General features: G+C 30.9%; 5 protein-coding genes and 1 pseudogene across 8 annotated transcripts; 2 read left to right on the forward strand and 4 right to left on the reverse strand.

The window, feature by feature from the left end:
* The first annotated feature begins 34,329 nt into the window (after positions 1-34,329).
* Positions 34,330-52,928, forward strand: LOC129320313 (uncharacterized). 4 transcript variants are annotated; one of them, XR_008595730.1, is made up of 11 exons: positions 34,330-34,466; positions 34,596-34,730; positions 34,823-34,885; positions 35,032-35,098; positions 35,437-35,537; positions 36,980-37,024; positions 37,220-37,510; positions 38,517-38,619; positions 39,952-40,038; positions 49,886-50,198; positions 52,668-52,928. XR_008595730.1 is itself a non-coding variant. In XM_054965699.1 (10 exons), the coding sequence occupies exons 1-9, from the start codon at positions 34,440-34,442 to the stop codon at positions 40,032-40,034; spliced, it is 915 nt and encodes a 304-aa protein (XP_054821674.1). In that variant the 5' UTR covers positions 34,330-34,439; the 3' UTR covers positions 40,035-40,038; positions 52,668-52,928. The 4 variants fall into 4 exon arrangements, 2 of the variants coding, with proteins under 2 accessions (XP_054821674.1, XP_054821675.1); XR_008595731.1 differs by lacking the exon at positions 52,668-52,928 and adding an exon at positions 51,983-52,272; XM_054965699.1 differs by lacking the exon at positions 49,886-50,198.
* Positions 52,929-57,773: 4,845 nt separating this feature from the next.
* On the reverse strand, positions 57,774-58,463 carry LOC129321040 (protein RALF-like 32). Its single transcript, XM_054966768.1, has one exon. It carries the CDS (start codon positions 58,341-58,343, stop codon positions 57,960-57,962), a length of 384 nt encoding a protein of 127 aa, XP_054822743.1. The 5' UTR covers positions 58,344-58,463; the 3' UTR covers positions 57,774-57,959.
* A 2,980-nt stretch (positions 58,464-61,443) lies between these two features.
* On the reverse strand, positions 61,444-61,869 carry LOC129319490 (protein RALF-like 32). The gene has a single exon (XM_054964581.1). The coding sequence runs from the start codon at positions 61,861-61,863 to the stop codon at positions 61,483-61,485; it is 381 nt and encodes a 126-aa protein (XP_054820556.1). The 5' UTR covers positions 61,864-61,869; the 3' UTR covers positions 61,444-61,482.
* A 6,525-nt stretch (positions 61,870-68,394) lies between these two features.
* On the reverse strand, positions 68,395-74,625 carry LOC129320643 (pentatricopeptide repeat-containing protein At3g24000, mitochondrial-like). Its single transcript, XM_054966183.1, has 2 exons — positions 70,612-74,625; positions 68,395-69,583 (listed from the first exon to the last, which is right to left on the reverse strand). Exon 1 carries the CDS (start codon positions 74,488-74,490, stop codon positions 71,677-71,679), a length of 2,814 nt encoding a protein of 937 aa, XP_054822158.1. The 5' UTR covers positions 74,491-74,625; the 3' UTR covers positions 68,395-69,583; positions 70,612-71,676.
* A 20,027-nt stretch (positions 74,626-94,652) lies between these two features.
* On the forward strand, positions 94,653-100,685 carry LOC129319585 (cinnamoyl-CoA reductase 2-like; annotated as a pseudogene).
* A 3,203-nt stretch (positions 100,686-103,888) lies between these two features.
* LOC129319586 (zinc finger BED domain-containing protein DAYSLEEPER-like) lies at positions 103,889-104,311 on the reverse strand. The gene has a single exon (XM_054964685.1). The coding sequence runs from the start codon at positions 104,309-104,311 to the stop codon at positions 103,889-103,891; it is 423 nt and encodes a 140-aa protein (XP_054820660.1).
* Positions 104,312-144,179: the final 39,868 nt, after the last annotated feature.

Consider the following 144,179-nt stretch of genomic DNA (forward strand, 5'->3'; position numbering starts at 1 on the left):
AAGGTAGATTTCCAACTCATGAACATAGACCCAAGCTACACAATGCTGCTAGGAAGGTCATGGATTCATTCTGCAAGAGCTGTTCCTTCTACCCTACACCAAAAGGTTAAGTTCATCAATAATGGGAGAATTATAGCAATTAAAGGAGAGGAGGAAATCATGGTGAGCAAACCAAGATCACTCCCTTATATTGAGGCTGCAGAGAAAGATCATGGAGTTTCCTTTCAAAGCCTAGAGGTTGAGGGTATTTGCAATAGTGCTCACAACATCAATTCTGTCGTGGCTAAAATCATGACGAAGAGTGGGTTTATGCCAGGGAAAGGTTTAGGCTCTCATTTACAAGGAATTACGTGTCCAATTAAGGTTTTGGATAATTGTAATCACCAAGGGTTAAGGTATGAGCCTACCCTAGAAGACCAGATAAAAGACAAAGCAAGTTTGGCAAAAGGTAAAAAGGCCAGTAAATTAGAGATTCCACACATTAAAGAATCCTTCCCAGGCCCGTCCAAGGTGATATATGAACCAACTATCTCAGTGATCTCTTCTAATGAAGATGTAGCATGTGGAACAAGTGCCTCAATTGCAATCGATGATTCTAGCAAAGTTCTGGCGAATTGGGAGTTTGAAGAGGCCAATGATGTCATTAGCTTAGAGTAATTGTTTCAATTATGTTGTTCCTATTTTGTTATCTACTCTTGAGCCCAGGTTTAGGTAATAGATCTTGGGTATTCTCTAATGCAAACTTTTGGTGCACATAATTTATAAAAATGAATTTCAATTGTATTCATGTTTATCTCTTTACTCCACCCTATCTACTTCAATACATTTTTTCCCATTTCATTCCTGTTTCTTATTTTTATCTCATTCCATATTCATCGTCCAGGATTTTATTTCTTCTGATTCCATCTCTCACCCAGAGGTCAATAAGCCCTTTGAAGATGATTCACTCATTACCACTGATATGCATGATTGTGAGTCTGATGATGAAGACGTAATCCAAACTTTTTCTAAGATGCTTGAATTGAGTGATAAGGGAATATGCCCATATGAAGAAGTGATTGAGATGGTTAATATGGGAACCGAGGAGGATCAAAGAATGCTCAAAATAGTAGATAATCCTGAAAGGGAACAAATAATTGAGTTGTTCAAAGAATATATAGATGTGTTTGCATGGTCTTATAAAGATATGCCCGGGCTAGACCCAAGCATTTCTTCTCATAAAATACCATTACTTCCCAAGGTTGAGCCTAAGAAACAAAAGTTAAGAAGAATGAATACGGGGGTGTTCTTGTAAATAAAAGAAGAAGTAATAAAGCAATTAGAAGCAGGATTTTTGGAGGTAGTAACTTACCCACAATGGGTGGCAAATATTGTTCCTGTTCCTAAAAAAGATGGTCAAATTCGAATGTGTGTTGATTATCGTAATTTAAATAACGCAAGCCTGAAAGATGATTTTCCATTACCACACATTGATGTATTAGTCGATAATACTGCTCGAAGCTATCACTATTCCTTTATGGATGGTTATTCAGGGTACAATCAAATCCCTATGCATGAAAACGATAAAGAGAAAACAACCTTTACAACCCAATGGGGAACTTATTGTTACCGAGTGATGCCTTTTGGTTTAAAAAATGCTGGGGCAACTTATCAACGAGCTATGGTAGTACTATTCCATGACATGATGCATTAAGAAATTGAAGTATATGTAGATGATATGGTAGCTAAATCAGCAGAGGATGAGAGTCATGTTGGAGTCCTTAGAAAGCTATTTGGGAGATTACGCGAATATCGGCTAAGATTGAATTCTAACAAATGCATCTTTGGAGCTCTTTCTGGGAAGTTATTGGGATTCATTGTGAGTCGTAAAGGGATAGAAGTAGATCCAGATAAAGTAAAGGCAATTCAAGAAATGCCATCTCCCCAAATAGAGAAAGAAGTTAGAAGTTTCTTGGGACGATTGAACTACATTGCTAGGTTTATCGCCAATCTAACAGCTACTTGCAAACCAATGTTTAAGTTGTTAAAGAAAAATTGCAAGGAGGCATGGGATGATGAATGTCAAAAGGCATTTGATAAAATTAAAGATTATTTATTAAATCCCCTAATTTTGGTCCCTCCATCACCAGATCGTCCACTAATCCTTTACTTGGTGACTTTACCTCGCTCAATGGGAGCAATGCTAGGTCAACACGATGATTCTAGAAAGAAGGAAAGAGTAATTTATTTCTTGATCAAAAAGTTCAACGAGTGCGAAGCTTATTATCTAATGATTGAGCGAACTTGTTATGAACTAGTATGGGCAATTAGAAGGCTAAGGCAATACATGCTTTACTACACTACCTGGCTAATCTCACGAGTGGACCCACTCAAGTACATCTTTGAGAGCCCGCACATTGCAGGTAGAGTACTAAAATGGCAAGTTGTACTATCTGAATATGATATAAAGCATATGATGCAAAAATCAGTCAAAGGTAGTGCAATAGCAGATCACTTGGTTGATAATCCTTTAAAGGATAACCAGCCGTTAGATTTTCAATTTCTTGATGAAGGCATATGAACTACAAAAGAAGGTTGTGATGAAGGAAATGATGAAGAGCAAGTATAGGAAATGTATTTTGATGGAGCCGCCAACATGCATGAAAATGGGGTAGGAGCGGTAATCGTTTCACCAGAAGGAAAACAATTTCCAGTGGCCATCAAATTGGAATTTGATTGTACTAACAATATAGCAGAATATGAAGCTTGTGTTAATGGTCTTCAAGCAGCTATTACCCTTGGTATACGATGTTTGAAGGTATTTGGTGATTCAGTACTCATTTTTCATCAAGTAACAAGAGAATGGAGGATAAAGGATGCAAAATTGATTCCCTATCAAGAACTCTTAACAAATTTGATTAAGCAATTTGAGGTTGTTAACTTTCACCACTTGATTCGAGATAAAATTTATTTCGCTGATGCTTTAGCCATTTTAGCAGTGATGATCCAACTTGATTGTGGAATCCATGTCCAACCCATTCAAGTAGAAGCTAGAAGCTTTCTAACATACTGTCTAAATGTTGAAAAAGATCAAGAAGAATATCCTTGGTTCCAGGATATTAAGGACTATATCACTAAGAGATCATACCCAACTAGAATGACTGAGAATGAAAAGAAAATCCTTCGTCGTTTGGCTATAACATTCTTTATCAGTGAAGATGTTCTATACAAGAGGGGTTATAATGGTACCTTACTTCGTTGTGTGAGTTCAGAAGAAGCAAAGAAAATCATGGTTGAGGTACATGAGGGCATATGTGGCACGCATGCGAATGGTCACACTATGGCTAAACAGATTCAAAGGTGTGGCTACTTCTGGTTAACAATAGAGAAAGATTGCTTTGAGTATGTCAAAAAATGCCACAAATGTCAGATCTATGCTAATAGGATAGATGCTCCTTTAATCCCATTACATAATTTGGTATCACCCTAGCCATTCTCAATGTGGGGAATTGACATTATTGGTCCAATTAATCCAAAAGCTTCAAATTGACATCGCTTCATTCTTGTCGCGATTGACTATTTCACAAAATGGGTAGAAGCAACTTCATTTGCTAGCATCACGCAAAAGACGTTCCTTAAATTCGTGAAGACAAATATTTAATGCCGATATGGGATTCCTAAAAGGATCATTACTAATAATGGTCCCAATCTCAATAGAACGGAAGTCAGAAACTTTTGCGAGAAGTTCCAAATCAAGCATCATAATTCAGCCCCATATAGACCTCAAATGAATGGAGTAGTTGAAGCAGCCAATAAAAATATAAAGAAGATCATTGGAAAAATGACAGTAACTTATAAGGATTGGCACGAGATGCTTCCCTATGCTTTACATGGTTATCGTACTACTGCACGCACATCTATAGGGGTAACCCCATACTCCCTTGTTTATGGAATAGAAGCTGTTACACCCATTGAGATGGAAATACCATCCTTAAGAGTATTGGCAGAGGTAGATTTAGAAGAAAATGAATGGGTACGAACTCGATTTGAGCAACTTAACCAAGGCTCACTGCAATGTGTCATGGACAGTTGTATCAAAGGAGAATGGCAAGAGCTTTTGATAAAAAACTTTGCCCACGGGAATTCAGTTTTGGTGATCTTGTACTCAAGAAAATATTGCCTAACCAAGAAGATACTAGAGGCAAATGGGCTCCGACCTATGAGGGACCTCATGTTGTCAAACATGCCTTTTCTAGAGGAGCACTAATCCTAGCTGACATGGATGGTCAAGAGTTAGCAAAGCCTATTAATGTGGATGCTGTCAAGCGTTACTTTTCTTAAATAAAAAATGAAAAAGAATGAAGCGCTCGTTAGGTTGAAAACCTGTAAAGGCAACCTAGGCAAAAGTTAGAGCCAATAGAAAATGAAAGGAAAGAATAGCTCGTTCGGTTGAAAACCTGTAAAGGCAACCTAAGAAAAAGTTAGAGCAAAGAACAAGCAAAGCAATGATAAGAAGAAGAAGAGCTCACCAAGACAAAAAGATGTCTTAGAAGAAGAAAGGGAAGGCATCAGAAGTTAAGCATCTATGTTCGAGAAAGTTGACTCCATCGTCTCTCATACTATGCATATCAATAATGGCTCAGTGAAGCACTTGTTAGGGTTTTGAAAAGCCAAAGGAGAGAGATGTGATTAAGTGAATACATATATCCCATTTGCACTTTGGCCATTCGTACTCATAACCAAGATATTCCCATTTCTCTCTGAATTTTGGCATCAGAGAATGAATTTTTCCGCTCTTGCTCCTTTGAGACCATCTTTCTTCTCGTTTAGTGTTATCATATTCGAATTCATATCTCATATATTACAGCAGGTTCACATTCAAGGAACAATATTATTGATACATTTACTTGACGTAGAATGCTGGTATCTTTATTCTTGCCTTTCGCCCTTGAGGTATCAAGATCATCGCATAGGTGTAAAATGATAATGAGAACATGTGTGTAATCAATATTCAGTCATAATAGTTGATCTCATTAACATGAAGGCAAGATCAAGTGACGAGAATTTGGTCGTTTGAATTTTCTAAAGAGGGGCAACGACATGCTGTGATACTACACCTATTAATGAATAAAGGTTAAATAATGGACCTGGAGGTATTACCTTGTATTCAAAAGGTTTATTCAATATGCACGAAAATTTCAAAAAGGAATATATATTAAGATAGTTTCAACATCAAGCCTTCCAATAAAAAAATTTTTGCAATACATTTGCATTATCCACGCATTTGCATTGGGGCAAATGGGCGCATCTTACCCTTTGCATTTATTACTGAAAAAAAAAGAAGAAGTCTCTTAATTGAGACAAACAAAATTCCAACCTTTTTACATTGCAAATCATCCGTCCATGGTGTATTGTACATATTTTAGCACCTATGAAAAAAAAAATCATACATGGCGCATTACTACATTGCATTCCTTGAAATATGCTTCATTTAGATTGGGCAAAGAAAATTAAAAAAAAAAACTTGAGGAACTAAGAGGAGAATTAACAAACCCCTCGTGAGATAGAACCTATGCTCACACCCCTCAAAAGCCCAGTACCGGCTGGCACGATTCTTTAAAAGCTATATAACAGCAGGTATCTCAAAGCCCAGTACCGGCTGGTACAATTCTTTAAAAGCCCTGTCACGGCAAGCCCCCGAAGCCCAGTACCGGGCTGGCATGATTCTTTAAAGCCTTATAACGACAGGCACCCTAAAGCCCTGTCATGGTAGACACCTTAAAGCCCAACACTGGTTGGCACGATTCTTTAAAGCCCTATAATGGCAGGCACCCCAAAGCCCAGTACTGGCTGGCATGATTCTTTAAAGCCCTATAGGCAGGCACACTAAAGCCCAGTACCGGCTGGCATGATTCTTTAAAAGCCCTTTAACGGCAGGCACCCCAAAGCCCTGTCACGGCAGGCACCTCAAAACCTAGTACCGGCTGGCGCGATTTTTTAAAGCCCTGTCACGGCAGGCACCCCACCGACCCAAAGCCTAGTACCGGCTGCTGGCACGATTCTTTAAAGCCCTATCACAGCAGGCACCCCAAAGCCCAGTACCAGCTGGCACAATTCTTTAAAAGCCCTGTAATGGTAGGCACCCAGAGCCCTGTCACGGTAGGCCCCCAACGCCTAGTATCAGCTAGTATTTTTTTAAAGCCCTGTAACGGCAAGCATCCCAAAGCCCTGTCATGGCAGGCACCCCAAAAGCCCAGTACCTGCTGGCACGATTCTTTAAAAGCCCTGTAATGGCGGGCACCCCCAAGCCTAGTACCGACTGGCACAATTCTTTAAAAGCCTTATCACCAGGCAGCACCCCAAAGCCCAGTACCAGCTGGCACAATTCTTTAAAAGCCCTGTCATAGCAGGCACCCTCCAAGCCTTGTAAAGGCAAGCATCCACCAGGTTCTTTGGAAAATAGGCAATTCATCTCCATTGAGGTTTTGTTTTGTGTTTAGTTCCTAAATCACATTTCGTTTTAAACCCTTTGTTTTACTTTGTTTGTGTGTTTTGTTTGTTTTTGTTTTGTTTAGTTGTAGGTACCTAAGAGTCTTGCCCTTCTAAACAAAATACATGTTTCTCTCTTCATTCATTTCTAAGCTAAGAATATCTTCTCATGAAATTCTCACTTAGAAATCAAATGAAGAGGGGGCATCTAGTCAACATATATTTGTTTGGATCCTTATCATTTAGTCATTTTCATTCACTTCACATTGCAAAAAAAAAAACTAAAAAACTATAAAAAAAATCATTTTACTGTGTTTTGTTAAACAATAGTCTTGCATTTAATCATATCTTGTCATGTCAGGGGCAGTTAGGTCTTTTATAGGTATTGCATGGCCGACCAAAATACATGTTCTATCTTTACTTGTCACTTATGTAAGAATTCAAAAACACACTTTTTCATATACTTACATAAGAAACAATTAAAGAGGAGCAACTATGAACACCGTATTTTATCCAGACTCTTTTTTTAATAATAATAATCAAAAAATATAATAAATACAAAAATAAAATTTAATCCTTTTTTTAGGATTATTTTCAAAAAAGAATTCAACGATATTGGGAATCAATCTTTAAGACTCAACTATTTTTAAATTTTTCTCCTTAAATCTTTTGTTTTTCATTTAAAAATATATGTTTTAAAATTAGACTTTTCTTTCTCCCCTCAATCTAATTAATAAAAAAAGAGCATTAAAGAATAAAAAACAAGAAAAAGAAGAAGAAGGAACAGGTACATGCAGCATCAGGGCTCATGAAATACACGTACACACACACACACTTTCGACCATGCAGCAGGAAAAGGAGAAAAATAGCAGAAACAAACACGCACATGAGAAAGCAAAAAGAACACACACAGAAAAATAAGCAGAGACACAGAATGAAAAGAAATAGAAACATACACGTCCACGAGAGAGCAGAAGGAAAAACACAGCACCAACAGACAAAACACACACAGAAAAAGAAAGGCACACACGAGCAAAAATACAGAAGAAGCAGAAACACAAAAAACACAAATTGTAGAAAAAAAGCTTCATAGAAAAAAAAAACGCAGCAAGCAACCAGAACACATGTACATACACTTTTATGCCAGCAGAAGCAAAAAACAGAGCCAGAGATGCAAAACCGGATATGCACGTTATAGTACATGAAAAGAAAGCAGAAAAAGTGCACACAATCACAAAAGAAGACAGAGCAGTGAGCACACACAAAAACACAGTAGCAGAAAAAAGCAAAACGCAGCCATGCATGCACGGGAAAGACGTTAGAAAAACAGAGCAAAGAAAAAGCAGCAGAAAAGGAGAGAAAGAGGAAGCCGAGAGGGAAAGACTGAGAGTATAAAAGAGTGTTTAGACTAGGAGAGGAGAGGGAGGACGGAAGGGGCTGAAAGACAGAGCAAGAAAGGAAGAAAAAATATGAGCTGGACTGAAAAAACAAAGACTGAGAGGAGGAAGAAAAGACGAAGACGGAGACGAGAAAGAGAGAGAGACAGGACAAAAATGAAGGAGGAGGAGTCTGGAGAGAAAGAAAAAATGAAGAGAGAGTCTGGAGAGAAAGAGAAACAGAGACGGAGAAGGAGAAAAGAGAAGAGAACGCCACAGTCATGGGACATGAAAACAGAGCATCGAGGACGAACGAGGTGGAGACACAAGATTAGAACTGAAACAGAGGCTGAGAAGGGAAGAGACTGAGACGAAGAGAGAGGGACCGAAGGAGTTGTTCTAGTTGAAAAGAAGAGACTAAGGAGTTAAGGGACGAAGCTGTTCTGGCTAGGAAAAGAGAAGCCGAGAGGACGAGGAAGGAGCTGTTTCATCAGACGCTGTAATATCACACGGTGATACGGTGAAGGACCTGAGGCCATAATCCCTATCTCCTTTACTATCTCCATTGACACTGGCTGCTCCAAGTAATATAATCCTCTCATCCCTTTAATCCTTACGTTACTCTCAGCATGTTCTTTTTTTTCTCTTCTATGTATTATATGAAATCTAATTGCCTCAACTTTATTACTCTCGAATTATAAATATGTGGCTTGTTATGGATTCTATGATTTGTGTACATATGCAACATGAATTGTTTGCTATACACTTTGCTATACTTTGACTATATGGTTCGTTGTAATACTGATATATATACTGAAGATTGGTGGTTCCCTTTTGAACTCTTGACACAATGCAAGTAAATATTGCTAAGCTAATGTGTCAAATTGTTTTTTTTTACCCGCTTGACATAGTGATGATATATACCGTAAATGGCATTTAAGGTTGAATTATTTTATATTTGCTTTAAAGATATATTTGTATTTTACTTATGGGTCTCGTAAAATCCTAAGAGTTTTCATTGGCAATTAAAAAGGATATCTTATTGTGAAAATCAACAAGAGTTCACAAGTATAAAGATCCAATTTATATAATAAATATGTATTCCTGTGGCCCATCATCTTTTATGATCTAAATAATTTTAGTTCCATATGAGACTTTAAAAATCTTTGTAGGGACTTAAATTAATCACATTATCGTGTAGGATAATAAGTCCTCGCAGATATAGTGGTTCTAAATATATATGAATGATGTTCGTAAATAATCAAATAATAAAAAATTCAAAAAATTAATTAACCAAAATAATTTAAATGGTAATCACATTTATCAATTATATCTTTTAGTCATGTGCGATTTTTGAATCTCCATAGACTTATAATATAATCGTATTATCATATGAGTCAATAAGACCTTACAGATATAACAATTAGTTTATTAAAATACATGTAAATTATATATTAAATTAAAGACATATTTAAATTTAATTCCTTTATCGTGTGAGATTTTAGAATCTTCATAGTTATTTAGGATAATCATATTACCGCATAAGTCAATAAGGCTTTGCAGGTATGTTGATTAAAATTCTTCAAAACATGTATCTACATGCTAAAATTATTATTATTAACACTTTAAAATGTACATAAGAATATAAATAAATAATTAAATTGCCAAACTCTTTTATCGTGTGAGATTTCAGAATCTCCGCATATATTTAGCGCAATTACATTATCGTATGAACCAATAAGGTTCTGCAAGTACTGCAATTAAAATTTCCAATCATAAAACATAAAGAAAAATAATTTTAAACCCTTTCCTTTCTTTATTCCAAAATTCAAAAATGAAAAAAATAATTAAAATTAAATTACCTTTTGCAATTTAAAACACACTTATTAAAATTTCAGAAATTATTTTATTTACAAAATAGTGAATTATTTCTAATTAATTTCTCTTCAAAAAATATTTTCACCAACAAACTTTTAGGCTCGAACTACATGGACTTTGATCCCCATCACAGGGTACGTCGGCCTTAGAGTCAGATTCTAAGTCAAGTCTGTCCTCCCTCGTAAATAGATAAACATTTTTCACTTAATTCTTATCATTTTTATCAAACACATGAATACAAAAGGGATAATTAAAATAATTATAAAACTATATTAAAAAAAAGCACAACGAACAGGTGTTGTGGGGTGCCTAACACCTTCCCCACACTCAACCGACTCTCGAACCTATTCTCTGATTTCGCAGACCACCCTTATCCTCCTTTTAAATGGTTTCCCGAGATTTACCTCAAAATCTTGGTGACGACTCCTCATTTGATCTGGTTCCCATCGCAAAGGCCGCGACCTCCGCTCGGACGTCATCCGCGTCGCATTTTTTTCGAGTGTGACACATAGTGTATGGTTTTAAATGGTATTTTGATAAGGTAGATATTACATTTTTTCATACATGCCTCCAAAAATCAAATCCTAGAATGATTAGTCTTCTATATTTAATTTAGGACCTATTTGTTTAAGATTAAAAAATAAGTAATTTTTAAGTAGTTTAGCGATATTAAAAAGAGATTTATTTTGTAGAGATTTTATAAAAAGAAGACAGTATTTTATGTTTGGTTACAATAATAAAAAGTGATTATTAGTTAGTTATTTTTAAATCTTTTGATATCTTTCTTGATTTTATTTTATAAAAATAATTTATTATTATATTTCTTTAAAATTTTATGACATCTTTATGTATTCCACTTTTTTAAAATGCACTCTCTTATCTACCATATTAGATTATTCATAAGTTACTCAGAGTAGCTCTTTAAAATAATTAGAAATTTAATTTTTTTATTCTAATTATTTTAAAATTTTAACAAAATAATAAAAACTCATAAAATAGGTTTTTTTTCAAAAAAAATAGGTAATTTTTTTGTCATGAAATTAGCTAAAAAACGTGGACCCTTTAATTTGGTCCAATCAAATCATATCAAGTAGATTTTAAAGTGTCAATATAATAGTAATATTAAGACTTCCTAAAGTTACTATCAACTTGGGAAAATCATTTTATCAAAATACGAAGCGTGATAATTTATTTCACCTTGATATTGCTTTGCACTTTTAATTTATCTCGGTTACATGTGTAAATTTCACATCCTAATATTTACTAATTAATAAAATCATCAGTGAAGAAAAAAACATCATTAAATTAATTAATACTATTGTTGAATAAGCAAATATAAATAACATTATTTAATTGGCAAATATGAGTTTTTTAAAATTTTAAATTTAATTAAAACTATCTCACTTTTATCATGTTCTCTCACTTATTTCATTAACAATCTTTTTTCTTTTTTTTTATTTGAATTATATTTTTTATATATATTTTGTTATCATTTTTACATTTTACATTGTTAGTATATAAATATAAAATGTTAATTGAATTACGACGGGTTGAAGCACATTTGATCATTAAAGGTTTTTTTTTTAAATAATCAATTTAAACAAAGGAACTCCGCCTCTGTTTTATAGCCGGTCCCAAATCCAAGTAAAGGAGGAGAGTTGTGTTAGGCATTCAACAACTAACGTAAAACTTTATTGAATGTCATATGGATATAGACAATTGATATTTTTGTGCCAATGCTAGGCCATTGCTCGTAAGTAAAGCGCAACATGACTCAAGTATAGTGACAGTAAGTTAGGGCTGCTGCATCGATGCCTAGATGTAGTGTTAAATGAGCAAGGGCTATTGCATTATTTTGGACGAGCATGGCTAAAAAAGTTAGTCCATGTGAGCAAGATCAGATTTGGTACTTGAAATGTAGGGACCTTGACTGGTAAATCTATAAAGGTGGTACAAGTTATGATTCAGAGAAAAATTAAAAAGGCATATGTATTGACATGCATCACATCCGTAAGAATACCCTAGATCATGGTAGGGAGACGCGGCCTTATCATGAGGAGGTTCAAGAAGTCCTAATAATTCAGAATGTAGAGCTTGATTCCGTTAGGACGGACTTAAGAGAAGAATGCTTATGATCTAGAGCATAGAGCTTGACTCTGCTACAACGAACTTAGGATATGGAATAATCTACAAGGTTACCCTAAACTAGGATAGGGGGTCGTGGTCTTATTTTGTATAAGGTTAGAAAGTCCTAATGATCCAAAGTATAGAGTCTAATTCTGCCATGATAGACCTAAGAGACCACTCAAACATAAAGAGAATTATCTAGTCTGAGTAGTGGTATGGTATGCCCTATTCCTTGTGACTAGAAGTTCTGGTCTGAGCATAGATATTACTCTATTAGGTAAAACCAAAAATGCATTGCATGAGCATAATGAGATTAATGAGATTGAATTCTTGTATATGCATATGATATTGCTTTTATTGATACACATGCTACTTTATCGCTTATTTATAATTTTGCTTACTAACCGGGAATTGGAGTTATCTCTAAGTTACTGGGACATATGTCTCACTCCATTACTTTTAAACATAGGTGAAGAGAGCACGAAAAGGTTGAGAAAGGAAGCGAGAAAAGAGTAGCTTTACTTGGCAGTGGTACGACTACCATTAGTGTAAATGAATGTATAAAGTTGTTTATAGAGTTTGAGTTGTCAACTAGGATGCATAAGTGAATATGAGAAAGTAAATTTGTTTTGTGAAAACTTGCTTGTATATATATATCGTGTTGTATTATGCCAAAGGTGTCCCAATGGAGGGAATGCAGGTAGGCTTAAATGTGAATCAAGCAATTATATATTATTTTGTAACTTGTTCCACTTGTGTATATGTGAATTAATGTATTGATTGTGAATTATATAAATATGTAAGAACTTGACACAAATGGTAAGGCAGAGCCCCATTTAGAAGAGTTGAGTACATATATGATTCCTGACCATATGGTGAGGCGAAGCTTCATATGTAAGATTCAAAGGGTTAAAAGTGAAACAAGTCTATTTGTATATATGTGAATATGTTTTGTATGTGTATTCCTTTTATAAGTCCACAATTGTGTAATATGGCATTGAAAGGTCAAATTGGGCTATTGATGTGATAAATTTTGTATATGTGTTAATAAGGTGTATAGGGTCTTTTTGGACTTAATTTAATGCTCGAAGTGGTCTAATGAGACAAGGAATGAGAGTTGAGCACTTAGGGTGTAAGTTTTTAAAAGAAAAGTGACTTTTTGAATCTGATTATTTAATTTTTGATTAGACTATCAGATCAAATCCAAACTTATTCTATTAGCTAGTATATATTGTAAGCTTCGTGTGGGTCCTTGAATCACTCTAATCGAACATTGAATGTGAAAACGGCGCATGTCGAAAGTTCGTCATTTTTGCTATTGAATAACAATGAAAAATTTAGACTGGCACACCATGGTGCATGTATTGCATATTGCGGCACATGACACAGTTAAAAACAAAAGCATGTGGCTCTGTACCACATGTCGCAGTGCATGTATTGCACGCCACAACGCAAGAGGCTTTTTTTGGGTTGAGATTTTGTGCCTCTTTTAGTCATATGAATGCATTTATGCTTCTGCTAGCCTTCTTATTTGAATATATGTTTTAAGAAATCAGGATCTCGTGATTGAAAATAAATAAAAGAGCTATTACTCTGATATTTTATTATTTTTGTATTGTTGATTGTGTGATTAGGGATGGTAAAGCCCGAATTGAGTTGGGACTTTACATGTTTTATGAAGTTTTATGCATGATTTTATAATGAAAACAAATTTAGCATGAAATTGATTTATGAAAAGAAAGTTTAAGTATTTCTAGCTTTGTGAACATATATATACACATATTGTATAAATGTGTATGGTGTGAAAATGTGAAAAGAGCAATGAATTTTATGTGAAAAGCATGATCATAGGAGGTTAGAGTTCACCCAAGGTATGTATAGATATGTGTGTGTGGAGATGGGAGTAAATAAATTCATCTGGTTGGGCTGGCACTATAAGACATCCAATATAGCATATTATGAGCCAGTACCATAAGTAATTCGGTATAGCCCCTATATTGGGACTATTATCATTGGACATTCAAGAAGTCTGGTAACTATCTAGTGCCCGTTGGGGTGCAGTTAGGAATCAACAACGCCTCTATCACAAGTGTGTGATATGAGGAAAATCATAGTCCGTAGGTGGGATAGAATACCTTTAGCTAGGTGTTTTTACAACCAAAAAAGTGCTCTGGTCAATGAGTGATTGATCTAATAGAGCATATGGTTTCATGTCAGTGAGTTTTGGAAGATCGGTGGATAGATGATTATGCTATATTATGATAAATAAATATGCTATACTTTGGTTTTACTGCTTTGACATGGTTATTTGTGCTAATAGACCTTTGATGAGCTATATTGGTTATTGAATTTTGATCTCACCCATGGTTATTTATATTTTTCAGGTTCTAGTGTTAATGGTGCAAAAGGAAAGGAACTAGGCCGAGAATAGAGATTTCTCAATTAAACCTTGTAAGGATTGATGTAATGAATTTGTATATAAGTAGTGGTTATGAGTATAAGTTGTCATAGGAAACTATACTTGTGTATAACATGTGAATGTATATATGTGGGTGTGTGTGTGATTTTGAAATCCTAGCCCTTTGTGTGTTTATGCGTATAAACAGTGAGAATGGCCATATGGGCTATTGATTGAGTATATGTGGTTATGGCATGGTGGTATGTGAGATGTGTATGTGAAATGTGGCCTTGTATGAGAATAAAAATGAAAAAAATGAGAATTTGCCCAATTTGTGTTATAGGCAATTTATAGGGCAAATATGTGCATGCCTATCATATTGTTTAAGTATATATAGGGCAAATATGTGCATGCCTATCCAATTCGACATGGTCAAGGCTTTAAAAGTAACTAATGACTTTTAGGTTTGATTGGTGATGCTTAAGTGCAAATTTTGACTTAAAACGGTCAAAATATACTTGGGTGTCTAATTTTTAAATGGAATATTGGATTTAAATGAAATCAAGGTCATTAGTTAGATTTTGAAACAAGTTTCATGTGGGAGCTTGAACCACCCCAATCAGACATTGGATGTGAAAATAGTGCACTTCCCAAGTTTGTATCAGAATCTAAAATTTGACAACAGTTTCTAAAATGTGCCATGGCACATGTGACAATAAAAGGCAACATGTCGTGACGTACAGCATAGAGAGTGATGTTGAGGTCACTGTGGCATGAGCTGCGACACATGTGGCACGAGTCATGATTCATGGCCTACTTTTTGTGTAAATTAAAAAGTTTTAAGTTGGTCTTTGATATATTTATATCTAATACCTTCGCTGTGCAATATGTTTATAAGAGATTCTTAAACATTTTATATTACGATCCTAATATTTTCAAAAAGGTTTTATTTTGATTAATAAATTGCGTAGAGGGTTGTATGATAATGTCGTTTAGGGCATTACACGAAGGCGGCCACCTTTTGCCTGTGGGTTCTCATCTATGTCCTAGGCTCCTTTGTCTAGCTACTTAAGTGCTCATCTGATTTGATCACACACTTATGCCCTACCTAGATATTCGGCAACATCATCTTCATCTACCTCCTCTATATATGCATATAACTCTCTTCTTTCAATTGTTTTTCTATATGCAGTGAGGTGGATTAGAGAGTTTGCAAGGGTTGTCGGAGTTGACGATTGCAGTGGTGGATATATAGGAGACGGCATTGTAGTGGTGGGTTTTCACTTTGTAGCAGAAGTTGATACATATAGGTACAGGAGAACAACACATGGGCATATAGTATGGGAAAAGAGAGAAACAAAATAATGAGCCCCATTCTTTGTACAATAATGGACGTTAATCCTAAATCAACAGTGAAGGCGAGATTGTTCCAAATTTAATTGTATAGGATTTAAAATGTACCAAATACAAATCCAGAGTTTAAATCACTTTTGGATCTATAGTTTAAAGTTAAAATTGTATATTAACCCTTACAAAAAAAAAAACCACATTATTTGAATGTATTTGTGTTTGCAATGCAAGCTCATGAGGCAAATGTATTCCGAATTTCCAACCATATTTGTACACTAATCGCATAATTTTAACAAATTTATTACATACAACTCATTTTAATATGAAAACTAGACTAAATCCTCCATTAGACTATTATGTGAAAGAATATATTCTTAAATGAGCTTCAAATTAAAATATTAGATGTTAAAATTTTGTAATTAAGTAATTCTAAGATTTTTATTTGACATTTTTACCACTCCAAATTCTATTAAAAAAATTAAACAAGCACAATTTATGATAAAAAGTAAAATAAAGAGTAAAAAAGAAACAAACACACCTCATGTGACCAACACTTCAATCAACGATTGTTGTTTTCTTTCAAACAAAACCTTAATAAGCAAATAAAAGTATTTGACAGCGACAAATAGCAATAAGAAGCAAATCAACAAAGTTACAATGAACCAGGTTGAATAAGAGTAACAAGTCAGTATTTTTTTTCAATAAAAAAATGACAACAATGGCAAGAAATGATTTGATTGAGAAACCAAGAAAGACGAGATTTGTTAGATTGTAGCAAAGTGGTTGTGGCAGACTAACAATATATGGACGTTACCCTTGTAATTGAAGAATCGAAAGAGTAATAGGTGCAATGAAATGTGAGACAACAAATTTTTAATTGGAGGATATAATCAACATCAATGGTTAATAGAAAACTTAATGATTGGTTATGTAGGATATAAGCAACCAATAAATTATTCATAAAAATATGCAATTAACATTAATGCTAAACAAAAAAAATAATGATTAGTTGTATGAGGCCTAAACATTTTTTGAAGCCTAAGGTGATGGTCAAAATGGCCTAATTCTATGCACGATCCTACTTATATGCGGCACCTATAGCCCTAACCGAGCATAACAATAGGAGCTTTAGGAGTTAGCAGCCCCCACGTGATAACAAGAACTATTGATATCTACTTTCAAATCACAATAATCACTTATGAATCCCAAAATAATTCTTCAAAAAATACAACATACCATTATATGTAATCAAAATCAATCATTTACTCAAAGGATAAAATCCATCAATAACCACAACAAGGGATTTGACGCCTCTCAAAATAATTTCCACAAATATGGGGTAGAGTATTCAAAACTATTATAACATGCTCATAAATAAACCAATCTGGCATAATAAATTGTTTTCTTAGTCACTTTGAATCCAAACAACTTCAATATATTATTTTATAATTTTCCAAAACTCTTCTCAATGCCAAAAATGATATTTATTACAAGTACCATTTTCAAAACAAAATCATGTAATTATGATAAATTCATTCAAAATCAATATATGGGATTTCATAATAATTAAGAACAGAGTTAATACAGTAAATACATATCTTTGGAGGCTCTCACACTCACAAAAATTATCTATTATATGCACAAATTACAATAAGATTTGAATCACAATTACCTTAACCTTGTTAGATTTATTATATTAACTATGTTTAAAGATAATATGCTCTATTAAAATAGCTTATGTCATTTGATTAGATACTTCCTAAACTTTATATATCATGATTTATTTTTTAATCTTTTAGATGTTGGACTTCTTTTTTACATTCTAATATTCTCTTTACTACTTTTTTTCTCTCTATTTTTTTTCATTTTTTTTCTTGCTTGGGCTTGTACTTTTTTAATATTAAAAGCCTCAAGTCTATTCAATTTTTTCTCTTTTTTTTTTCTTCTTCTTCTTCTCTCTTTTCTTTTCGTTTTTATAACTTCTTGTTATAGTTTTTTTTCATCTTTTATTTCTTTTATTTTTTTTCTTTTGTTTTTTGTCCTCCAATCGAACCAACCAAAACCACTTTACAAAGCCGAATAACCTCCACGCCATAATATAGAAGTAGAAACCCAACTATTAGAAGCCCAAACCAAGGCCTACAGAGTCCATAACATCAACCACGCCACAATTGTCTTAGCCAAGAGAAAACCAAACGACAAGTAACATAACGCCAATAAGCCAATTAAAGTTGTTCCAAGAGTCATAAATGCCCAAAATTATCCCATCAACATTAGATGATCAACTCTTACCTCAATTTCCACAATTTCAATCAATTTCACTATTTATTTCTACATAAGTCCTTTTTTAAAATAAAAATCTCAAATTCAAAACAATAAACTAAATCAATTCCAAATTTAATAAAATTCTAGACATAGCATCCTTATCATTCAAAGTTTATAATCATATAAATTCACATACCAAGTCACCATCCGATTAGCCAAACTAAAATCCAAAAAAAAAAAAAAAATCAGATTAAATACCTTAGAAATTCAAAATCTTGCTTAACCTTATATCCAACCACAAAGTTCACATTCTAACACGTATAACTAAGTTATCTTAAAACAATAATCATATTTTTCCACCATTAATTCCTATAAATTCAAAATTCCCCTTTCAATCACTTAAGGTTTGTCCGCAACCAATGCTTCTAAAAAATCTAACAATTAAGTTCTAAATGATGTTAGGGAAAGCACAAACTCATTTCTTGAAGTCAAGAAACTTCTTCAATCAACCCAAAATTGTCAACTGAAATAATCCTAATAAATCTCAAGTTTCCATTGATTAAAAAGGAAGAGAGGAGGAGAAATCTTGATCCTATACCTGACATTGGAGTTTGGAAACTTCAAAGCCCATGATTTTAGTCCAAATACCTCAAAATATCGCCTCCTCCCACTACCTCTCACTTCTTCCATGAAAACCCTAATTTCTAATATGATTTTTGCTCTTCATACAGCTACCTGCGGTCACGTCTGGAGGCGAACACGCCTTTAGTAATTACATTAGGTAATGGTCAAAATTTGCATTTTGAATAGTCAACCTTTAGCAAGTGTTCAGCACCGGACAACTCTAATGTTAGCCACATCTGACACCAAAAACAAATAGGGGGTTTCCCCTTACCATTTATTATTGTCCACGTATAGTTGTACTTGTCCATTTATCTCCCACATAAATTTGTTTAAAACAAGTGATCAAGCAAAAAATTAAACAAATTCAATTTAATTAAATAAAATATAATTAGATAAAATTGATTTGGCAAATGAAATTAAAATTTGAAAATAAGGAACAGCAAGCGAATTACAAACTTCAAGCACAAATTATGATCTAAAATTATTTATTCCCTTGTATATCATAACATTAAAATTACTTCATCTCATAAATATTTTTAATGAAAATAAGTGATAACCTATGATTTTAAAAAATACTTAAACAAACTTTCTTAAGTCATAAACAAGTGTTTAGTTAAATTAATTACTCAATCTCTTGTTACAATCAATAAAACCCAATAATGTGGCTGTGCAAGATTAGTAAGTAACTCTTTATCTTAATAATCAAACCATCCATTCATCATGCAAACTTCAAATTCTTACATTATTTTATCCAAGTTTACAATCAAGCTAGCCCTCTCAAGTACCGCCTAAGTGAACCGAACATTTAAATGGTGCCTAATCACTTAGAAGCATTAAGAGAAAAGGTAAAATAAACACACAAACATCCCCCATTAATCACAAAGAGGAAGGAGCAAAATTAGTATTAATCCATAAAAGGGTTCCAATAATCGTAGAGCAAAGTATTTAGCTACTCATAATTATCCACAAGTTACAAATACACAAAATATTTGGACCCATAACAAAATATAAGAGAGGAAAGGGAAGAGTAATAGGAAAAAAAAGCTCCAAATATATTCGAAACTCCAATTGCTTACTACAAGCTCTTCCAATACCTAAACCCTAGCACGCAAAGCTCTAAATGGTGGTTTAAAATATGAAGAATGGGTTCTAAGTCAAGCAAGTATCATATATGTATCCTACCCATCTTCATTTTCACTTAAGCAAAAGGCAACGTTTTGCTGATAGCAGCAAAAATCATGAACAAAGTCACAAGTTCAGCTATGACTTTAATAGTTTTGCACCGTTCTCTCAATTAATGAAACTTATTTTTTTTGCACTTGATTTCTTCATTTAAAAGCCTTTCGAAAGTATCACCAAGGGTCTATAAATGTTTTCCACCAAACTTTAAACCAAAATAATACAAATTAAGTATAAAAATATCAAATTAAAGCCAAGTATGCAAACACAAAGCAAGATGCATATTTTTTGAATTTGGGCAATCAAAATCTATACAATTAAGCCAAAATATATTAGAATGTAAAGAACATGTGCTCAAATGACATGAGTGTCTAGAGATTAACAACAATTTCTCTTATATGCTGTTCGTTCATGAATGGTTGAACACTCAATGTGCCTGGATTTTGACTAGACCCAACCCAAGGCTCCAAAACACATCTCTTTGTCCCTGTTCATAGATGGACGTAACCAGATGCCTCTTATCTTACAAAACACCTTGATTTTACTAGAAAAGTTAATCAAACTCTTAATCAAATGATTTATCAAGTTTTAAAATATTGGAATATTACATTTGACCTTCGTTACTAATTGGAAATTTTTGCATAGTTATTTTTAGAATTCATGGTAAAATTGCACCATATTTGAATTAAAAATAAGAGTCACATGATTCTTCGCAAATGGATTTGCAAATTAACTCCAAATAAAATATCACGTTTATTTTTAATGTTATATTGGGCCCAATGTTTTTTAACTAAAAGAAACAAATTTTTTTTATCAACCATATAAAATAAAATGGGAGAACTGCATTATAAGCCTCTAGAACCAACATATTTGAATGAAAAACCTAATAGAATCTAAAATAATTTTGCAAGCTCAAAGGCTTTTTTTTTTTTTTTGCAATTAAATTTTTTGATGAAAAGATAGAATTGCTCCTTAGTGAAATACACAATAAAATATCTATAAATAATATTTAAAGTTAATTTATTAATAACAAAATGTCCCTTTATTTCACATAGTCTATATGATTAACATTTATTGAAAGAGAAGAAATTTACAAGACAACCAGATGATATTTATTGTGATAGAAATTTTCAAATAATATTCAAAGTTTATTTATTAGCAACAAAATGTCTATTCATTTTAGAATCCATGTGGTTTACACTTATTAAAGAAAAGAAAATTTACAAGCTCTAATGCATAGTAGAGAAACTCTAATGCACACAAACATGTAACGGATTTCGTAAGTATATTGGTCAAAAAAGTAGTATATGATAATCAAGGTTGTTCTCCCAAAGAATCAAGTTGATTAATAATTAGCCAATAAATTTCCTATTTTCATTTAATTTGAGCAAAATAAAAGTCAGATTTGATTTCAGAAAATAAGAAATTGAAGTCATATAAATGTACTAAAAGTTTCAACAACCACAAATAATTAAGACAACCTAGGGTAGTTAATCTCTTCTTCAATTCATAGAGTATGCAATTAACCAAGTAAATTCACTCAATATTAATTTGTTAATCTAGAGTATTAACATGAATAATTATCTTTCAATTAATTACACCCTCTTTGAATTAAATATGCTATTCCTAACATAAATACCCAAAAGGCAAAAAGCACAAATCCAATCTAATATGATTATATGGGTCTAATAGGTATATTTCTATTCTATTGGTAATTTAAAATAAATTCTAATCTAACATTACTTAATCTGATGGTCTAATTTAGATTTTTTTCAAGGCAAAACCCAAATCCCTAAATTCATACTTAATGATGTTCAAGCATTAAGTAGATAAATAAGCACAAGATTAAGTAAACAAAACTAACATTAAGCTAAAATAAATGGTTCAAACATGTTCTAATCCAAGAAGCAGTTCATAGAAGTCTTAGATTAAGAGAAAATCAGCCACCTATAGCTCTAATGATGGAAAATATCAGTAATATATATACATTATAATAAAGAAAAGAAGGAGAAGAGAGGCTTAATCAAAGTAATCTTGAGCTAAACTCTTGACTTTTCACTAAACCCAATCTCCTCCAACCCTCATTTGGCTCTTTTTCCTTTCCTTAGACGTTTTACTACTACTGAAAGTAAAGACTAGTTAAAAATGAGGTCCCAAACCCTTAAAATTAACTGAAGATCAAAGCTGTGTATTTTATTAAAATTTGTGCTTTACTTATGCAGATTTTTGTTTTTTTCAAATTTACTTCCTTAGACTTGGACTTCAACTTCAAAATTATCACTTTTGAAATTATAAATTGGGTCTCCCTACATATATAAAACCCATAATTAATGTTAGAATTGATCCACTAACTTTTAATATTTTCATATATTATTTTTACACATAATCAATCACTTAATCATATTTTTGCTAATAAATTTGAAGAAATGACTATTAATTACATTAAAAACACCAATAAATACTCTTCCATGATGATCTAGCTAGTGGTGATTTATTTAGACATCCTTAGGAGTTGTATTTGTTTATTTCCCTCTCAAAAAAAATATCAATAAACTCAATAAAATATTAAGAGTCATCAAACTCTGTTAAGAACATTTAAAGTCTATTTATTTCACATAGTCCGTGTAATTTATATTTATTGCATGGGAGAAAATTTATAAGTTATTTTGATGATAATTACAGCAGAACTTAATAAATAAAAATCAAAGTCCATTTATTTTCAACAAAAATCCATTTATTTTATGAATGAGCAATTCCATCTTTTTAATTTTTAAAGAAAAAATTAATTGCAAGAGAGTTTTTTTTTTTTTTTTGGAAGAATTTCATTAAAGGAACATAGATATGATATTACTGTATATGAGGCCCAATCAAAATTGAAATCTCATTACAGGCCTAGAGATCTAAAATGAAATAAATGTTTATAGTTACATGACCAAAATCCCTCAGTTTACACAAGGAAAAAAGTGAATGATAGAGAAGTCAAGAAAAAAAACAGTCGCCTAACTCAATATGACCATGTTCGCATATTCAAATCACCGTTAAGATACTCCAAGAAGTCGAAGTACACGACATTGGGGCTCACATTAGGGAAGTCAAAAATAGGGTTTTGTAGTGTGATGGTGAGGAAGACAGCCAGTGTCACGATTTCAATGATGATTAGAACGATGCTAAATGTGAGCCATAAGAACACAACAAAACATACTATTGGTTTAGTAATTCGAACTCTCAGTTGTCTCAATGTTGTTGTTGACAGTCTAATATACTATTTTGTGACAAAATTTGGTGATTCTAATTTCACACAACTTTGATTTTTAGATTGTAATGATCAGGGGCAGAACTAGGATGAGTAGAGTGGGAGAGCCAAATTTAAATAAAAGTTATTTTATATATTGATAATTTATTCTTTAACTTTTTTAATATTTAGAATAAAAATTTAATTATTTTTTTACAATATGAAAAAAATCATAAGATAAGAACCATTTAAAATTATATGATATTTTAAAAAAAATTACAATTAAGTCATATATTTAATTTATGCATATGATAGAAACACAAAACAAATTGCATGCTTGATATACTGAAACTAATATTAATCAATAATATATAAAAATTAAATAAAAAATTAATTTATTAAAGTAATTACTCAATTTTTGTAATAATAATTTATTCAAGAATTTTTTTTGAAGAATCTAGTAAAAAACTGACATATACCTTATCAATATTAAATTTCACTCTTTTTTTATGAATAAACATAATACTCAGCATGTATCGGTAATAAAAATATTTTTAATAAAAATATAGTATATATTTTATATCATAAACAAATAAGAAATTAGAATTATACAAAGTTTAGCTGTATCAAATTTGCCTGCACCTACGCTGCAATAAAGCACAACTCTTTATTTTGTATAAGAACATAGCCCAACCTAGATTTTTTGGTTGGTTGGGAAAGCACCTCTTCTATACATATACACATGCTATATAGTTTATCGTAACAAGTTGTAATCTTATGAATTTGTTAGCTATGTAAGTTCTTTTGTATATTTAGAAAGATGTTTGATTTCATGACGGTATTCTATGGCATACTGTCATAAATACCAACAAGAAATGTTTTGTAAAGCCTAACCATGTACTTGTTTTTGAATTAATATAAATTTTCTTAAATTTACTTGTAAATTCCTTTAGGAAAAATCATAGCTAGCCTCCTCTCAAAAGAATTAATTATAGATAAAGACCAATACCAAATAAATTATTGTTAAAATGAGAACATAACTTATTTTTTTTCAAATGAAACTTATTATTGGTCATTGTTTGTGATAAATTTTCTTGGGAGGGGGTTGAATGTGATTCTTCCATTCCTTTATATTACTTGTTAAAACAATAATGTTACTTTTACAATATACATCCTATGTAAAATTACACATTGCCTGTTAAATTACAAATATCACTTATAAAATGTCTAATATTTATTCACTTGTAAATTGCCTTATGTAGTTTGTCAAGTTTGTAGCATTATTTGTCAAATATCTAATATGTGTAAATACATGCATAACTTGTTAAATTACTAACTTTACAAGTAAAATGTCTTGCCTAGTTTGATAACGTAGTTGTCTTCAAATTAATGTTAATTCTCTTAACTTTACTTGTAAATTATGTAATCTTACTTGTGAGTTTCCCTACGTTACTTGTTAAGATCAGAATACTACTTTTGCAATATCTATCATATGTAAATCTATTCATGACTTGTTAAATTATTAATTTCACTTGTAAAACATCTAATATTACTTGTAAATTCATGTATATTACTTGTTAATTATACCAACACTTGGCAAATACTCAACTAAACTAATCAAAACAACTATTTTAATGTAAACATCAAAAGAAGCATAAATACATTGAAATAAATAGTTAATATAATTTAAATTTCAGGATTGTAACATTAGACTCCTAACATCTATGCGTCTTTAATTACAAAAGGGAAAACACCAAAATGAAGCTGTCTTTAACATATTTGATTTCAACATTTTCTTGTTGGCACCAATAGGTAAAAATACAGTCTGAGTCATACCCAAGGACATTGTCCTTAAGAGTTATTTTGCCACATTGAGTTGATCATGTAACAGCTATCCATGATTAAACAAACTCTTTCTATTAAAAGTAGGGACACAAAACAACAAAAATTGACAGAATATACTCAAACAATAAGCACAATGGATCAGTATGATAGAAGAGGAGAGAAAGGCCGAGAGTACCAAGGCTTTCTTTGAACCTGTAGTAAGCACTACCTTTTATAAGTAGATCTTATAATGTTGAGCAATAAAACCACCTTAATTACAATTAAAAAAATGGTTTCAAATAATAATACTGTTTAAATTGTATGTTACAAAATAATAAATAGAATTAAATAATAATTAATATTATTAATTTATAACAATTCCTTTTGAAATACTTAAAAAATATTTTATAATATTCAACAATCCCCCACATATTTCAAAAGGAAGGAAATTTTTTTTTTGAAAAACTATCTTATACAAATAATTTTTTATCTCTAAAAAAATAGTTTCCAAAATTTTGAAAAATTGCCGAGTACTATATCTAACTCGTGTGCAAATGTACAAGGGAGCCCATTTCTCTTCTAAGCATTTACTAGCCCAAGTTCACATTTTAGCATTTATAAGCTAAGACCTCCATTCATTTGAGCAACATAGGACTTTCCTTTTTGACACAATTGCAACAATCCCCCATGTGTCTCAAAAAGATCACTGTCATCTGAGTTATTTTCAAAGAAGATAATCACTTTGAATTTGGTGTCTTTCAACTTGAACTAAGCTTAAACCAATAAAACTTAACACACAAAAAAGTCGGTATAACTTTATTATTGAACCAACAAATCTTGTTCGTGTGCTAGAAGTCTTATTAGTCGGATTATACCCTCACAATTTCTGTTGCTAATGACGATTTTGTGAGTTATCAGCCATGCACACACCTGGTTTTAACAAATGCTTTAAAGATTGTGCCACGATCTTATAAGAGTAGCCTTACTCCACATTTGTATAGGCATTTTCATCAAGTATATTTGCAATGAATACACCATCTATAAGGACTATGAAAAACATTAAAAGCTTTTGTTCAGCCTTTGATCAATGCATTCTAGCACTTTCTCAAACCATAAGAAGGGAGAAAAAAATTAGTGCTAGTAGAATTAACAAATAATTTGTTCTTACCCATTGAACCTTCTTCATGGAATCTCCAATCATAAAAGTTAGGTTGCTATCATTGTTAATTTTTAATAGGCTTAAGTCCATTCCCCTCAACGTTTTAATAATTAATCTCTTCCCTAGAGGCTAGTTAACGGATCCGTCAGATTTACATTTGATCTCACATAATCGATTAAGATAACTCTTTTTTTTAGCATGCTTAATTGTATCTCAAATGATATTTACCTATATATGTCACTGTTCTATTTGCAATGACTATTGTCATTTGGCAATCACAAATCATCAACATGGCTTGTGTCAGTTTTATTTACAATAGAATATTCATTGAAAATTTTCTTAACTACTCAGCCTCATTATTAGCCAACGTCAAAATAATAAACTTTGGTTCAAATAACATTTTATTTGGCTATTAATAGATTTTTCTTCATTTAAATATAAAATTCAATTAACATCATGATATTGTCTTAATACAATGAAAATCTATTATACATGATACCAACATTTACAGTATCCTTAAAAGACTTGTTTTTCTCATAACATTTCCTTCCTTAAAAATATGTTGTATTGTTCTTTGCATGTTTTTAGCTATGCTTTTCCCATGCCATCAACAACCTCTTCAAACCTCTTATATTTCCTTTTATTTTTTTCCATGAAATTCTTTTTCAAATTTTTTTGAATCCTGTTATTGGTTCTTTCTTTCTTAATTTGTTCCTTCTTCTTTCCTTTGTCCTTCTTTCTTCTTTATCATATTTTTAACCTTGCAAAAATAAACATTAAACTAACTCTGTTACCAATCAACTAAAGCTATTTGTAAATTTATTTACACAGCTTATCAATTATCTAACTCTACTTGTTAACATATTTATAAAAACTTATTTAATAATTGTACTTATTAATTCAATAGAGCTACTTATAATTATAGTTTCCAATAGTGTAAATTGTAATTATCGGTGATTTTGGCGTAAGTTAACATATGCATCCTCATCTTCACCTCCATGAACTTCTCTTTGATTAAAAAAGTTGTTTGTACTCAACATGGAGAATGAAAATGTCATGGTTGATGAATGACAAGTTGTGTTAGAGACTGGACTTCTTGTGTATGCTAATTTTACAACTTAAATATCTACCTATAACTATAATTTATACTATTGGAAACCATAATTACATTCCTACCTCCACCAGTGTCTACATCTAGGAGCGGCATTCGGTCGATTCAATTTCAATTTCTCCAAAACCGATCGATTGAATTATACAAAAATTTTTGGATTGAATCAAATCAAAATACTTGATCAGACCAAATTATAATGGTTTGATTCGATTGGTTTATGAGCTTTGATTTGTGTTTATAGAGTCAAATTGTTCATATATTTTTCAACCAAAGTTTTTCCTTGATGTTGAAGGCCTAACAAAAAAATAGCAATTTTATACCATAATTTATGAGAAGATTAATAAAACTCAGTACTATTGTATTAAAAACTAAATTATAGAAATAAAAAACAGAATATCACATTAAACAAAAAATACTACTACTGCAAATGGTAGATAAGATGTTTCTTACTCACCTAGATGATAATTTATTTACTTTTTCAAGAATATGAGTAAAAATATATATATAATTCGATCGGTTTGATTTATTTGGTTTAAGAATTCCTAGACTGAATCGAATCAATCAATTGAAATTTTTATTAAAAAAAACTAAATCAAATTGTAGAATCAAATAAACAAATCAAATAAACCAAATTTAATTCGATCTTCGATTTCCGTTCAATTTTACTCACCCCTATCTGCATTCCTACCCATTAAACCAAAAAAGCCAAGTTCTATGAATAAAATCACAATATCATTAAAATCCAGGAACCAAAGTATTGTGGAATTAGAATAACCAAATTTTTCATGGAACAATATAGTAGACTATCAACAACAATATTAAGACAACCAAGAGTTCAAAGAACTAGCCCAATAGTATGTTTTACTACATTTTTGTGCCTCACATTCAGTGTCATCCTCATTATTGTCAAAATCACAACACTAATCGTCTTCCTCACTATCAAATTGTAGAACCCTGTTTTCGACATCCTTAATGTGAGCCTCACCATTGTGTACTTAACCTCCTCAGAGCATCTAAATGGTGATTTGAATTTGGTGATGACATTGAGCTTTTCTTTGCAATCAGAGTCACATTAAGTCAGACAATTTTTTTCTCGACTTCTTTGTTGTTTGCTTTTTTTCTTGTGTAAACTAGGGGCATTTCATTTACCCTCCGTTTGGATGGAAAGAAAAGTTAAGAGGAAAGAACATGAAAGGAAAGAAAATGGAAGGAAGAGAAAACTGGAAAGAAAATATTATCACTCCTCCTGTTTGGATGGACAGGAGAAAATAGGAAGGAAAGAAAATGAACAGATATCAAAATGACTATAATGCCCTTATATCAAAATATCAATGTTTCATGTAATTATATTTGTAAAAATAAATTGAAACTGAAGTTATATTAAAATTAACATAATAAAATTAATTTATAATCAAATTATTTGTTAAAAATTTATTTTTATGCTATACTTTAAAATCAAATAATTTAGTAAAAATATGTTATTTTCATATTTTAAAATCAAAAGTGGGCACTAATAAAATAAAACATTATACTTATAGAAACAAAATCTCTAACACATTGATAATAAAATATTATAAACACTATGGTCAAGTTGTCAATACATCATAAGTATCATGACAAAATATATATGTTCACTAAACAAAAAAGACCAACAAGTTTGAAAAGCATGATATAATATATATGGTTTCTAAGCAAAAAAGGCCAACATGTCACCACAAATTAAAAATACTATTATCCATAAACAAAAAAAGTCCAACCCCATGTCCACACTTTTTTTATTGAACTCCAGCTCTAGTCATCATATTGAGTAATGTCCGTAATCGCTTATGTTGTGGAACCCCAAAGAAAGTTCTCTTGCATTTCTCATCATCACATAAGAAGAAGTAACATTTTTCTTTGTTCTCTTCAAGCACTCCAATCTCCTCAATTGCAGCCCAAACTTCCTCTTCACTATAATGACGAGGCTTGCTCTTTTCAAGTATTGAAAGACCCTTCTCAACAACTTGAGCCTGCTTCTAAACAACTTGAGCTTGCCTCTTAGAAGCTTGAGCTTGCCTCTCAGCAACACCATTCCCATCTCGCATGACATCAATCAATTCCATTATTCCTGTTGTCATTTTTTCACACCTTTCTTCAATAGCTTCAACCATTGAAGCCTTACGCTTTTGTCCTCTGCCTGATGTAGTTCCTACCGATGCCCCATATGTTAGGTTATACTCCAAGTTAACTGGTGAATTTGGTGACTTGTGTTGATAATTACAATTAGTTTCATCTACAATAGAGTCATTTAATTGATTGCCCTCTTGCTCCCATTGGGTAACCCTTTCCTTAGCACTTTTAGCATATTTTTCTATTACCCTATCTGCACTGAATAGCTCATACAATTTTTCATAATGTAATACAGGTGTATTCTTCCACTTTCTTGCATTTGGCTTTTTCTACAAACACAAAAAGAGATATGGCTTCATAAATAGACTATTCACCTTAATTAAATTATCCAAATATTCATTCTATTAACATAAATAGATTACTCACCTCGATCAAATCATTCCAAATTTGATTATCTGCTTCAAACAATTTTGTGATAGGACTCCATGAGAATCTACTCAATCCATGAAATAAATCATAAAGATCTGAAAATCTTTGTGACAATATCTTCTTTCTATTCTTCAAATGTTGTTTTGTAATGTGAGACCCAAAGGAACTATTAAGAGTCTCCACCATGTTATCATATGCGAATGTTGAAAATGTACCATCAGGATGATTTCCTTTCATTGTCTCTTCCAATAAAGCATCAATGAATTTTTCATCTATTTCAAGAGTCCAACACAAATTGTCCTTTGTTGATTCCTTCCTTTTTGATGTCATTGTTCAATCTACATAAAAAATATGCATACATTATTTAAGAAGCAAGCAATTATTATAATTAAGTAGTAAGGAATTGTTTAAATGCTTAATTTATAAAATAAATATCATTGTACTTCAACAAATACAAGGCCAACACACACTTCAAACTAATACATTAAAACACATACTTTCAAGTAATACAAGGCAACATCTTAAGCAAATAGTTTGAATCACAATCCATGATTCATATGGGTTAAATAGTCATGCCATATATGAGCTGCTATATTATCTCTTAAATTTGATCCTTGTCTATAATCGTCCTCTTGATTGGATGCAACTTGATCATCCATGTCATGATTGCGTGATAGTTCATGATCAACTTGAGCTATTAGATTCTTATCAGGGTCAACACCTATCAAATAATTGTGTAATATGCAACAAGCTATCACGATGTCAACCATAGTCTCAAAAGCATAATGTGGCTTGGTGCCACTTCCAATTATGGAAAATTCTTTTTATTTTAGAACACTAAATGTTCTTTCAATAACATTTCTCAATGATGCATGTCTATGGTTGAAAATTTCTCTTGCAGTTTGTGGTAATCTTGCTGAATATTCCTTCAAATGATATCGTACTCCTCTGTAAGGTGTTATTAAACCACGCTTGAGTGGGAAGCCAACATCCCCAAGATAAAATTTCCCTAAACAATATAAATTAATCCATAAGCAGTTTTAGTCAATAAAAGCAAACAATAAGTTATAATACATAATAGCTACTTATTCACCTGGGGGAATTATAAGTTTATCGTCTCTTGATAAAGCATTTTTTAAGATTCTTGAATCTGAGGCTGTTCCTTCCCATTCGGCCAATATGTAAGTAAATTTCATATCAAATGAACATATAGCAAATACATTTTGAGTAGGGTAATCTTTATGTCCTCGAAATCGACCAGCTTCTTCTTTGGGTACTTTTGCTCGAACATGAGTTCCATCTATAGCTCCAATGCAATCCTAGTATAAAAATAATGGTGTCATTTATACATATACATAATAGAAAATGTTAACATTATGCACAAATATAAAAACTTACCTTAAAATACGAGTAAAATCTTTCATTAGTCAGAATTTCAAGGGGAACCATTGACCCATAGGGTTGCATAAAATATTCAGCCTCAAGAGAAATAATAGCTCGTAATACATTATGAAAATGACGACTAATAGTCTCCCCAGATTGCTAAAGAAAAAAGCCATTGTTCTATTTCTTACATTATGTCCTAATATGTGAAGAAATTTTGCCACTTGCTCTTCAACTATAGCATTTCGAGAATCCTTAATTATGCCAGTGTTTCGAAGTTTCTCACACAATTGCAAAAATGCTTGTGGTCCCATTCGAAGAACATCACGACATTGTTCCGTGTCTTGTAATTTTTGTATGAATATTCTCCTCATGCTCTCTCTTTGAACATTACCATCACTTATAGGCTTATTAACTAGCCTTGAAATCTCTCCCAACAAATAAATTACATGTACAATCATACAAACAATTTGTACAATACACATACCTACGACGTTCCCAATCTTTTAACACAAGGCTCAAGTCCATAGAACTTCCATTAGCCACTTCAAAATCAATCAACCTTTTAACTTCAGACTCAAAATCCATAAAGTCTTCCTCAATAACCTTGATCATTCCTTCACTATTATGGTTGCTTATCTATATAACAATTCAAAACCACACAGCCATACATTGATACAAAGTTGCAATGAGTATGTAAAAAGTAACTTAGAATATGGTGGCCACGAACTAATTAGTGGCTATGATATGAGCTTCAAAGATATAATAAATAAAGAACCAGAATTAAATAAAGCATGAAATTATAGAGGCTTCATTCCCATTTAGAGGGATTATTATAATTTGGATAGATATGTCCATTTTATATGCGATTCAACAAAGGAGAAACCGATGAGATAATCAACTAAAGCATCCATCTATTATTTCTCCTTAAAGTAAAAGGAACAGAAAATACTATAAGCAGAAAATGGAAACATTATATGGTCGTTATACCATATAGCATGTTGTAGAGATTTGTGACCTGCAACTATAATCATTTGCCTACTAACATGAATGTTATTTTCATACAAATGTTATTGCTTTTCTCCCTTGCAAATATTTGAGGCTTGGAGACAGCTTTATTTTTTGTAGGTTGTTACAACTTACATGTCTCAAAATTTTAGACCCAAAAAGCAAGACATTGACATATAAAATTAATATGGGATATTATCAGGAGCTATACTTGTTTTCTTTCTCTTATTGGAATTTTGTTGGACAGTTTATAAAGTCAGATCTCTAGGTGTCTTGTCGCTCACTAACTGGTGGAAAAAATTTTGACAAAAACCTCATTATCATTGCAATTATAGGGTATACCAATTAATGACACTGCAACATGACAAATATGGCAAGATCTCAAGGGTGGAAAGCATCTTGGTTGTGTCAATAATCAAGTAGTTGAGAGTCAACTAGATTTTAAAGACATGATAATGTAGTAATTTGAGCATTCAGGTTGAAGAAAAGATTGTTACACTTTATGTCTCAAGCAATGCAGTTTCAAAAAGGTTGTCAAGATTGGAGCAATACTCATTAGTTAAATGATGGAAATTAGTGTGGATTAATTGCCAAACCATTTGAATTCGATGGGCTAGATGATTCTCAGTGATAGCTTAACCTATCTTGTTATTTTTGTCTCCTTTAGCATTTTGCTTCTTTACTTTCTTTAGGGAAGATGGAATGGAAGTAAGAAAACTAACCATTACCTAGCAGTCAATGCCACTGATTATTAGTTACCCTTTTGCTATGTCATAATTTTTTTCAGTAAAAAGTCTAAGTTAAGGTAAGGTGAAAAAAAGATTGAGGTATTTTTATTTGTCTGGGTGGGATAAGGCTAGTTTATATCAATTTATCTAAGCAACAATTCAAATAGGGTTTGTGGCCATGAATAAGAGGAATTCTTGCCAAATTTATATAAATAAATCATGAACAAGAGGTGTCTCATAATCAATTACTCATTCTATTCTAATTAAATAAAGGATGAATAAGAGGTACTCTTGCTAGATTTATATAAATATAATATCTCCACATTAGGCAAAATAAAAAAAGGGCCATGGAAAAACTTCATGCTGGTCGGGTATGAAGAACAGAACAACACATAATCCAGTATCATGAAATCAGTCCAACAAAATCATTCATTACTTCTATATTATCCTAAGACGATAAAAGGACTGAATTGAGAAGTAAAAAGAATTAGCATCTCCCTCTTATAAATTTTAATAAATGATTTACAATGGAATGGAAAAATGACAAGGCAAAACTCAAATCGATCAGCTGCAGAATTTATATCTTGCTTTTTGTCCCCTTGTTCATCAAATTAAAATTTCACAAATATGGGCAGAATAGGTGCGCTGAATGTTAAAGAAACAAGAATGAAACTAATGGCAAAAAAAAAAAAAAAACTGTAGATACAGCATCAAACCAGAATGAAGACGATGTTGAAGAAGAGAAGAACTAACCTTGATGAGTCCAAAAGTTGCAGCTATAGCACGCTGGAGAAGAAGAAGAAGCCACTGAATGATGCTTTGGCTGGGTTGGTTGAAGATGGGAGCTTTCTGAGCTGAGACACGTGAAAATGAAAATAAAATGATAGTCTGGGCACACGAAACAGATGAGTGCAAGAAGAAGGGCAGATGATGGAAAAAATAATTTACTCCCAAATCTCTCCACTTTGGGAGAGAAAAGATGAAAAGAAAATATAATGGGTCCCACATTTTATTTTCTTCCCACAATTTTTTTCCTTTCATTTTTTCTTTCCTATCCAAACAGAAAAAAAATTATTTTCTCTCCTATTTTTTTCCCATATTTTCTTTCTTCCCATATTTTCTTTTCTCCTATATTTTCTTCCCAACCAAACAGACCATTAGTCTTCTAAGCCTACAGTGAGATTTCAAATTTGATTGGATCTCATTTGTAATAATGTCAAATTTATGGTCCTTTAATAAAATTCTCTCTTTTTTCACCTAAGAATTATTTAAGCCTTTAGGAATATTGTAGAGTATATGATAAAATAAAAATAAATGATCATTATCGAAATAGAATGAGATGGAGTAAATAGAGTAGAACGGAATAGAACATTGAGAGTTTTATTAAAAAAATATGTAATTTTATTTAATAATTATTTAAAAATAATTATAAAAAATAAATTTAAATTAAATATAATTATATTTTTAGTTTTACGATGAGAGGAAATAAAAGAGTGATAGGAGGTGAGAAGGATAAGGAAAATTTTATAATAATATTATTTATATTATATCATTTTATTTTTAACCTTTGAAATTGAGGGTGAAGAAAAATGAATTTACAATAGCACAAGATGACTTCAAAGGTTATTCGACGTAAAATTTCTTCCTACTCTATTCCTTATTAAAAAAAAAAAAAAAAACTCAAACATTACCTAAAATAGAAATATGTGGGTTCAGGTATCGTGCAATTCTGCGAAATAAATTTTGGAAAGCAGATTACTCGTGTTAGATGCAGGCGGCGAATTTAAAGAAATGACGGCGGCGAGCTCTGATTCTGAGGTGAGTGCTGGTAAAATTTGTATCACGTCAAATTTAATAACCGATAAGCGTCTTCTTCAGTCACTTCGCTGTGCTTCTTTTTGATTTAAGCTTTCAAGTTTGTTTTGCTGTTGTGCTTGTGAAAATCAGTCCCAAAAGCCAAGTTACGAAACATTCCGATTGTTCTCCTCCACCGACAGCACCAGTTCTGGGTTCGGTTTTTTTGATGCTAGACAAGCACCTTCCATACCCCCACCTCCTTGTATTGAAGTGCTTGGCTCTGAGGTATTCTTTACTGTAGCTATTTTCTCTTTAGTCTTTGGTTTATAATTCGATGGGGATTATTTACTTCGATTTATGGGATTCATGTAAAATAGGCTTCACCGTCGGTGGAATACAGTGCGGAATCAGTGAGCTTGGATGGGGTTACTCTGCTGAAGGTAGCTTATCTCCTCCCAAACTTTTCTTGCCTGGAGATATTAAGACTTGAACTTCTGATAGTTTTATGGCTGGGTTTGATTTTGTTTTATTTTCTTGGATTAATTTGTTTTTATAACAACTGAAGTAATGCTTGTTCCATTCTCAGGGAAGGGTCAATACGCAAGAAGTTTTTGGCTTATCCAACTCTGATTTAGTGCCAGGGAAATATGAAGGTGGTGATATCTTGTGTGCATTTTCATATAAGTGTTTGGTGCATAGGAAATTTTCTTTCCAAGCTCTTGCAATCCTAAACTGTTTGGATATAATAGAAATTTATTTGTACAACCTTTTTTTTTTAATTGATATGTACAATATGTTTTAAGTAACATTGGGATGTTAAACTTTTTGTTTAAATTAGTTTCGAAATATATGAGACATATGGATATCCAGTATCCAAGTATTATTTACCACCAATTTGCTTTTTCTTTTCTTTTGCTGCTCATTTCTTTTGGGTCTAATTTAACATTTTCTTAGATACAAACTGACCGAATGTGTTTAATTTGGATTCTAGGTGGGCTAAAGCTGTGGGAAGGCTCACTAGATTTAACTAAAGCTCTTAATTCAGAAATCAGAAGCGGGCATATTTCATTTTCTAAGAAGCGAGTTTTAGAGGTTAATTCTTATTTTTAGGTGATTCTACAGTGTCTAACATATAACTTTGATTGTTTGCTCTGGAAAGGAGGAAAATTATCAATTACTTATGCCTGTTTTTGTTTTTCTGTTTGAAAGTATGCTTTCCTGTATTCTTTAATTGTTATTATCCTGTATTTTATCCTTCATTGGTGGGAATTTTTTAGATTACCACTTGCCATCTGTTACTGTTTGTATAGCTGGATGAATTTAAATATATGAAAGCTTCCACGTGTTAGATGCAGGAAAAATGAATAATTTTTTCAACCATTCTAAGCTTCTTAGTCTTAAGTTAACTGTTTTCTTATGGTTTCTTTCTTTGGAACTTGGATGGACATCCTGTTCTCCTCTCCTTGTATTTTTCTTCTCTCCCTTCTGAGAGTTAATGCAAAAATTGTTAATATAGAAGTTTCCATGGTGTGTAATGACATTTTTTTGAGTACTTATGTATGATTGTCTCGTGGTGCTGACTTTGTGTTGCATTATCTTTGTACTCTCATCTTTTTATCAGCATGCTAGCACTACATCAAGAAGTTTTCTTATGTACATGCTTGTTAACTGTTGATGCTATTTCTGCTTGAGAGATTTGATGGCAAAAGGTATTGCTGGTAAAAGTTAAGTTATTTTAATTTCATACTGGAGATGCAAATTTTTCCTCTGAACATGCATTGATAAAGTATGTTTTTTTTTTTTGGGGGGGGGGATTGGTATTGAGCTTTTATTCCCCACATGCATGAAGTGGGTCCCTGTCACCTTGCATGACTTTTGCTTATCAGTAATTGTGTGCTCCACTTTGCTTCTCATAAAGGTGGAGATGACAAACATTCATGCTGGTCTTCTAAGTCCTCTCCACATCTTTATTGTTTATACACCGTGTGACTCTCACGGCTCTTGTGTGTAAGTGAGGGAAAATTCATTTTTTAGGGATCCTTAAATTTCTTGCATCTACTGAGGGGAGTTTGAATTTGATTGTTTTGTTTTATCTGATAATATGATAGAGGCAAAAAATTTAGTAAATCAATCTTTGAGAAAGGGTTGATGGAAAAATTACAACCTTAATCTATATCAATAATTGAAAATCTTAAAACTATCTTTCCAGAAGCCAGGTATCATTAGTAGTTAGTGCAGTAAAATCTTTTTGAAGAGGAATGGGTTCTGAGAATTTCCTCACTCTTTTCCATGCTCAAGCATTAAAATGTACTAGATCTTTATCTGTGTTCTGCATGGCTCTTCTTCACTGTTGTGGACATTGAAAGTTCAAATGCAATAAGCCCCTTTTCATGATGTTTTCTGACACTCCATTTTTTCTGGTTTATAAGCACTGCACCCTTTTATATATATATATATATATATATTAAATAAGCTATGCCTAAGTTGTACTAAGGAAGTAATCTCTTTCAGTGTTTCAATATTTGACTTTTCAGGTTGGATGTGGTCATGGACTTCCTGGAATCTTTTCATTGCTTGAGGTGAAACTTGGCTCTTTGACTTTGTATTAGTTTAACAATGTGAAATCATTATATATATATATATATTATTGAAATTACTGTACCATTTATGTACATCTCATAAAATGTGTATTTTTTAATTGTTTTTTCATCCCTGCATTTAATGCACAGTGTAAAATCTACTTCATAATTTTGTGTCTATTCTGGTTTCTTTAGGGGGCAGCTGTCGTGCATTTCCAGGACTTCAATGCTGAGGTCCTACGTTGTCTCACCATCCCCAATGTAAACACAAATAAATTTGGGAAACCTCATCCATCATCTTCAAACATAGCCATATGTGATGAGGAAGAAGTTCGCTTTTTTGCTGGTGACTGGAGTGAAATTGATAAACTTCTCCCTTTCGTGGATAACAATGCAAAGGATGGTCCTGGTTATGACTTTATTCTGATGGCAGAGACTGTTTACTCAATCAGCAGTCTCCAAACCCTCTATAATCTTATCAAGAAGGTACTATTTTACTGTTACAAGACATAATAGTATTTTCTGTATTGAGTGACTGAAATATAAATGAAGGCACAAAAGTTAATATTATGACTTCCATATTAGGAAAACATATTTTTAATTTGTATCAAAGATTTTAACATGTTTCTAGTTTGATATTCTGCTATGATGTTTATAATTCATGCAATACATGCTTATCATCCAGTATCCATATACAAGTCAAGGGGAAAAGGAAGGGACAAAACGAAGTATATTGTTGAAAGATTCACTGACTATGCATATAACACTCACTGGCCAACTTCTGTACATACTAGTAATGTAATCACCCAACGACACCTACACCCTTTATTTTGGTGGTTCACAAAGTCCAGCAAACTCTTGGCATACATTCTGGATGTCAAGGACTTGTAATAGTTACCGTGCATGAAATGGTAAATCACAAGATCCTAGAAACCCTTGGTCTTCTCCATTAAATTATTTGAGCGTAAATAAAGAGACACCAAGGTTTTGATTAATGATGGATCTCCTTTCAAACATGCCTGTTCTTTTCCCACCTTGAATTTCATAGTGAGCTATCTCCAATGGACTCTAGCCTTCCCAAGTGATTCCATCCAATTATGGACTGAGTCTCTCTCTGTTAATATCTTGCAAGCCCTTGGCTTTCTTGGGCATTTTGTGCAACACACCATTGTTAAGCCAAAGCGTGCTTTGATATTTTGTTGTGTTCAAATAATTGAGGTATTTGATTTACTCATTATGCGTAATGAGGAGCAACATGTTGAGATATCTATTGGGTATGCTATTGAGTAACCAATATATTTTTGCATATCATCTTTTAGCTTTTAACTTGTCAATGTTTCTTAAGGTGCATCATATAGTACAATACATGAAAATTTAAGACAATGATGCATCTATGACATGCAATACTGTTGACTCAGTTGGGTTGTACTCGTTTGTCTGGATACTTTTCTTAAAACACATTCTTGCTTATCAATTCAAATGTTCAATACAGTGTCTGCGCTATCCTGATGGAGTTGCTTACATGGCTGCAAAGAAGTATTATTTTGGAGTAGGTGGTGGAACTCGACAATTCTTATCTGTGGTGGAAAAAGACGGTGAGCTAGTCATGACATTTGGTTACGATGTTAGTTGGGTAACCCATGCCAATATATATGCTGTATTAAACTTTTCCCCCTGTGCCTGAGGTGAAGGAAAAAAACTGCTATACTTACAGTTATGTAGTTCACCTTGCCCTTTTTTCTTCCCTTTTTTTCTTCTAAATGGTTGTTTGTTATGTCCTTCTGTTGCATGAAAAGAGGTAATCTGGTAAAGCTTCAAGCTTTTAGTATGCCACCCCTTGTTGTAGGTGTAACAATACTGAAGGTCTTGTCCCATTATAAGCCATACACAGAAAGTCCTGTCTTTTCCTTCTCTTTAAATTATGGGACCATGTACCTCATCCAGGTTAAAACAAAAATCTAGTCTCACTATGCCTTTTACACATCAGACCATGAAAGATGCCAAGACATTGACATGATATACTTGTTTGGTATACAGAAAACGAAAGAAAAATGGAATAGAAAAAGTAGTTTGGAAGGTAGAACATAACTCTTGTGCCTTTTTGATGAAAAAACCAAAAAAAGAGGTAATGATGACCGATCATTGCAAGAATATAGCCGATGGAGACTTGTATTATTTCTGGAGATATCAAGAAATTGGTTACAATCTCCTATGAATGATGGAAGAGGAAAATGAGTTATGGGGCCCCACTCTTTTTGCTGTCTGGCTCTCATCTTCTGTTACAGACTTGCTGTCACCATCATTATCTTGTGCATCCTCTTACACATGGCCGACTATGTTATCTTGCTCATCAGTAATATACATTGCATCACAAGAGAAAATAACTCTTCATTTTTCTATTGGGCAAACATAACTTGTGGTCTCTATAGTTTTAACTCATTTTGCCATAGGTCCTTATAGTTTTTTCCCCCATTACTCTAGGCCTCTCTAGTTTATCTTGTCTGCAATGTTAGTACCTCTTTTTTGAATATATCTAGAAAGACGGTGAGATGGCAATAACAATATTAAATATACTAACAATGACCAATGTTGTTAATTTGTATTGAGGTGGGATTATGATTCAGCTTATTAATAGTGCTGTCTGCCCCATTTTGTTTTATGTTTTAATCTCTTGAATCATAATTTCACCTTAACACAGATTAATGACGTTAGTCACATGTTAGCATATTTGACATCGTTAATGTCACCTCATTGTTCTTTTAGATACATTTAAAAATATAGAGACCAATGTTGCAGATGAGATGAGCTAAAGGGACTTGAAGCGATGGAAAAGCTTACAAGGATCTATAACCAATAGTTATATTTTCCTTTTTATTTTCTTTCTTTTTACCAATTATACTGGTTGCACTTGCCTTTTGCTTTTGCAGGCATCATGATTAGTACTCTTGTTGCTGAAATCACAGATGGTGCATCTAACGTGCGTGAAGTATGGAAGCTTTCATTCAAGTAGTACTGTGAGTTTATTCCTTCTTTACTTGAACCATCACATGTTTGTTCACTCCATGTCCAATCTTTTGGCTTGTTCTTCCCTTTAACGGATGGATGTCCTTACGATGAAAATGATTGGCTTGGGGAACAAGTTGCCTCAATGAAGTGGCAATATTTCAAAAATGGAATCGCATTGTATCTTATTCAACACTTCATGTGATTGATACAATACATCAAATTACATTTGAACAACATTTTATCCTATCACCTTGTGGTGATCATATGATGTCTCTTGTATCTGTGTCAAGATAGGTGCTTTTTAGGTTGACTCCATTTTACTTGTTTTGAGGGCATATTATGGTGGAGATTGTATCCTCCAGAGAATTTTCTCATCTCATTCCTATACTTTTGCAATTAGATTTTATTTTCCCTCCATTAATTTGGAAGTCTTTTAGTATTTATTCTCAAGTTTAAAAGTGCAATCGCTTCTTCGTGTTTTTGTTAAAATATAGTTTTTACATCCCAAAACTTGTTCTGATAGGCTAGCTAAATTAGCCCACAAATTACAAATTGATTTTTGCATTTTGATCAATGGAATGATAAACCCATTTCAACCATTGTCTTCATTGACACGAGTTTTTGTAGAAGTGTCATGAAACCTTACATTCTTCCTAAAGAAGAATGGGTCTCACATAATGAGTATTTCACTACTACTGATAGAAAGCCCTTCAGGATAGATCTTATTAACAATAGAAAAATTGGTATAAGATTTTTCCCTAGATGTGTTGTCTAGACAAAGCTCTTTGGAAAGTGATTTACTAGCCAAAGATATCCTTATAGTCTATGATGTCTACTAACAAACAAGAAATTTACAAGTACTTCCTAAAGGACTAAGGTTTAAACAATTCTTTAACAAGACACTAATATCTCGAGTATCTTGGATATTTAACGAGCTCCTTCAGGCTATGAACAAATGAGGGATCAAATTCAGTTTTGCTATGAAAGTCATGGTCAGTTCCAACATCAAATTCCTTTATGGAAGAATGAAGAATTTTTTATTAGGCTTCCATTTAAGAAGAATGGGGATGTTGACATCTCATCTTGGAATGAATTCAGAAGAACTAGAACTAGCACGCGAAGAGTGCGTAGCTTTACTTAAGCAAGGGCTTATAGGACCAATCAAATTTGATTGGGCCTGTCAAGCATTTTATGTTTAGAAGAGATCAAAAAACAAAGAAAAGGTTGGTAATTTATTATAAGCCTCTTAATGCCTTTCTTCAAGACGATAAGTTTCTTCTTCCAAATATCAACACTCAACTAGTCCATGTGAAGTGGACGAAGATAATTTGAAAGTTTTATCTCAAAGGAGGATTTTAGCAGCTAGGAATTGATCTAACAGTCCATTATAAGATGACTTTATGTATTCCTAATACACAATACCAATGGACGGTTATGCCATTTGGACTCAAGACAGCCCCCTCACTGTTTCAGAAGACTATGATCAACATCTTTGAGTTCATTATTAAAACTACCCTGGTGTGTATTGATGATATATTACCGTTCTCAGAAACTGAATGAGTATAAGGACTTATTAGCCTATTTCTTCAAAATAATCCAAACATGGGAGATTATGCTTTCAACTCGTGAGGGTCACATAGGGGCAGCCAAAATAGAGTTCTTGGGTATGATTATTTAAGATGGATAGTATTAGCCTAGTTCACTCATTGTTTAGGAACTATTGAACTTTCTTGATGAGAATTTGATAGTAACTCAAATTCAACAACTATTAGGGATCTTGAATCATATCAGGACTTTATTTCTCTTGTGTTCCCTCATATTAGCCAAGTTGTTTAGGCTATTGTGACAAAATCCACCATCTTGGAGAATCAATCAAAATAAAGCTGTTAAAGGATATCCCAGCATCTCTACCATTAAGGATTTCAAATAAAGGACAAAGAAAAGTGTAAATTGATGCAAATGATGATTATTAGAGAACAGTATTTGTTCACGAAGAAAATGGAAAAAGGAATTACTGTGGTCATGCTAATGGAGAATTCAAAGCCTTTAAAAAGCATTATCATATAGCTTATAAAAAAGTTCTAGTTATGAGATGTGGTATTAAAAAATTTAGTTTTCATCTTAGACTAACCACTTTGTGGTAGAAATTGATAGCATCTCATTCCCAAAAATTCTTGATCAAAACAAAAAAGTACCTCTTTGGGACGTAATTCTTTTAATGGAAAGACTAGTTTTTTTGCTATAAATTTATAATTTGACATATATAAGGAAACCACAATACCATTGCTGAAAGAGTCTAGCTCATAACACCCTCATATTGCCGACCTTTTCTCATCTTTAACATCATGTCTAGAAAGTTAGTGTTCCCTCTTAATTCCAATCCCAAATTTGTTCTTGAAGTACATCAATTAGCTAAAAGAAGTTTGTTCTTTTGGCTCCATCTTCTCCTCCAAAAAACTCAAATCCACCTACAGCTTGAATACTTTGATATCCTGGCTCCTTATCTAGTCATTCCTTATATCTAAGGTCTTATACTAAAAAAAGCCATATGGTACATCTAGTTCCTTTTAGCCTTGTATGCATGTGCATTCACTATCCCACCTTTACTTGTTTATTGCTATCTTTGTGACACTAGTAATGAAGGCCCTAACCTTTAGAATTTCCTTGAGTGGTTTTCACCACTACCTAGGTGGCGTAAGAAATAACATAGTCATGGAAGTTTTTGGCTTATGGAAGATACCATTGAACAGGGAGAATGTTTATTCCTTCTTCATCATTCATCATCCTTACAATTTGGATACTTATGGGAACCTCTATGTTACTAATTGGACTTACTCGTGGAAATCTTATACTAATTGGCCATCATATAAGAAAGAAGTTTTAACTAAGTTAACAGATTTTTTTATGTGTTTTAAATAATTTTACAGCCACAAGCCTAAATCTTCAGTGTACTTCACTTTGTTTTATTCCATTTCAGCTTGTCATCCATCATAGATGATCCTCTTATTATAAAATATCATCTTTTAGAATGGGTTGTGAGTATTGCTTTATAAAAAGGATATTTTACATAGATAGAACGAGCTTCCATAACCTATGAAGCCCAGACATCCCAAGACTTAGAGCTTCTTCCACCAGATGGTCGAGATCCATATAAAAGAGGACATCCCAAGACTTAGAGCTTCTTCCACCAGATGGTCGAGATCCATATAAAAGAGGGTCTCAGTTTTATCAACAATTTTTTGAAGCATGAGATTCTTTCACTCTATGACAATCCAATGAACAAGAAGACAAAGAAACATAGTGGGTAGAGGACACGTCAGTGTGACTCTTTAAAAAAGAAGAAAATAGGTACTCCAACTTGTTATTTGACCAAGAAAGCATCTACAAGCATATGAAATAATGGAGCCTTGTCATGTGTAAGAAAAGTAGCTTTATATTTTGTCTTTTATTTATTGTTGAAAGTTGCTTTAGCTTTTGTCAAGTCAGTTGCTTTTACTTTTGCTTTTGTCAAGTTTGTCTTTTCTTTTAGTTACATTTACTTTAGCTTTTAGTAAAATGAGTAGATATGTAATAATATATGCTTCTTTTACCTTCTCCCTTCATTTACAAAAAGGATGTAAGGTAGATTTGGTTCAAAACTTGTTTGAAGAATAGAAATCAGAGTGTTTTCTCTCATGTCCTTTTAAATTTTCCCTTCTCTCCTAAAAGTTTGACTCAATAATATCATACTTCTATCAAATGAAGATTCAAGTATGTTCTACATTTGTATTTCTAAAGAACCTGTGCATAAAAAAAAAATCTAACCACGATCTATGAGTGTGAGCCATGTCATTATGTTTAAAAATCAATGAGTTGATATATTAAGGGGTTGAGGATCTTAAAGTTGTTCATGTTTGCCTATGAGTGGTGTTAAGAGGCCTTACTTGGATCAATATTACTCCTCAATATTACCCTTGGATTTCTGGGTTTGTAGTGATTATGAGATTTGACTTCGTGGTATTAGAGCCTTGATCTCATTAACAAAGGTAGGGTGATATTGATGATAATGAGTAAGGAGAATTCAAAAATAAGTGAAATATGAGAAACCTCATTGATGTCCTCAGAACCAATGTCTTTCTTAAGCCTTTTCCTTTGATTGCCTTTCTTTTTTTGTAAAGCAAACCCTTTCTAACGAAATAGAAAATCTGGTTGAATTTGCTATTCTTCTAGAAGATGCAAAGATCTAAGATACAGACCTCCCTCTTCTTAGACCTTATACTTCGTATCATAAAACAAACTTTTTTACCAAGGGGATTATATCCCTAATCTCCACTAGACGCCTACAAGTGAATGAAGTTGTCCAAACTTTTTAACTTGATCCATGTGGTCTTCTAGCCACCTCTACTAAATAGTACATGGCTCTTGAGATTCCACAACCTCTTAAGAACATCTAGAAATTCTAAAGATATATTCACCTCCATGTTGAATCATTTTGTCTGATCTTGACTCTCTATGGCAGAAAAGGGATTCCTTTTATAGCCAAGATAGCTTTGGTGGATATTAGCTACACATCCTACAATAATACCTTGATTGGAACTTTGTTGGCTATCCTTAGCCAAGGGAGCATGACCCTCATTATTGCTCTTGATTTCAACATCAAATTGACATATTTGACTCTTTCTACGGGATTAGAGGTCTAGATCCATATAGTTGGACCGAAGCAAGACCCAATAGCCATCATGGCTACCCTCTATCACCAAATTGTTTACAGACTCCAATATCATTTACTTGATCTCCACTTTCCTTACTCAACTGAGGATAGTTGATATATGGTTTTTAAAAGACCTGGTGAATCCTTAGTGATTCAAATCCTGAGACATTTACCTCGAGAAAAGCTTACACAATTGATGCCTCTAGAGTGGATCAACAATTATGAAAAGTAAGTTACATGCTGACCAAAAAGATGTACATATAACAAAATCTCTTGTTTTGTATAAATTATCAAATGGGACTGTTAAATCAATCTTCAATAGGCCTGGATCTCATGATCTAACTTAGTGTTCTAGCTAAACACCGACAATAACACTAGCCTACACTTAGCATAAGAGTGATCCTCTTGTTAAGTTCTTCACTAAAGAAACCAAACCAGTCTATGTATTTTATGTTAATGGTCACTTTATTTGAGATTGTGCTCTAGATATATGTGAGCCTGAATGTGACTTATGAGTTTTGGGATGACTAGTATGGTAGACAAAGGACTGCCAAAAAGCCCAAACAGCATAGATCTCCTTGCAGACATAAATGTCTTTCACAGGATGATGAACGACGATTGTGGCTTGAAACAAACCGAAAGATGAGTTGGGCCTCTAAATCCTTCTCACTGAAAGAAGCTCTCTTTTTGAGCTTCTTAAAGAATTAGGCCATGAAGATCTCCCCCTATTAGAGAAATCTAAACTTGTGATTTCAATGTCCTCACTGGAAAACAAGCTTTGCCTTGTTTAATAATGATGAGGCCATATGAGGAAAATTTGTCTCCTTTGGAACACAGATTGGATGAAAGAACAAAGGTGACTAGCAGTCCCTTCATTTTGACGACTGAAGCTGCTACTAGGGGACTCTTAAGCCTCTGTCTAAGTGGCAAAAGTTTTTAACTAGCAATCTCATAATGTTGTCAGCCAAAACAAAGTCTTGCACAAGATTGACTTTAAGCTTGATCATCTTACAAGTAGCACATATGCCTTGTCCATACAGGTTAAATATTGATCTATGTAAGGTCTTTTAATGCCACTCCTAGGAAAAACACGAGTTATTTTAAAATCCTCAACTCATAGATCTTTAAGCGTAGTGATATATAAGGGTGAGCAAAACCGAACCGAAGCCGAAAATCGAACAAACTGAATCGAATTTTCTCTATTTGATTCGGTCTATTTGATTTTTTGGTTTGATTCGGTTTTTCTATTTTAAATATATCGGTTGATCGGTTCGATTCGATTAGTAAAATTTAAAATCGAATAAACCGAACCGACCGAATTACATATAATTTATTAATTTATAAATTATATTTAATTTATAAATTATTTTATTTTATTTTTATTTTTTATTTTAATAAAGAATAAAAAATAATAACATCACTTGAAATTCTATTTTAGTCAGTCACTCTCATCAATAGGTGTTGTGACTGGATTATGGGGCCATTATTTGATCATCGGTGTTTATTTGTGGTTGTTTATTTGATTATCCATGCCTTTATAATATTTGGCTTTATGTCATATGGGTGTAATTAGAATGGGCTCATATTGAAAAAAATGAATAGAAAAAAAGGTCCAATTTTGTAGTGTTGTTTGTTTTAATATTTAAAAAATGGGCCCAATTTCAATAGCCCAATATGAAACCGAAAAACCAAATTAATTGACCGAACCGAATTATCAAATTTCGATTCGATTCGGTTTTCATTTTAAGTGTTATTCGATCGATCGGTTCTGTATATTTTGAGACCAAACCGAACCGAACCGACCGATGCTCACCCCTAGTGATATGGCTTACACTCATGGATTGTGGTCAAATTTTTTTTGATGCACAAGTTCCTTAGAGAGGTAAGTGTGGAGTATACTTGAATCTTAGTTTGATATAAGTGTGATATTTTTGAGTCAAGCTTTTAAAAGAGGAGAGAATCTAGAGAGATAAAAGGGAAAACACTTTGATTTATATTCTTCAAATAAGTTATGAATTAAGTCTATCTTACAATATGACTGAGGCTCTTTTTTACAGATGAAGGGATGAGGTAAAAGACGTACATTATTATTGCATGTTTGCTCATTTTTCTAAAAGCTAAAGTAGACATGATTAAAAGTAAAGATAGACTTGACAAAAGCAAAAGTAAAAGCAACAGACTTGATAAAAGAAAAAGTAGCTTTTAACAATGAATAAAAGACAAAAGCTCAAAGCTACTTTCCTAAAGATATTGTTGACAAAAGTATATTCCTATGTGTGACAAGGCTCCATTATTTTATATGCTTGTAAGTGTTTTCTTGGTCAGATGACAGGTTGGGTACCTACTTTCTTCTTTTCTAAAGAGCCACGTTGAGGTGTCGTCTACCCACTCTATTTCTTTGTCTTGTTCACTAGATTGTCTTAGGGTGAAAGAGTCTTGTGCTTCAGGAAATTGTTGATAAAATCGAGACCCTATTTCAAATGGATCTTGACTGTTTCAAGGAGTCAGCTTTAAGCCTTGAGACGTTTAGAATTCATGGGTTATGAAGGCTTATTCCATTCATGTGGAATATCTTTTTTGTAAAGCAATACTTGCAACCCATTTTGGAAGTTGATATTATATAACAAGAAGATTATTTAGGTGAAATGGAATTGGACCAAGTGAAGTACACTTGAGATTTGAATTCTCTGCTAGTATGACTATAGTAATGTTTTTTTTTTATTTTCTTCTTCAATGAGTACTACTCCCTAATAGTCATCACTTGCATCAATTTGTAGTATTCTTTGTCCTTTATCTAGAATCCTCAATGGTGGAGGATGTTGGGATATCTTTTTCAGATATTAGATAGCTTTAGTTTGATTGATTCCCTAAGGTAGTGGTTTTTTTTTAATAGCTTGGACAACTAGCTAGTATGATGAGACACAAGTGAGAAATAAAGTCCTTGATATAATTTACGATCCCCAAGAACTGTTGAATTTGAGTTACTGTCAAATTCTCATGGAAAGTTTAGTAGTTCTTGTGTAATGTGTTAACTAGGATGATATTGTCCATTTTGGATAATTATTCTCAAGAACTTTATTTGCGCATCCTTGATGCGACCTTTATAGGTTGAAATCATAATCCCATATGTTTGGATTATTTCAAAGAATTGGGCTAATAAGTACTTGTGCTCTTGTTCAGTTCTAAGAACAATAGTATGTCATCAACATACATTAGGGTACTTTTGATAATAGGCCTAAAGATGCGAGTCATAGCTTTTTAGAACAATGAGGGGGTTGTCTTGAGTCCAAATGGCATGGCTGTCTATTGATATTATACATTAAGAAAGATGGAATGGTTTTGAGGAAATGGGTGAGGTTTATGGTATCTTACTCATATTTTTTGAATTCCCTTTACTTACCATCATCAATAGTATCCTACTTTTGTTAATGAGATAAATGTTCTAACTTTAGCCTTATTGGAGTTGATTAAATCATTAATGTCAAGTCTAACCCATTGTATTATTGAAAGATTTCATTTGACTTTAGATCTCACCCTACCCTTACTCAAGTGATTAACTCTTGATTGAAGCTTCATATCATTTACTATTTGTTGGGGGTAAGAAAATGCAATATCTTTACCATTACAGCCTGTGGTTTGATGCAAAACACTAAAACCATTTTAAATGCTTGCTTTACATAGCTTATTGAAGGCTGGGATTTTATGATAAAAGGAGAAGCAATTAATACTCTAAAGATGTAGATTTGATGTTATTAAAAAAAATAAGGATTAAGGTTCACTTATGCCTTTGAATTTTTCTCTAAGGGTTTACAAGTACCTTAAATATGACATTTGGTTAGTTTTGTCCCTAAATGTTTGAAATGCATTGCCTCATCATCCCACCAATAACATGCCATAACGTTCGTTGCCTTAATATTTTATTACAAAAAATGTAAAAAAATGGTGGGACCCATTCCAGATTATGATGCGTTAATAGTAGGGTGACGAGGCATTGTATAACATTCAGGGATATTAATGATCCAATGAGTTCAGGGTACTTAAAGATTTGAAGGGAAAAGTTTAGGAGTAAAAGTAACCCTTAACCTAAAAAATAATTTAAAAAAAATAAAGGGAGGAAGAAGATGTATATTTGGTCAGTTCTTGTCTTACTAGCAAAGGTGGTGTCTATTGTGAATCCCTTATAGAACCTTCGTCTTATGAGTTCAAATGTTAGTACTAGGAAGATATTGTCTTAAAAATAAGGAGAATGATGATTAAGTTTTAAGGAGACCAATTAATTCGTGCAAATTCTCAACCAATTTCAAAATACTATAAAAGTCACTTGAAAAAAAAAGTAGTTCTTATTATAAATCATTTGAATGGATATTAATTATGTTTTTTAATATTACCCTATTTAAAATATTAAATATGACATATGATATAATGTAAATTTAAATATGGTTAAAATTAAGAATTTATCTCATTTTTAGATGACGTTAATGATTTAATTAGCTCTCCTTAATTTTGATGAGATTGGTAAATGTGCTTAAAATAGGATAGGAGGGAGTATATTAGTACAATATGCTGATAGGTCCTTTGTTTAAAAATAAGGGTTAAGAGTTATTTTTATTTTTGAACTTTTTACATGGGATTTGAGAATCCTGTCATTCATTGCGTTGCTTTTTGACCATTTTTTCTTTGATGGATGTGTTATGTTAATTTTTGTTTTTGTTTTTTTATGGCAATATGACTCCTAAGTAGATGCATTTTAGGACATGTTTGGTTGGGTTTTTAACTTTTAAGGGGAGGAAATGACCTCAAAAAATGAGTTTAGGACATCAAGTATTCTTGAGCGAATACTTTAAAGGCAAAAGCGATCCTAATAAATTCACATGATCTAAAAAAGTCAACAAAACATGCCAACTCTAGCTTAGTAGATAATAGTCGATAAAGTGATGCGTGAACAGTAAGATAATGAGGCATTGAAATTTAAGAGTCCAAAGGCAAAAAGGACTTAAAATTGAGTTCAAGACACCCTCACAAATCTTACGTGAAATGTTTGAGGGTAAAAATTATAACATCCTCAATTTTAAACTATATTAAACAAACTCGATTAGATTAATTAAATGTGTTAGTGAGGTGTGAGGCCAAAGGGACCTAATGGGTGTGTTCGGTTTCAATTTCAGCTCTAAATGCGAGTTCGAAGGAGAATCGAGTCACCCGAGAATTGAAAGAGGAATAAATTCTGAAGAGGGAGATTCTTTGCCACGAGCCACGACTTGTAGATGAGCTGCCATGGCGCCTATATGGCAACATGCTTGGGGGAGGCTCTCAGTGTCATGCGTTACGGCGTATGGTCACATTTCTGTTGTCATAAGTCGCGAAATGAAGTAGAAAGTAAAGGAAAAGCAAAGGAAATCAAGAGAGATGCGAAAAATCAGTGTTAGGGCTTGAAGAAACCAATTTGTAGGAGTAATTTGAAGCTCATTAACACCAAGGGTAAGCTTCCTACACTTAAATCTCTCTCTCTTCTTTCATTTTCTTGATGGTAGAAGTTAAGGTTTGATTAATAATAATAATTTTTAATCCATAAGGGTTATGGGTCCAAACCCATTAACTTAAATAGAATTAATGGGAGTAGATTAAGTTAAGTAAAATTGGTATTTATAATTATATGATGATTGGTAGATGGAAGACATTAAATGTCCAAAATTTCCATAAATGTGGCGGTTAGGAACAATGTGGTTCCATTAATAACCATTAAAGGGCTCAATGATATTAATGAGGGTTAAAGAAAGCTAAGAAATCCTATGAGTACTTTTACATAAATTAAGAATGAATATTGAATATTAAGAAATGTTGAAGTATTAGTGAAATTAGCTTAAATATGGATATTGATTATTTGCATAGTAAATGCTTATAGTGTTACTACCTTTGGCACCATTCTAACTTCTTGGAAGCTTTGAAAGTGAGTATTTGAGGGGTGAAACTTTTAACCTTTCAAAGGTTTGAAGTAATCGGGAGAATTTTATCTTATGCTTTTGTGTGTTATTTAGTTTATTGATTTATGATTGATCATTAAAAAGTGTAAATTAAAATGAAATACAAGTGTGACATGATTTGTTAGAAAATTCACTAGATTGATTTTGTGAGTTTGATGCCTTGTGATGTGAAATTCCTTGAGAACAATATTGATGGATTTTCGTATTATGTTTATTGGGAGTTCAATGACTTTGTAATTAGAGAAGTAACATGAATTTTTGTTTAAAAGAAGTTCAATGATGTTTAAAATAGTGGAGTTCAATGATTGTAAATGAGTGAGGTACAATGATTTTAAAATTTAGAGTTCAATGACTTATTTGACTTGAAGTTTCATGAAAATGTGTTTAAGGAATTCAATGATTTGTAAAGTGGTGGAGTTCAATGAAAGTAGATAAGTGGAGTTCAATGAATTGGTTTTTGTATATTATATGATTGCCTTAATTGTGATTGAGTACAATGATGAGTATAATCTTGCTTGTAATAGTGCATATATGTATGTATGTATGTATGTATGTATTGCATGATTTTGAGAGGAGGGAGTTCGTTTAGGAAGATGAGTAGAGAGTTAAATCTATGTGGTAGGACTCCCATCTAAGTGATGGCTTGCCTGGATTGATTTTATTCTTTTTGTCCCACTTGTTCAATGAAGGACTGTCTCACTGGTTCAACAAGGAACTCAAACCTAGCTAGCTATTCACTGGTTCAACGAGGAAGTTAGTTTAGGGTGTATGACACCCCATAGTGTGAAAAATGAGGGAAACCGTGTTCTATAAGTGAGTTGGGCACGCCGTAGCTGAGTAATCCCCTCACAAGTGTTTAGATTAGGGAAGTTGTGGATTATAGACTATCCCATTGTGTTATAGGCTACGGTTTCATGTCAGAGGAATAAGGAGGATATAAGGGATGTATGATCATATATATAGTGAGTAAGGGCACATGATTGTTTGTCTTGTGACCCTAATGAGAATATTCATGAATTGAGTCATAATTACTCCCGATTATGTGTAATTGTATTGTGTGATAAACTTTTTGAGATTTGAAGATTGTTGAAAAGTTTTATTTCTCAAGTATGTACTATTATGCTTTGAAGTGTGAACATAGATTCTCAAATGTTTTACATGGTTTAAAATATTGATATTATTTGCCACTTGCATTTAAACTAATTGACATGCATTAATATGGGTTAGTTAGATTTTGATTACTGAGTGGTTGTACTCACTTTACTATCTTCAATATTATAGGAAATAGCTCGGGAAGTTTGTATAGAGGAAAGCTTCTAGAGGCTTAGGATTGCGATCCTAATTTGTGTCTCTTTATTTTCGGGTCATTATCTGTATTTGACAATTTCAATTACCAACTAGGGATAGATCATTTTGATTCTTACTTGCATGATGAGAATTGTGGAGTTGAAAGTGTATTTTGGACCCTAGGGAGTGAGTTGATGATATATGTTATATGTGATAGGACTAAAATACTAATGCAAGTAGGATTATAGCATATTTTGAAATGATTATGGATTACTTGATGAAAATTGTGTATGTTTTTTTTCCTTTAAGATTAAGGGGGTTGAGTAGTGAAAATGTGATTTATGAGTATTCAATGTGATATGGTGCATTGCATGAGTTAGTCTTGATGATGTGCATGTGATCAAATTAGTGTCAGTGGCTATTGGCATTTGAAAATTGAATTGGATGCTTGGTTTTGTGAAAATTATTGAAAAAGTACAAGTTTTTAAAAGAGTGTGAAAATTTTGATTGAGTAGTAATTTTGTTATGAAACTAAAGCCATTAGCTAATGCTTGAAAAGAGCTTTTTGTAGATATTTAGTTCATATCAATCGAACATCGGACAGAGAAATGAAACATGTCAAAAGTTGCCCCAAAAGCTGTCAAATTAACAGCAAAATTTATTGTCAAAATTTGTGTAGTTGTGCTGCGGTTCAAGGTACCACGAGCCACGGCGAATGTCACAGAGGCGATCGCAGTGCGCACCCTAAAATTTTTTTTAGAATTTTCTTGAATTTAAATTTTTAAGCAAATGTACTCATATATTTTTAACCTTCTGCATATTTTTTAACTTTGGTTTGTCTAATTGTAACATTTTAAAAATGGTTTTAGTTATGCAAACTTGGGATTGTTATTTTTCTAATCATTTGAAACTTAGTATTATGTTAACTATTTTAATCTCATTTTTTTTGTTACTTGAGAATTAGTTTTATTTATGGGACAGCTCGAGGAGGATATTACAAAATGATTCTTAATTAAAAAGCTATAGTTTAGCCCACCATGACAAAGCTAACATTTTTTTTTTTTAACAATACATGAAACAAGTTGAAAGATGAATGATCTGTTCCGCAATTGTAAGTGCTAAAATGTAAAAGACCACAGGATTTAACTTGATAAAGTGCGTATTTGATTTTTTGTTAGTTAAAAGTCAGTTTATCAAAAATTTATTTTGATAAATTAATTTAATGAAAGTCAATTATGATAATAAAATTAATATTTGCGTATATTTGTTTCAAAAATTAGTTTGGTTAATTGAAAATTTTTTGAATTATGTATAATAAAATGTATTTTTAAATATATAATTATAAAAAAAGATATTGATTTATGATTGTTTTTATCTTTTTATACAAATTTAGTTTATTAGAAATGATTAAAGATGTGATAAAAATTTTAAAAAAAATGATGTGTCGAATACTAAAAACAAAAAAATATATAAAATTTGATTTATTAAAAAAATATATAATAAATGGTTCAACAAAGTGAAGCAAGGCCAAATGGAAAATTTGGCACACATTTGTTTTCCATAATTAATACTCCGACATATTACATCTCCATTTGAAAAACTCTATTATAATCACCCAAATATCATTGGAGATTTGAAAATGGGATGTCACTTAAGAATCTGTATGATGGGTAATATATACATAACTTTAATGAGATTTTAGAACTCAAGTCAAATAATTTTTTTATTTAAAACAGGAAAATAAACGACCAGTATCGATCTAGAAGATGAATGTTGAATCAATTATAACTATAAGCTTTTAATTTTTTTTAGACTTCCAATCTACTCACATTCTTTTGCCCATATATCAATAATTCCTTTAAAATTATTCTATCCATCCCAAATTATAATACATTGAAATAATACTCCTTATTTTGAGGTTATTCCCTTCCACCTATATTGCACTCTTCTCTCTCTCTCTAGAGTTGTTATGAAGATATTGAAATAAAAAATTGTTGCATTTGGTTATGGCATTTTATTTTATTTTTTTATTTTTAATTATAGTTTTGATGATAACAAATTAAAAAATATTTTGTTCGTTAGGTATATAAATAATTATAGAAAAGGAAGATAATGTATAAATGTGCTATATTGCTTAAGTTTCTTATTTCAAATTTTTCTGAGTATCATTGCTAGTGTTATGTTGTTATTATCGGTACTTATGTGAGTATATTTGTTTCTAAGCCTTTGAATTAGGCTTGCCTTTATGGGTAGTGTTCTTAACAATACTCATACTCTTATTAAAGTTTAATTCTTTTTGTGTTATGTTATTTGAAGTAGTAAGGCTCCACTGTCAGTATTAAGCTTCTTTTAGATCATACATCTCTAGAGGTATTAGTCTATCGATATTCAACTCAGTGTGACTTGTTTTTAATTTGCATGACAGTATCAGTATTAACAAGTTACTATTGATAATGTCACTATTTGTATTGACAAGTCATTTCATTTATTGTTTAAAGTTCCAACCTTCTTAACTGCTACCCATATTGTGTCATCGCTATTGGTATTCACCTTCCACTATCGGGGGTCAAAGCTCACTACCCATATTGATCCCTTTGAATTTTAACAAGTTTTACGATGACACTTCAAGTACAAAGCCTTCACTATTGGTACTATTACTTTGTTACAAGGCTATGTTTTTGGGGTATAATTTCATCAGCCTTGTTTCTTTGTTTTAATCCTTCATATCCATAACTAAGCATTATCTAAGCCTCTTTATTAATGATACATCATTTCAAACACACCTTGGGTAAGTTTTTATCTTGTTTCAACTCTTTTCTAACCGTATTGTATTTTGTCTATTAGTATTTTCCTTACCTATCTTTTGTCATAGTATTAAATGCATTTAGTTGTTTATTACTTTTTTTGCTGTGAGCAAAAAACTCTACCGTGAAGCACTGATCAACACCCATATTTTGGGAGAAACTTAGAGGAAAAAAGCACGATACTCTAATGGCAAAACTAATGAGCCTAATGGATTTTTCATCAACTTCAATTATAAATAAACTCATTTATGAAAACAAACGTAAAAGAATTATTGCTTGAACTACCTTATTCATTGTTTATCAACTTTTTGTGATTTCATTGCTCACTTTATTGATTGTATATTAGCTCATTGAGAAAGTTTTCACTATTGTAGTTGATTTTGTGCACTTACTCCATTTATTCCTATTTTTCATATTTGACAATAGATGACTTAAGCTTCAGGAGCTTAGGTGGGGTTAATCATTAATGTTGTAAAGGGAGTGATTTAGACTTGTTTTCTAGGATTGTACTGAGGCAATCAAGAGTCTGGATTAATTTTGGTAGATTTATTGGATAAAATCTCAAGTAAAGCTTGAGGACAAAATGTAAGGTTGGGTGGTTGGAGTTGAATTAGGATAAATACTCGTACACTTTTTAGTATTATTTGTCAAAAATTTTATTTAGCTCAATTTATCCTCCTCTTGGATTCATTTACACTATTTACACCCTTTGTCCTAATTAATAAGGCCTTTTTAATAAAATTATACATACTAATGAAATTTATTAAATGCATTTTATAATTTTAATTTTTTTAAAAATTTCTAAAATATACTTCATTGATAAAGAGAGTAAAAACTTTATTTAAAGAATGAAACAATGTTTGATAAAAAAAAATGAAATAATAAGGGGTAATATTTGAATATTCATAATTAATGAAACCTTTTTTTTTTGAAACATTTTATATTTTGGGATACCACATTATCTCTAAAACTATCTTATAAAATAAAACAGATGGAATAGTATTTTTATTTTAATTTAATTTTTCAACAATATATTCTTCAAGGATGCTTCTTGACAAGTTTCAGTTGGTTCTTTTTTAACTCAATGATTTTGTTGTTATAGCCAATTCTGTTCGAGGCACTATTGAGCACTTAATGCGGATACCTTTTTAAATAATGTTTTAAGAATTGAACCGGATCGGCTAGATAGCACAATGGTTCAGTTTTCTTCAAAAAAAAGAGACCATTCAGAGGGTTGAGCCCGATAAATAACCAAGAATTGTGTCAAACTATGTTGAGTTAGTTGATTGGACTGATCTGATTCTTTTTTTTTTTCAAAAAAATATAAATTCCAATTTCAAAAATAAATGACAATGTTAGGTGAGCTGAACCTGAATGAAAATTCTAAATCCTTAATCAGTATGTTTTTTTAAAAAAATTCACCTTGCATGTGATAATTCTTTAATGCATATTTTTAACAATTTCATATTTATATTGTTATAAATGTGTCCAATATTATTTTTATTTAACTATTGCATCATTTGTTACTACCAGTTTAGCTAGTTAAACTAAGAGAATAGTAAACTGTTAGCCTTTCTAGTTCGTGATCCCATATGACTTTCAAAATATTGCTTCAAATATTAAATTTATTTTGGGAAAACACAAATATCTTCCCTACAATTTTATTGGATTTTGTTTTTACTCTCTATAATTTTTTTTCATAATGTTTTAGACTCTATAATTTTAATCAAATTGGGTGACGTTTGTTACTTAAATCTCTATAATTTTAATGTTTTCAATGGTTTCAATCTCTACAAGAATCAAAAACACTAGAAAAAATTATAGAAACAAAAAATAAAATTTGATAAAAATTATAGGGACCAATGATTATATTTTCCTTTATTTTTTAACTTTTATATTTTAAAACATACAAATACTTTCATAAAACATAAATCATGTTATATTTTTAGTTTACTTTTATTATTATTTATTGTTAATCCTTAGCCTTCATTTCATCTCTGTCACACACAAAGAAAAAATGAAAATAAATTTAAGTTTTTTATAAATATATTTTTATTTGTGCATATCCCTCCCCTCCTCAACACTGAAGGCAACACATTAAATATTAAAGCATATTTCTTTTATTTAAAAATATTAAGTATTTTTTAAGAGATTAAATATTTAAAAATATAAAATATTTTTAAAATTTCAAGATATAATTGTTGCCTTTTTTTATAAATAACCTAAACAAATAAATTATTTTATATTTATTTTAAAATAAAATATCTTATTGAATAATAATATATATGAAAAGATAGCGTTAATTTTAAAATAAGTAATTATTTTATTAAAATAAACTTCGGTAAAGAATGCTTTACATTTTTTTAACAGAAAAAGTACATTTATTTTTTAACTTTATATCAAATTCTATTTTAATCTTTTAATTTTATAAAATATATTTTTAATCTTTTTACTATGAGACCATTACTTTCATCAACAAAATATTTTCCAAAGTTAACATATTAGCTTAAAATTTTTAAAATAATTATAATTAGTATAAAAATAATTATTTAAAATTAACAAGATTAAAGAACTGATAAAATATTTTATAAAATTAAAAGAGCAACATAAAAACTTATCAAATTAAAGTTAGACAAACTAAAAGTATACTTTAATATTAGATATAAAACAAAATTTGGAGAATTTGTAACTACTTTTTTTTTTTTGTATGCCTTGTATCTACTATTTTTTATTTATGCATATTTAGATTTACTTTTCAAGGCTTCAATGAATAATTCAGACGAAGATGATGATTTTTTTTTTTTGGGTATGCATTGTATCTACTATTTTTTATTTATGCATATTTAGATTTACTTTTCAAGACTTCAATAAATAACTCCGATAAAGACGAGGATAGTTTTAGGAAACCAAATATTACTATGTCTAATTCTTACAAATAAAAAAAAAAATCCAATATGCATTTAAATTAATAAAAAATTCAATAATAAAAATCTGACGTTAGATTAACGCCTATATACTGGAAATAAAATTGAAAAAGACGCGTACCTTCTCCAACCTCAACGAAATTAAAAAGACATTCAACTAAATAAGTCAACTTTTAAAAGCCAAAAAAAAAAAAAGGATCAGAATCGGATCAAATTGAGACATAAACCAGTTTCTGTGAGATCTCAAGAGTCAGATCTGCAACGGTAATACTTCGAACAGCCTCTGGTATGAGGATTTGAAGGAGGAGGAAGACAACCTCCAGATTTGCTGTAAGCCTCGCCACCTCCGCCGTTACAGACCGGTTTGTCTCTCCGGAGAGCTCCCGGAGATATATACTTCCTTTGCTCCGCCATTAACCTCCGGCTGATCTCCGATTCCATCATCGTCATCTCGTCCTCTTCATTGCACTCTGCAATAGTCCGATTCTTGCAACTGAATGATGCAGCAGCAGCAGCATCGCTTTTCAAACACAAACAAGACATGAATCCGACGAACAAGATCAGAAAGTAGAAGCAGAAGAAGGAGGAGGTAGATCTCGAAACCCTAATCCTAGCCTTCGATTCCATTTTCTCTCTCTATCTCTCTCTGAATTGTGTAATTGTCCTCAGAGTCACAGGGAAAGCACTATATAGAGACGATTTGATAGGTCCAGCGAACTTTTAGAAAGGCCTGTTAATGGAGGGAGCACTAGCTATTGTAGTAGTAGGTGAAGGGATCACTCTTGTTGCCGTCTCTCTCTCTCTAACCAATCTTTATTTTATTTTTTTGATAAAAAAAAGCTATTAATAAAATAAAATTAGTGTGTGTTTGCTTTTCACTCTGTCAAAAATTAATTTAATTAAAATTTATTTAACAAAAATTAATTTAATAAAATTTAATTATTATAAAAAAAATTTATATTTAAATATATTTTTTAAAATTTAATTTAATAAATTAAAAATTATTTAAATTAATAAAAATTTATATTTTCAAAATATAATTTTAAATATGCAATGATAAAAAAAGAATATTAATTTATTTTAATTTTAAATTTTTTATTATATAAATATAATATATTAAAAATATTTAAAAAGTCAAAAAATTAAAATAACAAAAAATTTATGATCTTAAATAATAAGAATAAAAGATACATAATTTAATATTAAAAAAATTATATAATTAATAGTTTAAAATTAATCAATATTGAATAGTTATATAGTTAATGATTTAATTTATAATATATAATCTGATCTTTAATATAATTTCAAATTATATTTATCTCTATCAAAAACTACACTTAAAATTGCACTTGAAATTAATAATAAAAATATACGCTTGTCACTATCATCACTAGTGTTAATCATATTTTTATCATTAGCGTCTAAAGTTATGTGGACTCAAAGAGTATCATGATCATTTAAAAATTTAGGTATCCAATTATTCTCGTCATAATTGCTCCCAATTCATTTAACATTTGAAATGGATTTTTAAAATTAACCAAAAAATAAAGTTTCAAATCTATATTTTAAATTCATTTCAATCTACTTTTTGAAAGTTATTGTACTTCCTACAAAATTATTCAAATAACTTTTAACATTCCAAAAATTTAAAAGTTTATTTCAAATGTTAAATTTATGAAAACCAAATGCTCCCTTAGTCTACTGTATCTAAGTTTGCAACAATCCTAAAGGGACTGAGGGAGTGAAGAGTTCTAAATACTGAAAAAGATTAAATGAAACAAAAGCAAAATAGTTCACAAGCATGAAATGAAAAATGATGCTTCAGAAGATTTCATTGAAATACTTTTTTTCGGTAACATTGAAATGCAAGACCGTGTTGATTGAAGGCCTTATCTGAAGATGCTTCTTTGATTTAGGTTAGCACACATCAAAAGCAAAGCAGATTGAAACAATTTGGCTCAATGTAAGAAGACCGTTTCTCAGGCAAACTTTACATGAACTTAAAATTGACGAAAAGTATAGCGAGACAGTAGGTGCTATAACCTTGTTTGAATTTTTTTTCATTCTTATGCTCCAAAGCAGATGAGGATTTCTCAAAGGAGATTTATTCCACATCATCCCACAATCACAAACTTTTAAAGCATTATCTTCTTTTTTGTCCGAACCAGTCCAAACACAAAACCTCCAAAACCTCTCTAATCATTCTCGAAATTATGTTTTAGAAAATCATTTTTTTTGTTAAAAAATATAAAATATTTTTAATCAATCATATTTTCAATAAAATAATTAATTATTTTTAAATTAATACCATCTTTTTATATCAATAAATTATTTTACTTTAAAATAAATATAAAATAATTTATTTATTATGGACACCTTAAAAAAGCACATTAATTATATTTAAAATATTAAAAATATCTTATATCTTTAAACGAAGAGAATATGTATTACATTTTAGGAAATTAGAGCTTTGGAAAGTTTTCCTTTTAATTTTAAGCAAGTTCATTTCTTTTATAAATATTTTTTTTTCAATTAGGTTTCTTAAAATTTTAGTGATACTTTTTGGAAGAGTTAGGATTTTAGGAGCAGTAAATAAAGTTTCATATAATTTATTATTTAATTATTTAATTATAAATTTATTTTTTTAGAAATAAAAGTGTATTGTATAGGTTTGGCATGTTTAAATTATAGAAATTATTTTTTTAACGTTAATGCAAGCTGCTGCGTTTGAAATTTGCTTCAATTATACTGAATTCTCTCACACTAAAATTTATCCACATATGTATTTTTTTTTCGAGAAAAATAATATATTACTTATATCCTTTTATAACCATGTAGAAATGCTGCAAACTAGATTGATGACATGTTTGTATGAGTTTTGAAAGTTAAAAAAAAAAGTGTCGTCTCACAAAAAAACTAGCGTGATGGAATGAAATTCAATTAATATTTATATGATTTAATTTTTTGTTTCTAGAAAAGATATAAATTTTTAAATGTTATAAAATTTAAAAATGCATCTTTCATTTAAAAAGTTGAAAGCTTAACTGAGATATAGCACAATTTTATATTTTATGAGAATTAACGTATATTTTAAAAATATAAATAAGATTCTTATATTTTAACAAAATTAAAGATTGGATTTTGTATATATAATGTAGAACTTGACATAAGAGGCATCTAAGTGTTGAATATAAAGGTTATTTGTACGCTCTCTCGCACATGTATTACTTACCATTTCCATCAATAATTGCTCCTAAAGAGAATCATTATGTAAAGAGTTGTGAAGTTCTTACAAGAGGAATAAATATGAAATATATAAATCATTTCATTTTTTATACTTAATTCAATTAAATATCAAATAGAATAAAAATTAGATAAAATAGTTATATATATATGGGATGATGTTTCGTATACTGTGTTCCACCTAAACCTAGCCCCTGGGGCAATATAAAACAATATTTAAGATTTTCTAAAATATTTTTATTTATTCATATTTAAATATCATTTATAAATAACTTTGACGTAAAGTAGTATACTAGGACACCAAAATTTCATGATGTCTAATACCTGTAAATTAAAAATCCAACAAGCATTTAAATTAATAAAATTATATTTCAATAAAAATATTCTAACATAAGATTAACGGCTATATATTTCAAATAAAAAGACATAACAGAAATTTAAAGACATTAAAAAACAGTCAAATTGAAAGAATAACGATCAGAATCGGATCAAATTGCAGCACATGGCCAATTTCTGGGACGACTCAAGAGTCAGATCTGCAACGATGTTCCTTAGAACAGCCTCTGGTATAAGGATTTGAAGGAGGAGGAAGACATTCTCCAGATTTGCCGCTGCCTCCGCCCTTGCAGACTGGTCTGTTTTTCCGGAGAGCTCCCGTAGATATGTACTTCGTCTTCTCCGCCATCAACCTCTGGCTGATCTCCGATTCCATCATCATCATCTCATCGTCTTCATTGCACTCTGCAATCGTCCCATTCTTGCAGCTGAATGGTGCAGCAGAAACAGCAGCAGCATCGCTTTTCAAGCACAGAGAACTGATAAATCCGAACAACAAGATCATAGAGTAGAAGCAGAATAAGAAGAAGGTAGAACTCGAAACCCTAACCCCAGCCTTCGATTCCATTCTCAGAATAACAGAATCACAAGGATAACACTATATAGAAAGGATTTGATACTTTGATAGAATTAATCAACGAACTTTTAGAAATGTGTGTTAATGGAGGAAGCAGAAACGTATTTATATAATCAGTCTTGAAAATATGTTTTAGGAAATTAGGAATTAGATTTTAGGAAATTTAGAGTTTAGGGAAGTCTGCGTTTTAATTTGAAGTAAGTTTTGTTTTTGTTTTTGTTTTATGTTTTATGTTTTATGTTTTTGCAGCATGGCTTTCTTAAAAAAGTTAGCAATACTTTTTTTTTTTTGGTAAAAGATAGGAGTAGTAAATAAAGTTTCCTAAAATTTAACTAACTAATTAATAATAACTTTGATTTCTGTTTTGATAAATAGAAGTAAATTATAAGGCTTGGTTTGTTGAAATTATACAAATGATTCTTTTATTTTTAACATTAATGCAAACTTTCTGTGTACTTTTTTTAAAATTATGCCAGATTCTCTCCTGCTAAAATTTATATAAATTTTTTTCTCGAGACAAACACGAAGTTACATTTTGGAAATATGCACAATCTCTGTTGAAAATGAAAAGGAAAATCTATATAGAGTTAAAATAATTCAGATAGCATTTATTTAATTTATTTTAGGTTGACAGCCGATGTTTTTGTAAGTTTTGAATGTTAAGAAAAATAGTGTAGTCACAAAAAAAAAAACTACTGTAATTTAATAAAATTCAATTAAGATTTATATAATTTATTTTTTGTTTTTATAAATGATCATTATATTTTAAAAAAATTATAAATACTTATAAAATGAAAAATTTATCTTTTATTAGAATATTGAAAATAAAACTGAAATGTATCACTATTTTTATGTTTTAGGAGATTTCACTGATATTTTAAAATATAAAAATGACACATAATTTGAAAAGTTTAGAGATTGGATTCTGAATGTCCAGTGTAACTTTTTTTTTGGACAAATGTAACTTTTAAGTTTTAATGTATCCTTTATACATTTCCATACAAGAAATGTTTGGAAAAATAAATGTTAAAAAGGGTTACTTCATACATTTTCAAACAAGAAATATAATGCATTCTTTATACATTTGCATACATGTCTAAAAAAATTTAGATTCGGACATCCTTAATTTTTAATCGTTTTTAAAAATTGAGGAGATTAATTTCATGAAATTTGTAAGTTTTAGAAAAAAAATATAAATATCATTTAGGAAAGATATAAAATTCTTCTATAATTACAAAACTTATAATCCCTCTGTTCAAAAATATAAGGTATTTTTACCCGAATTTCACCCTCAATAAAGTAGTTATCTACTTTCAAACTAACTCTATCTTTCTATATTCACTCCTATTAAACACCTTATAATGAACATAAAGTCACTAACAATAGGAGTGCTTTTGAGAAAAAGCAATGATTATATTTCAAAAAACTAAAAATGCATTATATTTTTGAACATTTAACTCCTTAAACAATGTCTTATATTTTTAGACGGAAGGAGTACAAATTTTTTTCTTAAATATATGTAAACTGTAAAATCAAAGACTTTTTCTCTGTTTTAAAAATATGCACAGATCTTTCTCGAAATTATGATTGTGTAGCTTTATAATAATTCAAGAAAATTTTATATAATTCATGTACTTGCAGGTAATGTCGATCGATCTTGGAAAATATTGAAGAATCACAAAGATAAAATGGCATGCGTACGTGAATCTTTCGTGGTAGGTCTCTCCGCATGATAGTGTATGTGCATTGATTTGTAGATTTTTTTTTTTCGTGGGTACCATTGGTATTTTTTTTTAGTGAAAGTGATCTTATGAGAGATGGTATTAGATACTAAGTATAAGCACTTTTTAGAAACAAAAAGTATTCGAACTTCTGATTTACCATGTTAAAATATTTTTCACTTCTTTAGCCAAGGGAGGTTGTGGGGGAGAATAAAAAATCACTCGAAATTCTTTATTTTTGGATTCATTCATGAAAGTTGTTATGAGAACAAACTTAAAAGGAGAACTCATCTTTAAAAAAAAGAATGTTGGATGAAAAAATCTCTCATATTTATACTCGTAACATTGACACCCCATTTCAAGAATCAATATTCCTAACAGACCCACTTAGGTTATGTTTGGCATATTTTTTTTTAGAAAGAAATAGAATGAAGTGAGATGGCTAAAAAGCTTAAGTCATTGTTTGTGAGATTTTTTTTTTTTTTTTAAAGGATGGAATGGCAAGGAAGGGCTTCTAAAGCGCTCTTTTACTATTCATAGCTCAATATTTTGTCCTTGCAAATTGGGGGGTCAAGGATGGAGTGGCACAATATAACTATTTCATCTATAAAATTATCCCTAACCTCCTATTTTAATAAAAAAAATATTATCTATTATTTTCATTATCCAACCATCTCTCTTGCCTCTTGCTAAGGTTACTCATGGGCAGGGCTGAGCCAATGTCACCCCTACCTAGTTCTCAGCTCAATGTATAGTTAGGCACCAGAATGGCATGATTGACCCGAAAATATTTTTACAAATATTTTTTAAAAAATATATAAAAAAGTTTTTCTTAAAAAATTATTATTATTATTATTATTATTATTATTTAAAATATATTATTCATAAAACTAATATTAGAATTAAAAGTAATTTTTTAAAAGTTCAAACGAATGCCAATTATTTTTACACAATAATAAGTTAAAAATAAATTTTGAATTTTGAAAGAAATTTAAAAAATCGTAATGATAAAAAATGTCAAAAAGATCATAAAAAAATATAATTTATGATAACCTTCAAAAAAAATCAATGCCATTAGATAAGTATTATTCACAAAAAATAAAAAAAAAAACTTGCTAATCCCTGGCCTTATCTGCTTGAATGCTTCAGGCAGGGCCAAGATGACCAAGCATTTAGGCATAATACATAACTCTACCTTCCATCATATCTCTCTGTCTCTCTCTCTCGCTCGTCTGTCTTTCAACACCATGATTCTGTTGTATTTTCCTCTTGTGCAAAAAAAAAATTGTTTGCTTAAGTAGCTACATGACTTGCTTTCTCCTTTTATTCTGAATTTTTAAGTATCTTGTTTAACCATTAATTATTATTATTATTATTATTATTATTATTATTATTATTATTATTTGTTGCATAAATATTATAATTATTTAATGTGCATTATTATTTTATTTAAATTCAATCATAAGGTAATATTGGAAGAAAAAAGTTTTAAACCATTTCATTCCATTCATTTTATAGTCACTTCCAAATAATGGTAATGCAAAACCATTCCTTCACATCATAAAACTCCCAAACAATGAATTTTTTTTTCCTATTTCACTCTACTCTGCTCCATTCCATTCCACTCTATTAATGACTTTTCTTTTTTATTCAATTATAAACTTCCAAATGCACTCTTAATCTTGTTGGTCAAAACCTTCAATGGGTAACTCTTTTCATGACACTGATCTCTCAATAAAAAGAATTAATATTATGAGAACAAGCCCAAATGGAAGGTCCACCTTAAAAAATTTAGCCTATTAGATAAAAGAGTCCCTCTCACTTGCAAGTATGACAAAATATTAGATTTGGAGTTCATAGCTTAGAGGCTGAATTGTGGACAATTTTACTTGGCTTGAAGGGATTTAGGGGAACTATGGGCTTCTAATATGTCTTTCTCTAATATTCTTTATGATATTCCAATCTTCCTAATTTCATTTTTTTTTCATTGGATCATTGGTGTCTATATAAACTAAGAAACATTTCGATATTTTGAAGTATCAAAATGGTGAAGTTTTGTAATTTTTATGATTTTTCAAATAAAAAATTACAATTACATTGCTTTTTCATAAAAAATGTAGAACTTTACTATTTTGAGACTTCAAGACATTGAAAATATCGTTTATTTTATATAGAAATCAATGATCCAAAGAAAAAAGAAACAAAAATAAGAAATTAAGACATTACAAAAGGCATTAGAGAAGGCACATTAAAGATTCTTAATTCAAATTTGGGGTTCAATAAATTTATTTTGAAAAGTAACTCTCTCCAAGCAATTCACTTGGAATATTCATCCTATTGAAAGTATTCTTAATAGTTGGCCTGGTTTTTACAGGGGTTGAGACAGGGGACCAGTAGGGATAACTGCCCTTCTAACTTTTAAATGTTTTTTTATTAAAATTTAAGGGTTTTATATTTTTAGCCCCCTAAGTTGGCATATTGTAGAAACATTGAGACACTAAATATAATTCTCATTTCAATTCTATAGTAATATTTTACACATACATGTATAGTCCAATTACTTTAGTAGATTGAATATATAGTTCTCTTAAGATTTACTTAGTTTTAACGAGATAATGCTACAAGTGCTCTTAAAATATTGATGTCATTTGATTTTGTTTTTATTTTATATTTGATGAAAGAAATTATGAGAATTATTATTAACAAACTTTACCAAGCACTACAACAAATCCCAAATATATTGAATGATATGTGTTCGATGGCTACCATAAAATTACTTGCCCAAAAGTTAAGATATTATGATTAAGATATGTTCCTCTAGAAAAATCACTTTTTTTCCTATAATAACCAAGCACTTGAAATTTATAATATGAATGATTTTTACTATAATATATTTAGACCTCCTCGACATAAAGAATTTGTGACAATTGAGTATTATTATTGTGTTGATATATTTATTTGTTATAGTTATCAATTGAAAGAATTAAATATTTAATTCAATAAGTAAGCAATAAAGTTTTTTTAAAAAAATTGAAGAGAATTTCAGATCTCAAGAATGCATTTAAATCATTCAATGCTAATGAGGAAGATAAAATTTTTGTCAATTTAATGATAGTTTATATTGATAAGGAAATAACTAACAAACTTATCATATACATGGTAATTAATTATTCTTATGTCATGAAAAATTGATGAGCAAAACTTAAAAATGAAAGCATATATTTATTTTAATTATATATATGTAATTAAATATAAATATATACATTGAATGATTTATGTTATGTTAGTTATATATATTTTGTCATCTCAACCCCCTTAATAAAACTTTTGGCTTTGCACTACCCACCTATGGTGGTTTCTAGCGGATTGTAATAATAAAATGAAATAGATTAACCAAGTCATAATTTTATTTGAATATATGTATTTAAAGGATTTTTAGTCAATAACCATGTTTAAAAATTACAAATAAATTGTGCTTAATAATTATAATCCCTTTCATATATGGAAAAAAATATATGCTCAATTTTTTTAACACAAGTTTTTAAAATTATTTTAAACAATATTCATGTGAAGCATTTTATTATAGAGCTGCTCTGAAAGTGGAGCAAAATATTCACAATAATTAGTTGAGTTTTAGGTGAGATTGTTGATAATCAGGTGAGAAATCCATGGATTATAATTGTTGTGACTACCATAGTATAAAATATTTTTTATCATCAAAAACCAAATCTAAATTAGGTTAAATTTCTAGGGAGAATGATAGATAGATCCAGAATATTAAATTAATCATAGTTAAATCTCTAACAAAATTTTCTAAAAATAAATTGTAAATACCAATTCAAATAGAAATTTATTATAATTTAAAAGTTTAATACTTATATAATTATTTAAATTGATATTTTTTATTTGTTTTTCAAAAATATTTATTAGGAATTTAACTATCATTTATTTAATATTTTGAGACCTAATTGTCATTCTCCTAAATTTCTATGATTTTTCCTTTCAATCTCTTACTCTTGTTGTTTATTATTTATTGTTTTCAGTTAACCAATTGATAAATGTGCATCTTGATCAATAAGCATCTGTTTCAACTAGTAGGAAATTATAGTAGCTTAATTAGAAGTCTTTGATTTTAAGTTCTAGGAATGCAATTGAATTAAATACTTAGTAGAAGAACTTTGCTACCATCTATAATACTGTTTAGCTTGATTTGAATTAGTATAGGCTCCAATAAGTCCTCTAGTTAGCCATATTGAAATGCTCCTTTTGTCTCAATTTATAAGATACTTCTTCTATTAAAAAATATAAAGCCTTTTTAATCAAATTCACCCCTAATAAACTTATCTTTACACTAACATAACTTTTTTATATTTACCCCTATTTAATATATTATTTCACTCTAAAAGAAATATAAAGTAATTTATTTATTAGGAATGCTTTTGAAAAAAAGAGAGTAATGATTACACCTTCAAATACAAAAAATGCATTACATTTTTGAATATCCAACCTCTTAAAAATGTAAAGTTACGTCCTGCTGAGAAATTGACAAATAAAGTTAAGCAATTAACAAGTAATGTAATTTAATTGTGAAAATCATGAATTTAATAAGGAAACTTAAGTAACCAACAAGTACAATTACGCTATTAACAAGTAATGTAATTATATTGTGAGAGTCACTGACTTGACAAAGAAAGTTAAGTAATTAACAAGTATTGTTAAAGTGTAAACAAATAAAGTTACACATTTAACAAGCAATATAATTCTGTTGCAAGAGTCATGACCTTAATAAGAAAAGTTAAGTACTTAACAAATTTTGTTAATATATTAACAAATAAAATTATGCAATTAACAAGTAACATAATAATCAAGTGATTGCAAAATAAAATTTATTATATAAATAATTTTATGCATTATATAATTGAATGGATTCAATAGTTTGGTAGTCCATATTTTTTTGATAAGTCAAAGGGACATGAGTTCTAAACCCACCCTTGGCTACCTTTAGAGAATTTACTTCTCTAGCCATCGCCGACAATGGTCCAACTAGCAATTGAAGCTCTAGAAGCGGAAGTCTAGTTGTTGCCGTCGCCTATGAGGTTTCAGTCACCATCGGTGGTGCTTTGGCAATAATGGCTAGTAGTTTTTCTTTGTTCTTTTTAAATAAATGAAGGGCATTTTGGCCATTTCATTTGAAAAATAATTTCAATTTAATCTTTGGATCCTACAGTGTAGTTTCAAATTTTATTAGGTGTGATTTGAAAACAAGTCACATCCCTAGTCCTTTATTAAAATTCTCCCTAAAATTTATTCCCAATCCCAATCTTAATCCCATAAAATTAATACCTGCCTCAAGTAGTTAACAAATCCATCTAACCATATGTCTATATGAATTTATCTAATGAGTCAATCACTTTTAATCGGTTCATTTCATTCAAACGGTCATCCAAGCAGCATGACAGTGTCTAGGAACCAAAATCTCAACGAAACGCTACGGTAAATCATTATCAACACAATGCATTATAATAAAGAATTCAGATATAAAGATTTGCAAAAATAAATAAAATAAAGGCAAAAATATTGTAAAACAAACGTATAAAGAAGCAGAAGGAGATGAATTGAACATAAATAATGAATCCACAACAAAAACATGCTAACCTTAGATTTGAAAGACTCCTCCACAATTCCAAGGATCTCCTTCTCTCTCTTGAGAATCATAGAGCTCTCTCTCTCTCTCTCTCTCTCTCTTAAAAACTCAAATCTCAAAAACAAGTATTTCTAAGTTCTTGCTCTTGGCAACAAACAAGGTGGGGTCCCCTAAATAACATTGATAATCAGTATGACTAACCTGAAAGTCTTCATGACATCTAGCAAGATGTGACAATACAGTCTCCCAAAAGTCATCACGACCAACATGAGCACCATCCAGAACTCTTTTTGCAATTAAGCCCTTGGACATCGATCTTTATTTCCTCATTTTTCTACAAACAATCCTTTCAGTTCAAATAAGAAACAAACACCCAAATGAAAATTCTGCTCAAAAAATACATTTGAAACACATGCAAATCCAAACTACACATTGGAAATCACAAATAATCTATGGAAGACAAGATTTTCTGTTTTATCCTATTTATTCAATGTCTTTTAGATTTTATCGGAGTGATCTAGATATATATCAGGTTGTTAATATCTAGATTTTGATTATTATCTTTATTATTTTCTCTTCATATTTTTTGGGCTACTCTCTGCTTTCAAAAGTCCCAATATAATGCATAGTAAATTATTAATGAATAAAGTAGAAGGCTTGAGCCATCTTTAAGCTCAGCTAATCTCATTACAAATGATATTATGGCTTTTATTATTCACAGATTAGCAACAAAATTTGGGGGGTTTACAAGCACAGCCCAATTGCACAAAAATCTTGCAATTTAAGTCCATGATTTAAGAGAAAATATGGAATTAAGCTTTAATCATATCCAAACATACTTTGAAAAGGATTACATTTATGGCCTCCTCATATCCAATCTTACACTTGTGAATCTAAAAACAAAAAATTGGAAGTAAAGAGTCTTCCTTATCTTTTGTTCCTTTTCTTAGAATTGGGAAGGAAGGATCACTTGTCCTCTGCTTTCTCATATTCCCTCTTCTCATCAAAACTCTCAAGCAAACAGGAAAAAAACAAAAACAAAAACAAAAAAGAAAAAAAATGAAAGAAAGGAAAAGGAAGGGAGGAAAGAAAGAAATAATGATTGAAGTCTCCCTTTTAATTATTCTCTTTTATCATTATCTTTAGTGGCTGAATGCTGTCAAGCTCTAGAACATGATCTTTTTATTCAGATTTATCCAGTTTAATATGAGAGAGGATTGGATTGGGATGTGCTGTTTACATAGTGATGAGTGGGCAAGCCTGTCAGTTTACCATATCTCTGACTCTGTTTTAACCATGAGTTTAAACAACCCAATTCCAGAAATTTAAAAAGCAAGCGCCCAAGGTGAAGAACAAGGTAAAACAGGTGTCAACCTTGGGAGAGAGACAGCAAAAAAGATAAGAATTGTTGCTGCAATTCAGAATGGCCAAGCATTATGGGAAGGGCGAAGTCTCCTGTCTTATTAATACCTGTAGAGAAACAGGGAACAGTACTCGAGGGGGGATTAGTTAACTTTTACTTAGTAGGAACCCGATGTATCTATACATAGTTGTAAATCAAGTAAGCCAATAGTCATTAAAATACTATAGATTACCCTAGTCATCTCATAAAAAAACTAATAAAAATAGCTTCCATTGACAAATGAATCAATCCCATAAAGCACTATCAACAATGGACCTAAACACTGTAATCATAGAGCTCTGCACTCCCAAGAAACGGGGAAAAGGGGTTTGAATCTTCAACTATAAAGAAAGTGAAAAGAAAAAAAAAATTCAACAATAGTAAAATAGCAGACTAAAGTAGTAGTCTTGGAATTTAAGTAAAGAGGGAACTAAAGAGAGCATAGACAGCTATTAGACTAAAAAACTACCAATCTTGTTATATTAACCAATAACATTTGACACACATGAATTTTTACAATCCAAGGATAGTCAAACTTTGACAAAGTGTAATGTGCAGAAAGTAGTCAATACTCAAAAAAGGAAGAAACAACAAATTAATAAAATTGAAACATAAGAACCACCTAGCATAAAATAAACAGCAAAACACTTATTAAATCACAAGTAGATTTTTTCCTAGAGTCAATTGAAAGAAAAGAAAATCAAAGCAAAAGAATGACAATGTAAACATGCATAAAAATCTTATGCTGTTCAACTGACCCTGTTCTCTATCATATTTGACAATAAGATTCAAAAATGAGAAGAAAATAATAAATCTTCCCAGGGAACTAATTTGAAATAAATATAACATTACCTCATTTGGTAAAAATGAATGCAAGACAACTAACCTCCCATCATGTGAGAGGATTAACTTTAGCCGGTATCTTTCACTGGATATATTTTCAGAAGCTGCAACCGATTGATCATATAGAGCCCAAACAAGGTCTTAATTTCTTCGCTCAATTTTTCAATTTCATATTCCCAACAAAAACCAATCCACTACCAGTAGTCTAAACAAGAACACTTGCCACCACTAAAATGGTGAAACCGGTATGCATCCCTAAGTATAATTTTCCTACCAACAAATTTGCTGACAAGCTTGAAAACAGAGTGGCAATCACCACAGACACGAAGGTTCTTGAATATTCTAATTGGCGAACCTTCTGGACAATTGATCAATCCATATGCAAGGGCAATCCTCTCACTATGGTTCCAAAGATTATGCTCTTTTTGTTCTTCATCTATATCTTGTAGTGAATAGCTTGTATCAGGCACATAACCTGTCTCTCTTATCATCTTCATGAGCTCTTCTAACTTAATGATGATTTGTCCATTCTGTGGATGACTCAGGTCTCCCATTCCAAAAGAAGTCACCTTGTTCCTCAACTTGATCCAACTGCAGGCAGGCTTCTTCTTTATGTTATGAGTAATCATTTCCTTTCTTACATTCTCTACATCATCCCACTTTCTAGTTGATGCACATAGGTTTGAATAAAGAACAAAGGCTGAGTCATCTGATGAATCCATCCTGAAAAGATTCTCAGCAGCTTTCTTTCCAAGTTCCGTATCACCATGTATTTTACAAGAAGCCAACAAGCTACGCCACACAAAGTCATTCGGCGCAACAGCCATTGTGTCAATAAAAGCTTCAGCCTCAGCAAGTCTTCCAGATCGCCCAAGAAGATCAATTATGCAAACACAATGTTCAATTCCCACTGGGACACAAAATTCACTAGTCATTGAATGGTAGTATGCAAGACCTTCATCCACCAGACCGCCGTGACTACAAGCAGATAAGAGTGAGACAAAGGTGACATGGTCAGGTCTCTGTCCCAATCTAAGCATGTCGTGAAAAGCTTCCCTAGCCTCTTGAAAAAACCCATGTCTCGCTAATGCTGATATCAAAATGTTCCAAGACCTATGAATCCTGATACTTGGTTGAGGAACAATTTTTAACACATCATCAATTTCCCCACATTTTCCATACATATCCATTGTAGCATTTAACACATAATGGTCAGACTCAAACCCAAGTTTAATAACCAAGGCATGGAGCTGCTGACCCTCATCCAATGCAGTCAAGTTACCTATAATAGCAAGAGCTATAGAGAAACTAAACTGATCTAAACGAACCCCAGCACTCATCATTTTTACAATGAGTTTGAAGGCCTCTTCACCTGGCCCATAATGAGCATTTGCAGCAATAATAGCATTCCAAGCACTAGAGGTCTTACAACCTAATTCACTGAAAATGAAATTACTTGTATTGAGATCACCGCACTTGGCATACATGGTAATGAGGGAACTTTGAACATATGTATCTAATTCAAAGCCTGTAACAATAGTGTGTGCATGGATGGGCAATCCATGTTTTAAATGATCATCAGGAGATATGCAAGCACCAAGAACATTCACAATTGTGATATAATTTGCAGGTACACCTTCTTCTTTCATCAAATTAAAAGCTTTCAATGCCTCATGTGATTGTTCATTATCAGCAAAGCCACCAATGAGGGCGTTCCAAGTTACTTCATCTCTCTTGGACATGGTTTTGCACACCTTTAGTGCTTGAGACATCAAATTGGACTTCCCATACATGGTAACCAATGCATTACCAACAATCAAATTGTGATGTTGACCAAAAAGGATGGCAAGAGCATGAACAATTTTTCCCTCAACTATGTTTGGTTGATTAGAACAAGCAGCCAATGCACTTGTGAAAGTAACATAGTTCATTGCCCTTCTAGTCCAGAGCATGTCAATGAAAAGTTGTATGGCTTCTAGGTACATTCCCTCCTCAACATAGCATGACATCATGGAATTCCAGGAGATTAAATCCCTGTCTGGCATTGTATGAAATACAAACTCTGCATCCACAGATTTTCCAGCAGCAGAATACATAGTTAAGAGACTATTACATGCACAAATATTTGATTCTAGTCCAGATTTTACAAGAAGACCATGAAGTCCTCTTCCCCAATTCAATTTTTGAGCAGAGCCACACACTGATAATAAGGCCGCAATTGTAATATAGTTTGTTTCTGTATCACTATTACGCATCAAAGAAAAGTTTCGAAGAGATTCTTCACAACGACCACCATGTGCAGCTGCAGTAATGATAGAATTCCAAGAGATTGTGTCACGTTCCTTCATATTATTAAACACATAAGATGCCTCCTCCATGCTACTACAGCTACCAAACATGGATATGAGGGAATTTGCCACAGAAACATTATTGTCTAATCCAGATTTAATCACATTCCCCAAGACTTGATGACCCAAAAGTTTATCCCCAAGCATCCCACAAGACCTAAATACTGTAGCAATTGTATTGTGATTACAATAAAATCTATGGCGTCTCAAAAGCTGATAAATATTAATAACCTCCTCCTGATCTCCATTATCTGCACAAGTCACCATCAAAGAAGTCCATGACACTATATTTGGTTCAATAATCTCCTCAAATATCTTGCTGGCCTCACATAACTGACCATATGAACCATAAAAGTGCAGAAGACAAGTACCAACAAATACATCAGAGAACAAACCATATTTGACAACATAACCATGAATTTGAAGTGCTTCTTCAATCATACAGCCAGACCTATCACATGCAGTCACTAAACTAGCAATTACAAAACTGCTAGGCTTGGCATTGTTTTCAAGCATATGATAGAAAAAATGCATCGCTTCAAAGTACCAACCACATCGAACTAACCCTGACATCATGGTATTCCAAGAAGCTTCATTTCTCTCCAACATTCTATCAAACACATGTTTTGCATACTTTATTTCACCAAACTTAGAGTACATGTTAACCAAGGTATTCTCATAGAATGTGCTGAGACGAACAACATCTTTTATGCATAACGCATGTAGCACTTTACCAGCAATTCCTTCAATAATTTCTGAGAAACCCTTTCGAAGAAAACATGAAATTTGGGGGCTAGGGTGGTTTGAAAGAGACCAATGGGCACCATAGCTCAAGGGTTCTTTTATGCATGTGATAATATTAGATGGAGACTTAAACTGGTTTTGGCAAGCGTATGCACGCAGCTGTATAGAGTGTACTGTATGAAGAAACTTTCTACCAAACCTAGCCAGCTCTAGGTGACTTACTCAGACCTGGATAATAATGGTACAATAGCCAATTCTTAAAAAGGACTGACAACGGCTTGCCATCAACATCTTGATTGTCTTCTACTCTCAATTGTTAACCTGGCCAATAAGATATGATATATCTCATCATGATTTTCGGGGGGAAGGGGGAACATAAACAAAACCAACCAACATCTCATAATAGAAAGTAATTGCACCTATTGTATGTGTATTAAGTTTTTAGTCCAACAATAAGCTCCAAAAGCTTCAACGTACATGAACATTATCCTAACCTCTTCTGGGATTTTTTTTTTCCTTATCTTTTATTGGAAAATATGCCCAATCTCTTTGGTCAAAAGACTAGTTTCTAAATAACCATACACAATGTAAAAGGAGGAAAGAAAATTCTATGGTTCTTTAAAATCTCCCTAATTATCAGTTATTCTCTTACATGCCATCCACAACACATACATCCAACAAAAGAGATTATTAAATTTATAAAACTAGTTGGCAGGCAATAAAACCGTGTTTCATACTTCATTCCAGGAACCATAATATTGGAAATAGATTAACCATTTCAATAATCTGTTTTAAACTACCTGGAACAGTGCCCATCCTCCAATTTCTTGTCCAAATAAAGTTTGATACTTTGGTAAATATCCCTAAGTTCTACTATAATCATTGTATCCCAGTTTTCCATTACGAGACAGAAGAAGAAAAAAAAAAAATCAACATTCATGTAGAATTCATTAAAACTCCGAAATGGTAATGATTACCTGAGATATTGAGCTCCAAAAACAAACCATACAGTATCGACCCAGACATTATCAAAGGGACGAAAGTCCCCAAGTGAAATTAATGAACAGCTGAGCTGCTGAAATCCTTGTATATTGCGCAGATTCGGGTGCCACTTTCGGTCTCAAGCTTCCCACTTGAAGCAAAATCGATATGAAGGTATGGGACGAAGGAGGAGAAGAGGGTATGCGAGCTCCATTCAACCAGATTACTAGATAAACTCAAGATCTAAAACTGTTCGACGCAAAAGGGACGAGAACTCACCTGAACTGGTCATAGAAGGGACGAGAACAAGAAAGAACTAATTCCACGCACAAGGGACGAGAACTAGGTAACCAACCTGCAAGTAGAGCCTGTAAGGGCAGGGCTGACTGCAGCACTGTTAAGCCTGTGGTTTGAATTAAAAAATATCTTTAAGGTTACCGAACTTCAAAATAGACCCTTAAAGAAAAAGATTAAACAGTTTTCCAAACGTGTTAAGGGTTGAAATCAAAAATTTTAAAATAAATATCATTAATATTATTGATATTGATGCATTTAAGATGGATAAATTTTTGAAAGTTCCTCTATTGATCTTTGAGTATGAATTTGCATTGTATGAGTGTACACATGAATATGATCGACGTATTCATGACATCACAGCTTCTCTTCATAAGTGAAAACCTATTTTTAATTAAAATATCTTCTCTTATAATATTCAATCTCAAATGAATCTATCATTAACATTCTTACAAAGGACACCATGGTGACATACCTAGTAAAAGAAAACTCATCCCAAGGGTTGTCATGTAAGCATGGCGAAGTTAAGCTCTTGAATTCTTTAGGAAGTATGTGGATGAACTTGACATTCTCTTCTCGACATTGATTGGAAAGAGGTGCAAAACTCTTTCACCCTGGCCGCCCGGCTCTCCACTATCAACAACAAACTCACTTAGGAGAATGACTGATCAATCGACAATTAGAACATATGAGATTGAGAAACACAAAGATATTCTTGCATTAAGAACAGAAACTCTCTAGTGAGACTCGAGAACATGAGAAACAATATAGTTAATACTCCCATGATAAACGACTTAGGAAAAATTTAAAATAAAATTTAATACTCTCATCTCGTGAAAAGATAAAAATCAATTAAAATAAATGAAAAATAAATTAAATTCTATCAACCAATAAAAAAATGTTCCATCACATCAACCAATAAAATAGTAATATTAATATTAGATTAAAATTAAGTTGATCGTCCCATGAAAGATAAAAATCAATTAATCAACCATCAATTAGGGCATATGAGACTAAGAGACGCAAAGATATTTCTATATTGAGAACAAAAACTCTCTAACAGGACTTGAGAATATGAGAAATAACATAGTTAATGCTCCCATAATGGATGACTCAGGAAAAATTTAAAATAGAATTTAATGCTCCCTTTTCAAGAAAAGATAAAAATCAATTAAAATAAATAAATTATGTCAACCAATTAAAAAATATTCAATCACATTTACCAATGAAATAGTAATATTAATATTATACTAAATTAAATTGATTGTCCTGTGAAAAGATAAAAATTAATTAAAATAAATAAAAATAAATTAAATTATATCAACCAATCAAAAAAATATTTAATGACATTTAAATTGATCGTCCCGTGAAAAGATAAAAATTAATTAAATTAAATTAAATTTTTTCAATTAATTAAAAAAAAATATTCAATCACATCAATCAATAAAATAGTAATATTAATATTAGATTAAAATTAAATTGATTATATAAAAAGTAATTGACCAGTGGGAGAGGATAATTAATATTATACTAAAATATGTTGACTAATGAGAGATAAGAGATTTATAACTAATCACCTTCATTCTATAAGATTTGTAAATATATATATTGATGATACCCTCTTGTATGAATTTTTGTTTTATTCTTAAAAAATAAAATATTTTTAATTTTAAATTTAATTTAAATTTTAAAATATATGTTTATACTTTAAATTATTATTTTTTATTGTATATTTAAATTTTTATTATAAAATAAATTTAATTTTTAATAATTAAAAAAGTAAAATAAAAAGAAATTTATAAGTTCAGCTTTGAACCTTTAAATTAAAATCGAGTTGAAAAAAAAAAAAACATTGATTTTGAGGCAACCGATCTTATGGCTCATCCCACTTGTTTCTTGACCCTACCTACAAGGCTATAATAAAGGGACATAGATCCTCTCTGCAACAACTCCCTTTGCATCCCTAGCTAGTTAAATTTTAATAGTTTAAATTTATTTTTTTGCATGATAATTATTTTATACAAAATTAAATTTGTTGGTAAAAAACAATTAAATATGAACTATTCATTCTATTATTTAAGGGTGGAGAGAATCTTAATTTTGAAAAAGGTAGAATCAGAGGATAAAATTCAAAATATTTAATTATAAAAATCTAAAATAAATTCATAAATTACTCCCTTGCTAAAAAATGTAAGTCTTTTAAAATATAATCATTATTTTTTCTTAAAAGTGCCTTTATTAAATAAATCACTTTATATTTATTTTAAGGTGAAACATTCTATTAAATAGAGATAAAAATAAAAAGATAAGGTTAGTCTTATCTTTAAGACAAATAACTACTTTTATTGTGGGTGAAATTCGTTAAAAATTCCTTATATTTTTTAATAGAAGGAGTGTAAAATATTTAATTCTAAATGAATAAAATAAATTTATAAATTCACAAATTTTTATTTCTTAAAATATTACTTATGCTATCTCTGTAAACCAACCTATTTTTTTAAAATAAGCTCATCATTTTCTTGATGGCTTCAAGCTCCAATCTTTTTGCCTACGCCAGTGGTAAATTTCTCAAAGTTCGAAGGCGAAGAAGGAAGCTTCTTATTTCCTTTAGTCATGCAGCAAGAAAATCGACGCAAGAAATCAACTCTTGAAGCTTCTTGTTTCCTCCAAACCCTTAAAGCTCCAATTTTCTGAACTACCTTAGTCCCCAGTAGTAGATTTCTCAAAGTTCGATGGCAAAGGACGAAACTTCTTATCTCTGTAAGAATGATCTACATAGACAACGCAACAATAAGAAAATCACTTGACGGAACCATCAACCTTGACAAACACAGACAACGACAACAACCTCAACAGAACCTACGACTTCCCCTGACGGCCGCGGTGATGACGCCGAGCACATACACGATCATCGACAGCAGCGAGAACATGCTAGAGGCAACGGTTGGTGAAGTGAAGACAGAGGAAAGAATAAGAGACGAGCTAGTAATCTTGGTGAGGTGAGAGGATAAGAGAAGAGAGAATCCAGCAATTTTCAGCAATTAATATAATTAATATACCCCAACGTTCCTAATGAGCGTTGAAAAGCTCCCTCAGATGGCTTTTTACTTTAATGCTCATTTCAACTAGAAGCTCGTTTAATATTTTTTTTCATCCAAACAAAATATCAATGTTGTGATGAGCTTTTTACTCTCCAAGTTTGGTTTGGGTCACCCCAACCCCAATTAAAAAATAAACCAAACACACCTTTAGTAATTTATTATTAGAATTGAGAAAACGAGCTAACCTAATTTTAAAAGGTAGACTTTTGATGGGTTCAAGCTTAAAAAGGCTAAGCAACTTAAGCTCGAGTATTTTTTAAAACATTGATATGCGAAGCCCAATCCTCAACATAGCAAGCATAGGGTCAGCTTTACGGGCTTCAAACCCTTTTAACTATTTTTATTTTTTTAAAAAAATTGTCAAACTAAAAATTACTTCATTATAATATAATACCCAATCGAGATAACGATGAGAAAACTAACTAAGAAAATCTAAATAAACTAGAAACACAAATGAAATGACACTAAGGAAACAAGCAATTGATTAGTTAAGCTAACAAACACTCAATCTAGATCAGATAAGATTGAGGGTTGAGAACTAGGATTGGGAGATCTAGGAAAACAAAGAGCACAAGCATGATGTGTGCTTCGTGCAGAGCTCAGCTCATGAGTCATGAATGCATGAGCACGATGAGTGATGTTGAGGACTTGGGAGACTAATGACAACGAGCATTAACCAGTCGAGCAATGATGATACTCAATTCTTGAGAGGCAGCATTGTTAGAGTTAGCAACTAGATGGCTAAAGAGTGAGCAGAAGTAAGGATGACTTGCAATTTGCGATGATAGGGACGAGGATGGTGATGCAAGGACTGGACATCTTGTTGTGTGTATCTAAACAATCATTTATATATTTGAACATCACTTATTTGTATATAAAAAAGTTGTCAATTTTTTGAAACCCAATTTATTCTATTTTTCACTACTTTTTCTTTCAATATCAATAAGTTATCAAGATTATGCTAGATAAAAAAATATGTTATAAATTTATTTTCTAAGCACTTTCACATGTTTTTGTTAATCATGGATATTTTGTTGTGTGTATATATGAACAATCACTTGTAAATATTTGAATATCACATATTCATACATAAAAAATAGTCATCAATTTTTTAAAACCAAATTTATTCTAGTTATAATATATATATATATATATATATATCTTTTTTATTTAGTGCAATATTGATAACTTATTAACCTTGGAAGAATAAGTTATAAAAAATAGAATAAATTAGGTTTTAAAAAATTAATAACTTTTTTTATGTATGAACAAGTGATGTTCAAATATTTATAAGTGATTGTTTAGATATATACAATAAGATATCCATAATTAACAAAAGCCTATAAAAATGCTTAAAAAATAAATTTATAACATATATTTTTTTTATTTAATATAACATTGATAACTTATTAACATTGAAGGAAAAAGTTGTGGAAAATAGAATAAATTAGGTTTCAAAAGATTAACAACTTTTTTTATGTATAAGCAAGTGATGTTCGAATATTTACAAATGATTATTTAAATATACATAATAAGATGTCCAAGATATGCAACAATAGATAAAAAATACTTGGAAATAAAAGTTATAATATATATATATATATATTTATATATATATATAATTTCACACTATATGTATGTTAAAGTATTTATTGACTCAATGGTTTTCTTCATTTTGGGGAGCCAAGGGGTTAAAGGTTCAAATCCAACCTTGACCTCTTTTCACATTTGACCACCACATCAACACAGGAGCTTCGGTGATCGGTGCGGTGACTCTGGCAGTCGTGACAAGACACTTTTTTTTTTAAAAAAAAGGCAAGGTTGTTTTCATAATTGGACTAACAAAATAAATTGCAAGAAGAATTTCAGCATTTTTTGGGCCTATATGTCATTAATTTGTTTTTGAGAGCCCCAGTTGAGCTCCTCCCAATTTAATAACTCAAAATGAGCATGTTATTTAGCTCAAAATAATAAAAGAATTGTTATTTCGGCTAATATGCGCAGCCTTGGCATCATTCCTACAATGCCCAAAAGTAAAATTAACTCAAATTGTGATTTTTGATGTATCCAAAAAAAACTCAAATTGATATAAAAAAATTAACTCAAATTGGTTTGTCCAAAAAATAAATTAACTCAAGTTGGAATGTCATTATCAGGAAATGAAATGCTCCAACTAAGTTTGTACCCTAGAGGCTAGGACAATTGACTTCCAGTAGGTAGTAAGGTGATCTTGTATGGAAGGAATGTTGGCTCGTCCTATTTTGGAATCAAATTCTTAAAATTAGTTCACTCCTGAGGCAAATCGGAGGGTTAGCTTTTCTACAATTAGATGAAATGTGCTGAAGGATGTGCAAGTCCTGATGCTATCTAATATGAGTGAACATACCCAAAAGAGAGGTCAGCCTAAGAGAGGTTAAGGCCTACATGTATGAGCTGTTAGGCTTGAATTGTTGAATGAACTTACCTTTGATGAAAGGAGTATGGATATTGTAAACTTGACGTTGGAATCCATGAGTAATTGGAGGAAAACATAGCCTCTAGTATTGAGTAGAACCATCTTGAAGATTGCCATAATAGAGTCAATTAAGGCAAAGATCTAAGAAGCCTTGGTACTGAGTCTAAGAGGAGGTTAAGTTTGCAAACAATTGGTGTTGAAAATCTAGTAAACAAGATGTTTTGTTTGATAAATGTATTCTAGAAAGGGTGATTTCTAGTGATGTTACTTGAGAGATTGAAGAAATTAAATGAGGCAATGATATTTCCCTTATTTTATATAGTAAGTTTATTTGGATTCTCTTAAATTTTAAGGACAAAATTCTTAAAATGAAGGAAGAGTTGTAACATATTAAAAATTAAACCTCTTATTAATCAGAATAATTAAGGATTATTAAGTAAGATTAGTATATTTTTAGCCCTAGATGTGGGTTCAAAGCAAAATCAGATCAACCAAATTTCAAAATTGGAGAAAAATGAGGAAAAGTAGCTCTGTACCACATGTTGCAACACATATGTGGTATACCACTGTGCACGAGTCATAGAAATGCAAAGGAACTCTCTCTATACCATATGCCACAGTACATGTGACATGTGCCATAGTGTATGGACAAAATTATGCAATAATAAGTTATGAATCTAATGTGAAAACAGAGAGAGAAAGAGGGGGATAGGTAGAGGGTGATAGAGAAGATCTCAAAGCTCTGTTGGGGCTTGTTTTACTTAAGATTTAGGAACATTTTAGAACTTGTAATCACCTAAGGTAAGTTTTTCAAGCTCCATTCTTCTTTCCTATTCAATTTTTGAGTTAGGGCTTGTGTTGGAAAAGTAATTTTTAAAACTTTAGAGCTATGAGTCTGAATCCATTGACTTAAATGGATGAAAATGACATTTAGTTAGGTTAAGAGGAAGGTTGGATGCCTTAATGTTATTTAATAGATTTATTGATGAAAGTTGGAAATAAAGGGGATTATTCAAGCTTTTCGTCTTTAGTTTTGAAGTTTATGTAAGGTTGAGAATTAGGGTCTTGAATTTTTGGGATGAACCCTAAATATTGGAATAATAATTTTGGGTTGTTAGGTATTGTATTCAATATTACTTTTGTACTTACGAGTAAATTATACTTAATGGAAGTAAATGTACCCATTGGTTGGGAGTAAACTCAAGATGTTGATATTATAGTGTAGCTAAAGTGTTAAAAGAGGAAGTGAAGAGTTTTGAATGGTGATAGTAATGAGTATGGATATGGTTAATTATAAATTGACTATTCAAAGGTTTGAAGTAACTGAGCGAATCTATGTTATGTAGTTGTGTGTTAATTGATTTGCATTTCTAAAATGATAAGTGATTAGCAAGAATGATTGAAAATTTTATATTTGCCATTATGTAGTATGTTTTGAAAAGCATAAATGAGGCTATGATGAGCTTTTAACCATAATATAATGAATGGATGATCAAAATCAAATGTTTAGTTATGTTAATGATTGTGATATCTATGAAATATGTGATGATGATATTATAACATGATAATGATTGGTTATATGTGTTGTTGGGAGAAGTTGATATGACATGATGAGTAATGTGATGCAAGGAAATGATGATATGATGTAAAGTAGAACATGTGATGTTATGTGATTGTATTTATGGGTTTGTGTGCCCTTAGAAATGTATAATGAGGTAAGATACATGATAATTGCAATTCATATGTTAAATAATATTTGGGCACGCCATTGTGATTGATAACATGCTATATGTGATCATGTTAGAAACAAAAAATTTATTAAAATTATTTTATAAATTTTTATTTCAATAAATATAATACATAATAATACTTTAAATTTGGACTATCCAAATTAAAATCGGGATGGTCTAGGTGCATTGAATCTAGGTCCGATAAGAATGATATGCAAGTTGCTCTACTTCTCCATTGCTTGATTCTTGATTCAATCAATGCTTTCTCATATCAATTCTTGAATTTTTGTTTTCTGGGTTTAAATTTTATGATGAAAGTTTTCTTTCTTTCTTTTTTAATTTGATGCTACTCCTCACCACTAATTTTATTTTATTTTTTCTTTGAAAATTGATGTGAAATTTTTGTCTGCTAATGACTTATATGAGCATCTCCCCCAGTTTTATTTTTGCCTAACTCTTGACTTTTTTCTTGCATCGTCTTTTGCCAAGCTTATTTCTATGCTAATTAATTCTTTATTTTAAACACAAATTACGTATGATTTCACTGTCAAGTTTTGTCACTAGTGTAATTCAATGACACTCTTTGAAAAGTAAGATCAGATGTACCAAATTAGTAATCCCGTTAACATCATAAGGCTCCTTTTTCCCCTGTATTTTTTTTCTTTTTTGAAGTTGACTAAAAATTTCCACCTCTAAGGCCTTTGTTTTGTAGCTCAACCTTTGTGTTTGGAAACCTATTGATCTTATCCTGTGCTTAAAATGAATGTTTATTCATCTTATTTGGTAATTTATGGCATGAGATACAAGATTTCAAGATCATATTTGACTTTCATAAAACCTGAATTTTTCTATCCATAGGTCATTTACAATATCTAAAACCCTATATATGAAAATGGAATTTTTTTTTAGAATTTTATGATAGAGGACATCTAGAATTTTAAAACAAACCAAAGCATGCCTCGTTTACTTTTTCATACGTTTAGTTATGAATTATGTTTTATTTTTTACTTTGAAAGTTGATGTTAAACCTTTGTCTGCTAATGGCATTAAATGAAAAAGCAGACTGGATTGGCTGGTTCGACTAGTGAATTAGCTTGGTTTTTTGCTTAACCGAGTCTAGGAGTGACTCAGTGTAACTCGATAATTCAATGAGTTGGCTGGGTTGACAGGGTCACATTTTTTAAAATTTTTTAACACTAAATTCTAAAAACTTAAGAAAAAAACTAAAAAAGGCTTTAGACACAATACTTCTACTTCACTCTTTTACTCTTCATCTTTGAAGTTGAACACAGAATAGTTGAACTTAATCCCTAGCTTGGTCGTTGCTCTCTTGACTCCTGAACAAAGACTTCGTGAATTCATAGCCTTCGACCGTTGATGTTAAAGTAGTAAAGCTCCTCTTTGCCATTGTTACTCTCCTGGTTTGGCTTTAGACTTCTCTTTATGCTCCAACTTGATTGATCCTTAAGTTGAGTTGCCATTGCTCTCTTAAGTCCTAACTTAGTAAATCGCTAGTTGTAGCTGTCGATGTTGAATCAAAACTTGTCATGACATCACTCTCTTATCCTCAAGCTGATTGAACTTGATAAAGCTGTCGTTCTCTAAATGATTGAACATTAGTAGCCGTTAACCCGTCACTATCCTCTCCACCCTTAACTAGATCAATTAAAGCCCATTCTTTATTTTCTCTCTCTAATCTCAACCAAATCACTCTCCCTCTTGGTGAATCAAAACTCATCATGAGGCCTTCTATTAGTCATGCAAAGTTGTGACTTATTGTTATACTTTTTGGTGGTTGTATTTTTATAATTATTATTATATTTATATCTTGTATTAGATATTAATCTTGAATTTAGTTAAATGTTTTCATGATTAATGTATTTTTATTTAAATTTTATTATTTTAATTGTAATGCCCTACTCAACATTACCATTCAACCTTCCACACAATCTAATAAACAATTTAATTTTTTTTTAAAAGGGTTGGGATCCCAACTTAAAACATTTGAAAACCATTTGAAAACCACAGGGGTGAGCTGAGGACTCAATAAGTAAATAGTTTAATCAAACTAATCATATGTGAGAACATATAGTGCATATGTGAAGTGGCATAATAAACATATATTAAGTCACTTATCCACACATATAAAGATAGTATAATATGTATGATCCACAACACCTTATACCTTTCTTATGTCTTCCAACTGAGTTTGTGGGTTGACAACTCAATAGGACTAAGTCCATGTGACTAGACTAGTTTAAGCTCACTATTAATATAAGGTAGCTCTGGCCAAATGCGCCTTCAACCACTATGGACCACAGACTCCCCATGTCCATAAATACTAGGAGTGTTAATGCCCAATCTACCGCATGTAATATTGAAATTTTCAAACAATATAATGTTGAGCACCGAGACTTTCACGGTGCCAGTGTACCATATGAATTTGCAAATAATTCCAATAACACAATAGGATAAACTCCCACCCTCTGACAATGATCATGCCAAACATATGCTCAATGATCCAACACATAGCCATAACACAATTTTCACTAAAATGTTCATTTCTACTTAAACATAGTTTTGCAAATAATTACACTTGAAATAACATTTTGCCTTCGAAAACCACAACATTAAAAATATAGCTTTTCATTCCACTTTACATAGGATTTCTAACCATAATCATTTCATAATAACACTATACTAGTACAAAACAAGCATTAGCTTTACAAGTGAACACACAACCATCCAAGTACTCAAATAAAAAGTTTAAACAATCTACTTACCTTAACTCTTTTATCACTAAAAGGGTTACCATAGTCAAACAATAGGTCTACACGTGTCCACTAGTACCACAATGCATGGACAATAGCTAATCTACAAGATTAAGCCCTTAATTATTAATTCACACACTAAGTACCTCACTTATGACACCAATTTTAGGCACCATTACATCCAAATACTCCATTTATTTAATTTAACACCAAACATATTAAAAACTCTAAATCTTTACTCACATTATTCTAAATCTCTCAACTTCTACTTAGGGTTCATCCAACCTATAGCCAAAAATTTTAAATTCATACAAAACTTATAAAACTAAGGTTAAAGGCTTGATTTAACTCTCAATAACCTTGTCTAAGCTAATGGATTCGATTATTTCCCTAGAACAACCAAATGAAAGCCTCAATTATAAACAAAAAGCATCAATAATTCGCATAGAGAAAGAGAGAGTGAGAGTTATAGGAAGCTTACTAAAAGCTAAATCTTGCTTCAATTACTTTTAAACTGATCCTAAAGTTGAGCCCTAGCACCCCCTGATCGTCTCCCGTTCCCTCCTTGCATTCTATCTTTCCCTTTTTTGAGTTTTGGTCTGATTTTGCGAACTCATAAGTGCAGATTTTGCATGTGTGCCACGGCGCATTGACGCATCCACCATGGTGCATGGCATAGAGATGCCCAAACACGTTTTGGGCCTCTCTCCATGCCACAACCTGCTCAAATTCTGATTTAGCCATCGTCTGAGGCTATCCAATAATCTATTAGCTACATTAGTCTTTTAAAAATATCATTAATCAAAATTTACTTACTTTTACCATCATGCCCTTCTAAACACCTAAAATTCCCAAATTTGAAATCTAAGATATTACAATAACTATATGACCTAAGTGTACTTCACAACCATTACCATATGATTTTTGTAATTTTGTAATATCTTTTGAGCAGTAGTATGCTTAGTAATACCCAAAATGGATCCACATAAGATTTGCTATAGTTCAACACTTGTTCACTATCAAAAATGGTTAGAGGATGTACACTTGTCCATCACATAAACACATCTTTACTAACTACTTAATACTTCCGAGCAAATTTAATGATATCATAAATATTTCAAAATGCAATTGGGACCATGAGTGACAGACAAAATTTTCATAGTTAAGCATAATATTTAAAATTTAAGGCCATGAGGGATAGACAGAATCCTCATGGCATGATATTCAATTCAAGTCAAGGATCAAGAGAGATAGATAAGATCCTCTTAGTCATATAAATGCAGATAAAAAAAGAATTAGAGCTTATATGCTCTATAAAGTAATATGTGTCGTAAGTTGATACAAGATACATTGTATAATCTAAAATAAGAGGCAACATAAAGGGTGGTGTCTTATACACCAAATTTATGCCTGTAGTGCTTTCTTGGTTGAACTCGCTCCTATAAAAATGTTAACATTGGGAAATGAGATTTAGGAGTCTCAATAACCATTATTAATATTTAATGATATATATGGATGCAATTAATCAAGTGATTGCTAAGTGGATACACAAAACATTTAACTGAACAATATTTCTAAAAAAATTAAACAAATATTTGATTGCATGATTACACCTCATATCTTCCTTTTGCCATGCCAGGATGCCAAATCACCCAGTCAAATGTGAGTTGGATCAAGTTACATGCCACCCATTGAGTATAATGAGGGCTTATCATGTGGTAACATTTAACCATGCAAAAAATCCCCAACAACACAATAGTTCAAAATATCCCAACAAGTCATATATATTTCAAACAATAGAACAAAACATAACATAACAGTTTTCATGCTTTTAATCAATAATATACATATACACATTTTAACCTAGTTGGCAATAATTTTGAACATATATACTTATATATGTGTATACACACACACACACACACACATGTTTCCAAACAAATATGATTTTTTCAAACAATCAAAACAACATATAATTAATCACAAACACACACCACCACATATTAATCATGATTATCTTATGTCTTTGACAACACGTTTCCCTTTACAACATCACTTCCTCCATTTCCTTGGTCAACACAATTTACATAATCATTTAATAATATATGTATAATATAATTTTATAATTATCAATAACAATTAACTCTAATTATAGAGTTAAGGAGTCTAGATCTAGCTCACACTTAGTGCTAAATTAAGGTTAGTACCTACTTTAACTCTTCCAAAAATCATTTCCAAAATTTTCATATCATAATAAACTATATTTAAATCTCAAATCACTCTTAATATTCGAGTTTTATCCATCTATAATTCAAAAATAAATTAAAAAATTTAAAAATTATCCTTAAGCTTTAAATCACTATTCCATAGTCTCAAAAACATTTATTTATACTCAATTAAACTTTTAATAATCATAAATGTGTCCTAACATCTCAGATCCAATATAAACTCAATTATATAGATCTAGAATTTGACTCAAGATTCTCAAATTTGAGTTCCAACCTTAAAGAAATATTTTATAGTATTTATTATATCACTAATAACCTCAACATTTATTTTTCATTCATCACAACGTCAGATTAATTATCCTAAAGGATAATCTTAATCCAAAGATTTGCTTTACTGTATAAAATAATGATTTCATTAGAAGGCTATTGTTATTTAGAAAATATTTATGGAAGGAATTTTATAAATAAATAATTTTTTTAATATTAATATAAGTTGAAAAGTTAGAGCTTATTTGAGGAAAAAGTTAGAGCTTACTTGAGGATTAAAAAAAAAAAAGGGACACTCCTTTGTGCGCGAAAGTGAAGCAAACGTGAAGGGGGAAGAAAATAATATAAAAATAAGAACACGGGTCCTATAATTATGTTTAAAAACCCAATAAATTTCAATGAATTATTTAAATCTTTGGACCATGAATTGTGCTTTTTTCACAAATTGCTCATCAGCCACTTTTGCCTCCTGACACGAGTTTCACCAATTTTTATAACTGAGGAGATCCTCCACACATAGCCAGGCAATGTAGGACCTTTGTGGAACCAAAACTGGATACACAAAATAATCCTTGCCCTTTTTTTATTTACACACATTTAATCTTTACATTATATCTTAATTAAGTTAATAAACATTTCATATATGACTCTAAGCATAAATTTAATTCATAATTAAATATATAAACTTGTGATTAATCCCAAATAACCTTGTATATAATTTTTTTAAACCTCAAGCAATACAAATTTTAAATTTTAAATCTTCAATAAAACCTGAATTTTATAATTTATTTATTACATAAATATTAATATGTTACACAACAGGTTCCTTGAAATGAAACCACCCTATTTTTTTTTTTTTAAAAAAAAACTCAACTATACAGCAGTTATTGAAAACAACCGCTATATAGTTTGTTGAATAACTTGTCCAAAAAGATCCCAAAGTTAAGGCCATACTATATAATGGTTTTGCTCAAATAACTGTTTTATATTCAAAAATTATATAATGATTATTTTAAGAAAACTGTTATACAGATGGCTAAAAGGTTCTTATATACTAAAAATGGAATAAACAATATAAAAATTATTTCCAAATAACTATTATATAGACCCCTAATATAGAATGGTTAAAAATCGTTAAAGATTTTCTTGAGGAATATATAATGCTAGAATATATAGCAGTTAAAAACTGTTATATATAGATAAAAATAACTATTATATATATACACCCCTTTTTATATTAGTGTTTGCATGAAATTTACTTTCTTCTTCAATGTTCTGGATTGAATATCACATAATTTTTTGGGTAATTGTGGCGTTGAACATTCCTCATTTGAGAGATCCTAGGCACGATTCCAAGCCAATTCTTTTTGTCAATTTCTACATCATTTGGTATTAGAGTGTATGTTTCTCTAATATGTTGAACCTTTCATTCCATTCCCTTTTCACATTCATCTTCATTTTATCATCCATCCATCCTTTCATATGTATAAACCATTCACCCACTTTTCCATGTATTTATATTCTTTTCCATTTATCCTCAAAACTTAACAATCAACATTGGACTGTTTTAACATAACAAGAAAGGTTGGCTTCTTTTATAAAATTAATAATACTCATGGCTACTGTCGACATAAAAGTACGATAAGCTCTTTGAAGAAAAAAAAATTCTGTATATTTTTGCATCTTAACACTTTGTTTAATTTTGTTTTGGACTTTGATGGTTTTAATTTTATGTCATAGTCCTTGCATTAAAATATCAAGGAGGAGGCATCAATGGCTCAAGGTTTTTTTCCTCCTTTATTTATTTATTTATTTATTTTTTGTTTTAAGATCTTGGAGAGAAATCCCAGAAAAGCGGCTGCCAGGTTTACAACTCCTAGACATTGATAAATGTGGTAGGCATTTGATGATGAAGAAGAAGATGATAAGTTAGTAATAGGTTTTTGAGACTAATTAATTTTGAAGAATGCTTGGTGAGGTCTAGAAGGCGATCACATGCAAGGACGGAACCAAAGCAGCAAATCTCCGCGCCGGGGGGGGGGGGGGGGGGGTGGATTTTATAAGGATAAATGTTTATTTTATTTTTTTATTTTTAATATTTATTGTCAATATATTTTTATACCATTTTATTAGAGACGGTAAAATTTTTCATCCATAAATTTATTTTAATTATCAATTTAGTTTTGAAGTTTTAACTCTATGAATCAAGTCTTTAAAATCTTATAACCATACAAAATTAATCCTTATATTTTAAAGAAAATAAAGATTAATTGTGTATAATTATGAAATTTTAAACACTTGATTGACAGAATCTAAACTGCATGAGCCTAATTGATATATTAAGACAAACATGAAGAAATAAAAGTTTCATTATAGCATCATTTTATAAGAAAAAATTACATATAGTTTTTATGGAATAGTTTTACTTATAAATAAGTCTTATAAAATTTAGAAACCATAACTATATCCCTTGAGACTTAAGTGTAATTTAAAATTAGGATGTAAATATATTTTTTTTTTGAAGAAATGCATTCATAATCAAAACAAGGTTACATCAACGATATATGACATGCTAAAACACCCTCATCATCCACTGCCTCTTGTAATCAAGGTGGACGATAATCAAAAGTATAAAAGCTAACATCTAATCTATGAGACATCTCAGCAAAATAGGGTGTAAATACAATACTACCCTTACTTGTAATGCTTGAGTAGTTTAACTATTAGATATATGAAATTACATTTGTAAAAAGTTTAAGTAGTAGTTATAAATTATTGATAAAGTAATTATAAATAATTAATGTTAAATTTTATTAGTAACACATTATCAATTTAACTATTAGATATATAAAGTTTTAGCTGTAAAATATTGAAGTGAAGGTGATAAATTACTAATAAAGTAGTTATAAATAATTAAAATTACACTTTATTAGTAATGCATAATCAATTTAACTAAGGTTAAGGTGCATTTTTACCCTTAATTTTTTCTTAAGAAACTTAGCCTTGGACACCTTGTATTAATAAGTGGGGCAATTTTATCCCTAAATTATTTTTTCAAGGAGCAAAAAACCCCTTCTATAGGGTTCTCTAGCACTCCTCAAAAATATTTTAAGAATAAAATTGTCTCACTTATCAATATAGGGTGCCCCAATGCTTCTTGAGAAAGTTCAAAGGTAAAATAATACTTTAACCCTTTAAACTATTATATATATAAAACTATAGTTGAATGTTGAAGTTATAGTTATAAATTACTAATGAAAAAGGTATACAATTAGTATTAAACATATAACACCTGATCGGTTTAATTATTGGATATGTAAAATAAAATTGTAAAAAATTAAAGTGATAGTTGTAAATTATTAAATTGATGTAATGTATTTTTAATAGAGATATTATTTATTTTGTACCACAATTTTAATTATACTCAAGTCTCAAAAAAGCTATTATGTTTTTTTAAATTTTATGAGGTTTATTTTTAAACAAGTATATTCTGTAAGACCTGTAAGTAATTTTTTTCATTTATATTGAATAAATTATTTAAAATTAAACATAATCAAGAAAACATTTTTTAAATAATACATAAAAAATACATTCTCATGATTTAGGAGAATGGTAATGATGAAAATTAAAAGATTTATCATTACAGCCGTGAGTTGATAAAGAGACATAATATGGATAATCAATTCTCCATGCTCATCATTTCTAAATCATAAAGAGGTAACATGTGTGTAAGTCGATGAGAAAGGAAAGAAAAAGATGAGAAAGGAATGCAATATTAGAAAAAATTTTAAATAAACTTAATGTATCACGTCATTTATAATCTATTCAATAAAATTATACCAACTCAATTAAATAAAGTTGTATGGGCCATTACTTTTATGATTTTTTTATAATATAATATTTATTTAATTTCTTACATTTTCTTTCTTTACTATTATTAATAAAAATTAATTTATAATTGATACTATTTAAATGTGTGTTTTTTTATTAGATGGACTATGGATGATGTAAAATATTAGGTTCATTTAAGAATTTCTTTACATAATAAGAGAGACAAGGGGCACAATCAAAAATACAAAATGCTCAATATTATAATTTTTCTCTTTGATCTAATCTCTCTCTCAAGTCTCACGTATTAAGGAGACAAAAAACCATGCTTGGGCCTGACCACGTGTATTGAGAAGACAACCTAAATAGTTGGCTGGATTAAGATTTGGCAAGTTTGGCAAGAAATGAAGGGCCATTTTGATGTGCCACCAACTCTTGTTAATCCACATATATATCTCCAATGATAGAGCTAAGATCATGGATAAAAAATAGAGACAAAACCAAATTTAATATAAGAAAAGCTTTTTTATTTTCTTTCAAATTTACTATTTTTCTTTCCTTCTTTCTTTCTTTTTTTTTTTTTTTTGCTTTTAATTCAACATTCAGTTGCAGACTTTGCAAGTATAGTAAATTGATAAAAAACATTCAATAAGTTTACTCAATTCTTGAATTTTCATCATTTCAACCTTCATTGCCTTTTTTTTTTGACTAATCCCTGATTAGTATTTAGGACAAGGATGACGTGAGTTTGTTTTAGTCAAATTAAGTTTTTTTGTCCCCATTTTTTAAAGGATTAATAAATGATATTGGTATTTTAAGTATAGTAAAATTATGATATATTATTTACTAGCTTTGTGTTAAAATTTTAAATTTTTAGATCTAGGCTAAAAAGTAAGATTGAAATGGATTTACAATTTCAAATATTAAAAATAAGGGTTGCATGGTATAAGAGGGAGAGGTTGCAAAGTGAAAATGTGAAAACTCATAATCCTATACATGTCATGTTTTTTCTAAGTGATGGGCCATATGCCCCTCCTCAACTACAGGTGGCTTAGCCACTGCATATCTCTCCTAGTCTCTTCAAAAATTAAAGAAAAATATGTTATTAAAAAATGAGTTTAGAGTTTAGACACTTATAAATTGATAGTTTTAGTAGCTAATTTATCATTTAAATTTTTCCCCCCTTTAATACCACTATCAAGGCCGAACCAAGAGTTGGAAGGGGGAATTTTAGCTTTGATAAATTTATTTTGTAATTTTGTAATATTTAAAATAAAAATGTTATTAAATACTTTTATAATAGAGAGAATGACAGAGAGGTTTTAAGGAAACCAATTAATTTCAATTAAATTTTAAGTGCCAAATTTTAAAAATTTACAAGTTTAACTCTCAATTGTAACTTCGTTGTAATGAATTTATAACTTTTATTTCAAATTTAACAGATAAAATAAATTTATTTATTCTTTAATCATATTAAAATTTAAAAAATAAGTTACAAATTCATCACAATAAAGTTGCACAATTAAGAGATGAACTTATAAATTCTTGAAGTTTGGTACTTGAGACATAATTTAAATTATTTGGTCCTCTTGAAACCTATTTGTCATTCTTCTTTTATAATATAAAAAATCATAAGATAATAATAATCATTTAGAATTGTATAATATTTAAAAAAAAATTAAAGTTAATTCTTACTCTATCTATTTAATTAGTATTATAAGGAATTTTTGTAAGCATGTTTAAAAAATATAATGCATTTTGAGTCTTACAAGATATTATGGTTTTTCTACAAATGTCCTTAATTAGGGGTATAATTAGTAAGTTTTTTTAATTGACAAGTGTTAAATAAGAATATATAATTTTAAATGCAATTAACTAACTTAGTTTGTGATATAAATTAGTTAAAACTATCTTATAATGTTAAATAGATATAATATTTTTTTTATATTTATATATGAACTCAAAAACTACAAATACTAATAAAATGTTTAATATTTTCATCATGTATCAATAATATACAAATAAGACATTTAATCATGTGTGTGTGAATGAGGGGCGGAGAGTATATTAAAAAAAATGGTGGGGAGGTCACCCAATCCACACACAAGATGCACATCATATACATATTTATTTGGGGTTGTGGGGTTAGAGGGGAGCATGGCCCTCTCACCATACACTTAGGTCTGCCTTGGCCACTGTGCCTGCCACCTTTTATTTTGGTAAGTCTAGCAGGCTATAAATGGCTATTATGTTGCCACCCTCTTTTGTCAATCCATATCTCTCCACTGCTTACTTCCTATTCCCACGTTAGTCTCTTCCTCGAACTTTGTTGTGTGTGCGCATGCGCGTGTTTGTTTTGATTTTTTCCGTGAATGGATAAAAAGGAAAGGAAGAAAAACTTTTAAGACTACTAGTAAATCACCATGTCTCCTCCTGCCCTTGCTACCACACCATCAAGTTTCTGTCAAACCATTTGTGTCACTGGTGCCGGCGGCTTTATTGGCCCAGGGACTATCAAACTTCTTTAGTGAGAGTTTACACTGTTCGAGGCACTGTCAGGAATCTAGGCAATTTATGAACCAAAGTTCTTTGAATTTGAATTCATAGAATATATGGATTATAATTTAATTCAAATTTAAATTCATGTTTTAATTTTGTAAAAAAAATTCATGTTTTAATTTATTATAATTTTTTTATAATTTTAAATTTCCTCTAGATCCTAGCTATTTGAAAGGAAAAATAGCAAGCTCAAATGAATTATTTTTAATTTAAAATGAGTTATTATTAAAACCTGAATGGATACTTGTTGATAAAAGACTAACTCGAATAAACAAGTATCCATTTGATTTTTGACAACAATTGATCCCTAACTGATACTTCCTCCATTCAAAAGTATAAAACATTTTTTGAGGAGTTGGATGTTAAAAAATGTAAAACATTTTTAATTTTTCGAAGTGTAATCATTGTCGTTTTTTTAAAAGTATCCATATTGATGGTGACTTTATATTTATTATAAGATAGTTAATAAGAATAAATTTAAAAAGATAGAGTTAATTTGAAAGTGGGTAAGAATTTTATTAAAGTAAAATTTAATTAAAAATATCTCATATAGTTTTAAATGAAGGGAGTATAAATTTTAGTCAATAATCCTTCGTTACTATTTTCCCTATTTAAAGTTCTTGATACTCCAACCCTATTGTTTCATTTGTATTTTACTATCAGTGACTTTGTTATTCTCGTCTTTCCTTTTATCTCTCATTTCTCATCTCTCACCAATTGAGGAATTTGGGTAAGCTCGTCAATCCTAATATTTTATTTTTGCTTCAAATATTAGCTTGTCTCTTTGCTGCATTTAAAATTTTTACACTGTTTGAATAAAGAATTTTGAATGTATTATTTAAATCAAAAATTTAAATTTAAATTTATCAATCCAAATGCTGCCTTAAAAATGTTTTGTTTTCATTTTTTATAAGGGACTAATAATATATGATCTAATATTGTTTTCAGTTCCCTTCTATAAAACTTATTACTTTTATTTTTTAAAATATGATTTCTATACACAATAAAAATACAGAAATAAATATAAGATTATATTGCAACAAACTTATATTGAATATACTTAAAAATATTACATAATAAAGCCATTTTTTGTGGCGTTATTATATTTTTTTCTAGCTTATGATATTCTTATATAAGGTTAAGAAACAATAATATAAGATAACAATGGTGTTTAAAATCCAAGAAAACTGAGCACACCAAATTAACAAACCAACAAAAACTTATCAATGCTAGTCATTAATGAGATTTGGTTTGGCTTTAAGCATTTCAAATCCAAACACTACAAAACAATATATTGAGATTGCGTTTTTTAGAGCATTTTATGGAGACTAAAATTTTATGGAGACTAACACAACCACACCCCAAAACAAAAAAAAAATGGAAGCGTTCTCAAATATATATATATATATATATTGTTCCCTCTCTTTCTAGATCAAGGTTTAACTTCATCTCACACATTATTGTGAAATTTGGTGGCGATCGATCAGATGATTCTAAGAATGAACACTTGAAAAAGCTAGAAGGAGCACATGAGAGGCTAACTCTTCATAAATTTGATCTTCTCGATGATCTCAAGTCCTTGAAAGCTGTTATTAGTGATTGAGACGGTGCTAGATACTGCCTCTCCCATCACAAACAATCCTGTGAGTCTGTCTTCGTATTTATAAATATATTTTTAATTTTCTAACTCTATATAATATTTTAATTTGAACTTTTAATTTTGAAAAGTATTTTTTTTTTTCAATTATTCTCTAATCCCAATGCTTTTAGTTTTAAATGACTATATTTTTTTCTATTCATTGTTATTTTAAAAAAATAAATTTAATATATTAACATTTGAAAATATTTTGTTAATATTTAAAAATTTAATATATTCATTTTTATAATGAAATTAATGTTGTTAGGGTTAAACGATTGAAAAATATTTTATAAAATTAAGAAAATAATATAAAATTTTGTGTAAAACTAAAAGAAAAAAATATACTTTAACTAAATAAATATTATTTTTTTAAAAAATATAATTTTAAATATTTATTAAATTATATAAAGATGAAATTTATTAATATAAAACTATAATAATATAAAATACTAATTCTTTATACAATCAATATTTTTATAAATATTATAAAATAATACTGTCTTTAATTTTAGTAGTTATTAAATAAAATTTATTTACTTCCCTTTTAATATTAGAGGAGAATTATATATAAATAACGAGTACAAATGTTATTTCTAATTACTCACGTAAAAGGCCAAAATATAATTTCGACTAACCATTATTTTAGTAACTAAATTGATATTAATTTTCTTATAAGATATTTTATTTGCAATTTTATGGGTCATTTTTATAATTTTCAGGTTTTATTTTGTGATATTATTCAACTAACAGTTAAAGTTATTTTTTTTTAATGACAGAGAGCTTAACGCACCATTTGTAAATGTTGAAAGGAAAAATGTACTTTATTCGAGGCAAAAGATGAGTAGAGATAAGATACGGTTGTGCTATTCTAAAAATGTTCATCTTAACATAGCACTTAACCTTAATAGTAAACTCCAACTACAGCTAACAGGTGACCTAGGGAAGCATCTGGGGATTTCTCTCATTATCAAAGAGCTTCATATAATTTGTTTGCCCCTATTCTTGACAAAACTAAGACACATATGTCCGGCTAGCAAAGGAAATTTCTTACAGTAGCAGGAAGGTTAACTTTGATCAAATCTGTAATTAATGCAATGCCTAGCTATTATATGTAGACAATGATCATACTAAAGAGACTTACTTTTAAGATAGAAAAGAAATGTCGGGGCTTTCTTTGGGGTGACAATCAAGAAAGTAGAAAGGTACATCTTGTTGCTTGGAAGGATGTGATTCTAGACAAGAAACAAGGAGGATTGGGAATCAAGGATTCAACTGTACAAAATAAAGCCTTTGTCTTCAAACTTCGCTGGAAAGTCCTTGTTAATGATAAATCATTAGGGGTGCAAGTTTTAAAGTCCAAATATAAGTGCGGGAACACAATCATGCCAAAGGTTGATAAGAAAACAAGTGCCTCACTAACTCGGAGAAGCATTGTTAACTGCTGGGAGCAATTTGTGGAGGGATTAGGAAAGTGGACTGGAAATGGTCTAGACATCAACTTCTAGACAGACCTATGGCTTTTTTGTGACGTGCCTTTGGCCCACTTTGCTTTATTGAATCGCTTTGATGCTAATAGCAAAGTGGCCGAATTTGTTAATAGTGAGGGAGTATGGGATATTTCCAAAATCAGAGTTTGGCTGCCTAGCCATATCATTAGTCTAATAACTCACACTCTTGTTCCGAAAGATGAGAGAGGAGAGGATTCTTTTTTATGGCACCCATCATCTGATGGAATTTTTCTATTTCATCTGCTTATAAATTTCTGAGTGCAAGTACTCCGTCCATGATGGGAGAGCTTTGGACCAAAATTTGGAGATGGTCAGGCCCAAAGAAGATCAAATACATCTATGGTTGATTACAAAAGGAAAACTACATGCAACGGCAATGAGAGCTAGCTGAGGACTACAAGAGTTAGATTCTTGCCTGCTGGGTTGTAATGAGAAGGAGGATATCATGCACCTATTGCGTGATTGTCCTCATGCAGAAGCTAGGAGGAAAATGATAGTTAATTTGAAGTTATGAGACAAGTTCAAAAGCCTTACAGGTGAGAATTAGATCTTATGGAATATGAAAAGTAGTGTTGGTAATTCTCTTGTTAAAGCTATTCTATGGGATGTTTTATTTGGATATATGTGTTGGGAAATTTGGTGCTATCATTGTTCTATGAGAAGAAGATGCTTTGTACAGTAGAGATCTCATTTTGTGTGTCTCAAGACCTTAAAATGAAAGAGACACTACAAGGATTGGGTAGGATTGCCACAGTCAACATGGTAAGATGGGTTCGACCTCAGGATAATGAGGTGCATTTGGATGTAGATGGCTCGTTGAAGAAAGGCATATCTAGAAGTGGAGGTGGTATTAGAGACAGAAATGCAAACTAGGTTGCGGGATACCGTTTTACAGTGGGTAGCTCTCCCCTCGCTATCACAGAAATTGTAAGCCTCATTCAAAGAATATAGATTTGCAATTCAATAGGCCTATTCAGGGTGAATGCCTACGTGGATTATGTTGAAGTTATTCACCTTATAACCAGACAGGATGTGAATCACCATCCTTATAAGGAAGTCATTGAGTATGCTAGGTTTTTGTCATTCAACAATTGCTTTGTTTCTTTAGAATTCATGTATAGAGAACTTAATACCTGTGCACATCTTCTTGCTAGTCAAGCTTCTGTTGTTATAGGTTATTTTTGCTATTATGATCAACCCTTACCTTTTTGTGTTGAGATGGTGGATGATGATAAGAAGCATTCTACCACTGTAACTTAATTTGCACTCCGTCTTTTGAGTAATGTTATCCATGTTTATGCAAAAAAGAAAAAAGAAAAAATTGTACTTTCTCCATCTCAAATTATAAAATATTTTTAAATAAAATCTCACACACCAATAAATTTCATTAAACACATTTAACAACCTTATTTTTCCAAAACAAAAGTATAAACTTTTAAGAATACCCTTCATTTAATAACTTTAAATCTACAACTAATTAGTATTAAATAGAGAAAAAGAAAGGGTAATATTAGAATAAGCCTATTTAATGAAACATTAATCTTCTCAAAGTATTTTATAATTTGAGATAGAAGGAATACTGTCTTTAAGTTTGGAATATCATATGCTCCTAAGTGAATAGATGAGGGATATTCCTACTTGAAAATTAATTTAATATGAGGATGATGCATGTCACAGGAAGAGATGGTGAAGCCGCCGGTAGTGCAGGGGACAAGGAATGTGATCATAGTAGTTGCGAAAGCAAAAGTCCAAAGAGTTGTGTTGACATCATCCATTAGAGCAGTCTATATGGACCACAATAGGAGCATTGACATGGTGGTTGATGAGTGGCGTTGGAGTGATTTGGAACATTGCAAGAACGAGGTAAATAAATTCCACCCAATATTTTATGGAAAGACAAGTAGATCTTAGATTTTATGATCTACCAACCAGTTAGGTTAGTGATTGAACCAATAATATAATAATTAAATTAAAATAACATTAGTCACATGTATAAAATTTACAATATATCTTTTGTTGATACATGATTTTATAACTCAAAAAGCTAGAAAAGTGACATAAAGAGTGATAAATGATAAGCAATCAAAAAAGAAATTATGCAACAGAAAAAGAGAGACAAACGATAATATATTAGGCCTTCTTAAATAATTTTGCCTAAGACCACAAACTCCTTAATATGATCCTCAATATTAGACATTCAAAATCCATACATACATTGGTTGTGTGTGTGTGTGTGTGTCTATATATGCAGTTGTATTAGACATCCAAAATCTATATATATAGATAGTACTAAATCCAACCAAATAGCTATTTGAAGTTTTGATGAATGAATAACTTCAAGCGCAATCATTGAAACACTCAATAAGTAAGATTGAGTATGTGGCTTTGTAGAATTGGTCCTGCTATGGGAAGACAGTGGCAGAGTAAATAGCATGGGAAGAAGCAAGAGTAAGAGGAATGGACTTGGTTGTGGTGAATTCAGTTTTGGTGATGGGACCATTGCTTCAATCCACCATAAATGTAGCCACAATGCACTTTCTTAAGTATCTCAATGGCTCTGTTAAAACCTAAGTAAATGCCACTCATGCTTATGTTCATTTTAAGGATGTGTGGCATTAGCCCATATTTTGGTTTATGAGACTCCTTTTGCTTTTGGTTGTTACATGTGTTCTAAGAGTTCACCCCACCGTGGAGAAGTGGTTGAAATTCTGATGAAGTACTTTCCAGAATACCCCATTCCTACTAAGTAAGTCCTTGTTTTAAGTGTAAAAGAAAATTGGCTTTTAAACTATAGGTTTATGAGTGTCAAGGATCCTAAATTCATGTTTGGCGCAATGTTCAATTTTAACTTTTAATAACAGTTCAATTTATCTTCTACCATTAACAAAAGTTATCTTTGACTATTAATTGACAAAAAAGAACAGTAAAAATTACAAAAAAAGATCAATAAAATTTTCTCGATCCTTTTCTGTAATTTTTGGATACTTCACTATAATTTTTGTCTTTTGTAACTTTTGAAAATTTTTAATTATTTTTTAGTTAACTAACAGTTAAAATTAACTTTTGTTAATTGTAAGGATTAGATTATACCATTTTTAAGAGTTAAAAGAAAATATTGTATCAAAAATGAATTTAAAGTTTCAAACACTTTTAAACTTATATTTTAGAGGTCAATTTATCATTTAATTCTTTTTTTATTCAGAAAAGATAAATTAAAGATATTTTTGTGTGTTCTATAATCTCAATTTTCAAACATAATTCTTGTAGTTCATCCAAAAAAAAAACACCATAATTCTTGTAGACTTTGTGGATTGATTCCCTCATGATTCTTGTTTTTCTTCAAAATTTAGAATGACTTTGACTTAGATGCGGTTGAATTTAACTGTGATATATATATATATATATATATATATTGTCTCAAGCATATGTTCAGATGAGAAGAATCCAAGAGTAAAACCCTACAAATGCTCAAAGCTAGGGGTGCACATGGGCAGGGCTGGGCTGGGTAGAAGCTTGCCCGATGCCCAGCCCGAAGAATGTATGGGCTGCAAAATGCAGCCCGAAGCCTAGCCCAGCCCACAAAATGCCCCATTAGTTTGGGCTGGGCTGGGCTGACTGGACAGCTTTGCCTAGCCCATCAAATAATCACTCTACCCATTAAATCACAACTCTTTTTATCATTTTGAAATAAAACTTTCACAAATCAACAATAGTCCTATGTATCAACTCAAAATAGCATCCATAAAATCAAAAATCATAAATCCACAATATCTAATTATCCATAATTCAACACCCTACTTGAAAACAAGTCTTGGCACAATATCAAATTATCCATAATTGAATCCAAAATAACAGCTATGATCATTGAAAATAACAAATTTCACAAAAGCTTGGAGTATCATATGAGAAACAACAATTTGAAAGAGTAGACTCCAATTCACAAAAGACTTCTTCCCAACTCCCAACCTGCATGAATGGAAGAAGAAAAGTATGTCATAACTAAACAGATTAAAATCCTTATTCTAGGCAAATGCATAGTAAATCTTGAATGGAGTAAAAGGAAACTCACATGCAAGCTAACATTTGCTCTGGAATGCATCAGATCTGCCGTCCTCTAGATAAAAGGGGTCAAAAGAAATAAAATCTACAATAGCCAAGCATAACTTTGGTAAATAGCAAAGCAGAATAAAAGGGGCCAGCAGGGGGCATGCATGCATAAGGGACCTATGACTAGTGTCCACTTCATCCAACTTAACCAAATTTACACACTTGTTATTTAATTTTTCAAAGAGTTAATAAAGGGTCAAGATATACTTGTAAAGAAACACTTTAATCAACACTAGCAGCCGCATTCTCCCCTCTAAGTGTTGCATCTAAAGACAAAAAATTACATTAATATAAAAACTAAAATAAAGGGTGTATTTGTGCATGTGTAAACTTTAGAAAAAAATGTTACTTGTAAGCTGAATAATATTTTCTGTCTCATTAAAGTTATCGAACTCATGGAGCTTATCAACCAACTCAGAGAGAGATTGCCCACTTTACAGCCAATTTTGCCCATAAATCAATGCTTCTGTCATTTTAGGAGATAAAGAGCTCTTATATTGATTAACTACACATCCACCAGTACTAAATGCAAACTCAGAAGCCACTGAAGAAACTGGCATAGCCAATACATCTCATGCCACGTGGGAGAGAATTTTATATTTTTCAGAATTTACTTTCCACCATGATAGTATGTCAAACTCAAAATCAGATGATGAGATTTCAGCTCTAGAATCAGTTGCAAGATATCTATCTAGCTCACTTTGTGGATCCATTAAAGTTCTTTTCTTTAAAGACTCTAACCACATTACCCTTGGATCCTCAATGTCGTCGTCATCATCATCATCATCATCAAGAAAGGGCAATGAACTTGTAGATGCATTACTAGCATGGGTAGGCCCTGATTCAGTAGAAATTCTAACAGAATACTCATCAAACAATCGATACAAACAAGTTTTGACATTATCCATCATCAATGTACATTCTTTAGGGTTACTGAAAAGGAGTTCAAACATGTGATTTACATAAACTAATTTGTACCGAGGATCCAAAATCACAGCCACAATCAATAATGGATTCATATTATCTACCTGACCCAAATACTTATCAAGCTTCATATGCATCTTAAAGCTCATATCTACCAAAAAAGTATTACTACTGCTTCCAATATGCTTCTGCAACATCTGCTGAACAAGAGAAATTTGATGGAAACAATCATTTGATGTTACAATAAGGGAGCTTGAAAATTTCAAAGTTATGTCATAAAAGACCTTTAAGAATTTAATGAAGACTTTAGCATTTTTCCAATCATCAAGAATAGGGCCAGAGAAAATACCTCCCTCTTGCTTAGAGTTAAAGAATGCAATATAATCATCATCTTCATCACGCATCCGCTCAAACACCTTTTGAAACTTCATTGTAGCTTCTAACATCAAATATGTTGAATTCCATCGAGTACTAACATCAAGGCAGATAAGGCTCTTAGTTTCTATTTTTTTAGATTCAACCTAATTTTTAAACTTTAGAAACCGTGAAGGAGAAGACCGAACATATCTCATAGCACTTCGAATGGCTTCAAAACTATCTTTCATGGGTTTGATGCCTTCATTGACCACCAAATTAAGAACATTGCACAACATCTTAATTGTAGATAGTCTCCTCCACAAATTAAGCCCTTCCAACTTCTCAACCTCCTTTTAAGATATCCCAAAGCCGTGTCATTAGATGAAGCAATATCCATAGTTATGCTAAACACATTAGCAATACCCCAATCCAATAAGCATTGCTCAATGGTCTTCCCTATAATCTCACCTTTATGATTTTCAATCATAACAAAACTTAAGATCCTTTTGTGAAGCTTCCATTCATTGTCAATAAAATGTGCCGTCAAACACAAGTAATTGAAATTTTAGTTTAACGTCGAGTAATCTGTCGTGAGATAAACACGCTTAGAACATTGCTTCAAGATCTTCTTTAGCACTTTTACTTCACCAAGATATAGCTGCCACACATCCCTTGCAATTGTTGTTCTTGAAGGGATTGGAAAGCGAGGTTCAAACTCATTCAACAATTTCTTAAATGCAGGCTTCTCAACAATTCTGAATGACTGCTCATCACAAATAATAAATTCAGCAAGAGCTCTTCTACACCTCTTCTCATCATATAAGTGAGTGACTATAGATTTTCCTTGCCCACTTGTCCCACTAGATAATAGATTTATCATTACTTGTTTCTTATCTTTGGTGGCCTTGTGAGGGTTCTTTGGATACTTTGGGATGTGCCTCAACAAAGAATGTGTCCCATGGCATGATGGATTAAAAGCATAAGTCATGTGGCAATACTTGCATACTGCTCTATGCTCCCCATTAGTTTCTTCTATAGGCAACCTAATAAAGTAATCCCATACCTCTGATGTATACTTGGGTTCCTTTGCTTTCCTTTTTTGACCCCTTTTCTCAGCATCTGTCACTTGTGTGACATGTTCTGTGGGTGTTTGGGTGGGAGGAGCACAGGGGGAAGAGAAGGAGGTGTAGTGGGAGGGATAGATTGAGGGGGAGGGGCAGGGGTTGCTGTTTGTGTAGGGGGAGTATGGGTTGGGGTTTGTGTAGGTCCAGTAAAGGTTGGTGAATGGGAAGGTCCAGTAGGGGTTGATGTTTGCGATGTTTCAAAGGGCGATGCAACCGAAGCTTGATTCTCCATACTAGTATAAAAAATGCAGAACCATAAATTATTAGTTAAGAAGAATCTAATCCAAGTCCAATAATAATTCACACACATATAACTTCAAAATGTAACCTAAGTCCAACAATAATTCACGCACACATATATCCATTTAGAAGTGCAAATCCAAGTCCAACAATATATCCAAGTCCAATAATAAATTCACACACACATAAATGTAATCCAAGTCCAAAATGTAATCTAATTCCATTAATTCAATTCTTTCTCTTGACTTCCTAGGCAAAATTTGGCATAAGAAAAATCAAGAGAAAATCTAACTTTGGGCAAAAGAGAGCTTTAAAATGCATGTAGCATGGAATGTGATATGTACTAATGCAACCAAAAATAGAGGAAATTGAGAATAATGCCTTACAAAATGTGATATAATTGCACTGAGGTATATATGCAACCAACCCAATCAGTAGTTAAAGAAAGCTTCAGATGGTTGTAGCAATGCCAAACCACATGTTCAAAAATCAGCCCAATGAAAGCAGACAAGGTTTTAAACTAAACATCTAAGCTAGTATTTCTTAGCAGAAATACATTAGATCAATTTTGAGCACAAAAATTTCACAACATAAACCAGAAACCTCCTTAAGGGAAAGAATCTAAAAATAAGGCTACTCAAATCAAATATTTCTGCAATACAAAGAACCATGACAAGATTATGGAAAAAATTGAGAGAAAATCTTACCTTGGGCAGACAAGACTGTGAAGCTGGGCAAACGAGACCTTTTATGCGATGAGAGCAATAGACCATGAACTTAGATAGACGAGAGCTTCTGTATGACTTTAAGAGACCGGAGAAGGAAGTTAGGAACGACATTATGTTGTGCAGTTGTGGAAACTGGAGACTGGAGACAGGTAGAGCGAGAGATGCTGAGTTCAGTCAAGGACTCAAGCTCCTTCACACAGTCACACGCCACACTGCCACTCGTACTCGCACACGGGAGAGAAGGCAAAGATTAAGCATCAATTTACAGATGGGAGGGAAGGGGATCATCGCACTCTCATGCCATTAATAGGATTTGGGAGATGATTTGACTTCGTTCAAGCTCAAGAGCTCAGATGGCAGAGGAGATTAGAGAGGAAAGAAGATTAGAAGAGCTCAATCGCGGTCGCCTATCGCTCACTCGCTGTCACCCCTGTGAGTCTCAAGTCTCAATAGGCTGTGACTCTCAACCTCACCGTCTCAAAGACTTAGACGAAGCTAAGGAAATCCAGAAATGGCAGATTGGCTTGGCTGGTGTGACATGACAACAAAAAATTCCAACCCTAATCTTTTCCCTCCCTCTTTTTATCTGACTGTGAGTCCATGACCAATTTGGCAATTCCCTCCTACTCTCCATAATTCTGAACTTTAAACTAAAAAAATAATAATTAAAAAAAATAGGGTTGGGCTAAACGGGCAGGGTTGCATGACTTGCCCGCTGCTTGGCCCTGCTCGCACATTACCTAGCCTAAATATGAACAAAATATTTTGGGATTTTTTTTGGGCTGGGCTGGGCAAAAAATAACCGGATTCGGGCGGGCATATCGGGTAACCGGGCATCATGAACACCCCTACTCAAGCAGAAGCTGAAGGATTTAGGGTTTGAGTTTACCCCAGCGAAGCAAGCCTTATACGACACCGTCAAGAGCCAGCAGAATAAAGACCGTCTTCCACTTCCCTCCAAGCAAGGTGAATTTGTTCAAATTAAATCTGGCAGAGCTAGACTCTAAACATGCAAAATAGTATGAGTCATGCAGTATTGTTATTATTAAGGGCATATATGTAATTTTGACTTTTTTAAAGCAATTTGGATCGACATTCAAAGCGAGGGGCAGAGTCAAAAGTTTAAATAAAAGGAAGCCAAGAGTGAAAAGCGTATATTGTAAGAAAAATAATATTAAAATCTTCACAAATAATATAAATAATAATCAGTTTCTCAAAATGTTATAATTTTTCTGAAATTTTTAAAAATTTCTTTAAATAAAAATTATTATTTTTTAAATAAAAGTTTGTAATTAAGGTTTGTTATTTTGAGGAACTTATTTTATAATAATAACAAAAATTACACTTAATAAGTTGTGATTTATTGTCCAACTCTTGTGATTTACAAAATAAAAGTTATTATTTTTTAAAGAAAAGTTATAATTAGGCTTGTTTTTCAATAACAGAAATTATATTTGATAAATTGTGATGTCTTATTCAACTCTTGTGATTTATAAAAGAAAAGTTTTAATTTTTTAAGCAAAAGTTATGATCGGACATTGTTATTTTTAATAAAGATAAGATAATTTTTTTACTTTAAAATTTATTAATATTAAGTGAAGTTATGATACTTCAAGAGGTTAAATTATAATTTGTATAATTTAAGAGAATTTTGTTCTTATTTTTTTTATATTATAAAAAGTTTTAGGGCTTATAAATGTATCACTTATGTAATACTAAAAAAATTTAAAATTTCGTCGGATTGTGGCCTTTCCTCCTTCGTCCACCGCTAGTTGAAGCCATATTATTGAAAATATCTACGCTTACATTTATATGCGTCTCCATATTTTTATATATAATCAAATGTCAAAAGCAAATCTGCACTTACTTCAATTAACATATCATTATATGTGTTGCTTAGTGGCAGCGACGGATTTATGGCGCGGGGCTGCTGCCCCCACTAACATCATTAGCACCTCTTAATTATAAGGTGGGGAAAATTATCACTTGCCCCTTTCAAAATTCCCGCTTGCTTTATTAAAGTATTGCTCTAGTATTAGTTAAGTTTTTTTTTTTCAAAAATAAAAAATTGAATCTTTACTCCTAAACAATTTTTTAGTCATTCAATCAAAAAAATTAATGTTATTTATATTCTTAACTTTTAGGTGATAGATTGGTTTATATAAAAATTGTCTTGTTTAGATTATTTATATAAATATATAAGATTAGGCTAAAATTTATAAAATTCTCATGAATTTTAATATAGTTACATATAACTCTTCCCTCATTTAAACTTTTAAAATTAACATCTTAAAATTTTTTTTTCAAAGCCCCATACTATTAATAATTTTGTTATCTTATTAACAAAATTTGCCACATCAAATTAATGAGATATACATATGGCACCTAACATTGAAAAACATTTAATTTTTTTTAATACAACTCAAGAAAGAATCATATCAATAAAAATCTATCTTTCCTTGAAATGAGATAGGTATGCACCCACAATAATAGAAAAATATAGATAAAATGTTTATAAAGTTATTATTAACTTATATAAGATGTCACATAAGGTTCTATATATCTTTTCTTAATATGAATGATAACTTTTGTTGGTAAAATAGCTAAGAAATATTAGTAGGGAGTTTGTGATTAAAAAATAAAATTTAAATGAGTTCTACTGTCTCAAAATTTATGAAAATTTTATATAATTTAACCAAATAAAATTATAATAAAATATTTTTTCAACTTCTCAAATAAAATATTAATTTTTATTTTGAAAATAATAATAATGTCAGGTTGTTTAATTGTTTATATTGAAAATATTTATTTTAAAAGAGTATGATTATTTTCATCAAAAAAGAGTATTAGCATATGATATTAATATTTACTACTTATTCTATTATTTTCAACACAAATTTTATTTATATTAAGATAATTCTATTTTTAAGTTAGTATAATTTCATATTTTTATTGTTTCTTATGCATTTAATTTTAATGAATTTATTTTTATTATTTAAATAAATATTTATAATTATATTTGAAAATATTAATATTTATTTATATATGTTTTGCCCCCAACAACAAAATTTACTAGATCCATCACTGCTTAGTGGCCATGTTGTTTGGATTATCCTTGAAATCCACCACATTCAATACTAACAAATGATTAAATATATTTAACTCATTATTCCAAATAAAAATGTATAATTCTAAATAATATCAGATTCTCCAAACGAGTGATCTTGCGGGAACAAAGTTAGTTAGTACTTTCCTCAAATCACATGCTAGAACATTAATTAATGTTCCTATATTTTAGTAAACATTATTAAAAATATCTTATGTATATTACTACTAACATTAACAACATGTTGGTCAATTTTATCACTAGATGATTTAAATAATAACCTTTTTATCAGAAAAAAAATATGTACTAAAAAGCCTGAAGGCAGAAGAAGTTGGAAACAAGAAACAACAACAAACGTGCATTTCCTTAATACTTATATATATTCCTTCTGTTTAAAAATATAAGACATTTTTAATTGAATCTTACCTTTTAATAAAGTAGTTACTTACTTTGTAACTAACCCTATTTTTTTATATTTACCCCTATTAAACACCTTAAAATAAATATAAAATTATTATTAATAGGGGCAGTTTTTTTAAAAAGGTAATAATTAAACCTCAAAAGACTAAAAATAAAATTCCTTGTATTTTTAAATATCCAGCTCTTCAAAAAATACCTTATATTTTTGAATTGAGGGAGTATCTACTTTTAACTTTTATTAATATTATTGACTTTTCATAAAAAAAGAAAAAGATAGAAACAACAACTAACAGAACAATGTATTATCACTTTATGAATTGAAAAAATTAATCATTTAATCCCTATAGTTTTGATTCAGTTGTAATTTAATTCTTAAATTTTGACTTATTATAACTTAGTACTTATAATTTTAATACGGTTGTAACTCAGTCCCTAAACTTTACCTCTTACAATTCAGTCTTTATAGTTTTAATCATTTAAATATTGATCTTTATATTTTTTTAAAAAAAGTATAAGATTAAAAATATTTTGAACTTTAATGTTTATAATATTTAAAGATTAAAATTACAATATTTTTAACTTTTAATATTTATAATATTAGTAATAATATTACAAAGATTAAAATTATGTTAAAATTTATTACTAATATTTTAAATTACTAAACCTTTTTAATCCTTATAAATATAATAAATATGAAAGGTTCAAAATATTTTTAATATTTATAATTTTATTTTTTAAAATATAAGGGCCAATATTTAAATGGTTAAAACTATAAGGATTAAATTGCAAGAGAAAAAGTTTAGGGACTGAGTTAGACTCGAGTTAAAATTATAAAGACTGAGTTACAACAAGTTAAAGTTCAAGAACTAAATTATAACTATACCAAAAACTATGACAAGGACTAAATGATTAATTTTTTCTTATGAATTCTTAGAAAGAATGCCCTCAAACCCTAGAAGTTGAAGGAACTCAATCTTCGACTTCAGGTTTTCCTCTACATAGGAGAACAAGATTCTAGGTTGATGGTTAATCAAAGAACTAAATTTGTGATTCAGAAAATCCAATCATTTTAAAATAATTAGCCTAAGAGAGTCGTTTGAAGATGTGAATGGATTGAGCATTGAAGAATTTGAAGTTGGTGCTTCGGTGATCAATGATGGAAATATGTTTGGATGAACCTTGAGTTGGGAAAGAAACAAAGAGCAGAGGAGAGAGAGAGAAAGGATTTGGACAAATTACTCGGAGAATATATACAAAGGAGTGATGATTGATTTGAGAAAATGCACTGATCCAAGCAGAATTTCAATAAAGGATGAATTATTGACCATACTTACTTATATTCAAAATCTTAAATTTTTAAAATATCTCTATAATTTAGGAGTACTGATTTGATATTAAATTTTTAAAAAAATAAAAAAGTTACCTTTTATTTAAATTAATTTCTCTATTTCACATATTAATTGTCTTACTTCACTTATTCATATACTTACAGAATATTATTAATTGCTTGTTTATTTTCCTAAAATGAAAGTAATTGAATGTTTAGCAATGAACAAGTAAAGTAGGGCAATAAATAGGTGAAGTTGGAAAATTAATAATGGTACATAAATTAATGAACAACATACAGTATAGAAATCAATAAGTTGTCTTAAGATAATTTAAACATTTAAAATAAAAACTAGTTAAGTAGGAAAATTAACAGTATTTTATAAATAAATAAACAAGTAATGTAAGATAGTTAACAAGTAAAGTGAAAAAGTTTTGATATTAATTTAAAGGATGAGTAATTTTGTCATTTTTGCTCAAAAATTTAATATCAAATTAGTGCCTTTTAGACTGCAGTAAAATTTTAAAATTTTATAAAGTTTTGAATGTAAATAAGGTTGATCAAGGGTCATTTATTGAAATTCTTCATTGATCTGATAGATGATGCGTATGGGCATGCCTGAAAGACGACAGATCGGCGTGAGCTTGAATGCGAAGAGGCTTCGGAGTTGCGTCGTCGATTTCAATCCTGCTCCAGACGAAGGAAAGAGGAAATGCACAAATTTAATATATTAAAAAATAGAAAAAAATAATATAGATAATAATATTTAGAAATTTTCAATTTAAATAATAAAATTGTTGTGTTAAATAAAATGAAAGTGAAAATTTGTTAACAAATATTTAATAGATAAAAGGGCAAAAATATCGATAAAAAATAATCAATTATTTGCACCCAATATTTTAAAGTGAGAAAAAGAGTAAAAATATTCATAATGTTACATGAATGGGTGCAAAAGTGACCAGACCGTTAACTTTAATATAATGTGGTTAGCTTTGATTGTTAAATGCTAACTATATATGTCACATGTCAACTTTTGCTGATGTGGACTAATAAAGGGGTTAAAAAATACTTATGAAGTCATCGATCGGTACAAAAATATTCATAAAGTTATTGGAGTTGTTAAAAAGTACCCAATTCATTAAATCTCTTAAAATGTTGACTGTTAACTTAGATTTACATGAAGTTCTAGAGGTTAATTGGTCATTATATGAATATCATGTGAGAAAATGTCATTTTGATTGAATATCAAATTAAATTGCTTGTTTCTTTGCAGCAGTAGCGAAAACCATTTAAAACTTTTGAACCTATCATGAATAAAATTGATCAAGGTTGTGACAATGTTTTAAGTAGCACTGCGTAGGAGATGTGCTCAATCTCAATCTTTAAATGTGCATAACCTCTCTCACTATGTTGAATATCAGGTTTTGTAGACAAAAAAATGAGTGAAAAGGGAGGAAGGAAGGTGGCGAGATATATGATAATGAAAAGAAATGATATAGCATGAATTTTAACAGATTAATTACTAATTATGATTACTCATATGATGATCTATCAACATTCATAACAATTCATCTGAGAATATTTTTTATTTACATGTGAAAACATAGTCAATTTTTGCTTAGATATCAGTTAAATGGTCAATATTTAATGGATTTGATGGATTGATTATTTTTGCACTAACTTTGATAATGTCATGAATATTTTTATTCCTATCCAACTATTTCGTAAATATTTTTGTCTTTTATTAGTTCACATTAGTAAAGGCTAACCTGTGGTATACATATATAAACTCTGATAAAAATATCTTATTATCATTCTTGGAAGATATTAATGGAATTATAAAAATTAATTCAAATATATGTTTCTACTCATATTTTTGAAAAAATTTGAACAAAAATTACATACAATTAAAAATTATAGAATTATTTCTATTAAATTTTAGAAGTGAGCTTGATAGAATGTGAAAGACGTTCTTTGGAGTATAATAATTCTTGCAAAGAAAGTAAAAATAAAGTCTTTAATAAAACCTTAATATTTATTGATAAATATTAAAGTCAATGATTCTAGACTCAATCTCTTGGATTGCATGTATGATCATTCATACAATCAATTGAAGAATATGTAATATGAAAAACATGTGATGTGTAAGATATTTTGTGCTGTGTGTAAGATATTTGTTTGAGTGATCTAATTTTTCATAATATAAGGTACTTTTAAAAAAATGATTCATTAATGAAATTTTACTCCTGAATTATTTTTCATCATTTTTACTTCTTAAATGTTTCTAACCTCTCACTCCCTTGTTAAATGAGTGATACTTTGTAATACCAATAAAATGATTGATATTTTTGGAGATTTATTTTTTAATAGAAATTAATATTCAAAACTATATTTAATTAAATTCATTGATATCCATAATTTTACAAAATAAAGTCATATGAAATGAGACAAAGGGAGTAACGTTCACGCACTAGCGGATGAGAAGTTGTGTAAAAAGCTTCTAAATTCAAACTAAAAAAAAAAGGTATTTAATTATATAAGTTATGGAATTGATTTCTTGCCGTAAGCATGAGATAAATCAAATATTTAATAATTTTGTATATCTAATCATCACTCTAATTTGGAAAAATTCCTATGAAATCTATTGGTGGTATGGAAGTAATCAAAAGTTGTTTGAGTCGTGTCGAAGGGCACTGTCCTTAAGAACTATTCCAATACACTAGTACGACAGATTGGTAGTTCTCTAGGATTAAACAAGCACGTCTTGCAAAATGCAAGGGCACAGAACAACAAACTCAGAAGAAGAATAAGAACACAACAAAGGAGGGAAGAAAGCCTTGAAAGCTCAAGAGACAGGAATACTATTCTGTCTACACCTATGGCTATGTATAGGCTGAAGGCAAAGATATGAACGTTGGGCTCATAATCACCGAATTAAAGCATCAGTTACACACACATAAAATATCATTAATCTAGAGTCATTAGGGGACAAATGCATTTAAAAAATTAATTAAAAAAATCCATTTTGAGAAATGGTTTAGCACTCAGAAACAGCCAAGGCTTGAATTCAAACTTCAAACAGTGAAATTTTGAGGTTTTCTGATAAACTCAAAAAATATATAATTATTTATTAATCCAGTAAAAAGAACTCAGTGCCTCTTGAACTCACATGTAGGGGCCGAATTAGCTGTTTTCAACTATGATTACTTTGAGTTGGCTTGTTTCTGCGCACGAGCTCACTTCTCCTCCAAACCAATTTTACTAGCCTATTTCATTTCTTAATATTTATACACTAGGAGCATTCTTCATTTAGACAATGTGAAACTTCTTTTGACACACACACACACACAATTACTACAACAATCTCCTATGTGTCAAAATGATCTACTATCATCTGAGTTATTCACACAGAAGATAATCACTTTGAATTTGATGTCTTTCAACTTGAACCAAACTTAGACTAATAAAACTTAGCACATAAAAAAGTTAGTGTAACTTTGTTATTGAACCATCAGATCTTAAGTGTGTATTAGAGGTTTTATTAACCAAATTATACTCCTACAGTCTCTACTGTTAATGACAATTTTGCACATTATCGGCCATGTGCGTTCCTGGCTTTAACAAATGCTCTAGAGATTTTGCCACAATCTCATAGGAGAGGCCACACTCCACATTTGTATAGGAATTTTCATCAAGTGTATCATCAATGAATACACCATTCATAAGAACTATGAAAACATTAAGGGCTTTCGCTGAGCCTCCATTCAATGCATTCTAGTATTTTTTCAGACACAAAAATTTAGTGCTAGCAGAACTAATAAGTGACTTGTTCTTACCTATTGAACCTTCTTCATAGGATCTCTAATCACAAAAGTTAGGTTGCCATCATTGTTAATTTTAAACAAGCTGAAGTCTCTTTCCCCTCGACATTTCAATAATAAATTTCTTCCCATGGGCTTGGTTAACGAATTTGCTAGATTTAACTCTGATCTTATATAATCAATTAAGATAACCCCATCTTTAAGCAGTTGTTTTATAATATTATGTTTTAATCGAATATGTCTACTTTTGCCATTAGATTAAAGGTCTTATTTTTAGTCGTTGTCATTGCAAATTGGCTATCACTATATAAATACATTAATGGTGTGGACTTTTCACCTGTTGAAATACTTGCTAAAATTTTTTTCAACCACTTAATCTCAGTTTCAGCCAACTCCATGATAATAAATTCAAAATCCCTTGAGGATTTTGTATCAATTTTCTGTTTTGCAGACTTTCAGGTTATTACACTGCCACCAAGAGTGAATATATAACCATTAATGGATTTTGTCTTTTTTGAATTCAAGATCCAGTTAGCATCACTGTATCCTTCCAATATAGTGGAAAATCTACTATACAATATACCATAATTTATGATACCTCTCGAATATCTCAAGACTCTCACCAAAGCCTCCTAGTGTTTACTGTTTGGATAGTAGGTATATTTGCTCAATCTGCTTATAGTATAAGCTATATCAGGCAAGGTAAAATTCATCAAATGCAATAAACTTCCAATAATTTGTGCATATTTAGATTGAGCAAATGGGTTGCTCTTATGCTTTTTTAATTGCACACTCGAATCATAAGGAGTATTTACGCATCTTCAAGAGGTCCAAACTTCATGAGAATTTTCTCAATATAATGTTCTTGTGAAAGCAAAATCCTATTTTCATTCCTTATGATCTTTACACCTAAGATTACCTTAGCTTTACCTATATCTTTCATATCAAAATTTAAAGAAAGAAAATTTTTTGTTTCATTAACAATATACATAATAGAACCAAAGATTAGCATGTCATCCATATATAAGCATATAATCACACAATTATTATTCACAAGTTTTGTATAAACACATATTTCTAATTCAACAGTAGAAAATCCACCAATTGTCAAAACTTTATCAATTTTTTCATGCCATTGCTTAGGTGTTTGTTTTAAGCCATATAAAGATTTAACAAGTTTGCAAAGTTTATTTTTTTACCCAGGAATCACATAACCCTCAGGTTGCACCATATATATTTCTTCTTCCAAATCACCATTCTAAAATGTGGTTTTAACATCTATTTAGTGAACAAAAAGCTTGTAAATCGAAACTAAAGCAATAAGAATTCTTATAGAAAAAATTCTAGTCACAGGAAAAAATGTGTCAAAATAATCAATATTTTCCTTTTGATTAGAACCCTTGTCCATAAGCCTTACTTTATATTATCGATTGAACCATCTAAAAAATATTTTTTTTCTTAAAAATCTATTTATACCCATTAACCTTAGCTCCTAGAGTTAAGTCTGCTAAAATTCAAGTTTTATTTTTTCTTAAGAACTCAATTTCAATTTCTTCTTTTCAAAACTTTAGCATCAAAAAGAAGAAATAGTTTCATAAAAATTTAATAGTTCATCTTGCACCAAATAAATATAAAAATAATCTCTAAAACTCATGTCTCTTCTTCGCTTTTACTTCTCCTTAAAATCAAATCCTCATTTGAATTTATTGAAACTCAGAATTTTCTACAAGCTTAGAAATAAGCTCAATTTTAAAGGAAAAAATATGTTCAAAAAATTCAGCATTCTTAGTCTTAACAATTGTGTTTTGATCTAAAACATCAATTTTAAAAACTAAAAATCGATAAGTTACATTTTGTTCATCATACATAATAAACATGTAATCAAAAGTTTAGAAATAATTTTTTTCTTTTTTTAGGATTAAGTAATAAAACTTTACGAGATACTCCCACACTTTCAAATATTTTAAATTTGGGGTAAACCCTTTCCACAACTTATAAGGTATTTTCTTTATTTTTTTATAAGGTATCCTATTTCATAAAAAATGTAGACAAAATAGCTTCACCCTATAAGGTATTAGGCATAGAAGAGCTCACAACTAAAGCATTCATCATTTCTTTTAATATTTTATTTTTCTTTCTATAACACCATTAGACTCGGGAGAATAAGGAGGTGTTTTATTATGAATAATACCTTTTTTTACAAAAAAAATCATTTAATAAAACATATTATCCACCTTTATAAGATCTAACTCTTTTAATCTTTTTGTTTAACTGATTCTCAACTTTTGCTTTGTATAAAAGAAAATTTTCAAAAGCTTCATTTTTATTTCTTAGTAAGTATATCTTAGAATATCTTGAAAAGTCATTAATAAAAGTGATATAATATTTTTTTTACCACCTCTAGTCATAGTTTGTTTCAAATCACCTAAATCAGTGTGAACTAAAGACAGTAATTCAGATTCTCTTTGACTAAAAAAATGAGGTTTTTTCCTTTGTTGGTTTTTACACATACTTCATATTTTCCAAAATCATTGTTTTTAATTTCAAAATGAAGACCAAATTGTCACATCCTATTTATATAACCTTTACTAGTGTGACCTAGTCTAGCATGCCACAAATCAAAGGCATTAATTATATAAACATCATATACTTAGAAGATGCAGTCTTATTCATTTCATCAACATTTAAAATAAATAGTCCCTGATTACAATACCCTTTCCCCATAAATACATTATATCTTTGTCATTAAAATCTTGTTAGATTCAAATGACACTTTAACCCTGGCTTTTCCTAACAAAGCAACTAAAATTAAGTTTTCTTTAATTTTAGGCACATGCAGAACATCATTCAGACCCAAAGTCTTTCCTGGTGTGAGCTTTAAGACCACTTTCCCTTTTTCCTTAAACTTTGACAATTTGGGAATCAGCAAGGTAAACACGATCTTTCCCTTCCTTTACAGGATCATAGGAGGTAACATGTCCCGATTATCACATATGTGCCTAGTCGCCTCAAAGTCTACCACCTACTTCTTCACATAAAAAATTAAGAGACCTTGAAACACTATTACAGCAATTATATCATCATCACTATCATCATCTCATTGTGCCAAATTTACATTTGGCTTTTAAAGTTTATCACAATTCGCTCTCTTCTTACACTATGTTAGAAGAACTGGGTAGGCAATCAAATTTTCCTATTCTTTTTGTTATCTTTAGTTTTAGGGTCATACCTCTTGTTGTGAGGCCTTGTCTATACCAAATTGGTTTTGGATGTCATTTCTCTAGTTCTAGCTACACATACTTCCTTATAGTTGCTGTTTTCGATTATGATATGAGTGACCAAGTCAGTCAAGGACAAGTGCTTCTGTTTGTGTTTTAGTTGCTATTTGTAATCATTCCACGATTATGGCAGTTTGTGTTTTAGTTTCTATTTGTAATCATTCCACGATTCTGGCAGCTTCTCAATTAAGATTCTAGTAATGAACTTGTCTAGAAGGTTGATGTTTTCAACACGAAGCTCCTCCAACAGCTTGTGATATTCATTGATTTGCTCCTTTACATCCTTATTCTCGATCATCTCCCATTTATAGTAGTTTCCTACAAAGAACTTTTGTTTGCCAATATCCTCAATAGTGTACTTTGTCACTAAGGACTCTCATATCTTACAGGCATCCTTGTAGACATAATAGACATTAAATAGAACATTTGATAAAGTACTAATGATAGTGTGTCGGCATACCTTGTTGGCGTGAGTCCATGCAATTCTTTGGGCTTGGTCAGCGTTAGCAGTAGGCTCAGTTTGAGCAAGAGTAGTAGCTACACCATGCATATCAAGAATGGTAAAGACTCATTCCTGCCAGCGCTTGAAATTCTTGCCATCAAAGACCTCTATTTTTGATATGTCTGGGAATGGCCTCGGCAGGAGGGCAGCAACAGAAGTAGGGATGAAGTGATCTCTACTAGAACCATAAGACACATCCTTAAGGATGACATTCTTAGCATTGTTGGACACCATTTAGTTCGGCTTGTTCTTACGATTGTTGGTGGTATGAAGGTAATCAGAAGTTGCTTAAGTCGTGCCAAAGGACACCATCCTTAAAAACTATTCCTACACACTAGTACGGCAGATCGGCAGTTCTCCAAGATTAAACAAGTACATCCTACAAATTATAAGGGCATAGAACATCAAACACTAGCAAATTCAGATGAAGAAGAAGAACATAGCAAAGTAGGAAAGAAAGCCTTGAAAGCTTAAGAGGTAAGGACAATATTCTGTTTATACCCATGGCTATGTATAGGTCGAAGGCAAAGACATGAACGTTGGTGTAACATTTCGAAATTTTAAGACTCGGATTTATAAAAATAAAATAAAATAAAATATCTATAATTAAATTAAAATTTAGAATAATTTGATAGAGGTCTAGAGTTTGAATTTTTCTAAGCAAAAGTTTAGTTTTATTTGATTTTTAACTATGGGAAAAATTACCAAAGTTGACCTGGGCTTTTGTGCAATAATAAAAAATGTTGGGCCCTTACTTGTAATTTTCCCTAAAATTTTTGACCAGCATTTTAAAGAGCAAACAGATGCAGAAAACGCAGAAAATGAACAAGGGAAGGAAACGCACAAACGGGAGAGAGAGAGAGAGGAAGAAGAGAAGAGAAAGGGAGGGAGTTAGGCTTGGATCTAGGAGTCTTTGCGACCGTTGCGAGCTCGGCTACACGATAGGTAAACTCCCTACTTCAATCCTCTTCTCTTTCTCTTGATTTTCTTCAATTTTTGGAAGAGGAAATTTTGGATTTTGATCCCAAAGGCTTTATTCTTGTAAGCTTTTGTTTCTTTGGATTCTAGGGAGCATGTTTTGAGTTTTTATATAGTGATCTAAAGTTTTGAGTGAATAATTGGATGAAAAGAAGTGTTTTGGGCACAAAATAAACCTTGAGAAATTGGGTTTTTGCTCCTCAATGGTTTAAGCCTATTGATTTAGTTATAATTTTGCTATTTGAGCCCAATAAGATTTAAATTAAGGTTTGGTTTTCATTATAAGGGCTAATGGTGAAAGTTGGTGGCACTAAGTAAAGGTTTTTAATTGATTAAAAAATTATATAAATTGAAAATTAGCCTAGTGATGGCTAATAAATGGTTTTGGTGGTTAAGTGATACTATGTGAATGGTTGGTTTAATATATGGACCATTAGGGTGGATTATGACTCATTGACCTAAGTTGTGTGGTATAAGTTATAGTCTTCATTAATGCTATTTGTCATGATAAGTGATGTGGATCACTTATATGTTGTAGAAAATTGTTGGTGGAACTTATTGAGAAGTAAGGAACAAGCCGAGCCCTATTTTGTACAAGGGGAACCCTTTTAGTACCAAAGGGTTGAGGTAACAGGGGAATTTATATTTTTTATTACTTTGTTTTAGCTATTTTTGAATAAATATTACTAGTTATCATGCATTACATGTTTTAAAAGATTAAATGTGCTTTATAAGGGGTTATGGGGTACTACTTTGATTATAGTGCAAATATGTTTTCTAATTGTTTAATAACAATGTTTTTATGGAATTGAGATTTATAAATATTATACTACTTTAGAGTGTTGAATGGTCAATACTCAGGAAAGGTAGACAAGAGTAAAAGGCATGATCTCGGTGGGAGTTACCAATGAGAAGGTGTGGATTTTTGATATTCTATGGCACACTGTCAGTACTCAGTGTTGTCTTACGTATTGTGGGCTCAGTGCACTAAAGTGGTTAGTGTATTGAGTGTTCGACACCTCTCAGTGGGGGAGGGAATCCAACATATGAAGTGTGAGGTTGAGTGCCTAGGCCAAGGTAGCCCTCACATGGAGAGTAAGTCGGGCTGGCTCTGGGAGGGAGTTAGCTTTGACTGCTCAGGATTCACGTCGAAGGGGCATAGGCGGTTCGGTGGATTAGATCATGCCTTAGATTATGTTTTGTGCCTGTGGAGGTACAAGTAGGTATAAGGTTTACCTGCGAGTTAAAGAGTGCCAGGGGCATTCTGTTGGTCATGAAAGGCCATACCGGCCTAGGTCATGCATTCATGCATTTTAAATGGCTAAATTATATACTATGTTGAATTTATTATTCGTTTATTTGATTATGGCTTACTTTGTAATAATCAATGTAAATTTTGCTGTTACTGAGACTGTGGTTGTCTCACCCCTTTCTTTTCAATATTCTAGGTCCAGGCGAAGGATCCAGTGGTGGACGGGGAAAGGAGCAAAGCTAGGGGTTTGCTTGTGATTTGTAAAGAACTGCAACCCCTTTCTTTTGAGCAAATATATTGTAATGTATTTAAGATTAGGGTGCCAGTAGGATATGATTATGTGTGTGTGTGTGAATATGTGTGGATTGTGTGCTTGTGTATGAATTTTTGTCTGTTTGCAGACTTGTGGCTAGGAAACTTGGTTATGGTGTGTGGTTTTGATGGATTTACTTAGTAGACCAAGTTTCTATTACAAGCAGATCTTTATTTTGATATATATGTGATTTTATAAGCAAATGCAAAGTGGTTGCATTGCAAATGGTGTGCTATGGGCAAACATACAGCTTGGATAGAGAGAGTGGGTGCGTGGGCCCCACAAGGAGCTCTGAGCCAAGTGAAAATGTTTAGCATATGTATTTATATAAATACATGGTATTTGGATTGATTTGTGACCACTCTTGTATGATTTGTGCATTTTGGGGGTTTAGGGTCCATTTTGGGAAATGGCACCCGGGTGGTCAAATTTTGATGTATGGGGGTTTTCCATCATTTGAATGTTCTATCAGGTGTTTTTAATCTTATTTGACGTGTCCAAAGTGTTTCCACAGGTTTGTGACCATTAGGATGGGATTTGGACAATTTTGAAAATGGTTTTTACCAAAAAGCTGCACTTTTGCATCCGGGTGTCCAAATCTTAATCCGACCGTTGGATTTCTCTAAAATTTGGGTCACAAGTAAAAACTTTTATAAGCTTCGTGTGGGCTTTGGAATTACGTCGATTGGATATCGGATGGAGAAACGACGCACTCCAGAATTTGGTCTGGAGGTGCTGTCATGACAGCATTAAATTGCTGTCATGACAGCTACAGTATTGATTTTATAACCTGCACAAAATTCAATCCGTCCGTTGGATCTTTTTAAAATTTAGTATGCTAATAGTATTCTTTAAAAGTGACATGTGGGTTTTGGAATCACTCCGATCGGAGGTCAGATGATGAAATGGTGCACTCCGAAAGTTGGTCCGGAAGTGCTGTCATGACAGCTTTTTAGCTGTCATGACAGCAAAAATAATCAAATTTTTAACATGTCTAATTTTAAATCCGACCGTTGGATCTTTTTGAAATTTAAATGAAATAGTACCCTTTGAATGTAACGTGTGAGCTTTAAAATCACTTCGATCGAAGGTCGGATGACAGAATGACGCCTCCCAGAAGTTGACTCGAGAGGGTTGTCATGACAGCAATTTAAATGCTGTCATGACAGTATCTTTTTATTTCTCTTTCGTCTAACTTGCTTCCGTGCGCTATAGTTAGAACTTATAATTTTTTCTAAGGTTTTAAATGTTTACTTTGCAATCGTATATTTGCTTAGTGATTTAAATGGTTTGTTTCCTAAGTTGGTTTTAGGATTAACTCCTTAACCACACTTAGTTTATTTGAATTGTGTGATTTTTGGATAGCACTCGGGGCAAGTGTTACAGTTGGGCTCATAATCACTAAATTAAAGCCTCGGTTACACACGCATAAAACATCATTAATCTAGAGTCGTTGGGGGACAAACGCGTTTAAGAAATTAATTAACAAAATTTATTTTGAGAAATGGTTTAACACCCAGAAATGCCCAAGGCTCGAATTCAACCTTTAAATAGCGAAAATTTAAGGGTTTTTTGGTAAGCTTAGAAAATAAATAATTATTTATTAGTGCCTCTTGAACTTGCACACAGGGGGCGAATCGACTATTTTTAATAGCGATTGCCTTGAGTTGGCCTGTTTTGTGCACGTGAGCCCACTTTTTTTCAAAGCCAATTTTACTAGCCCATTTCATTCTTTAGTATTTATATACTAGGAGCACTCTTCATTTAGGCAATGTGAGACTTTTTTGACACACACACACACACAATTACTACAACAAAATCAAAGTTTAATTGGCATCATTAATATGGGTGGTGAGTATATCTAATTATCCTAATCGTTTACAATCCCGTTTGTATATCTAATAATCACTCTAGAATATTGATAAACTATATAAAAAAATTATCCTTGTACATGGAATAAAGTTGTAATCAATTTAATGTATTTAATTTTTTGAAATTATCATCCTGGTGACTACACAATTATTTCTAAATATTAAGAAATAATGATGGTATTCAAAATAACTTTAATACTGTTATCGGGAATTAGGTTGCTGTAATATAGATTGGACCAATTTTTTAAAGCATTGGGTTGTGAGTATGCTCCTTAGGGGTGCTTTTAGTATTATTTCCTACTCTTTGACCATTTCTTGTGTGTTTGGACTAAAAAGCCGAAAATGGAAAATTCTTTGTTCTTCAGGTTATTTTTTGGGATCTTTTCTTTTCAAATGTCTATACTTTCTTCAAAAAAAAAAAAATTGTAGGATAAAAATCCCTTGTCAATATCATGATCAAGACAGTATTCACATTTTCTATCATGAATTAGGGAACCAAACTTGGTTATACTTGTAACATAATGGTTTATTGGTTCCATTAAGATCCAAATTAATATTTGACAGGTGTTGTGAAATAAATATTGAAGAAAAAATGCTAAGATTTGATATGTTCTTTTATAGGCACCAATTTTAAAGACTTGAAAAAGATGCATCATGTTCGTTGAATTTAATCCGCATGATAGAGGTTACGAAATGGGTATGTATGAAAAATTTGTGATTGTATATTTGCAACAATAGATGAATCTGTTACTAAATTCTATTTATGTAGAATAAGATAAAACAACTGATTTAATTATAGCGTGAACAATTATATTTTTTACTTGTCATTTCTTTATTGATTTACAATTCTTTATTTGGTATGATTGTTTTTATCTCAAGTTCTTGTTCCATACATATGTTGGATCAATTGATATTGCTGTAAAATAATTTTTCCTACGCTTCATTGTTCTCATTTGGTTGGCACTACTACAAAAATAATTATATAGAATAGCATTTATTCAATGATTATAATTAAAAAAATTTTATATTAAGATGCGGGAAAGTTAAAGATACATATTAAACGTTTATCCAACAAGCCGTTTTAATATTTATAATAAGACTCAATGGTTCACTAACATAACCATTGAGTATCTAAATAAATTAAAATTAAACACTTAATGGTTAAAATTAAAAAAACCATTGAGTATTGCATTGAAATACTAAACAATTACTCAAATTAAACCGTTGAATATATATATATATACACAATATTTGAGGAAATTATTTTTTTTAATATTGTAATACTCAACAGTTCTCTAGGCTTAAACGTTGAATATATATATATATATATATTATTTGAATAGTTAACTTTTTATTTTTTTTTAAATTACTCAACGGTTTTAATTAAATAACAATTGGGTATTTCATTAAGTATTGTAAATTTATTTTTTTAAGTTATATTCAATGGTTATTTTAAAGTAACCATTGAATATAACCATTTAAAATCTCCTTCCTCTTCAACGAGCATGACACAGAATCGCGAGTAAGAGACAAGAGCAGAGTGATGCCCATTTCTTCCAAGACCCGTAGCCGACCACCACACGTTTCCTCAGAGCATCAGTCACAAACACGGGCAGAGAGGATTAGAGATAATCACCTACAAGCCATCAACGGCCACTATGCATTTCCTTCCTTTTCCTCTTCCTTCGAGACCCATTTCCGACCAAATCCTAGCTCCTCTTCCTCGTCCTCTTTGTCTTGCTCTTGCTCTTCATCTTCCTCTTCCCATTTTTCTTCACAAAAGCAACTGAGAGACATTGATTTTTGCTCTCACCGTTGGCCACCCCTCAATGCTCCTGGTCCGTCATTTGCCCTTGAAGCTCTCATACTCTCTTACTCATCTTTTGGTCTTTGCTTCCTCTGGACTCTCACTATTGCTTTATATTTCTCTATCTCATTTGCTATCTCAGGAAGTTGATGAGGTTGATAATGTTATTTTAAACTTAGAATTCATATTAGGCTATTAGGATTGGATTGGTTTGAGTTTGTAATACTTTGTTGGTCTATATTGAGATTTAATTGTGATATTTTGTTTATTGATTTTATTGTTTTATGTCTCGATTAGTGCGTTCTGTGAAAGACAAGAGAAAAGATCAGAGTACTTGGTTAGCTTGTGATTATTCAAATTTAGTTTAATATGTGGTGGGGCAATCTTGAACAAAATTTAGTAAACATGTTTTCAAGATAAACTAATTATTTTTCTATATGTGGTTAGCTTGTGATTATTCATGTTTGGTTCAATATGTACTAGCTTGTGATTGTTTAGTTTATTGAGATAAACTATTTTTTTAATTAACAATAAGACATATATCTTGACTTAGTAAACATGTTCTTATTCACTTTTATCCAATGCTTTTCAATTTTTTCCTATGCTTTAGAATTAATATCGTTAGTTTTGTTAATCTTATAATTTTGGGGGAAAAAAGAATTGATCAATAAATGGAGCTAAAAATTGCATAAATGGCTAGTATATAACTGTTAAAGTGGCAGTTGAAGGAAACTAGGTCAATCATGGAAAAAAATCATGCATAATTGCAAGCAACCCTTGTTCTTAAATATTATATTTTTCTAGTTGTTTGATTCCTTTTTTTTCCTATTGAGCTTGGAATTGGACTTGTTTTTGTATAGATTATAGTTGTTATGTTACATGGTTGCTTAACCTTTTAGTTGTAATAGTATTTTGTTCTGAAATTGATCTAAGATTTATCTATATGTATGTTGGCTTGAAATTATAATTATTTTAATATTGAATTTGTGAAAAGAGGGCATTAAGCCCGAGAAATACTCAATTTTATGCTACTAAAATTTTTTCAAAATTTTATTTTGCAATTATATGGAACAAGATTGAGATTTCTTTGAAGTAGTTTAACATTTTGGTTAATTAAATTAGTACAAATAGAGAATAAGGCTTGAGGGACACTGAATTTAAGCCTTTAAGCAATGAAATTGTCTACTCACTGAATGCTTTTCTATCTTTATTATCTTTCTTAAACAAAGGCATTAATTATGAATAGGGATTTGATGTCTACCAATTGTCTATCCAAAGAATAATGGGATGGGTTGGCAAACTTTATTAGGTTTGTAGTAAATTATGTAAAAGACCATGGATGAATTGTTTGCCTTTATTTAAGCTATGGTAATGTGAAGTCAGTTTCTCTTGAAACATGTGAACTCCACTTGTTTAAATATAGAATTGATCAAAGTTATAAGTATTGGATAAAGTATGAAGACATACCTAAAGATGTGAATAAAAGTAGCTAGGAGCATATGAAAATTGTTTATCATCATCGAATTCTGACACACAAGCACATATGAGGTTGACTACTGTTTCAAAGAATTAGCCAATAAAATGGAAGGGAAACTCAAGAATTTTTTAGAGAAGTTAGAGAAGTTGGAAACTGATGTGGAGATACCTTTGTATAAGGGTTGTACTGATTTCACTTCGTTTCCTGCTATGTTGGAATTATACAACTTGAAAGCTATAAGTAGGTGTAGTGATACAAGCTTTTCAAGCTTGCTCTCTCTTATTAGACTAATACTACTGAAGAAGAACAAGCTCTCAGGTCAGCTATGTGATGCAAAGAAGGTATTATGGATAACTTTGGCCTGAGTTATAAGAAAATGCATGCTTGTCCCAATAATTATATCTTGTTCAGGAATGAACATGAAGAGCTAACTCATTGTCCTGAGTGTGAGGCATCACGCTATAAGTAGAATGGGAAGAGTCCAAGGAAGACGATGTGGTATTTTCCTATTATTCCAAGATTCAAGCACTTGTATAGCATACATCAAGAGGCAAAGAATCTAACGTGGCATACACGTAGGAGAATTAAAGATGATAAGGTTCTGCATCCAATTGATTCTCTTGAATACACAAGTTTCAACCAAAAGTATTATGATGTAGAGGGTATCAAGATACAATTCCTCCCCTTATTAGGTCGATTGTAAATTTGGATAAATGGAAAGCTTTTATTGACTCACGCCGTAGTCCAGAGTTCAAGTATTATTTTTATTATTTAATCAAATATTGTTGCTTTTAATGGCATTTATTTCAACTTATTTATCATGTTTTGTGTTTTCAAAGGATTAAGTGCAAAAAATAAAGAGTTGGCAAAGAAGAATGAATATACTTATAAGGCTGGGCATAAGGGGGTATGTAGGTATTGAAAAGGCCTTAATTGAAAAAGAGCAAGTGCTAAAAGGTTCTATATCCTGCGGCAAGATTTAGGCCAAGGCTCGAAAGAATAAAGATGATAATATTGACAATCTAAAAATAAAAGCAATTATTTACATAATAGTAAATGTTAACGATATAATGTTATTATTTATTTTTTTTAGTTATTTACTTTACTTTTGCTACGTCACAGGAAAGCCTGACTTAGGAGGCATAAGCAAATACTCTTACTACTGATGAGGATATCTTGGAAGAAGCATTGGGAATACTGACCATCTTAGTCATGTTCATAACATCAGCTTCGGCCTCACAAAGAAGAAGAATACGTTGGAGAGGGGTACAAGTTGTAATAGAAAGATTGCTTCTTCTATTGAGGTTTAAGAACTGAGGCAAGAACTAGTGGAATAGAAGTAGATACAAATATAGTCGCAAAAGATACAAGAATAGTCTAGACTTATTGACATACTGCTAAATTAGTATAGGTTAAGGCTACTACTAGGCTATACTAGTCCTAGTGTGAATGACAGTTGCACAGTCCCATCTCATCTCCTACTTGAGGTAATATTGTTCATTTTCCTAGCCTTATTCATTTTAATATTATTCTCTTTTTTTAGGGTGAGGCTAACGTTGATTATTTCAAAGAAGATGACAGTTTGGTTGCACTAAGATGTATGTATAACATTGCTGGAAAAATCATGCTTCACAATGAGACTCTCCCTTGAAGAGACAGCCAAGGTTTCTTGAAGACAGATGAGAAACCTAGTTATGATCTGCCTCACCCTACTAAAGACACAAAGGTAATGGTAGATACAATTGGAGGCTTTGCAGCATGGCCAGTTTGTCTTATACATATTTTAGCGCTATCTCTAAAAGTATAATAATTAAACTCAACTAAAAATTTAACTTTCCTCCTGCATTTGTTGTAGTTAATCTCTAACTACATATAGTGAAAAAACTAGCCTATTGATAAACCAGTAGGAAAGAAAGAATCAAAGGCTAAGAAAGAACTGGAAGATATAAAAGCACTGACATAATAATCAGAAGAGGTGAAATGATAAGAACTCTATTGACAGATCCAAATAGTCCATCATATTTCCTAAGGATGCATCCAGGCTCTCCTTTAAGCCCATATGCTTAAAGCCCCTCAATTAACACCTCAATGTCAACTAGTCACACTCGATGGACACCAGAAGTTACTTAAGACTTACACAGAGACATAAGAAGGAGTAATGCCTCCCTTTTCCTGCAGCAGTGTACAGAGATTAGAGTCAACAACTATGTCAATAATGAGTGTTGATGACTTGTCAACCATGCTCAGCTATTACTACCTTGTGTAACTTATATAAAGGTATGTTCTAAAACTTTACATTAAATATTTTTCTATATCTATATTCTAGTCATTTATTACTCAAGGAACTTCTTTTGACATTTCAAAAACACCTGTACACCACCATGCTTGCTGGGAGAGATGTAGCAGAGAGTTATACTCGTTAGTCCCCATTTGGTCACTTTTCATGGCCACGAGATATAAGTCTTAAGCAAGGATTAAAAAATAGCTCAGACGCTTTCTAAAATACTTTAAGCAATGTGGTGCCAATGGGAACAAAATATTCATAGTGCCTTATTGTGAAGGTAAATCGCTTTACGATACTTCACTTTCATCAAAATTAAATTGTGACTCTTTCTCATATCACTTTTTTTGTTTTATGTTAGAGCCATTGTCAGGTACTACATTAAGGTCGATCGATAATATAACTAACAATAGGTAGTGATTGCCTTGATAAAGTGACATCATGGACAGTTAGCAAGGTACATGATTTATCATTAACAGTGTTTACGACATAAATATAAGTCATGTCATGTCATTAACTGATCAATTTTTTATCCAATGTATGATCATAATGCCTAAAACAACATGACAAAGCAAGGAATTATGAGTACATGGTCATGAAATACATGAAGGACATAATTCAACACACTCCTATTAGGACTCTTTCAAACAAATGTATATATGTTGTCAATCTTCTCATCATTATATAACATTTTGATTAATTAACATGACTTTAATTTGTTGTTTTTACAATCCGTACTAAGAGGCTGCATATTGTGATGTATTTACTAAGGCTCAAATGAAAAGAAGTTTTTAAAGAGCTAGCACATAGTATTTTTCAAGCATGGTTTAGCTATAATAACTAGCAATAGTAAAGACATAGATGATGTTGATCTATATTTAAAGCTAACATACCTAGCTATACCTCCTTAGTCAAATTTTTGAGATTTAGAGCTTTGTTTTGGCCACTTATTAGTTTAAGTTAGCGAGTTCAAATTGTATATAATTTGTGTAGTAATGCATAATATAAATTTCATGTATTAAAATAATATGCTGGCTGTTGAAATTCTATTTTAAGTGTGTTGGATATTTACCTATAAGTGTTCAATATTAATGTAAGGGGTTGCTGTAGAAATGTAGGATATGAATAGCAAATAAAAAAAAAATTGGTCAAAATATTCAATTGTTATAAAATAAAACGATTGAATATCATTAAACAAATATTCAATAGTTTTATGTCAATAACTGTTGAATATTAATGATATATTTCAACAGTTATGACAAATAATCACTGAATAAATAAAACATATTCAGCGATTTTTTTGTTAAAAACCATTAAATATTTCCTACTTGATATGTCAAAAAAATTGCCTCAAGCATATATTTAGCATACAAAAAAATCATTAAATAAATCATAAATATTCAATGATTTTTAACTATTAAATAAAAGCTCAAAGAATATTCAGCGATTGATTTACTCAACGATTTATAATCGTTGAATTTTTACTAAAAAAATGTGAATATTTTGCCCTTTTTATGGTAGTGTGGTTTAGAGATGTTGTGCTCCTCCTCTTATGAATTAATGGATCTATTTTTGACTCATCTAAAATTTGTTGAATTGGTTTGATGGCTTAGAATTACAAAATTTTTTGGTTCTGAATTTTTTTTTTAAAACATACAAGTATTATGTGCATTATTAAGATCTCACTATTAACCCTATGAATAATCACGTTAAGAAGGAGAATTTTGTGACACTAAGACCTATCTTTCAAGTTTCAGACTAATTGGTTTATTAGACGAAAAACCTATAATTAAAATATTATATGACATTCTTTTAAAATAAAGTAGTCATTAACCTTTTTTTTTTAAATAAAAGACAACTACAATAAGTAAGTAAACTTATGACTAGTTAAATTGCAGTTGATGATATATAATATGTAGAATGTAAAATATAATATATTAATATAAATCTACAATTAAATAATTTATAATATAAATAACTCCTTTATCATTAAAATAAGCTAACAATATTATTATATATATGTACACACACTTCTTACTTGAAATTAAAATATGCTAATGTTTTTTACACACACATAAGGTTCAATGTTAAAAAATAGTTCACAATTTTTTATATATCTTCAAAAGACATTATTATTAAGTTTGGTTAGAAATAGAGCATGGAAAACACTTACACATTTTGAAGTCACTCTATCATTCTTTGCCCTAATCACTATCTTCTTTCAGTCTTACACAATCATTTTTCTTCTCCACCGCGTTCCTCCATCTTTTTCGATCAAGCATCACAATGTCAACCTTCATCAACCAAATCTCATCTTTCCTTTAAGATTTACCATGACAAAGATAAAAAGGTCTCAATCATTTTCTTTTGCGATTGACCTAAACCATCCACTTTACCTTCACCTGTCGAGCACCTAAGCATCAACCCTCACTACTCAACTATTCATCAGGGGCACGAACTACGTCATCTAGAATCATGCCATGAGGATGGCCCTTAGAGTAAAGAACAAGATCGGCTTGGTGGATGGATCTTGCAAATATGAATCACAGAATGAATAGTTCCAGAGCCAATGGGATCACTGTAATATAGTGGTTCTCTCTTAGCTTATCAACTCAGTCTCCAAAGAAATCACTGCCAACATCACGTTCTCAAAAAATGCATAAGAAGTTTGGAATGATATGCATGAATGCTTTGACATCATCAATGGGACTAAGATCTATAGTGTTCATCATCTCATCAATCCCTTCAGTTAAGGAAGTATGTCTGTTTCGAGTTATTTTATAAAGATAAAAGAACTATGGGAAGAATACTCCAACAGTTTTCTCTCCTTGCTTGTAAATGCCACTCCTCGATCGAGTATGGAAAAATCATCCAACAACAAAAACTTTTTCAGTTCCTCATAGGTCTTAATGACTCCTACCAACCCATTCAAAGCCCCTACCTTCAATAAATCAAGCGTACTCCATGACATCATAAGAAGAAGCCCAACGTTCCATATCTTCTTCTTCACTAAAATCGTCTGACTACTCTACTGCTACAACAACAAGAGGAAGTAGACGATATGAAAGAGGCCATGCTAAAGGAAATCCCACTGATGAGTGTTCATATTGCCATAGAAAGGGACACATAAAGGATAATTTCTTTCTCCTCATCAGATTCCCTCCAAACTTTCAAGGAGCAAAAGGATAAGGTAACCAATTCACTCAAGCTAACCACATAGAAGGTTCTGATTCCTACACTGGATCCAAGCCACAATGAGACCCATCATCTGATTACCAATTGATGTCCCTAAAAGACCATGAGAAAATTATTGACAATCTAAGGAACAAGATCAAGTCTCTCTTGGCCAAGAACCTTCCAATAAGGGGAATAGCCATTGAAGACTCAAGAGAGTCTTTAGGTTTGAATTTAAATTTAGTTTCAATATCTGATTTTAATGCATACCCTCACTGGATGCTAGATTCAAGAGCTTTATGTTACATTGTTAGCCAACTACCATTTCTTGACACTTATCAGGAATACAGTAGCACTCCACTTAAAATAAAAATTCTTAATGCTGATAAACTATCTGCTACTCATATTGGTAGTGTTAGGCTTTTTGATAATATTGTCTTAGACAATGTTTTATATGCTCCAGGAATTTGTTATGATTTAATATCTATTTCTTGTCTAAAAAAAGATCAACAGTGTGTGGTGGCATTTTTTCTAGATATTTGTATGTTGCAGGACCTCTTTAGTGGCAGAACCAAGATGATTGGTAGATTAGATTCTAGTCTGTACTTGATAGATGAAAGCCTCACTTCATTTAATGTTCATGCCACTAATCCTGTTTCTGATAAAAAAACATTTGTCATTTAAGATTAGGGCACCCATCTGATTCTATCATTAAACATGTAATCCCATTACAGGACACTTTGTCTTCTATCAATTCTTCTAATTGTGACATTTTCTTTAAAGCAAAGTAGACTCATTTTTTTCCCCTTCTAGTCAAATAAAATTGGTTTCTTGTTTTGTCTTGCTTCATGTTGATGTTGGGGACCATATGAAGTTCCCACTTATTAAGGCTACAAATTCTTTCTTACTATAGTTGATGACTTTTCTCGAACAACTTGGATTTACCTTCTACACAATAAACATGAAACATTTTACCATCTATAATAGTTCTTCTGCCTTATAACAAATTAGTTTAGTAGTAAAGTTAAGTGTGTCCGTAGATCGTAGTGATAATGGAATTGAATTTGTGAACCATGATGCTTCTACTTATTTCCTAGAAAATTGTATTATCCATGAAACTACTTGTGTACATACCTCACAACAAAATGGGGTTGTATAAAGAGAACATAGGCATACTCTAAAAGTCTCCTATAGCTTAATTTTTCAAGCTAATTTGCCAATTAAATTTTGAGGGGAAGCTGTTAGGACTGGTGTACTTTTTACTAATAGGATTCCCTATAAAGTTTTGAATTATAGATCTCCATATGAAATATTATATAAAAGGCAGCCTGATTTATCTAGGCTTAAGGTGTTTGGCTATTTAGCATATGCTAAAATCCCAAAGAGACTAGAAAAATTTGAAGCTAGATCTATTAAATGTGTTTTTCTAGGATATTCTAATAGCCAAAAGGGATATATCCTCTATGACTTTAGAAATGATAATATATTTGTGAACAGGGACATTGTCTTTCTTGAAAATAAGTTTTCTTTTACATATGGTTTATCTACTATTAACAATCAACCTCAGGTACAATTTTAGGATCCATTTATTTTATGACATTCCTGAACCTATTGTTACTTGTGATCCTCCTTTACATACTATTGATGATCCTATGACTGAATGTAATGAAACTAGTAGTGGTTCGAACAATAATACTACAATAAATAACAACAGACACACTGGTTTAGAAAGATAGCCCATTAGGGATAGAAATGTCCCTAATTGGCTTAGAGATTATGATTGTTCCAACCTAGACTATCTAAATAAAGTAGACAGCAAAGGAAATACAAAGATTATGTATCCTATGCAACACAACATTTGTTATGCGAATATTTCAGAATCATATAAGAATTTTTTAGCTTCAACAAATGATATAAGTGAACCTGAAACTTTGGAGGAGGCTATAAAAGATAAAAGATGGATTAAAGCAATGCAAGATGAAAGTAGTGCTTTAGAAAGGAATAAAACATGGGAAGTTATGAATTTGCCACTAGGGAAGAAAGCTATAGGTTGTAAATAGATTTTTAAAAAGAAGTTTAATGCAAATGGGACCCTAAATAAATTAAAAGCTAGACTAGTTGCAAAAAGATTCTGTCAAGTGAAGGGCATAGACTATTCAAAAACATTCTCCCCTATTGTGAAAATGACTACTATTCATATTATTTTAGCTATTGCAACACGTAATAATTGGGATATGATTCAAACGGATGTTGATGATGCTTTTCTACAAGGGGACTTAGGTAAAGAGGTGTGCGTGAAAATTTCTCTAGGATTTAGTAAGCAGGGGTAGAAAAGTGTATGTAAGCTAACTAAATCCTTATATGGTTTAAAATAGATAGCTAGGCAATGGAATGTAAAATTGTGTGAAGCTGTAATTGCTGGTAGTTTTATTCATAGTAAATATGATTATTCTTTATTTACTAAACAAGATAAAGATGAATTCATTATTATTCTAGCTTATGTTGATGACTTGATTGTGACTAGGAATAGTGTAGCAGTCATAAATAAGGCTAGGGATTTTTTACATGCAAACTTTAAAATGAAGGATCTGGGTTTAGTGAAATATTTCCATAGCACTAAGTTTGCTAAGTCAACAAAAGGATTAATACTTAATCAACGAAAGTACAATTTAGATTTGTTAGCTATCACTGGCTTAAGAGCTTCAAAACCATGAAATGTCCCAATGAATCCAAGCTTAAGGCTCTACAGTGAGCCTAGAAAGGGGGAGAAAGATGACTTGCTAAAGGATCCTACTAGATATAGACATTTGATAGGGAAATTGTTATACTTAACTACAACTAGGCCTGATATCAGTTATATTGTTCAATTGTTAAATCAATTTATGGGCAGCCCTAGAAAATCTCACCTAAAGGTAGCTTTAAACACTGATATATCTAAAAAAGGATCCTGGCAGGGGTCTTTTCTTTCCTTTGTTAGGAAATATGAAGTTGGAAGGGTTTTGTGACTCAGATTGGGCTTCATGCCCAGAATCTCATAGATCTGTCATAGGGTATTTAATTAAACTAGGTAGAGCAATCATTTCTTGGAAATCAAAGAAACAAACCACTATTTCAAGGTCCTCTATTAAAGCAGAATATAGAGCCTTGGGAAGCATTATGTCTGAGGTTGTTTGGCTCACTGGTTTACTAAAAGATTTGCATGTTTTTTATTTGATTCCTGTTTGTATCCACTATAATAGCAAGGCTGCAATCCAAATTGCTTCAAATCCAATTTATCATGAGAGAACGAAACACATCGAGATTAACTGTTATTTTGTAAGAAAAAAGCTTCAAAGTGGCTTGATCAGTTTGAAGCATGTGATGTCAGGAAAACAACAAGCAGATTTTTTAACCAAAGCACTTGGTAGAAAGGCTCATGAGTGCTTGTTATCCAAGTTAGGAACCTTCAATTTGTTCGAGTCCAACTTGAGGGGGAGTGTTGAAGAGTAGATGTATTCTATTTTTGATGTATTGTGATGTATTCTGTTTTTGGGCCTGTACAACTTCAGTCTATGAAGCCAAGTCATAATCAGAATAGAAACTGTACATTGTCACACACAATATGGTTAGGAAAGGCTAATGCTACTCTTCATGTATCATTCTATCATATGAGAGGTGCTATTAGTGAAAACTAATTAGAGTGAATATAAGCCCAAATTAAAGATAATGGATTCACCAATGGACTCGCCTATCAGGAACACTAGAACATACCAATATTTACAATGCTTTGAAATGGAAAAATTTTGGAAGCAGTGGAATATTTCCTAATAGTAAAATGTATGATAGAATATAGCTCAACTTTAATATGCTATTATTGATTTCCTCAAAATATTTTGCCCGTGCCAAACCGTAGGAAGGTATTTTAGGAAAGCTAATTCTTAATTTTGAACTGTACCATTTTTACGTATTCCCTCATATTTCATATGATCTAGTTCTTCATTGAAACACGCCCCTCAATAAAAGATAACCAAAGATAATGTAACTGGCTATGTTGGGTCCTTTTGTTTTCCCAAAAAAAAAATAAGTCAACTTTTTTCCATGCATTTATATTGTAATTCCTTTTAATGACACAATAAGTTTTAAAATCGGTTGTGAATTATTTCTGTGATCAGCAATGGAAAAAAAAAATTTAGGGGATTTTTTTTTAGGGCAATGTGAGTTCTTTTGTTGTTGTCTTATGTTGTAAAGAAATGAACTTTTCTATTTCCTTTAAAAAAAAAAAAACATTTGTCTCTATATCAGACATTGTCTTAGTGCATACTTGATTTTCATTGGCATACCCCAAAACAGACATTTGTTTAGAAGCAATAATTTGTTATTTCTCACATAATGTTGCTTGAGAAATGTTCACCATTTCAATGTGTGCAAACACACCTTTACTAATTCGGTTTCTATACACATTTTATAAAACTAGTAAGTATTCCCGTGCAATGCATGGGATGTTCGAAAGTAATTTTTTAATATAAATCATAAATAATTAATTACTATTAACATGTGAACTAATAAAATATAATTTAATATTTTTTAAAATTTAATTAAACGGCCTCAACCCCAAATCATAGGGTCGTGGAAAGTGAATTTTTTTTGCAACTTAACCCCTTCCTAGCTGCCTATAATCGTGCAACTATCAAATATTTACCTTCCAAGTCAATTTGTAAATTTTAAAAATAAGAATAAGATAATTGGAAGTTAAGATGATAAAAGAGTGGTAGGGATAATGGGTGAGGAATAAGGGAAAAAGGAAATTAAGATAAAAAATTGAACATGTAATTTCTATATAATTCAGGTAAAGAAACACAAATATAATTCACTGAAGGGCATAGAATGAAACTAAAATATGATGAAAATATTTTTATTAGTCATGACCACACATATATAAATGTTCATATAAACAAAAAAAATAACATTTTGTTTTGGCAAATATTATAGTCATTTATCTTAATCACAAAATGTGAAAAATTCAACACCAACTGAGAATTAAGAATTATCTTCAATTGATGTCCATGCTACAAAATTTAAATAAAAAAAAGGAGTGCAAAAAAGGGTGACAACCCTAATAATCCAAAAGCAAGGTGAATTAGAATACCAAAATTTGTAGAGAAGATTTGCAAGGAAAATTTTATGCCCACCAAATGTGATAATGGTTACATATTAAAATAAGACAATGCATATATCATATAGATAGAGAATGACAAAAAAGAGATCAAGAGATATTCAACATATAAATCAGGAAAAAAAGAGAGAGGATAAGTGAAATGTATAATAGAGAAATGTTGAAAATCAATAAAATGTTTTTTTTTTAACATAGTGCACATTGGTTAGTAAAAGACTTGCATCATTGATGCAAGGAAAAGAATCAATAGGCATCAAAGCCTCTTTCTACCATAAGAGGCACATATTCCTACAATATATAGATATGAAGGAAAATAAATTCCCAATACTCTTTATCAATGCACTCAAAAAGAAGAAATCTACAAATAGAATGAATAATATAATAATTTTAAAATAATACTATATAATATAGAAATGCCAAAGAAGATCATTGCACATTTTCACAACTTCATCAAGAAATTTTAATATGTCCTTCATAAGTTGATAGTGTATGACTTATATCTCTAATGAGCTCACAATGAGATAGCAAAGAGTTGGTGTATAATTCCCTCATGTTTATGCAATTATCTTCATATTGTTGGAAAAGCGTAGAGTAGAGTAACGAGAAGGCTCCTGTTGGGAAAGGAAATCATCATGATAGTTGAGAAAGGTATTAAGAGGATACATCTTACAAATTGAGATTTCATAGGGGAAGTTAATATAACATACCAAGGTCAACATGGGAAGAACCAACATGCAAAAATAACGACCTAAAAATTAAGGAAAGTTAAATTAAGTGGCAGTTATTAGAATAAAAAATTATTAAATAAATTAATTTAAATGTAAATAATTGTAAAATATGGTACATCACCAATTTTGAAATACAAAATTAAAGAGAATATTATATGATATTAGATAATAGAGATCATGGGATACAGAAGTCATTCATCATTTAAAACTTTTTGATTTAAATCTAAATTTAATAAATTTAAAATTTAAAATATTTAAATTAACAGATATTAAAGGGTAGTTATTAGAATGAGAAAATCTATTATACTATTTAAATAAATTGATTTAAATGTAAACAATTTTAAAATAAGATACATAAGAAATTTTGAAATCTGAAAATAAAAAGGTAATGATATTAGAGAATAGAGATATAGAAGTATGAATAGAAATTTCATATTTAAATCTAATTCAATTTTTTCAGATCATGGGTAGTTTTTTTTTCATATTTTAATTAATAAGAATAAAGATGAGTTGATATGAAATTTTGGTATTAGGAATTTTAAATTTTATGATGAGATAAGGTGATATGGAAGTTAGGATAATAAAAATAATGAGAGAGAAAAGTTAAGAAACAAATGAGGAAATTAATAAGGGAGTTAAGATAATGGAAGTTACAATTATGATAATGGAGATAATGGAAGTAAGAATTAAGAAATAAATGAGAATATAATTAGAGTATAAATTAAGCTTGTTATTATTTGTCAATTGTCTGTGTGTTTTGAAAATTATTTGTATTATGCAATTACTATGTTAGATATTGTTAGTATCTTAGACAACTTACAAAGTAATATATAACTTGTTCAAATAGAGAGCCGCTTGGTCTCCACTAAGGGATGATTGGTTTAAACTAAAGGTGGATAGTGCATTTGCAATCTGTCAGAATATTTTTAGCTATAGTGGACCAATTCATGATACTAAGGGTAAGTTCAAAGCATGTTTTATGTAAAAAATGAATGATGAGGATCCACTTTCTGTTGAGTTTTAGGCTTACTTATGGAGTCTTAAAATGGCTTGAGATCTTAGTAATATGCTACTACAAGGGAAAAAAAAAAAAAAAAGCTTTGGTTGTGTTTAAAAAATGCTCTAAGTCTTAAAACTATTTGAAATGTTATGTGACATTTCATTAATAAATGAAACATTATATCATTGTTGTACTAGCTAGGTTGTTTAGTCAAGAAAATACCATATTTTTATTTTTTAAAAAAAATAAAAAGCAAGAAGTGGCGTTTAGTCAAATAAACACCACATTTCTAATTCCCTTTTCTTTCTTTCTTTTTTTTTTTAACGGAGGTGGTGTTACAAAGAGAAACACCTCAAAAGATAGATATATATATATATATATATATTAAATAAATAGAGTGTGGCATTTACTTCAAGAAGAAATGACATCTATTGAATTTATTTATTTTTAAATAAACAAAGGTGGATTTTCTTCCTAAAAGGAAGAGCCACTTCTAAATATACACATACACACATACATTTAAATAAATAGAGGTAGTGTTTCATTCAAAAAGAAGTATCACCTCTTGCATTATTTGTTTTTTTTTTTTTAAAAAAGATAAACATAGTTGGTATTTTCTTCAAGAAGAAACACTAACCCTTGTATTATCTTTTTAAAATACTTTTTATAAAATTTTGTATATCCAAATTTTTCCTATACAATAAATCCAGTAATATACAACAAATCCAGCTATAGATAGAAAGGTACACAACATATGTAACCAATACAACAAACAAGTTTACAATTATATATATTATAACTAATACACTGAACAAGTTTACAACTACATTTATATATCTAGTTTTCAAGTAATCAACACATCTAATGACAAGTTCCAGTAGTTTCACCAACAAGCAACAATGACAATGCATACAATTAACATTATCTCGTATATGCTTCTAACCTTACAAAACAAATAAAAGACAAATTCACTTATTTCTTTTTTCTTCTCTTTTTGAACATGATATTATAAAAATATAATAGAAAAATTTATTACATGTTAATAGTCACGATTAGGTATGATTTAATTTTTTTTAAACAAAGAAAAAAATTATGAATATAAAAATGTAAAAAAAAAAATTTGAAAAAAAAGCCATTTGTAAGATTTATTATCCATACAACAAGCGTATGACAAGTTATTTTAATACTAACTTGTTATTTTTGTACAACTGAGAGTTGGGTTTTGTGGAAGATATTACTCCTTCAAAATATGATAAATTAAAGTTTGGATTTTCATTTGAAAAAATACTTATATTTAATACTTAATCATGTTACGAATATTATTACTTTCAATAGGAGGATACCATTAATCAATAAAAAAACTTGTCACTTTTTTACAATTCTTTTTACTTTCGTACATTCTAAAAATTAACATACCATATTTTATTTTTAAACTTATTACCAACAAAAAAATTTAATAATTATTTGAAAACTATATAAATATAAAATATGTTAATATAATAGCATGAAAATATAATATAAAAAATAATTTTTAAGTGGAAGTAGTCTCGGTGAAACATGCTTTAATTTTTTAACAAAATAAAAAGAATAAGTATAAAAAAAATATATTGTAACAAAAAGTTGAGAAAAAATAATTTTTTATAAAAAAGTGTTGGTGGGTCCCACAACTACGGCCTTTTGAACATTGACTTTTTAAAAATACTTTATAATAAAAAATTGCTTTTGGAACATATGATCAATTAAAAACCTTGTTATATTTTTTAACAAAAATTTTTTACTTTTGTGAATACTAAAAATATAAATATCTTATTTTATTTCTAAACTTCTTACAAGTAAAAAAAAATTAAAAGATAATTTTAAAACTATATAAATATAAAATATGTTAATATAATAGCATAAAAATATAATATAAAAAATAATTGCCAAACATGCTTTTTTCTTTTAACAAAATAAAAAACATAAGTATAACAAAAAGACATCATAATAAAAAAGTTAATAAAAACAATTAAAATTTTATTAAAAAAGTGTTGCCGGCCTCATAATTATTGTCAATTCCACTATGTAAGATTAGCAACTACACCTAAGAGGAGGGTGAATTGAGTGTTTAGAAAATTCTCAACAAGATTAAAAACTTTTGCAAAGTTGAACTAAAATGAAGGTGTAACAAGAAGTTTAACAAAATAAGTTTGAATTAATCCCAAATACTTCTATCGCAAAAATCATGCAAATCTCTTTTCAAAAACTTAAACATTTGAAATCATATTAAATATTGAATATAAAAACAGTTTATCAAAACAAAGTTCAAGGGATATGTTGAACAATTGTTTCTAAACCAAGAGTGTGGGAGAATAATGAGCTGAATATAAAAAAAGTAAGGATAGATATTGCACAAGTCAATTTATCTCGATTCAACTTAATTATTTGGCTTACATTTAGTTTTCAATATTACATTTGAGATTTTCACTATAACTACAAGGTTCAATAGCTGCTTGTCACTACAGTAAAATCACAAGTTTGATTCAAGTACTTGTGAACTAATACAAGTCTCTTACTGCATTAGTGAGTATGTCACACAAGATAATAAACTTTCTTGATCACAAGGAAATCACTTCCTCATAGTTATCACCTTCACAGAGAAAATTCTTCTTTGTACAAAGATAAGAGAATACTATCCTTGATTCATTTAAGAATTAGTTGAAGGTATTTTTGTAACATCCCAAAAAAATTTTAAAACTTAGATTTATTTTAAAAAAAATAAAATAAAATATTTATAATTAAATTAAAATTTAGAATAATTTAATAGAGGTTCAGAGTTTAAAATTTTTTCAGCAAAAGTTTAGTTTTATTTGATTTTTAACTATGAAAAAATTACTAAAGTTGACCCGAGCTTTTGTGCTATAATAAAAAATGTTGGGCCCTTTCTTATAATTTTCTCCAAACTTTTAGATAGCATTTTAAAGGCAAACTGGACGCAGAAACTGAAAAGAAAAAGAAAGAAAATGCGTGAGAGAGAGAGAGAGGGGAAGAAAAAAGGAAAAAGAGAGGGAGTTAGATTCAGATCTAGAAGACTTTGCGGCCGTTGCGAGCTCGGCTACGAGATAGGTAAATTTTCTACTTTAATTCTCTTCCCTCCCTCTTTGTTTTTCTCAATTTTGAAAAAGAAAATTTTTGAAATTTGATCCAAAATACTTTATTTTTATAAGCTTTAGTTTCCTTGGGTTCTAGGGAGGATGTTTTGAATTTCTATATGGTGTTCTAATGTTTTGAGTGGATAATTGGATGAAAAGAGGTGTTTTGGGCACAAATTAAACCCTGAGAGATTGGGTTTTTCTCCTCAATGGTTTAAGCCTATTGATTTAGTTATAATTTTGATATTTGAGCCCAATAAGATTTAAATTAAGGTTTAGTTTTCATTATAAGAGCTAATGGTGAAAGTTGGTGACACTAAGTAAAAGTTTTTAATTGATTAAAAATTATATAAATTAAAAATTAGCCTAGTGATGGCTAATAAATGGTTTTAGTGGTTAAGTAATACTATGTGAATTGTTGGTTTAATATATGGACCATTGAGATAGACTATGGCTCATAAACCCAAGTTGTGTGGTATGAGTTATAGTCTTCATTAATGCTATTTAACATAATAAGTGATGTGGATCACTTATATGTTATAGGAATTGTTGGTGGAATTTGTTCAGAAGCTAAGGAACAAGCCAAGCCCTATTTTGTACAAGACGAACCCTTTTGGTACCAAAAGGTTGAGGTAACAGGGGAATTTATATTTCTTATTACTTTGTTTTAGCTATTTTTAAATAAATATTACTAGCTATGATGCATTACATGTTTTAAAAGATTAAATGTGCTTTATAAGGGGTTATGGGGTACTACTTTGATTATAGTGTAAATATATTTTCTAATTGTTTAACAACAATGTTTTTCTGGAAACGAAATTTGTTTGCATGTATTGTAATCATAAGGAATAGAAGTTGCACTTAAGGAAGTGTAATTAAGTAAATTACCTTAGATAGGCTAAGGAACCGTTTAAGGGAGATTTATAAATGTTATACTACCTTAGAGTGTTGAAGTGGTCAATACTTGAGAAAGGTAGATGCAAATAAAAGGCATAATCTCGGTGGGAGTTCACCAATGAGAAGGTGTGGACTTTTGATAGTCTATGACACACTGCCAGTACTCAGTATTACCTTACGTATTGTGGGCTCAGTACACTAAAGTGGTTAGTGTATTAAGTGTCCGACACCTCTCAGTGGGGGAGGGAATCTGACATATGAAGTGTGAGGTTGAGTGCCTAGGCTAAGGTAGCCCTCACATAGAGAGTAAGTCGGGCTGGCTCTAAGAGGGAGTTAGCTTTGACTGCTCAAGATTCACGTCGAAGGGGCATAGGCGGTTCGGTGGATTAAATCATGCCTTAGATTATGTTTTGTGCCTGTGGAGGTACAAGTAGGTATAAGGTTTACCTGCAAGTTAAAGAATGCTAGGGGGCATTTTGTTGGTCATGAAAGGCCATACCAGCCTAGGTCATGCATTCATGCATTTTAAATAGCTAAATTATATACTATGTTGAATTTATTATTCGCTTATTCGATTATGGCTTGCTTTGTAATAATCAATGTAGATTTCTCTGTTACTGAGACTGTGGTTGTCTCACCCCTTTCTTTTCAATATTTTAGGTCAAGGCGAAGGAACCAGTGGAGATCGGGGAAAGGAGCAAAGCTAAAGGTTGTTTGTAAATTGTAAAGAACTGCAACCCCTTTCTTTTGTGCAAATCTATTGTAATGTATTTAAGATTAGGGTGCCAATAGGATATGATTATGTATATGTGTGTGAGTATGTGTGGATTGTATAGCTTGTGTATGAATTTTTGATTGCTTGTAGACTTGTGGCTAGGAAACTTGGTTATGGTATGTGGTTTTGATAGATTTATTTAGTAGACCAAGTTTTTACTACAAGCAAATATTTATTTTGATATATATGTGATTCCACAAGCAAATGCAAAGTGGTTGCATTGCAAATGGTGTGTTATGAGCAAACATATATCTTGGATAGAGAGAGTGGGTGCGTGGGCCCCACAGAGATCTCTGAGCCAAGTGAAAATATTTAGCGTGTGTAGTCATATGTGAATATGATATTTGGAATAATTTTTGACCACTCTTGTGTGATTTGTGCATTTTGAGGGTTTAGGGTCCATTTTGAAAAATGGCACCTGAGTGGTCAAATTTTAGTATAAAGGGTTTTTCTACCATTTAAATGTTCTATCAGGTGTTTTTAGTCCTATTTGACGTGTCCAAAGTGTTCTCACAAGTTTGTGACCATTAGGATGAGATTTGGACAATTCTGAAAATGGTTTTTACCAAAAACCTGCACTTTTACATCCGGGTGTCTAAATCTTAATTCGACCGTTGGATTTTTCTAAAATTTAGGTCACAAATAAAACCTTTTATAGCTTCGTGTGGGCTTTGAAATCACTTCAATCGGATATCGGACGGAGAAACGGCGCACTCCGGAATTTGATCCGGAGGAGTTGTGCTGTCATGACAGCAATATATGTTGATGTTGCAACATGCACAAAATTTAATCCATCCGTTGGATCTTTCTAAAATTTAGTATGCTAATAATACTAGTTAAATGTGACGTGTGGGATTTGGAATTTCTCCAATCGGAGGTCGGATGAAGAAACGGGGCACCCCAAAAGTTAGTCTGGAGGTGCTGTCTTTAGCTATCATAATAGCAAAAATAATCAATCTTTTAACATGTCTAATTTTTAATCCGACCGTTAGATTTTTTTTTTGAAATTTGGTACACTTATAGTACCATTTGAATGTGACGTGTAAGCTTTAAAATCACTTCGATCAGAGTTCAAATGACAGAACGGCGCCTCTCGAAAGTTGGCCCGGGAGGGCTGTCATGACAGCATTAAATTGCTGTCATGACAGCATCTTTTTATTTCACTTTTGTCTAGCTTGCTTCCGTGCGCTATAGGTAGAACCTATAATTTTTTTTAAAGTTTTAAATGATTTATTTCTTAAGTTGGTTAGAGGATTAACTCCTTAACCACACTTAATTTATTTGAATTATGTGATTTTTGGATAATATTCGGGGCAAGTGTTACAATTTTCCTAGGCACACTCAAGAATACTCTCAAATGAGTAGATAATGCATTTAATATCTATGAACCAAGTGAGAGCAAGTATAGCATAAAATGATAGTAAATTGGTAAGAATATAACACTTAATGCCACTACAAAAAAGGTCATTTAGTAGGT

The sequence above is a fragment of the Prosopis cineraria genome, unplaced genomic scaffold (genome assembly GCF_029017545.1).
Source record: "Prosopis cineraria cultivar Desert tree isolate PC_DT_omini unplaced genomic scaffold, ASM2901754v1 PC9, whole genome shotgun sequence".
Taxonomy (NCBI): domain Eukaryota; kingdom Viridiplantae; phylum Streptophyta; class Magnoliopsida; order Fabales; family Fabaceae; genus Prosopis; species Prosopis cineraria.

Bases quoted from the DNA above. Each gene is read 5' to 3' on its own strand.
- LOC129320313 (XM_054965699.1), top strand. From the start codon at position 34,440: ATGACGGCGGCGAGCTCTGATTCTGAG. The intron at 34,886-35,031 runs GTAGCTTATCTC...TTCCATTCTCAG, and splicing joins ATGGGGTTACTCTGCTGAAG to GGAAGGGTCAATACGCAAGA. The intron at 37,511-38,516 runs GTACTATTTTAC...TGTTCAATACAG, and splicing joins TCTATAATCTTATCAAGAAG to TGTCTGCGCTATCCTGATGG.
- LOC129321040 (XM_054966768.1), bottom strand. From the start codon at position 58,343: ATGGAATCGAAGGCTAGGATTAGGGTTTCGAGATCTACCTCCTCCTTC.
- LOC129319490 (XM_054964581.1), bottom strand. From the start codon at position 61,863: ATGGAATCGAAGGCTGGGGTTAGGGTTTCGAGTTCTACCTTCTTCTTA.
- LOC129320643 (XM_054966183.1), bottom strand. From the start codon at position 74,490: ATGTACTCTAAGTTTGGTGAAATAAAGTATGCAAAACATGTGTTTGAT.
- LOC129319586 (XM_054964685.1), bottom strand. From the start codon at position 104,311: ATGACTTATGCTTTTAATCCATCATGCCATGGGACACATTCTTTGTTG.